This window comes from Pongo abelii, chromosome 3, assembly GCF_028885655.2.
Source record: "Pongo abelii isolate AG06213 chromosome 3, NHGRI_mPonAbe1-v2.0_pri, whole genome shotgun sequence".
NCBI classification, from domain to species: Eukaryota; Metazoa; Chordata; class Mammalia; order Primates; family Hominidae; genus Pongo; species Pongo abelii.
The window spans coordinates 103,627,501-103,730,114 of record NC_071988.2 but is presented as its reverse complement, the minus strand read 5'-3'; the positions used below and the strand labels follow the sequence as shown (position 1 = coordinate 103,730,114).

Below are 102,614 nucleotides of genomic sequence, written 5' to 3'. Positions count from 1 at the left end.
TCATCATTTACAAATTATTCCCATTTCTAAGATGTACCTAAATTCATTTCCTTTATTTTTTATTCATATATTTTCATAGTCTCTTGATTTCTTAATTGGCTACTAGATCAAAATTATCAACATAAAATCTTTTATATCCCCTGTCCTCTCATAGTTCTAAGACTTCTTTTTCCTTATTCAAAGCATTTCTAAATTTGCTCCTCCAGGATTCATGAGTTTTTCTTGATTAGTTAGGATAGTAACTCCCTCCTTCAAGCATTACCTTATAGACCTCAAAGTTAAGATTCTCAAAAATATAAGGAACTCTACTCATATCCTGAATGCTTACTACCCAAATGGAATAGTAACCTTATATGTATACATAACTCAAATAATAACCATGAATTGCCATTGGCACTCCATTAAAACACACACATCATACACGATTAAGATAAGAGCTAAATATTCTTGTTTTTCAATTTCTCTTTTGCTATGGCGGCATGTGGATAGAGTTCAGGAACCTATATAAAACCGAGTGAAGAAAAAATGCTTTTATTAATCACAACATGAAATTAACATGACATCCTATTAGAATTAAACCAGGATAAATACTGCCGTTATAAAATTTACATTTCTCACCTCCATTCCAGAGGAAAATCTCACATATTAGGGCTCATCTTAATCTTATGGACTGATTTCAGTAAAACTTTTTAAATAGTAAATAGCAATTAACATATTCTCAAACTGTGCTAAGTAGTTAGAAAGGCAACTATAAAATCTATAATGATAACACCTGGCAGGATTAGAACTGTTCTGTTAAACATTAAGAACCACATCTCTGTTTTAGATGTTACATCAGTGCACCTTTTTCACTGGTAAGGCAACTGCTTGCTGTGGGTGCCACAATGATTACCAAGTTTCTTCTTAAGTAAAAGACACTTGTTTGATCAAGACTCAAGTGAGTTTTCTTTCCCAATTTTGCTCTTTTGAAGCAGAAGGAAATACCTTGGTCTTTGATATATATAAGGAGGCAAATATGAAATACAGCTGTTATAATCTTCTAAATCACAATAAGGGCAATGAATTATTATTAGAAATAAGTCTTTGAAATATTTCATTTTTAAAATAACAAAGCTTCTGAATAATTTCTCAAAACTAGCTTTCCATTTTAGTACACGACTTGATAAACACAGCACATTAGATAGGTATTTAGCAATTTCTTCTATCAACTACACTTTGCCCTCACTAAGGGTTAGAGTATGATTTGAAACAATTTCTACATATAAAGCATCTTTAAATAAGTTTTGTGTTCACTGAACTGAGACTTCTTTCACTTACGTACCTGTGGAAGTTAATCTGAGCATACACATATATACATACTTGCATACATATGTGTACATATGTTTTTTAAGTAAGTTACTTTTACCATTAGAATAAACCTAGACACTACAGGGACAACTCTGGGGAACAGTACGGTCTGCCTTAGCAACCCTTCTCTAGGTTGAGGAAGGCAGGTATAGTTCGCTGAAGGATGTGATGAGGCTGTAGTAAGTCTTCTCATCATCTGTTAATCCTGCGTTGCCTGGTCTCACCACCACAGCTACGTGCACATCTGCTTCCTCAGCAGCACTGGCCTCTGTGAAAAATCAAAGGATGTGTGTGTGTCAGAAACACCAAAAAATGATGTCTGAGATTTGCATCAAAGTCAGCAGGGGAATGTGGGGATGGAAGAAATGAATTTGGCCCTGATTTGATAACTGTTGAAGCTAAAAAATGGGCACCCTGGGGTTGACTATATTATTATCTCTTTTATGTATGTTTTAATTTTTCCATGATAAAATTTAAAAAAATACGTAACTGTACTTGACAGAAGAGAATGGCAGTGTATCCTACACTTCTGAGCTTTATTAAGTACTTATGAATGCAGAAGGATGGAGCCATGTTCTGTCCTACACCTTTCCTCCACTTCCTCCCATCAGCCCGCACCGAGAACTGAGCTGTTTCCCAAAGGACAGGCTGTTGGTAACACCAATTAAAATGATATGGGGCTGGGCACGGTGGACCCAAGAGTTCACTTGAACACCAGACTTGAGTCCAAGAGTTCGAGACCAGCCTGGGCAACATGGCGAAACTCTATCTCTACAAAACAATACAAAAATTAGCTGGGCGTGGTGGCGTGTGCCTGTAGTCCCAGCTACTCAAGAGTGCTGAGGTGGGAGGATTGCTTGAGCCCAGGAGGTCAAGGCTGCAGCGAGCCGAGATTGCACTACTGTACTCCAGCCTGGGTGACAGAGTGAGACCCTGTATCAAAAAAATAAAAACACAAAGACAACGGGACAAATGGAATCCTATGGTCTAATCAGCCCAAGATATCTGCTCTTACCTCCAGACCCTAAACATGTCATAGTCCCAGCCTAGAATGGAGCAAGTTAAGAGTGGGAAACGGGATACAGGTCTGTGATAAGAGAGATGACGCTTACTAGGACAGATAGAACAAAACCGGTGAGAAATCTGGAATATATATATATATAAATCCCATGGAATTTAGATTTGGTGTAAGAGTAATCGCCAATAGTTTCTCAGCCTTTGGAAAAGAGTCACAGCACCTGAATAGATTAACTGAAGGGCAGTCATGCTAAGAGTTAAGAAGTTCCCAGGAGACACACTGGGGCTGAGCTCTTTCTTCCACCCACCCACCTCCTCAAGTGCCTGCTTTCTGTTCTGCCTGTGAAAGGGCCTGTCACCTTCCCAGAGCAAACAGTACTCAAGACTCCCCTCTCTGTGTAGGAATGTCTTCTTCAGACCACCTCTGAGATGCCACTGGAGAAAGGCAGCTACCTGCCACTCACCCCTACTTCCTAGCCTGACTGCCCTGAGCAAAGTTTTCATCATGACTGGCAACCCGGGAATATGACCAAGTTCAGCCATCACAATCCACATGGGACTTGACACAAGTGGCCGTTCCATATTCAGGCTTCTTATCTAATTCACCACAGGGCACATTTTATCCCTAAGCATCTATTTGTTCTACTGTTGTAATACTGAGACACTTTTTCATACTTGGGTATTATTTGGGATTTTATTTTTTATTTTATTGTATTTTTTCAGACAGGGTCTCTGTCGCGCAGGCTGGAGTGCAATGGCACGATCTCGGCTCATCCCAATCTCTGCCTCCCAGGCTCAAGCAATTCTCCTGCCTCAGCACCCAACCGAGTAGCCAGGATTACAGGCATGTACCACTACTGCCTGGCTAATTTTTGTATTTTAGTAAACACAAGGTTTCACCATGTTGGCCAGCCTGGTCTTGAATTCCTGACCTCAAATGATCCACTCACCTTGGCCTCCCAAAGTGCTAGGATGACAGGTGTGAGCTACCGCGCCCAGCCATTATTTAGGATATTAACTTAGTTTTTCATTCTGCCTCAGCAGTGGAAGTCTGGGCATGTGGTACCAAAACAGGACCAGAGAGAGAGAAAAGAGCAAGCAGGCAGACAGCTCCCTGCCTCATCCCAGCTGCCGATGACCCAAGTTCTGGCCCCACCACCTAAGTGTGTATGGGGCCAGTAGAAGATGAAGGGCAGGAATAAAACCGCCTTACAGAGAATCAAAGGGAGCTAATTTCACTTTGAAGCCAATTTAGGGATTATTTCTATTCTCTAAAATTAGGAATAATTTCTACAACTGCAACTGAGGAAATGGCTTAAGTGAGAACAGAAAGATCTGAAATTATAGATGTACTATGTGATCCCAAATACAAAGACTAAGTGGCTAAACACAAGAATATGAAGAAACTGTAAGTGGTCTAAGGACAGGGGTTATAACTCTTAATATGGAGATAGAGCAAAGGTCTGGGGATCACAAATTGAACTGTGCATTTAATTCCAGAACTGGCTGGCTCAACTAACCACCCCTTATACTCACACCCCCACTTGCATGCTCCTTCCCATGACAATTCCTCTAAGTCTTCTTGTTAATTTCTTGTGTCACAGTGTGTATGTGTGTGTACATAGCGATGGGTGGGAAATCATGGACAAGGAGTTAAATGAGAAGAGTTAGTCTTTTCAATGCCACTTCCCCACGTGCAACCCCCAGAGTTGGTTCATTCTTTTTTGAGACAGTCGTGCTCTGTCACCCAGGCTGGCGTGCAGTGGCGCAAACATGGCTCACTGCAGCCTCGACCTCCTGGGCTCAACTGATGCCCCTGCCTCAGCCTCCCATGCAGCTGGGACCACAGGAGTGAGCCATCACACCCAACTAACTTTCTGAATTTTTTTGTAGAGACAGAGGTCTTACATTGTTGCCCAGGCTAGTGTCGAACTCCTGGGTTCAAGCAATCCTCCTGCCTGAGCCCACAAAAGTGCTGGGATTACAGGCATGAGCCACCATGCCTGCCTTCACTGCTGTTTTTTCTTTTTTTTTAATTCAAACATGAACTTGAACCAGACACTGTTTCTTTATATAAAACTGTAAAACTGTTTTATTTTTCAAGGATCCCCATATAAACTTTCTTTAAAGAGGCAATGTATTTGTAGTGCCAGGCTCAGTTCATATCCTGGAGTATATAATATAAGAAGTCTATTACTCACCTCGAGTAACATCTGTCAGAAACAAAATGTTGTTGGTTGAGCACCCAATGCTGTCTGCAATCTTTCGGTAACTTTCACTCTCTACTTTGTGTCCAATCTTGGTATCAAAGTGACCATCAACAAGCTGAACAAAGAGAAGGGGAAAGACTGGCAATACAAACACACTTGCAGTGTTTTTGTATGCCTTTCTCTGAAATACATGACAATCACAGTTACTTCATTCGTTCAGTATTTACTGAAAATCTACTTAATAGGGAACTTTATGGAGGCTATACAAAGTAAAAATAAAGATTTTATAGTAACAGACATTTGGAAGAAGAAAACCACCAGCTCAACATACATAAGATCATTTTACAATCTACCTGGTTTTCACTACCATTCATTTTACATCTGAAATAGTTTAAAATAAACATGCCCTACATCCTACCCTTAAAGATGATTTGCACTCAAACTACTTACTGGATTGAATTTTACTCCTGATAAAAGATTCTGAACACTGTTCTTTAATCTTACAATGAAAAAATTTCTCTAACCTGCCTCATGAATAACTATTATTTTACTTACAAGAAATTCTCATTTTCTAGTTAAAACATTTTGAAATTCTACCCAAGGGCTCGTCTATGTCTCTGCCCTCTTGGAAACAATTGGAGTCAAATCTGTAACTTGCTAATTTGACCAACAGTAATTAAAATAAGTCCATATTTAGGGTCAGTTACTAAGATGTGATCTTTTGAATGTTTTCAGAACTTTTCACAAACTAAAAACAAGCATAGTAAGCACTCAAACTGGGTTTGGCCAATGGGAAGCTAAAAAAAAAAAAAGTAATTTTAAGGTTTTTTTTTTTTAAGTTAAGATTGATTTTGCTTATTTTCTTTTTCTCGCAGTTTGCCTCACTTGGTAACTAGAAAGTAAAATTCTTATTAGTGAACTCCGTAGGTACTTTTGTCCTGTCATGATTGTCAGAGAAAGCAGAAAAGAAGTTGTATCTGTATTAAGAGAACAGTCACCAATGATTAAAGGGTTTCATTATTAATATTTGATTTAAAAATAAGACAGAAAGTAGGAAAATACTAAAATTAGAATATGACAACCTCCAAAGCCAACGTGTTCTTTGTATATGGTAGGGGCTCAATAAATATTTATTTTAAAAATTTGTCTGGCCAACTTACCTATTGTAAGTAACCTATTATAAGTTCGGTCTATATTCAAGTTACCTATTATAAGTTAAAATTGTAAGTTCAGTCTATATTCAAGTTACCTATTGTAAGTTAAAATAAGTAAATTTTTTTTTTTTTGAGATGGAGTCTCACTCTATCACCCAGGCTAGAGTACAGTGGCGCGATCTCGGCTCACTGTAAACTCCGCCTCCTGGGTTCAAGCCATTCTCCTGCCTCAGCCTCCCGAGCAGCTGGGACTACAGGCGTCCGCCACCATGCTTGGCTAATTTTTTTTTTTTTTTGTATTTTTAGTAGAGACGGGGTTTCACCATGTTAGCCAGGATGGTCTCGATCTCCTGACCTCATGATCCGCCCACCTTGGCCTCTGAAAGTGCTGGGATTACAGGCGTGAGCCACCGCACCCGGCCGGTAAATACTGATTTTTAAAAAGTATCTGGTCAAGTTACCTATTGTAAGTAACCTATTTTAAGTTAAGTCTATATTCCAAGTTACCTATTGTAAGTTTGGTCTATATTCAGCTAATCAGCACTTCTTTTTAAAACCCTAAATGTAGTCACTTCTTTCATTGATCACCCCAACCTCCAGGGGGCGCAGGGATGATGACACAGAGGGACTAGCAAGAATTTTCTCATGTACACGAAATGCAACAGGTGACGACCTTAACTTATTATATTTAAAAATGTGCCTGGTTCCCCTATAATAATGCTGTTTCTTCTTAAATAAAATTCCTATAATAATGCTGTTTCTTCTTAAATAAAATCTATATTTCTTCAAAGAGCCAGAAACAAACGAGTGCACCTCGTTCTCTGCTGTATTCAAAAAGTCTTTATATATTTCTCAGGACTGTGCACAATCCTATTTGGCATCCTAACTGATTTTATTTTTCAAGACACAGAATACACTTTATATAACAACCTTATATAGAAGAAACTGTAAATACAATATAATTAAAAGTGATTATTTTCTTCTTACCTAATTTTAAACAACCAAAAAAAAAGCATTCTATTAGTTCCAATTAGTTTTCCATTAACATTCATTATTTTATGCTTTGATAGCGTCAAAAAAACAAAGTAAACTAGGTAACCTACCTCAAGAATATCTCCCTCCGTAGAATGCCCGAATAACAGTTTCTGTGCCTCCACACTCCCTGAGGAATAGATGTACACCTTCATTCCAGCCTCTCTCCACTTCCTGACTGCTGGAACTACATCTGCAAAGAACCTAGAGGGAAGACCACTAAGTTAAAATACATAAACACCTCATCTAGCCAGATGAAAACCTGTCAAAACAGATGCCATGTTTCTCTCTTTGTGCCCAAATGGTAACCTGAGAAGCAGCTCCCTGAGACTATAAACTCCTGCAGTTCTAATAAACATACTGCCCGAGTTCCAGGCTCACAGCAGATTAGAAGCAACAATCTACGTGGAAAGGAGGACAGTTTTGAACAGACAGCCACTAGTGACAGTAAAAAGGGACCACGGATAAAAGGATGAAATGGGAAAGTGTTTTTTAAATTCCCAAAGAACTCAAAAAAGCAAACAACAGCAATAATATAATATAATCTTTGATGTTCTTCATGACAAGAAAAGGTTAAATTATGTCCACTGTGCTTTAAGAAAGCATGGAAATGCTTTTAGAAAGATCTGCACCCAAAATAATCAAAACAAAGTTTGAAGGCTCAAAGCTATAAATTTATGATTAGCTAGAAAATGGAATTACTTTTTTTTGAGACAGGGTCTTGCTCTGTTGCCTAGGCTGGAGTGCAGTGGCATGATCTCAGCTCACTGCAACCTCCACCTCCTGGGCTTGAGTGATCCTCTCACCTCAGCCTCCCAGGCAGTTGGGACTACAAGCACATGCTACCACACCCAGCTATTTTTTTTATTTTTTATTTTTTGTAGAGATGGTACTTCGCCATGTCACCCAGACTGGTCTCAAACTCCTGGACTCAAGTGATCCACCCACTTCAGCCTCCCAAAGTGCTGGGATTACAGGCGTGAGCCACTGCACCTGGCCTGCATTTCTTGAGAACTAAGAAAACAACGTTTTATTATATGGGGAAAAAATTACATAACAAATCAGTTGAGACTTGTACCAACTCACAATAACCAGTCAGCAAAAGATGTCTTTTTCTGACTTCTGACACTCAGTCTCTTTTACCAATTCTACAGTGTTTTCCATATTCATGGAGGAAATTAACATCACAGGAGAAAGGTGAAAAGAGAAGCACAAAGAACTTGGATTGTAGAACCAGTCATCTCTAAAAGATCACCTGGAAAATGTCAGTGGAGTCTTCCGCTTTATATGTATTAACATGCTTAATATGTTGCACTAATTGAATGAAAGAGATCAACGTATTCAAAACCAGTACACATATAAGTATGTTATTCTGAGTACTAGTTTCCACTCATGGAGACAGGATTTTTCCTGTCTTTAGCAGTTAGTTGTATAATTAAGTAACCAAGACCAAGAGAAGTATGGGCTAACTACCGGGTGCACAGTCTCCTGTCTCCACTTTTTTGAGTGCTTTACAAAGTGAACCTGGCTGATATTCCCAGATCACTGGCATATCCTGAAATTCCAGTCTATCCTTTAAAAGGTAGAAGCTCCTCATAAAGTACATAAATAAAGAAACAACATCTCATTTGACAGAAACACAAAAGAAATATATGCAGCTGGAAACAATCTTGGATCTTAGGGTTTACAGCAGGCAGTGGCCTAAAATCCTTAGAGGCAAAGTCTTATTAAGAATTTCACGGCTGGGTGCAGTGGCTCACACCTGTAATCCCAGCACTTTGGGAGGCCGAGCGGGGTGGATCACGAGCTCAGGAGATTGAGACCATCCTGGCTAACATGGTGAAACACCGTCTCTACTAAAAATACAAAAAATTAGCTGGCGTGGTGGCACACACCTGTAGTCCCAGCTACTTGGGAGGCTGAGGCAGGAGAATGGCATGAACCCAGGAGGCGGAGCTTGCAGCGAGCGGAGATCATGCCACTGCACTCCAGCCTGGGCAACAGAGCGAGACTCCGTCTCAAAAAAAAAAAAAAAAAAAAAAGAATTTCTCAGCAGGCCTGGCACGGTGGTTCACGCCTGTAATCCTAGCACTTTGGAAGGCCAAGGTAGGTGGACTGCCCTGAGCTCAGGAGCTTAAGACCAGCCTGGACAACATGGTAAAACCCTGTCTCTACTAAAATACAAAAAATTAGCCAGGTGTGGTGGCACGTACCTGTAGTTCCCGCTATTTGGGAGGCTGAGGTACAAGAATTGCTTGAACCCAGGAGGTGGAGATTGCAGTGAGCTGAGATTGTGTCAATGCACTCCATCCTGGACAACAGAGCAAGACTATCTCCAAAAACAAAAATAGGCCGGGAGGGGTGGCGCATACCTGTAATCCTAGCAGTTTGGGAGGCTGAGGTGGGGCGGACCACTTGAGGTCAGGAGTTCAAGACCAGACTGGCCAATATGGTGAAACCCCATCTCTACTAAAAATACAAAAATTAGCATGGTGGCAGGCACCTGTAATCCCAGCTACTCCAGAGGCTGAGGCAGGAGAATCGCTTGAACCCAGGAGGTGGAAGTTGCAGTGAGCTGAGATTGTGCCACTGTACTCCAGCCTGGGCCAAGAGCAAGACTCAGTCTCAAAGCAAAAACAGAAACAAACGAAAAGAATTTATCAGCAATATGGTATGGACAGCATAGCAAGACCACACCTCTACAAAAATGTTTTTTGAATAGCCAGGTGTGGTGGTGCGTGCCTGTGGTTCCAGCTAATCAGGAGGCTGAGGCGGGAGGATCACTTGAAGGCTACAGTGAGCTATGATGGCACCACTGCACTCCAGTGTGGATCACAGAGCAAGACCCCAGCTCTAAAAAAAAAAATAGGCCAGGTATTGTGGCTTACGCCTGTAACCCCAGCATTTTGGGAGGCCAAGGCAGGCAGATTGCTCAAGCCCAGAAGTTTGAGACTAGCCTGGGCAACATGATAAAACCCTATCTGTACTAAAAATACAAAAACTAGCTGGGCATGGTGGCACATGCCTAGTCCCAGCTACTCGGTAGGCTGAGGTGGGAGGATCACCTGAACTGGGGGAGGTCAAGGCTGCAGTGAGCCATGATCATGCCACTGCACTCCAGCTGACAGAGTAGGACCCTGTCTGAAACAATCAAGAATTTCTCAGTAGTATAATACTCAAAAGTCTCCTCAGGCAGGAGTGCTATTAGGAACTCCATAACCAAGACTCAAAGAATCTGTGGAAGTTGCTCAAAAGAGCAAAGAAGAACGTGGTAGTGCGGACATCCTCTGAGTAACCTCAACATGATGGGGCACAAAATTTCCTATGTCTCATAGAGCAAAAAGCAGGTAATTAACAGTCCAGGGAAGCAGCCCAACGGAACTGTCACTCATGTGCTAAGAATCAAATATGACTTAGTTCAAGAAGTCACCATTTTCTAGGAAGCTATTTTAAACGGAGACTTTGACAAGTCCTTCAATCAACCCACAAGACCGGACAGGCAGGTCTGGCTAATCTAGTCAGCTGAAATATTTTAGCCCAGTTTTGAAAAAATGAAACAAAGCTCACTTGTTAGACTAAAAAGAATGTGGATTTTTATCTGTTTTACCAATCTTGTGACTTACGCTGGAAAGAGAGGACTGGTGAAAAAACATATTTGGATTTGGGACTGGTGAAATGTTTAGGCTGACTCAAGCACATACTCTGCTTTCATGCGCCCAGCTGTGAATGCCGCCCTCCACATGTGGCCCTGCAGCTGTTTGAGTGCAGTGGTCTTTCGATCCAGGGACATCTGCCAGCACACATTATCTACCACGGCCTGGATCATCTGTTGCAGATCATCCACTCCATTCCCAGACGCTGCAGGGATAGGAACAGCCCCATCCAGGTGGGCGTCCTCTTCAGCCTTTAAGTCAGAAACAACATGATGTTTGTTTTTTGCTTATTCAAAAAAGAGTCATTTAAAACTAGACCCAAAAACCCAGCAGAACAACTTTCTCCATCATTAGCCCTAGTATGGCTGCAAATTGAAACATCATATACACTTTGGAGCTGATAAAATGATTCCTAAAAGAACCTGGATTAATAAATTTATATTACCTTTCCTTTTGCTAAAAGCTGAAATTTAAACTGAGAGGCATGTTGTATATGAGAAGAGAGAGCACATAATGATAGAATTAAGACTTGATTTGTTGATTCACTACTGGGATCAACAAACCAGGACTTTAACTCAATCTGATCATTTTCTCTGCACTATAACTAATTGAGAAAGAAACAAAGAAAATCTCATAAATTAGTTTATGCCTGGAATTCAGCGAAAAGAAGCTAGTGAAGTAATGAGGTTGGTTCACACTCAGTCTCCTATAATCTCCCACATCTTGCAAAAATCCTAGTAGCCACTTAGAACAATGACCTTGTGACAAAGCAGTCCAATTTCTAAAGATACATGTGTACATATTTATATACAATAATGGGAGACTATGTATGTATGTTTCAACAAGGTTTTGACAACAAAAAAAGGTAAGGAAGGAAAGTAAAGTAAGTCCTCATTTAACATCATTGAAAGGTTCTTGGAAACTGCGACTTCAAGTGACATGACCTTCTCAAATAATGTCATTTCCTTCAACATCATTTTGTTATAACATTTATGTGGAAAAAAATTGGTTTTGTTATAGTTGGTTTAAAATTGAAAATTGAAATTTAAGTGTCATTTCACTTAAAGTCAGTTTCCAAGAACCTAAAAACAACATTAAGTAAGGACTCACTGTATTTCAGATTAACCCTGAGTTATCCAGAAAATTAAAATCCCAAATATTCCATGCCCAAAGGACATAACTACATTTTGAATCCTAGTTCCTAACAGTAAAACATCTACAGAGAGCATTCCACAGTATCCAATATAGAACTAACTAGAAAATAACTGCCAGTGAGTTAGCTCTGCAGACCATGTAAGATCTTTGCCATTGAAGCAATTTTAACAAGAAAAACAACAGAGCAGGAGTTCCATAGCACACAATGCGGAAGGAAAAGACAGACTGATGACTGGTGGGGAGAAGAGGGCAGAACAAAGCACAGGAGACCAAAGGAGGTATGAGGGCAGGGCCAGAGTGAGCTGGGGTGAGGAGTCTGGAAGGGGATTGTGGGTGTGAGGACCCAGGAGCACTGCAGAGGGGGCAGCAGGGGCTTGCAGTAGGGAAGGAGGGAGTGCAAAATGATGAAGTACTGTCATATGGAGAATGACATAGCTTGGATGTGTGTCCCCACCCAAATGGCACACTGAAATGTAATCCTCAATGCTGGAGGTGAGGCCTAGAGGGAGGTGACTGGATCGCGGGGATAGACTTCTCATGAATGGTTTATTTAGCACCATCACCCTTGATGCTGTCCTCGCAATAATGAGTTCTGGTTGTTTTAAAGTGTGTAGCACGTCCCCTCCCCACTCTCTTGCTCCTGACTTTCACCATGTGAGACGCCTGCTCCCGCTTTGCCTTCCGTCATGATTAGAAGCTTCCTGAGGTCTCCCCAGAAGCAGATGCCGCTGTTTCCTCTATAGCCTATAGACCTGTGAGCCAATTAAACCTCTTTTCTTAAAAATTACCCACTCTCAGGTATTTCTTTACAGCAATGTGAGAACAGACTAATATAGAGACGTTAATAAAAAAATGTAGAGACTGATCAAAACCTTTTGCATTCTACCCAGAACAGACTTTTTTTTTTTTTTTTTTTTTTTTTTGAGACGGAGTCTTGCTCTGTAGCCCAGGCTAGAGTGCAGTGGCGCCATCTCGGCTCACTACAACCTTCGCCTCCCACGTTCAAGCAATTCTCCTGCCTCAGCCTCCCAAGGAGTTGTCACTACAGGTTCCCGCTACCACATCCGGCTAATTTTTTGTATTTTTAGTAGAAGCAGCGTTTCACCATTTTGGCCAGGCTGGTCTCAAACTCCTGACCTTGAGTGATCCACCCACCTCGGCCTCCCAAAGTGCTGAGATTACAGGTGTGAGCCACCGTGCCCAGCCTAGAGTTGCCTTTTTCTAGAGCTATTTAAATTGCCTAAAAATATCATATATTTGCAAACTTAAGCCCTTTCTCGGTGGGCTGGGGGTGGTAAGCTCATGCCTGTAATCCCAGCACTTTGGGAGGCCGAGGAGGGTGGATCACTTGAAATTAGGAGTTCTAGACAAGCCTGTCCAATGCGGTGAAACCCAATCTCCACTAAAAATACAAAAAATTAGCTGGGCATGGTGGCAGGTGCCTGTAGTCCCAGTTACTCGGGAGGCTGAGGCAGGAGAATCGCTTGAACCCAGTAAGCAGAGGTTGCAGTGAGCTAAGATCGCACCACCACACTCCAGCCTGAGCAACCAAGCGAGACTCCATCTCAAAAAAAAAAAAAAAAAAAAAACAACCAAAAAGCAACTCCAGAAACAACAAACTGACATGATCCAGCCTTTAATTATGTACTGTGAATTCCTAAGCAGGCAACTCACTAAGTCACTGCAACTTCCATCCCCTATCAAACCAGGGCACTTATTTTACAAAATGCTCAGAGCATGTTCTAAATCTCCAGATACCCTCATTTCTAAGATAGCTTGGGAATTTAAGACAGAAATGTCCCAACCTGTTTCCTCAAAAGACTGACATCCTGCTGGCACTCCTCTTCTTCCCAATGTGTCTGCAGATACTCTTTAACATTTTCTTCAATGTAAGGAAATAAAATGTCCTGGATAAAAAAGTAAAAGAAAATACAAGAGTTAGCTTTTATCAGTTGTACAAGATCCGGTTCTTCCACAATCTTACCTATATAACTGTAACAAATAAATCAATGAAACTCTTTATGAAAATTGCTGCTGTGAATATGAGCAAGAAAGAGAGACAGAGGCCAAGAAACAAATAAACTAGACCAAGAGTCAGCAAACTACAACCTGCAGGCCAAATCAAGTCCACCGCCTATTTTTGTAAATGAAGTTTTATTGGAACATAGCCACACTCATTTATTTAAATAATGTCTGTGGCTACTTTTGCATCACAATGGCAGAATTCAGTATTTGCAACCAAGACCATAGGGCCTGCAAAGCCTAAAATATTCACTGTCCGGTCCTTTACAGAAAAATTCTCCCAACTACGGAACTAGATGGCTAGACCAAAGGTCCTTGAGGACATGGATTAAGTGTGTCTTGCTCACAGCTTTATCTCCCATGCATACCACATTATTGTACATATCACTCAAATAATCTGCTGGAAAGAATGATGTCCATGCATGACAAGTATTTTAAAAAAAAACAAACAAACTTGATCACCATGACTCTTTCTTGGTAACCAGACTACCTTTGGAGCATCCTATAAGAAAGTGATATGCGGCCGCGCATGGTGGCTCACACTTGTAATCCCAGCACTTTGGGAGGCCGAGGCAGGCAGATCACCTGAGATCAGGAGTTTGAGACCAGCCTGGCCAACATGGTGAAACCCTGTCTCTACTAAAAATACAAAAATTAGCCGGGTGTGGTGGCGGGCGCCTGTAATCTCAGGTACTCAGGAGGCTGAGGCAGGAGAATCGCTTGAACCTAGGAGGCAGAGGTTGCAGTGAGCTGAGATCCCACCATTGTATTCCAGCCTGGGAGACAGAACAAGATTCTGTCTCAAAAAAAAAAAAAAGGGGATATGCAAAACAATTCAGTAATAACCTGTCAGTAATCCATGCATTAGGAATTTCTTTCCCAGTCAGGCTTCTACCTCCGCTTTTTACTAGCTGTGTTCAAATAACTTATGCTCCTGAGCCAGTTTTCTCATTTGCTACATAGGACTAATACGAGCCAAAGTCATTGGAGGATTGGACCGTCTAATGGAAAGCACCTGGCATCTTACCACTTAACATGTTCTTTCTATTTTTTTTTGAGATGGAGTGTTGCTTTATTGCCCAGGCTGTAGTGCAGTGGTGATATCTCGGCTCACTGCAGATCTTGGCTCACTGCAACCTCCCTCCGCCTCCCGGGTTCAAGAGATTGTCCTGACTCAGCCTCCCAAGTAGCTGGGATTACAGGCACCTGCCACCACACCCGGCTAATTTTTGTATTTTTAGTAGACACAGGGTTTCACCATGTTGGCCAGGCTGGTCTTGAACTCCTGACCTCAAATGATCCACCGGCCTCAGCCTCCCAAAATGCTGGGATTACAGGCGTGAGTCACTGTGCCTGGCAATATATTCTTAACATATTCTCCAGCACACGCAGTTAAACTGAGCAAGGATCACCCAAATTTCATGATAAATAATAGCAGAGAAGTTCCCAGAGGATAAATCACAAGCACAACCAACTTACTCATTCAACTTTCCTGAAGGCCTACAGAGAGCAGAACACTGGAGTTATGAAGCCATTCTTCTCAGAGAACTCAAGGAAATAAAAGGTGCAAGGTTTCAAACAATATTGAATGTTCGGAAACAGCTTTAGAAGTTGGAGATTACTTTGGAGTTCCTGATCATCCAATATGCCCTCTCCTCATCTATAAAATGTGCCACTGTACTAAGTCATCACAAAAGCTAGACAATGAGGCTAGAATTTAGTATAACACCTGGACTATAAATATTATTTGCTGCTGGGCATGGTGGCTCATGCCTGTAATCCTAGCACTTTGGGAGGCCAAGTCAGGAAGATCACTTGAACCCAGGAGTTCAAGACCAGCCTGACCCTGTCTCCACAAAAAATTAAAAAGCTAGCTGGGCATGGTGATGCACACCTGTGGTCCCAGCTACTTGGAGGGGCTGAGATAGGAGAATTACTTGACCCCAGGAGGCTGAGGCTGCAGTGAGCTGTGATTGCACCAATGCACTCCAGCCTGGGTAACAAAGTGAGACTCCTACTCTAAAAAAAAAAAATAATTATTATTATTATTATTTGCAGTTAACATGTTAGCAGACTGTACTATTTTAGTGCAAAAGTGTTACTGCATAAAAGTATGTACGTGGAATAATCAACTAAATTGTGAAAATTTTATCCAATCTTTCAACATACTTATTGAGAGTATCTGTAAGACAAATACAATGCCTTCAAGTTGCTTATTAAATAGCCTGCATGTACTATCATATATTATAAGAATTTTTTTTTTTTTGAGACAGAGTCTTGATCTGTCGCCCAGGCTGGAATGCAGTGGTGACAATTATAGCTCACTCCTGTCTTGAACTCCTGGACTCAAGAGATTGTCCCACCTCAGCTTCCTGAGTAGCTGGGATTACAGGTGTGCACCACCTGTAATTAGCCTTGCTAATTTTTTAAAAAATGTTTTGTAAAGACAAGATCTCGCTATGTTGCTCAGGCTGGTCTTGAACTCCTGAGCTTAAGAAATCATCCCGCCTCAGCCTCCCAAAGTGCTGGAATTACAGGCATAAACCACAGTACCCATTGACAATAAACGTTTTAACTTCAGTTATAATCCACCTACAGATAATTTCAGAACACTATAGTATGACAAATATGCTACAATAAACTCAGGATTCTACAAATAAATGTGCGAATATTTTCAGTCCACCAGGCACTTAAGGAGCTGTTATGATTTAGCAGTACATACAACAAAAAGCTATAGAACTAGAGTTATTTGCCTTGTAGGGGAATATGATTAAATTCCACTAGATGTTACAGGGGATACTGTGCAAGCAGCAATTTATATTACTCTACAAAGCTCAGTGATAGCTTACTGAAAGAGCCATGAAATTTTGAAGATCTAATTTAAAAAGTTGCCTTGTAAATGTTTAGAAGTTCAAATATGGATATGCTTTATGGTCACGTGGTTGTTTTAATGAAAAGGTCATAGAATTAATAAAATTCAAACTGTTGTTACAATATTTATTCATCTCCTTTGAAGAAAACGGGTAATAAAAGGTACCTCCTAAAAATAGTGCTGAGAGGCCAGGCCAACATAGTGAAACCCCGTCTCTACTAAAAATACAAAAATTAGTCGGGGCGTGGTGGCGCACGCCTATAGTCCCACCTACTCCGGAGGCTGAGGCAAGAGAAATGCTTGAACCCGAGAGGCGGAGGTTGTAGTGAGCCAGAGGTTGTAGTGAGCCGAGATTGTGCCACTGCACTGCAGCCTGGGTGACAGAGTGAGACTCCATCTCAAAAAAAAAAAAGAATAGTGCTGAGAGTACAGCTACATAAAGAAACTACTTTAAAAGCTTTCCGGCCGGGCGCCGTGGCCCACGTCTGTAATCCCAGCCCTTTGGGAAGGCGAGGCAGGTGGATCACTTGAAGTCAGTAGTTCGAGACCAGCCTGGCCAACATGGCGAAACCCTGTTTCTATTAAAAATACAAAAATTATCCGGATGTGGTGGCGCCAGCCTGTAATCCCTGCTACTTGGGAGACTGAGGCAGGAGAATCACTTGAACCCGGAAGCAGAAGTTGTAGTGAGCCGAGATCACACCACTGTACTGCAGCCTGTGACACAGGGAGACTCTGTCTCAAAAAATAATAAAAATAATAAATAATAAATAAAACAAAAGCCCTCCAAGGGAACGATACAATGCAAATGATTTATAATACTTGAGAACTTAATATTTTTTAGAAAACAAATTAAACAACACAAAAGCAATATTGTGGGCTATTAATTCCTATTTATTTTTTTTTTTTTTCAGACTGGAGTCTCACTCTGTTGCCCAGACTGGAGTGCAGTGGCATGATCTCGGCTCACTGCAAGCTCCACCTCCTGCATTCACGCCATTCTCCTGCCTCAGCCTCCCAAGTAGCTGGGACTACAGGCGCCTGCCACCACGCCCGGCCAATTTTTTGTATTTTTAGTAGAGACAGGGTTTCACCATGTTAACCAGGATGGTCTCGATCTCCTGACCTCGTGATCCACCAGCCTCGGCCTCCCAAAGTGCTGGGATTACAGGCGTGAGCCACCGTGCCTGGCCCCATTGGTGGGCTATTATTTCTTTCTTTTTTTTTTGGAGTGTAGTGGCATGATCTCGGCTCACTGCAACTTTGTCTCCTGGGCTCAGGTGATCCTCCCACCTCAGCCTCCTGAGTAGCTGGGACTACAGGAGTGAGCCACCATACCCAGCTAATTTTTTGGATTTTTAGTAGAGATGGGGTTTCGCCACGTTAGCCAGGCTGGTCTCAAGCTCCTGGACTCAAGCAATCAACCCACTGTGGCCTCCCAAAGTGCTGGCATTACAGGCATGAGCCACCATGCCCAGCCCCACATAAATTTATGTTGCTTTTTATTCTCTAACATTAATAGAGACATATGCCCGGGCGCGGTGGCTCCGCCTGTAATCCCAGCACCAAGGCCAGTGATCACTTGAGGTCACAAGTTTGAGATCAGCCTGGCCAACATGGTGAAACCCTCTCTCTACTAAAAACAAAAACTTAGCCAGGTGTGGTGGCTCGCGCCTGTAATCCCAGACACGAGAATTGCTTGAATCCAGGAGGAAGAGGTCACGGTAAGCCAAGACTCTATCGCCACTGCATGCCAGCCTGGGCGATAGAGCAGGACTCTGTCTCAACAACAACAAACACAATTAAGTGGCTTGATGGTTCCTAAATATGAATCACATCATACAAATAATTAATAAAACAGGTTACAAACAGTATGTACAGCATAATCCTATTTGGGGGGATATTTAACACATTGAACAAAATATGAGAGAACATGAACTTAAATGTTTACAAAGGTTCTCTCTGGGTTATGACATTAAAAGAAACTTTTTTGCATATCTCTTGTCTACAATAAAAATATAACCTTAATAGTGCTAAAAGTTAGCAAAACTGTTAAAAAAAATCATAGATTGCCGACAGTGTTTGTTTTTTGTTTTTTTCTTTTTTTTTTTTGAGACAGAGTCTTGCTCTGTCACCCAGGGTGGAATACAATGGTGCGATCTCAGTTCACTGCAACCTCCACCTCCTGAGTTCAAGCAATTCTCCTGCCTCAGCCTCCTGAGTAGCTGGGATTACAGGTGTGTGCCACCACGCCCAGCTGATTTTTGTATTTTTAGTAGAGACAGGGTTTCACCATGTTGGCCAGGCTGGTCTCGAACTCCTGACCTCTGATGATCCCCCGCATCTTGGCCTCCCAAAGTGCTAGGATTACAGGAGCCACCACCAAGCTGGCCTGCTGACAGTGTTTTAAATAAAATCACCCCTACAAAGACAAATAATTAAAGGCTGTATCCAGAGAATAAAATTAGGGGAAATTACATGCAATGGACAAGAAGAGCTAGTTATCTGAGGCAGTATGACTGAAAAATTTAGCAAAATCCAAATTCCAATCAGAATGACTAGACTGTGACTTCAAGAGAATAGAGCTATATCAGCACAGGTACTGAATCAGCTATACTATGATCAATCTGAAGAAAGACCACATTTGTGCTGAGCCACTTTTCTTCCCTGGCTCAAAGTCACTTACTTTGATGATCTTGTCACCTAGCATGTTTTTCTGTTAAAGTTAGCCTTCCCATGTAGTTTTCCCACAGATGTTTACTGCCAGATGTCTGTGATAATAATATTAGGAAAATGTAATACATTAGGTTTTTTTTTTGTTGTTGTTGTTGTTGTTGTTGTTTTTGTAGAGACAGAGTCTTACTATGTTGCCCAGGCATGTCGTGAACTCCTGGGTTTAAGTGATCCTCCCATCTCAACCTCTCAAAGTGCTGGGAGTAAATAACTGTCACAAGATCTGATGGTTTTATTTTATTTTATTTTATTTTGAGACGGAGTCTTGCTCTGTCGCCCAGGCTGGAGTGCAGTGGCGCCATCTCAGCTCACTGCAAGCTCCGCCTCCCGGGTTCACGCCATTCTCCTGCCTCAGCCTCCCAAGTAGCTGGGACTACAGGCGCCCGCCACCACACTCGGCCAATTTTTTGTATTTTTAGTAGAGACGGGGTTTCACCATGTTAAACAGGATGGTCTCAATCTCCTGACCTCGTGATCCGCCCGCCTCGGCCTCCCAAAGAGCTGGGATTACAGGCACGAGCCACCGCGCCGACAATTTGATGGTTTTATAAAAGGGAGCTCCCTTGAACATGCCCTCTTGCCTGCCACCATGTAAAACATCCCTTTGCTCTTCCTTCTTCTTCCACCATGATTGTGAGGCCTCCCCAGACATGTGGAACTGTAAGTCCATTATACCTCTTTCCTTTATCAACCACCCAGTCTCAGGTATGTCTTTATTAGCAGCATGAGAACAGACTAATACACCAAGTTTTGTTTAAATACTTCTAACAATGAGAATTGCTACTTCTTGGAGTGGTCCATGCCATCTGCCAGATAGTTTCAGCAGTTGTGGTATTAGAATTGCTCCTCAAATAGGCTTCCTGAAGACCATAGTAGGAGCTATCAAGAAGTTTCTGTGTTCTGGCTGCCACATGGGGCCACATGGTCTCAGGAATTAAAATCCTACAGTCCTCATCTTCATGGGAGTAAACAGGGCTGGACCCATACAAGGGATGTAGGTTGAAAACTGAAACCTTAGGAATGAACATCAGATTTCACATGTGCACTCAAAATGAATTAATCAATGTGCTGATAAGACAAAAGATAATCCCATTAAGGAGATTAAATTATAATTAACAAAAGATATGCTGTTATCTAATTAAGTACAATACGCTGTTATCTAATTAAGTGCAATGAATCACACTGAACAAGGGATTGTTATCAGTACAAGAGGGCTAGTAATTGGAGTAAGGTTTTAAGAAGCAGCACAAAAGAAACAATATCTCCAATGAGTTCCAGAGAGGGAACTTGACTGGCCCAGTCCTAGTCCTTAACAGTGGAGGGAAAAGGAAGGCACTCACATTCATCTCCTTGAATCTGCCTAACATCCCTGCAAAGTAAGCCCTTTTTCATAGATGAACACAACGAGGTTCAAAGAGGTTTCACTGCTGGTGCAGAGTAAAGCCATGACTCAAACCCAGGCCTATCAAACCCGAACACCTGAAGCCAACCAGCTCTCACGGATGAATGACTTCAAGGAGCACTACTCACTAGGATCACCTAACTCCCAGGATCTTGACAGCATATTCTCTATGGAAATTTCTAATATAGCTTTGATTCCCCAAAGAGGTTTCATACTAAGAAAATGAGAGATTATGGTTCACCCAGTAGTTCTGTAACATTTCCTATAAAGTATCAGCAATAATAATTCAAGTAGTTATAGTAATGGGAGTAACTGCCAATATTTACTGAGCACTTACTATGACAAGCACTTCTCTTTTCTATCTATAATCACTCCTTTGTGATCTTATCTAATTCCATGACTTTAAATACCATTTATACTAATGATCCCCAAATTCTTACCTTTAGCTTGGACCTTTTCCAAATGCCTACCCAATATCCCCACTTGGATGTCTATTCAGTCTCTCAAACTAAACACGTCTGAAACCAAACTCTTGATTCCATCCCTTAATCCTCCTCCTCCCCCTACATCTCCACATCACAGTAAATGACAGAACCATCCTTCCAGATGCTCATGCCAAAAACCTTAGAGTCATCTTTGACTCCTCTTTCTCTCAAACTCCACATCCAACCAATCCATCAGCAAATCCCATCAGCTATACCTTCAAAATATATTCAGATCCAATCACTTCTCACCACTGCCACCACCAAGCACTCAAAATTTACTCAACTTACTGATAATGTCATTTTAATCTTCATAATAACCCTGTGAAATAGGTGCTACTACTTCCTCCATTTTTCAGAGGCACATAAAGGTTAAGTACAAATTAACAAACTGGGATGATAGTTTATCAATCAGGTCTTTCTTTTTGAGTTTGTAGAGTCAGATCCCTGGAATCTCCCCCGTATCAGATCGGGGGTGAAGATCCCACTCTTTACCCCCATCAAAGGGATCTAATTACCTTCCTGAACTTACAACGACTTGGACCCACACGAGACCAGCCCAGGGAGTTGGAGTAAGTATACACAAGCTTAACTGTCAAACACTGGTCTGATTGTGAGCTCCAAAGTCCCACCAAGGTCTCAATGCTGAAATTACCATTAGTTTCCAAACCGCATGCCTTAGTTTCTCTTTACTCAGTAAAGGGGTATCAGGTCCACACTTTTGAGACTTAAGAAAAGGAACTTGTTAGAAGGTCACATCATGAATCATTGGAAAGAAAATCAAGCTAAGAAATGAACCCCTCATGCACATACCTAGAAGGCAAACAACCCCTTTCTGTCCTAAAGACGTTCTGTCTTCGAAAAGAAACCCATTTTTCTGAAATGGTGTCATCTGGGAAAGGTCCAGAGAGGATCCAGGAGGGCCTCTGAGGATAAAGCTACCAACTTTCCACACGACTCTTTAGTGAGCTGATGGGAAAATGGGTGCGATAGGATTAGGGCAGGTTGGTTTCCATTCCTCTTCTGACCTGCACCTCCAACAAAACCAGTTTTGAAAATCAAATGAGTTGATAAATGTGAAAATCAAAGTTTCATATAAAAATAACCTTTTATTGTAAAAAAGAATACTTTGTTTTCTTTAGTGGAGTGGTAACACAGGGTAAGCTGTAAGGATAGAAAATTTTAAGACCCATCAGACAAAGAAGAAGTAAGCACTTTTCAGGGCTAAACACAGGGTATCATTTTAAAAGTCTGTATGAGCAAGATAAAATCCAGCCTATGTATTTAAAATATAGGGGTTATAGCTTAAAATCGGTGTCCCTTTTAAAAATTGTTATTTTTTCGATCACGCCACTGCATTCCAGCTCTGTCACCCAGGCTGGAGTGCAGTGGCACAATCACGCCTCACCACAGTCTCTACCTCCTGGGCTCAAGTGATCCTCCCACCTCAGCCTCCTGAGTAGCTGCGATTACAGGTGCACATCACCATGTCCAGCCAATTTTTTATTTTTTGTAGAGATGGGGGTCTCCCTATGTTGCCCAGGCTGGTCTTGAACTCCTGGACTCAAGTAATCTCCTTGCCACGGCCTTCCAAAGTGCTGGGATTACAGGTGTGAGCCACCATGCCCAACCCCTTTTACTCAATCAGTCTGACTACATATCTTTCAAAGATCTGTATGACTTTACTGTGTACCTAGGGAAAAAAACAGAAGGAATATTCATCAAACTCTTAATGGTCACCTCTGGGTGGTAGGAGCGTATCAGGGCTTTCACTCTCTATATCATAGTCTTCTTTGTCTGCAATTTTATAATCAGGGTGAACTAATTTTCTAGGAAGAATATTTGGGGGGGTAGAAAAATCTTTCCTCTAGTCTTACATTAACAGATGCAAGTTTCTATAAATAACATATTTCACTTTTTATCTTAATTTTGTTAATAAAATTTTCTCTTTTATGACATTTAATTTCCATTATCAGCTGGTTTCATCCTCTATAACTTGTAGGTTTTGGAAATGTTGAGTCAATGAATTCTAATGCCACTCTAGAAACACTTTCAGTTAAATTGTTCAAATATAATAAAGTACCACCTTGAGGAAATCTGAAACAGCAAGGATTGCAGAGTATGGAAGAAACTGAATCCCAGTCCCTCCCACACCCATTCCGGAATGCATATCACCATCACCCAGCATGTACAGCATGCCTGATGTGTAAGCACTGTGTGAGGCTCTGGTCCCTGCCCTTGAGGAGCCTTCCACATAGCTTGAAAAAGAGGACACACATCCAACATAACAAGTCAGCTATTGGCTCCAGTAGCAAATACTACACATGGTACTGGCAATAAGTGCAGAGGACGAAGAGAAAGGACTTTGAAATTTCTGCTTAAATAGGTCCTTTACAAGAAGAGGTAGCTCTTACTTCCATATTCCCACAACTTAGCACAATAAGTAATCTTTTTTAAGTTAATGAGTGCATGGGACCCACACTTGGAGAGGAAAAGGTATGACATTCCAAGCTGGAAGAATGGTGGCAGCAAGAAAGGGCATGATTGGAATGTGCATGTTCAGCTATGTAAAGTGTAAAGGAAGAAAGGGATAGAAAGTTGGAAAACCCAATTTGTTGAACTCTCATCTCACAGCCAATGCGAGACTACAGAGGACTTTGATTACGCAAAGGCAACCTATTTATGTAACTGTCTTCCTTTCTAGGTTCCCTGAGGAACCTGAGGGTGACAGCTGGGTCTTAAGGACTCTGGATCCCTACCATATCCTGGAACATGACAGGTATTCAATTAAAAGTGAGGGAAAGGAAAGAAGGATTGATTAGGCTGGAAAGATTATGCTAGTGCCACAATACTGAAGGTTCTAGAAAAATAAGGAACCAGAAATCAAAGTGAGAGGTGCTTTCCTTTTTTATAAATTTTTTTTAAGACAGGGTCTTGCTATGTTGCCCAGGCTGGTCTCAAACTCCTAGCCTCAAGTGATCCTCCAACCTTTGCCTCCCAAAGTGTTTGGATTACAGGGGTGAGCCACCATGCCCATACTGAATTATTTACTTAATGCAGATTCTTTGGGTTCCAACGACGATATGATGATGATGATGACGATGATGATGATGACGACGACATATTCTGTGTGAGAGCAGGATGAACATGACAGTCCCAGCTTTAGGGAACTAACAGGTGGCTGGGTGAGCAGATTGTTTAAGGCTCATGTGGTAGGCAGCCCAGGTCTCCTGAATCCTAGGTGAGGTCCCTCCCAGCTAGGTGGGACAGCTTCCTCCCAGAGGAGGCCAGAAGTTCTTTCTATCCACCATTTTTTTTTTTTTTTTTGAGACAGGGTCTTGCTTTGTCATCCAGGCTGGACTGCAGTGGCACGATCATGGCTTACTGCAGCCTTGACCTCCTGGGCTCAAATGATCCTTCTACCTCAGCCTCCTGAGTAGCTGGGATCACAGACACATGCCACTACACCTGGCCAACTTTTTTTATTTTTAATAGAGACGAGGTCATGCTACGTTGCGCAGGCTGGTCTTGAACTCCTAGGCTCAAGCAATCCTCTCACCTTGGCCTTCTGAAGTGCTGGGATTACAGGTGTGAGCCACCAAGGCTAAGGCTAGCCTCCATCCACCTCCTGATGTACGCAAGACAGTGATTCTCCAAACACTCCCCATCTTGTTTCAAGCTGAGTCAACAAAAATCCTCTCACGTACTACCATGAATGTAGCTGGGAAACAGTGCCCTAAGCAGCAGAAAAGGTTGGGGAGAGGGGGGCAGTTGTTTATCAACTCATCAACAACTACTTATCTGCCATTCCAGTGCTTCCGCAAATTCTTAGAGATCAACAATATCCTGCGTCTTATTTTTAACATATTTCTGGGTAGGGGAATAAGGAGCAGAAGTAACTGGGAGTAACCATGGTAGATGTAACTGGGAGCATGGTGGGTTTCAGGAAATGTAAGCTCCCTCTTTTCCTTACCAATCCTTCCTTCCTAAGCACTTTCTATTTCCTCCAGTCTGACACTTCCTGCATTATAATCAGTGTTTCTATAGGACTTCATAATTTTCAAAGGCTTTTGCATTCCATCTTATTTAACCTTCGTCACCACCTTTATAAACAAAGCATATCCTAATAGCCTATCCTTGCGGATGAAAAAGCCTAAATCCGTAGACTGAATGAAGATATGGAAAGAGACCTTATTACAGTTACCGGTGTCAATAATAAATAGCACAGGTAGAAGAATGCTTCCAGTGTGCCATCCCTTGTAGGCGGTCTTCTAGCTGTTTTATTGTGCAGGCAGAGTGTGCATCCTACACTTCTCAATGCTGACAATAATAGAAGTAATACTACTTATCAAATGGATGTTTAACCAAAGTTGGGAGATAACTATCAGACTTCAAAGCTCTCTTCCTAGAAAGACCATAATTTAATATAGCAGTTTTCATAAGAAAGATGTCAACTGCAACACTCCCCAATTATTATCTTCTAAAATACATTACAAGAGGACATAAATTATAAGCACTGTTAAATAATCAAGAATGAATTCACTATTTCTAAAAATGCTTTACCAGCCTGAACAACCCAGTGAGACCCCATCTCTGCAAAAAGTTTTAAAAATTAGCTGGACATGGTGGCACATGCCTATAATCCCAGCACTCTGGGAAGCCGTGATGGGAGGACTGTTTGAGTCCAGGAGTTTGAGAACAGCCTGGGCAACACTGTGAAACCCCGTCTCTATAAAAAATAAAAATAAGCTAGCGAGGCGTGGTGGTGCACACTCATGGTCTCAGCTACTCAGGAGACTGAGGTAGGAGGATTGCTTAAGCCTGGGAGGTCGAGGCTGCGGTGAGCTGTGATCGTGCCACTGTACTCCAGCCTGGGTGACAGAGCCTGACCCTGCCTCAGAAAAACAAAAACAAAAAAGAACAAACACCAGAGGTATGCGTCCTGCGGTAAAGTGCAGGGATGGTGGCAGTGGATTTAGATGCAGTGGGAACATCTAAGGAAAACTGGGCTCTGCTGCAGCTCTACTCCCAACAAATTTTGATGATCCTCAGGCAAGACACAAAGACATGCTATAAAGTGAAGTTTGTCACCATATACTTTTTTTATTTTTTTAAGATAGAGTCTCACTCTGTTACCCAGGTTGGAGTGCACTGGCACGATCTCGGCTCACTGCAACCTCTGCCTCCCAGGTTCAAGCTATTCTCCCACCTCAGCCTCCCCAGTAGCTGGGATTACAGGTGTGTGCCACCATGCCCAGCTAATTTTTGAATTATTTATTTTTTTTCTTTTTTTCTTTTTTTTTTTGAGACAGTCTTCCTCTGTTGCCCAGGCTGGAAGGCAGTGGTACAATCTCAGCTCACTGCAACCTCCACCTCCCGGGTTCAAGTGATTCTCCTGCCTCAGCTTCCCAAGTAGCTGGGATTACAGGTACCCACCACCATGCCCGGCTAATTTTTGTATTTTTAGTAGAGACGTGGTTTCACCATGTTGACCAGGCTGGTCTCGAACTCCTGACCTCAGGTGATCCACCCGTCTCGGCCTCCCAAAGTGCTGGGATTATGAGCCACCACGCCTGGCCTAATTTTTGTATTGTTGGTAGAGACTGGCTTTCACCATGTTGGCCAGGCTGGCCTCGAACTCCTGACCTCAAGAGATCCACCTGCTTCGGCGTCCCAAAGTGCTGGGATTACAGGCCTGAGCCACCGCACCCGGCTTGTTACCATATACTTTTATAGCACAGTACTTCACATTGATTAAAGGACTCTCATACTAACTGTGTCATTTAACATGCACAGCAGCCAAACAAAGGAGACAAGACAAACAGTAGGGTCCCATTTCCAAGGCTGAGTGCAGTAATGGAAAAAATAAAGAGTTTTTATGAATAAGACAATCTGAGTTCAAATCCCAGGCATCTTGTTCAACTTTTCAGAGCCTTTGTTTCATCCTAAGTAAAGTGTAGACAGTACATACACCTCATGGTCTTTTAGAATGAGTCAAGGATTGAGTACTGCATGTATACAGTACTCAATGTTTCCTTCCATCATTCCACAGGAGGAAGGGCTACAAGTTCACACACCTACTGTGACTTTAAAGCTCCAAGCAGATTATCTTTCAACTCCCATGCTCAACCTCTCTGTGCTCAGATTCAAGAATGTAACTCAGCATCTCTTTAAAACGTGTTTAAAAGATTAGTCACTGAGATACTCTACTAAAAGTTTTTTGTTCAAGTAGATTTGTGAAATGTCACTCTCTTGAAATCTCACAAAGTGTGTATGTGTGTATATATGTATGATACCGAAGGTTCCGAGAAGTCATGCAATAAAGAAATCTATTTGAACTCATTCTAATTAGCATTTCCTAAAAGTGCATTTAATGGAATCCTTTTTTACATAATTACCATAAACATCCACACAGACCTAACTTTCTTTTAAACATACTTTTAGGAACAATGGTTTTAATAAATTCATGTCTAACAAATTATAATAATAGATTAGATTATAATAGATTAACAATATTAATAACAATAGATATTATTATAGGACAGGGCACAAGAAATTATCCTTTAAACAAGATCCCTAAATCATTCTTTTGCAGCCTGCATTGAAATTGCACATTGCCTAGCGTCAAACTCGGAAAATTTATTTAGGCAACTAAGACATTTTTATTTTCGGATTTCAGAATAAGTCTGCCACAGACACAAAGATTCCAAGAAGTGGCTCATAATGTCATCTAGCAGAAGACACACTTGGGGAAAAAGGTGGGGGAGGGGTATCACGTTTTGTTGAAAATTGATTTGTATGAGGTTTCTTACTCCCCAAATCTACCTTCAGAAAATGGTAGTATCTAATGATCTAATGCCACATCACTACCTCTCCTGTCCTTATCCTTGCTCTCCTGATGACCGCACAAAGCAAGAGAGAGCCAGAATGGAATGAGTGAGCTGTTAACTATAAATTACAAAAATGAGGACTCCTTGTTTCTCTGAAAACCAAGAAAGCGGTTACTCTGTCGCAATCCAAAAAAAAGGAAATTAATCAATCATCAGTATTTGTCCTGAAATTTTCCGCAGAGGTCTCTGGTGTGATTAAAAATGTGGGGGAAGGTCAGGCGCGGTGGCTCGCGCCTGTAATCCCAGCACTTTGGGAGGCCGACACGGGAGGATCACCTGAGGTCAGACCAGCCTAGCCAGCTAAAAATACAAAAATTAGCCGGGCGTGGTGGTGAGCGTCTGTAATCTCAGCTACTCGGAAGGCTGAGGCACCAGAATCGCTTGAACCCCGGAGGCAGAGGTTGCACCACTGTATTCCAGCCTGGGAGACAGAACAAGACTCCGTCTCAAACAAAACAAAACAAAACAAAACGTGGGGAAAAGGCCGGGCGCCATGGTTCACGCCTGTAATTCCAGCACTTTGGGAGGCTGAGGTGGGTGGATCACTTGAGGTCAGGAGTTCAAGACCAGCCTGGTGAAACCCTCTTTCTACGAAAAATACAAAAATTAGCTGGGTGTGGTGGCACATGTCTGTAATCCCAGCTACTGGAGAGGCTGGGACAGAAGAATCGCTTGAAGCTGGGAGGCAGAGGTTGCAGTGAGCTGAGCTCACACCACTGCACTCCAGCCTGGGCGACAGAGCAAGACTCCGCCTCAAAACAAAAACCAAAACGGTGGAGAAAATGCTAAACTCGATTTCTTCTGAACCTATGCTAAGATGTCAAGGTACTGTGATTCTTCTAAAAGAATTTTAAAGGTTGTTATGTTTGGTGTCCTAAAAGTGTACATGGATTTTATATTATAACCTACATCAAGAAACTCATTCAGGCCAGGCGCCTTGGCTCATGCCTGTAATCTCAGCACTTTGGGAGGCCAAGAATTCCAGACTAGCCTGGGCAATATGGCGAAACCCCGTCTCTACAAAAATTAGCCAGGCATGGTGGCTCTCCCTTCAGTCCCAACTACTAGAGAGGCTGGGGCAGGAGGATGCCCTAAGCCCAGGGAGGTCGAGGCTGCAGTGAGCTGTGATTTCACCACTCCACTCCACTCCAGCCTGGGCAACAGAGTGAGACTGTCTCAAAGAAAAAAAAAAAAAAAAAGCCTTATTCACAGATAGTTTTTTTTTTTAATGGAAACTAAAATAGAATTTAAAACCCAAGCTGCTCAGTTTCTTCGAAGATGGATTTTTCCTACTTGGTAATATACTTTGTATATCTCGACTATTATTGTGCATGCAAGCACCTCTAAGAAGTACTTGTATCTGCAATGAATTCTTAAACCTCAGGGAGCCAAATAAAAAGACAAGGCCCGAGGAATTCTTTCAAAAATTAAAGTAACATTTCATATTTGCTTATTCTAACAGACAAAGAATAAAGAAGGAATCCGCTAATTTGCAGGCTGAGGTGCAGACAAGTGCTGGTTCACAGTGACATCCTAGAAGGAATGCTCTGGATAAGAGCTTCAAGCTTCTGTGGTTTTCTGAGGAAAGTGAACGGAATCTAGACGTGTCCTATAGCTCAAAAAATCAGCGCTATGGACCACAGAGCCTAACAGAGTATAATAATACAGTGTGCAGTTTGGCCACTAACAGCAAGAGTGGGAAGGGGCGAAGAGGAACCTTGATTGCCCGACACCAGGGCCACCTGAAAAGTCATCTTGACACTTCAGTCTTTCCATTTTGAGATCAAAAGCTTCAAGGACCATTAAATCGCTGCCGCTGCCACACCAGGCCCGACGGAGCAGAAAGGCTGCGCTCACCTGCGGAAGCGACCGGGTGCACAGCTGCCGGGTGGGGAGGCCCGCACCGTCACACCCCGCCCCGGCTTACCTGCCCTTCGGCGATTTTTAGCGTCAACTTCCATCCCTTCCCACCCATCTGGATCCAACCAAGCGCAAGGGCGGGGGAGGAAGAAGCTAGTGCCGCGAGGAAAAGCATCCCCGCAACCCGCCGCAGGCTTTCTCTCCTTCCTCCCCATTCCACAGAAGAGGCAAAGCCACACCGCCTCTCCTAACCCTCGTCTCCAATGCAAGGCCTGCAATACTTAAAAAAATAATAACTGTTTTTAAGGAAAAGTAACATCCCCGCTCCCTTCCGCCCCTCACCTTCACGAAAGCAATCGGGGTTGTGGTACCTTCGATATCTAACAGGATCACGGTGACTTCGGCGGGGACCGAAAGCACGACCATTTCCCTACCGGATGCTACGGGACTCGGCCTGCTGTTGGGGAGGGCGGAGGGCGGCGCCGGCTGCGGCTGCGGCCCACGGTACCGTCTTGGGCTTCCGTCGGCCCCGCGCGATCTCGGAGCCAGCGACCAAGTGCAGCCCGCCGCGCGTGGGGAGAGGACACCTCTGCACACCTGGAACTGGAAAAGGCGGCCGCCCAGGAGCCCTGAACTCGTGAGCAGGACGGGGCAGGAGCCCGAGACCACGTGGGCAGGAAAAGGGGCGGCCCTTGCCGGGTTCGGCGGGGCGGGGAGGGTGAAGGCGCCAGTGTCGATTGGCCGCCGTCAGGCCTCGAACTGGATCCGTCAAAATGGGCCTCGCGTGGGCGGGAACAAAGAAGCGAACGCGGGAGCAGAGTGCGCGAGAGCGCGCCCTCCGCAGACAGGTTGAGCGAGCGGGAGAGGCCTGGGGCACGTGCAGAAAGGAGCCCCGCGAGTGGCGCGCCGGGGATGTGAGTGCCCCTTGCCCTCTACTGAATCCAGCCCCCTCCCCGCCCACCGCCTCCGCCTTTGCATAGATACAGTCATCTGGCCAGCCCCCGCCCCTCCTCCCGGCCAGAGAGGCCGCGCGGGGCCCGGGCTTCGGCCGATCAGCCCAGGAGGCCCCGCCGCGCCCCCTTGGCCCGCGCGCCCGTGGTCACAGCGGAAGAGGCGCCCGCGCCGCGCTGCCCGGAGGGGCCGTCGCGCGCCCGCTTCCTGTTCGGCTGGTTCCTGCCAGCTCGAGGACAAAACACGCGTGCGCGCGGCGGGCGAGCGGGCTCGCCGCCTCAGTCGCCAGCGCCGGGCGCAGTCCGCCTTTTTCGGAGCACCCTGGCCGCGGTGCTAGTCGGTAGCAGCGGCTCCGCACTGGCGAACCGAGGGCAGAAAAAGGCGGGGTTGACGGCTTTTTGGTAGGAGTGGGCTGGACTGGACGCCAGAGACAAAGGCTCCCAAGGCAAGAGGGACTGTGGCCCTGCGTCGGCTCTGCTCGGGACTGCTGACCCCAGGAATTGACGCCCCTTCGTTTTTCTCTTCTGATTCTTCTCCTCCCAAGCCCGCATCCCCTCACGCGTGGCCTCTCTCCTTGCCGGGAGGGCCGCGATGGAGGTCCCGCCCCGGCTTTCCCATGTGCCGCCGCCATTGTTCCCCTCCGCTCCCGCTACTTTAGCCTCCCGCAGCCTCTCCCATTGGCGGCCGCGGGCGCCGCGGCAGCTAGCCCCGCTCCTCCCTTCGCTCGCTCCCAGCTCCGCCCGGCAGGGGGCGCGCCGGGCCCAGCGCCACGTCACCGCCCAGCAGCCCTCCCGATTGGCGGGCGGGGCGGCTATAAAGGGAGGGCGCAGGCGGCGCCCGGATCTCTTCCGCCGCCATTTTAAATCCAGCTCCATACAACGCTCCGCCGCCGCTGCTGCCGCGACCCGGACCGCGCGCCAGCACCCCCCTGCCGACAGCTCCGCCACTATGGAGGATATGAACGAGTACAGCAATATAGAGGAATTCGCAGAGGGATCCAAGATCAACGCGAGCAAGAATCAGCAGGATGACGGGTACCGCACGCTTCTTCCCCCGCTCCCCCTCCCCCAGCGCGCCGCACGCGACTTTCGTCTCTCGTGAGCCGCGCGCTGCCCCCATTCTTTCTCGGAGTCGATTCCCCGCGTGCCCTCTGGGCCCCACTAGTTTGGAGGAAAGAGGAAAGTAAGAGATCGAGGGGGTGACTGGAGAGACCCGGAAAGAGTGGGGGAAGGGCGGAGGGGTTGGAGGAGGAGGGCGGCGGCGTCTGTGTCCCGAGCGCGCAGGCGCCGCGTGGGACCTGGGGCGGGGGGGGAGGGGCCGGCCTCCCAGAGCTGCACGCTGCAGCTGCCGCCGCCTCTTCATTGTGTCTCTTGCCACTCGGCGCGGTTTTCCTGGGAAGAGTTTTAAAGGACTCTGAGTTCGGGCACAAGCAGGCGACTGGTACCCAGATTCTCAAAACGTGTTATGATTGATGAGTTCTCTGGGTGGAACGTTGGCTTGACAGCTGAGAACGAAGATGGACCTAAGTAAGATAAGATGTGAGGGATTCATCTAGGAAGTTGGGCCTTCTGCCTGAAGGAATCTGGGCAGAACCTTTACTATATTTTGAGTTTTGCTTTATGTAGTGCGGACGGTGAGCTGTCCGCTGGTTTGAGTAACTTCGTTGGGATATTGGGATTTTTGTGTGACATAGATTAAATGTAAACATGGATTAAATTGCCTATATTTAGGGGGTAAATGTCCCTGTTTTTATTTCACGATTTAATTTCAGAACTGAAGGATCATTTGAGTTATTGCTAATTTTTTAAAAAAAACTTTTATTTCTAGTAAAATGTTTATTGGAGGCTTGAGCTGGGATACAAGCAAAAAAGATCTGACAGAGTACTTGTCTCGATTTGGGGAAGTTGTAGACTGCACAATTAAAACAGATCCAGTCACTGGGAGATCAAGAGGATTTGGATTTGTGCTTTTCAAAGATGCTGCTAGTGTTGATAAGGTAGGAGAACTGTGTTTTGCATTGTGCTGCTTTTGTGGTGTTTTTACAAATTTTTCTGGGGGTTATATGCTGCTGTCAGATTAAATAAATCTGTCTTGTAGGTTTTGGAACTGAAAGAACACAAACTGGATGGCAAATTGATAGATCCCAAAAGGGCCAAAGCTTTAAAAGGGAAAGAACCTCCCAAAAAGGTTTTTGTGGGTGGATTGAGCCCGGATACTTCTGAAGAACAAATTAAAGAATATTTTGGAGCCTTTGGAGAGGTGTGTGATAATGTTTACACATGTTAAGCTTGATGTGTTTATAAAATGTTCAATCCTCGTCCGATTTATGCAGGGCAGATTCGTGTTTCCTGTAAGGGTAGGATTAAATGGCTGCTCAAGTCGCTTCCAGTGACTGTACCTTGATTTGATTGCTGCTCTGATGGAAACCCAACTATCTAATTGAGCTAAAACTTGGGCACTTAAATGTGGTCAGTGTTTGGACTTGTTAACTAGTGACATCTTTGGGTACAAAATAATATTAATTTCTCTCAATGCTTTAAATATACAACAAATCACTGTAGGCTGATGTTGATCATAAAGCAGTGATGTCTGTATAGAAGTCACCTGATAAGAATAACATGTTTAAGTTGAAGCCTGAAAAGGACCTTTGGCATTCTGATCCTCTGTAACATTTTATAATTATGGGATGACGTTGAGTGTGCATCTCGATTTCAGATTGAAAATATTGAACTTCCCATGGACACAAAAACAAATGAAAGAAGAGGATTTTGTTTTATCACATATACCGATGAAGAGCCAGTAAAAAAATTGTTAGAAAGCAGATACCATCAAATTGGTTCTGGGAAGGTAAAGCCATTTAAGTACTTTAAATGAAAATTTAAAGGTTTTCTTTTTTTGAAATAATTTCTTGATGTGTTTGAGAAAAAATGATTTAATTTTAGAACTTCGGTGAAAATGATATTTTCATGTTTTTTAATTTGTTTATAGTGTGAAATCAAAGTTGCACAACCCAAAGAGGTATATAGGCAGCAACAGCAACAACAAAAAGGTGGAAGAGGTGCTGCAGCTGGTGGACGAGGTGGTACAAGGGGTCGTGGCCGAGGTGAGACTTAATTCTTGGAATATGACTCCGTGGTTTATTTAAGCTGTATACTGCTAAATATGAGTAGTCCTGTACGAAAGCAAAACTTTAAACTTAAAACCAATCCAGCGGGGGTGAGGGGGAATGTTCAGCTTAGTGGGGGTTGTGTGTGGTGGTTTTTTGTTGTGAGCTCACTGGTTTCAAAAAACTGTTAGAAGTATGGCCACTTTGACAATTAGTGTCATCACTGATAGGAAAAGTGTACCATTACATGATACACCGTGGCGTGATAGGTTTTCTTGGGCAGGAGTCCTTGTTTTAAACAGAACGGTGTACCTGTCTTCGGCTTTAATGGAAAATTGAATGATTTTCCATTAAATTTAGGAAGTTTGATACTGGCACAATTGGACTTTCTGCCCCCTTTTTTATAACAGCTGGAAAAATAGTTTTTCAAGCAGATAGCAATATATATGTCCATTCTGCCCTTTAAGAATTGCAGAGTGAGAGACAAGAACGCATCATTTTATGTTAGAATTGGGGGTCAGAAGTTGTTTCCTAACAATCATTGTGCATTGTTTCAGGTCAGGGCCAAAACTGGAACCAAGGATTTAATAACTATTATGATCAAGGATATGGAAATTACAATAGTGCCTATGGTGGTGATCAAAACTATAGTGGCTATGGCGGATATGATTATACTGGGTATAACTATGGGAACTATGGATATGGACAGGGATATGCAGACTACAGTGGTAAGAATATTTAACTTAATTTTATAAACCAGTGGTATTAAAATTCATTGTTAACATAACAGTCCTGTTCTGAAATTGTGTGTATGGGCTTTCCATTAAAGTGTTTGGAGTTAAGTGTTTGAGGCGTGTTACAATCATAGGATGATTATACTAACATAGACTGGTGGTTATAAATGAACTAGGATGTATGATTTATGAGTAGCTTGTAATGGGTGCTAAAATATCTTAATACTTTTTATTCAGCATGCAAAGATTTGTAGATTTAATAGTTTCTCATTGTGTTTGTAAAAAAAACAGTTTTGTAGAAAACTATCTTAAATGAAATTTCTGTTGTTTTCAAAATAGGCCAACAGAGCACTTACGGCAAGGCATCTCGAGGGGGTGGCAATCACCAAAACAATTACCAGCCATACTAAAGGAGAACATTGGAGAAAACAGGTGTGTATAAGAGTACAGGAAAACAGTAGAAATGTCTAATTTAATTTAAAGATCAATAGACAAATGAAACGTAAAAACAAAATACTATGTAGCCTGTTTTTACTAAATTGTTGATTTTTTTAATTGCTTTATGAGCCTGTTTTGCCTAAAGTGTCTATAGATCTTTAACTTTAAAGTCTTATCTCACTTTCTTTAGTATTGCAGAAAAACTTAAGAGTTTTTCTGTTTGCTTTTGTGTACCAGGTGGTCTAGAGGAATAATTAAACATTTTAGAACTATTAACAGGTAAAGTACTGAAATGGGTACAACTTAAGGAAAACAAGAATGTTGTCTTCTAACTCTGACATTATACCTTGTTTGTACCCGCCAGCGGGAACTTCATTGCAGGCCGTGTGTCACCCTGACCACGTCTATCTCTGGGGGTCGCACGTTGCGGGCAGAGCGCAAGGCATACACCAGAAAACGCTGTCCTGTGGTATGGTCTCTTCCAACTTCATGTACCAGCGTAAAGATTAAAGTGGAAAACTTCAGACTTTGGCTTCTTTTTAATCTTTTTGGAGATTAAGTGTCTAAACTTAACTTAAATGGTTTTTTACAGGAGTTAAAAGTACATAAATGCCTTTTTACAGCTTAATCATTTTGGTCTTCTGTTTAGTGTTGTATTTCAATTGTGGAGCCTCATTTTAAGTGTTCATTCTTTTAAGATTTAATGCTTGCTTTTTCTTTTTATAGCTAATAGTGAAATCTACAAACCAAAACAAGAACTTTTAAATCTGGGATATAAATTAAAGATCATATGCACAGATCAATTTATGTTCTTGTAATAAGCTTATTAGAAATTGGTGTTTGTGATAGCATTTTACTTGGGTTACTAGAGATGCTTCTAGTAGACCTTAATCTAGCATAGTTGAACTTCTGAATATGGGAAGATTGTATTCCCAGATTCTTTCCTGAATAGATTTGAATTTAATATCATTTGGGAACTCCAGGGTGAGTTTATTGACTACCCAAACTGTATTTTACCAATAAATATGCATATGATCTTTAATTATTGAAGAAAATAAAGTGAGGACTTAAAACAGTTCATGAAAGTGGACCTTTAAAAGCTTGTCAGAGTTGCACAAATCTAATTGGTATTTTGTTTTTGTTTTTAGGAGGAGATGTTAAAGTAACCCATCTTGCAGGACGACATTGAAGATTGGTCTTCTGTTGATCTGATTATTTTGTAAAAGACTTTCTAGTGTACAAGACACGATTGTGTCCAACTGTATATAGCTGCCAATTAGTTTTCTTTGTTTTTACTTTGTCTTTTGTTATCTGTGTTATGACTCAATGTGGATTTGTTTATACACATTTTATTTGTATCATTTCATGTTAAACCTCAAATAAATGCTTCCTTATGTGATTGCTTTTCTGCGTCAGGTACTACATAGCTCTGTAAAAATGTAATTTAAAATAAGCAATAATTAAGGCACAGTTGATTTTGTAGAGAGTATTGGTCCATACAGAGAAACTGTGGTCCTTTATAAATAGCCAGCCAGCGTCACCCTCTTCCCCAATTTGTAGGTGTATTTTATGCTCTTAAGGCTTCATCTTCTCCCTGTTAACTGAGATTTCTACCAACCTTTGAACAATGTTCTTTCCCTTCTGGTTATCTGAAGACTGTCCTGAGAGGTAGACATAAGTGTTGTGATTAGTAGAAGCTTTCTAGTAGACCATATTCCTTCTGGATTGTAATAAAATTGTTAGTAGCTCCTTTTACTTTGTTCCTGTCTCTGGAAAGCCATTTTTGAATTGCTGATTACTTTGGCTTTAATCAGTGGTCACCTAGAAAAAGCTTTGTAATCATAACACAATGACTTCAATTCTTGATAAAAATTCAGATGCACACAGGAGCACTGTAAAACTGGTAGGAGCTATGGTTTAAGAGCGTTGGAAGTAGTTAAACTCAAGGATTTTAGTAGAAAGGTATGAGTTTGGTCGAAAGATTAAAATTTGAAAAAGTGGCAAAATAAGATTTGTGTTTTCTCACAGCCACCACAAGATTGAACAAAATATTTTCTGTTTTGGCATTCTGAGGAAGTTGTATTACAGTTAGCTGTTAATGCTGTGTGAGTTTAGAAAAAGTCTTGATAGTAAATCTAGTTTTTAACACAGTGCATGAACTGAGTAGTTAAACATTTACATATTCAGACAGGAATAGTGGAAAGGGTATCTTGGGTGTGACGAAGTCATTACAAATGTGACTGAGTCATTACAGTGGACCCTCCGGGTGCATTGAAAAGAATCCATTTTATATCCAGGTTTCAGAGGACCTGGAATAAATAAAAGCTTTGAATTTTGCATTCAGTGTAGTTGGATTTTGGGACCTTGGCCTCAGTGTTAGCTACTGGGATTGGCATATGTGTTCACAGGCAGAGTAGTTGATCTCACACAATGGGTGATACCACAAAACTGGTAAGTTTCTTATGCTCATGAGCCCTCCCTTTTTTTTTTTAATTTGGTGCCTGCAACTTTGTTACAATGATTCTACTTCCTGGGCTATCACATTATAATGCTCTTGGCCTCTTTTTGCTGCTGTTTTGCTATTACACCTAGGCCAAGTACCAGTGTTGGCTGTTAGAAGGGATTCTGTTCATTCAACATGCAACTTTAGGGAATGGAAGGAAGTTCATTTTTAAGTTGTGTTGTCAGTAGGTGTGGTGTCTAGGGTAGTGAATCCTGTAAGTTCAAATTTATGATTAGGTGACAAGTTGACTGAGATTGTCCTTTTCCCTGATCAAAAAATGAATAAAGCCTTTTTAAACAAAATCCAAACTTTTAATCAAGTCTTGATATGTATGACTGAGAAAAAATACACTACATCTAGAGATGATTGAGATGTTTTACAAAGACTTGAAGGGGGAGTGAGAATTTACTTGGTTTTTCTTGCAGGGGCTTTGAACTCTAGATTTAATTCAGATTTCAGGGTCTATCAGTTCACCAACTGATGCAAATTTGAATAGATACTGTGAAGCTAAGTGTCCTAGGTTGCATGAACTGTGAAACTAGTATCAAGATCTCATTCTCAAGGATTAATTTAGAACAAAGTAATTGGACAAGTTTACTGGGGAGGGGATAGAAATGAATTCTAAAGTACCTATAACAAATACTCTGTGTATGTTTTTTACATCGTATTTGCCTTTTACATTGTTTAGACCAAATTCTGTGTGATGTTATCCTCGGGAAGGGGATAGAAATTAATTCTAAAGTACCTGTAACAAATACTCGGTTTGTATATGTTTTTATACATCGTATTTGCCTTTTGCATTGTTTAGACCAAATTCTGTGTGATGTTATCCTAACAAAACACCTTAGTAATTTCTTTGGTTAACATGTTAATCTGTAATCTCACTTTTATAAGATGAGGACTGTTAAAATGAGATGTCTGTTGGGATGCTAGCATGGATAAGCAGAGCTTATTCCATTACTCTTCAGTGGATCTTTATTTTCATAATGGCAGAGATCCTCACTAATCTTCACAAAACTTAATACAAGGGCATATCTGAACAATTAAGCTACTTTCCAGTACCAAGATTTGATTTAATGTCAATCAGGATGCTAGGTTGCGTGCTGTAGATCATGCCTGTAATCCCAAGCACTTTGGGAGGCCAAGGCAAGTACATTACTTGAGTCCACCCTGGGCAACATGGCAAAACCCCGTCTCTATAAAAACTACAAAAATTAGCTCAATGTGATGGTGCACACCTGTAGTCCCAGCTACTTGGGCTGAGGCGGGACGATTGCTTGAGCCAGGGAGGTGAAGAGTGCAGTGAGTCCTGTTTGCGCCACTGCACTCCACCCTGGGCGACAAAGTGAGATCCTGTCTCAAAAAATCACAGGATGCGAAACTTCACCGATTAAAAAGTTGACCAAGCTGGCCGCGCGCAGTAGCTCATGCCTGTAATCCTAGTACTTTGGGAGGCCGAGGCAGGTGGATGGCTTGAGTCCAGGAGTTCAAGACCATCCTGGCCAATATGTCAAAACCCCAGCTCTACTAAAAATACAAAAATTAGCTGGGCGTGGTGCTGTGCTTAGGTGAGAGGATCGCTGGAGTCCAGGAGGTAGAGGTTGTAGTGAGATCTGTGCTCCAGCCTGGGCAACAGAGTGAGAACTCAAAAAAAAAAAAAAGTTGACTTAAGGCCAGGTGTATTGGGCTGCAGTTGAGCTATGGTCGCTCCATTGCACTCTTATCTAGCCTAGGCAACAGAGTAAGACCCTGTCTCGATTTTTTTAAAAGGTGATTCAAAAACATTAAGTGTATGAATAATTTTTAGTTATAGATTTGTGTGTATACCATTTGAATTGATTCTTGTGTTGAGTAGTTAGAAAGGGTCATTCATAGAAAACCCCCTTTCCTTAAACTTTCAGCCAGACAGAGTTGGCATCTAATCTGTGGTTTCAACTTTTAAGCAAAAACAATCTAAATTTATATATTTTTTATAGTCACTAGAAAATATTGTTTGTAAAAATATAGGCTGTTCTTTTAGGATTGGTTGGGGTCTTACATTTGTCTCGAAATAGATTAGATGTGGAATTTCAGCAAGATTTAGTTCATAGCAAACAATAAAAATACACCTTTGACTTTACTACTTTTTATAAACGGTAGGAAAGGATATACTGATGTTCTGGGTATTACAGAGTAATGCTGAACATTCTGAAGACCTTAACTTCTGCTGCTCTTCCCTCCCCCCGCCCCCTGCTGTCCCCCCCACCCCCACCCCAACAAGAATGGGCTTGGAATTGTGCTATTTTTTTTTCCTTCCCTGAGTCGGAGTTTCACTCTTGTTGCCCAGGCTGGAGTGCAGTGACGTGATCTGGGCTCACCGTAACCTCCTCCTCCTGGGTTCAAGCGATTCTCCTGACTCAGCCTCCCAAGTAGCTGGGATTACAGGCATCTGCCACCATGCCTGGCTAGAATTTTTGTATTTTTAGTAGAGACAGGGCTTTGCCATGTCGGTCAGGCTGGTCTCGAACTCCTGACCTCAGGTGATCCACCCTCCTCGACCTCCCAAAGTCCTGGGATTACAAGCATGAGCCACCGTGCCCCGCCGGAATTGTGCTATTCTTAAGTGTCAGTTTAATCTCTGGTTTTACCCTTTAAAGAGATGTACCACTTCAAAGAGACCACTCAAAGAGATATACCCATTCGGGGAGCTGTATCATAATCTTGGAGAGTAGTGAGACTAAAGTGTAGTTTGAAAAAGTATATTCATCCGGACGCAGTGGCTCACGCCTGTAATCCCAGCACTTTGGGAGGCCGAGGCGGGCGGATCACGAGGTCAGGAGTTTTAGACCAACCTGGCCAATATGGTGAAACCCCATCTCTACCAAAAATACAAAAAAGCAGGGTGTGGTGGTGGGCAAGTGTAATCCCAGCTACTCGGGAGGCTGAGGCAGGAGAATGTTGTGAACCCGGGAGGCAGAGGTTTCAGTGAGCCAAGATAGTGCCACTGCACTCCAGCCTGGGCGACAGAGTGAGACTCCATCTCAACAAAAAAAGGAAAAAGTATATTCAACATAATCTTGTCACTTAAAATCCAAATAACCAAAAAGGCTAAGTTTGGTTTCTTAAAGACCAGCACAAGCTAGAAAATGTGAGAAACTTTACTTGCAGGCAAGTTTTTCTCATACTCTTTCAATGGTAATCTCCTTTTGGGAGTCTGACCAAAAGTGAATTCTCTTCAAACCCAAAAAAATGCATGTCTATAAATATTTTCAATGTAGTTTCAGGAAGAATAGAGACTTAGAAAACTGTTTTAAAATGCTCTTGAACCTGTTGGCTTTTATGGTAACAAAGTGACTAAAATTGATTGAATTTGTTGTAATTGATGAGGTTCCACAAAGAGAGTTTCTTCATATGTTCTCCACCTTCCACCTGGGTATTCGTATTGGCTGGTGAACACTCATAGGGGATTGTTTTATTGATGACAGGGTCTCACTCTGTCGCCGAGGCTGGAGTGCAGTGATGCCATCACATCTCACTACAGCCTCAACCTCCTGGGCTCCACCAATCCTCCCACCTCAGCCTCCCATGTAGCTGGGACCACAGGCACATGCCATCATACCTAGCTAATTTTTTTTTTTTTTTGATTTTTAGTAGAAATGAGGTCTTGCTATACTGCCCAAGTTAATTAAACCTTTTTTTTTTTTCGTCTTAGAGACAGGGACTCACTATGTTGCCCAGGCTGGTCTCGAACTCCTGGGCTCCAGTGATCCTCCCGCTTAGGCCTCCCAAAGTGCTGGAATTACCAGCATGTGTCACCATGCCCAGCTTTAGCTTTAGTCCCCTGATTTTAAAATGGGGAAGTCAGCTAATTGAATGCACCAATGCTGATTACATTCTGCGGTCTATTAAACTATAAAACTCCTATCAGGCATACTTGACTTTAAGCATTAAGATTGGTCAGTAATCTTTAATACACTTGGTTTCTGAGTGTTGAGATCTATTGTAGCAAAGTTGGATTATATTACAATTGATCCATTCTTATTCCTCTAATGGAATTTGAGCCTGGATAATCTGGAGCAACTACTCTTCCCATGAAAGACATGGCCTATGAAATTGACTCACTATTTACCTTTGAACCATGAAACATCTGGGGCATATATGTTTTTCATAGACCCTGCAAGCAGAGGAATGACAGGAGGGTGGGAGCAGTGGGGGTTAAGTTGTATTACAGAATAGTTTCAATATTTCATCACCAGGAAACCCTTTAAATTTCTTCTCCCCATAGACAATGTGTTTTGAATGGCTTTACTTGTCAAATATATTGCTCTCATTATGTAATAACATTTCTATTAATCAAAGATATATAGCTGTCAGAACTACAATGTGATAATCCACATCATACCAAGTTAATTTAATGGCAGCCAAATCAAGAATATTTCTGTTAACTTGTGTACATTTTTTAATGATATGTAATGTCTAACAGGCTTTTAAAATATCAAAAACGCTGGCTGGGCATGGTGGCTCACACCTGTAATCCCAGCATTTTGGAAGGCCAAGGCGGGCAGATCATTTGAGGCCAGGAGTTCGAGACCAGCCTGGCCAATATGGTGAAACCCTGTCTCTACTAAAAATACAAAAATTAGGTGTGATGGTGCATGCCTGTAATCCCTGCTACTCGGGAGGCTGAAGCAGGAGAATCGCATGAACCTGGGAGGCAGAGGTTGCAGTGAGCCAAGATCGTGCCACTGCACTCCAACCCCTAGGTGACACAGCAAGACTCTGTCTCAAAAAAAAAAAAAAAAAAAATAGAGTTTTAGAAGTGAGAATAAGAGGCAATATTTCAAGAGGCAATGGCTTAAAATTTTCCAGAAGAGACAAATGAATCTATAAATTCAATATACCCTACAAATTGCAATTGCAATTAGGAAAAACAAAGAAAAATCTCCATGAGGATGCACTATGGTAAAACCAAAAAAATCAACAACAAACAAAATCTTAAAAGCAGCCACATCTAGAACCAACTACCAGTAATCAGGAAAAGAAAGAAAGGCACATGTTAAACTACCATGAAGATGAAACCATCCAAATCTAAAATGTGGAAAATTCATAAGAATGTCCCATTTCTTCAACAAGTAAATGCCATGAAAAGAAGTGGGAAATGTAGGTGGATCTAAGATTAAAAGAGACTTATGGTAAGCAACATTTATTATAGTAAGCAAGAATATAAAGTGCAAATTAATGATCAAAAAGACAAAGGATCCAGCCTGGGCAATAGAGCCAGACTTTGTCTCAAAAAAAAAAAAAAACCAAACAAACAAAAAAGGATAAGTATGGGCAACGAATGTGGAGAAAAGAGAACCCTTTCACACTGTGATAATGTAAACTAGTACAGCCATTATGGAAAACAGTATAGAGGCTCCTCAAAAAATTAAAAACAGGGCTACCATATGATCCAGCAATCCCATTATTGAGTATATATCCAAAGGAAATTAAATCAATGTGTCGAACAAATATCTGCACTCTCATGTTTATTGCAACATTATTCCCAATAGTCAAGATATAGAATCAACCTAAGTGTCCATCATCAGAAGAATGAATAAAAAACATATGGTAGGGCTAGGCGAGGTGGTTCACACCTGTAATCCCAGCACCTTGGGAGGCCAAGGGGAGTGGATCACCTGAGGTCAGGAGTTTGAGACCAGCCTGGCCAACATGGTGAAAACCCAAAATAGCCAGGCTTGGTGGTGTGCGCCTGTAGTCCCAGCAACTCAGGAGGCTGAAGCAGGAGAATCACTTGAAACCAGGAGGCAGAGGTTGCAGTGAGCCAAGATCGTGCCAGTGCACTCCAGCCTGGATGACGAGTGAAACTCCATCTAAAAAAAATAAAATAAAATAAAATAAAAATAAAAATAAGAAAATCCCAAAATCTGTGACAACATCGATGAACCTAGAAGACATTATGTTAAGGGAAATACACCAGACACAGAAAGATGAATATCACATGTTCTCATTTACATGTAGAATCTAAAAAGTTGATTTCACAGAAGTAGTTAATGGAACAGCAGTTACCAGAGACTGGGGAGGGTAGGGAGGAGGGGATGGGAAGAGGATGGTCAACGGGTACAAATTTACAATTAGGAAGAATAAATGCTGGTATCCTATTTTACAGTAGGGTGACTATAGTCAAAATAAGGTATATCTCAAAATAGCTAGAAGAAAGGATTTTTATGTTCCCACCACAAAGAAATGATAAATGTTTGAGATGATGGATATGTTAATGACCTTGATTTGATCACTACACAATGTATACAGGTATTGATACATCATATTGTATCCAGTAAATATGCACAATTATTGTGTCAATTAAAACTTTTTAAAAATTAAGTACGTCATTTTTATTATGACATTGTACAGGTTTTATGGAATATAGAGAGTTATTTCCCATGTTTGAAGAATTCCCATCCTACGAGTCGTGGTGTACCAAGAGTACCACCCAATATAGAAATTTAAAAATCACTTTCCCAGGCTCCCTTATACCCAGAGCATAGACATGTTAACTCAGCTCTATCGATCAGAATTCTCTTGCATTGGACTTTCAGTCTGAAGGGTGAATCAAAAGAAGTAGGAATTTTGTGGAATCAATGCTGGGACAGGTGCAGCCATGGTGGCAATGACTTTTCAGAAGGAGCAGTGGTTCTAGCAACAACATCCAGTATCTAGCACTGATAATGGTGAAAGGAGCAGCACCTGTGTGTAGCAAGAGCAGCAGCAGCAGCAGCAGCAGCAGCAGAAACAGGTGTCTTTATGAATCCAATTCTTGTGTGATTTTGGAAATATTTCCTGCATGAGCGTTTCCAAGTGTGGCTTTCCAAACCCCCTGCAGAGCCTGAGATACCAAAATAGTCATTATTAAAATCACTCTTAGCTAAAACAAAGACAAACAAAAAACTCATGGGAAATAAGAATGGATATTTAACAAACATATTAATCAGAAGCACTTCCACAATAGCAGAGTAAGGACATCCAAAAATCTGCTCTGTCAAAGTGTGTCCAGAATTGGTTCCTCCCAGTGGGTTCTTGGTCTTGCTGACTTCAAGAACGAAGCCGTGGACCCTCGTGGTGAGTGTTACAGTTCTTAAAGACGGTGTGTCCCTTCAGATGTTCAGATATGTCGAGTTTTTCCATCTCGTGGGTTCGTAGTCTTGCTTGACTTTAGGAGTGAAGCCGCAAACCTTCACAGCGAGTGTTAGAGCTCTTAAACGCGACGGGCATCCAGAGTTGTTTGTTCCTCCCCCTGGGTTCATGGTCTCACTGACTTCAGGAGTGCAGCTGCAGACCTTTGCAGTCAGTGTTACAAACAGTGGGCAGCCGCAAGATTTATCCTGAAGAGCAAAAGAACAAAGCTTCCACAACACAGAAGGCTACCCCAGCGGGTTGCCGCTGCCAGATGGGTGGCCAGCTTTTGTTCCCTTATTTGGCCCCACCCATGTCCTGCTGATTGGTCCATTTTACAGAGTGCTGATTGGTCCATTTTTACAGAGTGCTGATTGGTGCCCTTACAAACCTTTAGCTAGATACAGAGCACTGATTTGTGTGTTTACAATTCTTTAGCTAGACAGAAAAGTTCTCCAAGTCCCCACCCTACCCAGAAGCCCAGCTGGCTTCACCTCTCAAAAGCAATGAGAAGTGGCAAAAATGGTCAAAATCAACATTTTCAGAACTCTGGATAACAGTCTTGCAACAATCCAAGGTGTACTTTTTTTCAAAGGCTTTATTTCAAGGCCGGGTGTGGTAGCTCATGCCTATAATCTCAGCATTTTGGGAGGCTGAGGCAGGAGGATCGCTTGAAGCCAGAAGTTCAAGAGTATCCTGGGCAACATAGAGAGATCCTGTCTCTACAACAAATTAAAAAAAAGAAAATTGGCCTGGCACGGTGGCTCACGCCTGTAATCCCAGCACTTTGGGAGGCCAAGGTGGGAGGAACACGAGGTAAGGAGATCGAGACCATCCTGGCTAACACGGTGAAACCCCGCCTCTACTAAAAATACAAAAAATTAGCTGGGCGTGGTGGCACGCGCCTGTAGTCCCGGCTACTCGGGAGGATGAGGCAGGTGAATCGCTTGAACCTGGGAGGCAGAGGTTGCAGTGAGCCAAGATCGCGACACTGCACTCCAGCCTGGGTGACAGAGCGAGTCTCCGTTTAAAAAAAAATTAGCTGGGCATGGTGGCACGTGCCTGTAGTACCAGCTACTCAAGAGGCTGAGGCAGGATCGCTTAAGACCAGAAGTTAGAGGCTGCAATGAGCAATGATCATGCCACTGCACTGCAGCCTGCCAGGACCACAGAATGAGACTATCCGCACCCCCCGCCCTAAAAAAAAAAAGGGGGTTTTATTTCAGTAAGAATAGGGAGCTTTGTGTATTCTCATCCTCCTCTCTCCAGCTCCATGGTAGCCTTGAAAACCAACATCTCTGCAACTACAGTGAATACAAAAACCAGATGCTTAGGAACCACTGGGACACAACAGATTTAGAGTACCCCACAAAAACCAATTCCTATAGAATTGCAACTATTTGACCTACCTAGTAATTCACTGAAACAAGCTGTATACTCAAATTTGTCCTTATCTCACCTGAGAGCTCACTCTATGCAAAAAGCTGTAGCCCTAGATTGAGTCCCAAAAACATTCGATGGCAATTGTTTAACATCACACCCATCTGAGGTGGCAATATGAGTTGGGCTAATTAGAGACTGACAAATAAAACAAAGAAATAAAAACTGGGGAATAAATTATCCATTGAGGGCTTTAAAAATCTCCAACACATTCTTGAGACTCTAGAAGGCCATACTTACAGGCAGACCTGTGCACATGCCCAGGAAACAGCTGAGAAAGGGCTAATCTCTCACTGCTGCTTGACCTTGAGGGTCTACACAAGCAGGAAGAGAAAGCTAACTCAGAATTGTTACCAGCCTGCTGGAGCATCAAAGTCATTCCCCAATACACTCAGAGAGCCCCTTGGCAAAGGCTTGTAGTCTTATTGCTTCAAAGCATTTAAGGAAAACACATTAAGTGAAATTGACAGAATTCAAGAACAATAGTAGTAAACAATGAAACTTCATTTTGAATAATGGATAGAACAACCAGGCAGAAAATCAACAAGGAAACAGAAGACTCAAATAACACTATAAAACAACCAGACCTAATAGACATCTATAGAACACTTCTCCCAACAATAGCAGAACACATATTCTTTTCAAATGGACATGGAATATTCTCCAGCATAAGCTGTATGATACATTATTTTTAAAAAAAGCCTGAATAAATTTAGAAAGATTGAAGTCATACAGAGTATTTTCTGTGGCCACAATGAAATCAAATAAGGACTTAACAAAAGGAAATTTGAGAAATTCACAAGTATGTGGAAATTAAACAACAAACTCCAAAATAGTCAATAAGTCAAAGAAAAAATACAGGGGAAACCGAGAAGTAGTTTGAGATGGATAAAAACTAAAACAGCATATGAAACTATGGGATCCAGCTAAGTTAGTTCATGGAGGAAAATTTATAGGTGTAAGTGCCTATATTTAATTTAATTAATTAATTTATTTATTTGAAACAGAGTCTCGCTTTGTTGCCCAGGCTGGAGTGCGGTGGCACAATCTTGGCTCACTGCAACCTTCGCCTCCCAGGTTCAAGCGATTCTTCTGCCTCAGCCTCCCAAGTAGCTGAGATTACAGGTATGTTCCACCACGCCACTACGTGAGCTTATTTTTGGTATTTTTTGTAGAGACTGGGTTTTGCCATGTTGCCCAGGCTGGTCTCAAACTCCTGGCCTCAAGCGATCCACCTCGGCCTCCCAAAGTGCTGGGATTACAGGTGTGAACCACTGTACCTGGCCTGACATCTTGCTTTTTAAATAAAATATTGGGACTGGGCATGGTGGCTCACACCTGTAATCCCAGCACTTTGGGAGGCCAAGGCGGGTAGATCACTTGAGGCCAGGAGTTTGAGACCAGCCTGGGCGACATGGCAAATCCGGTCTCTACAAAAAATACCAATAATTAGCAGGGCCTTGGTGGCCTGTGCCTATAGTCCCAGCTATTCAGGAGGCTGAGGTGGGAGGACCACTTTACCCTGGGAAGCAGAGGTTGCAGTGAGCCGAGATGGCACCACTGTACTCCAGCCTGGGCAACAGAGACCCTGTCTCAAAAAATAATAATAATAATAACAAAATAAAATAAAAAGTAAGATGTGAAATCAATAACTAATTTTCCACTTTAAGAAACTAGGAAAAGAAGAACAAATCAAACTCAAAGCCAGCGGGAGAAATGAACTAATAGGATTAAAGTGAAAATTAATGATATAGAGGATATAAAAACAATAGAGAAATCAACAAAACCAAAAATTGGTTTTTGAAACTCAACGAAATTGACAAACCAATAGTTATACTGGCCAATAACAAAAGAGAGAAGACTTAAATAACTAAAATCAGGAATAAGAGAGGAGACATCAATACAGACCTTACAGAAATAAAAAGGAATATAAGAAAGTACAATGAACAACTGTATAGCAACAGATTAGATAACCCAAATGAAATGAGTAAATTCCTAGAAAGCAAAAACTATTGAAATTAACTCAAGAAGACATAGAAAATCTAAAGAACTCCAGTCTGGGTGATAGAGCAAAACCCTGTCTCAAAAAAATAAAGTAAAATAAAAACTAAAACAAAAAGAAAATCTGAATGGATATATAACAAGTAATGAGATTGAATTAATAATTTAAAAAGAAAAACTTTCCATGAAGCAAAGTCCAGGACTAGATGCTTCCAAGGTGAATTTTACCACAATGTTTAAAGAAGAATTAACACCAGTTCTTCACAAATCCTTCCAAAAAACAAGAGGGAACTCTTTGCAATTCATTCTATGAGGCTAGTATTACTCTGATATTAAAGAATGACATAGACATAACAAGAAAAGAAAACTACAGACCAATATTTCTTATGAATACATACACAAAAATTCTCAAAACAAACCCCAAGCCTGGGCATGGTGGCTTATGCCCATAATCCTAGCACTTTGGGAGGCTGAGGCGGGTGGATTGCTTGAGGTCAGCAGTTCGAGACCAGCCTGGCCAACATGATGAAACCCCCGTCTCTACTAAATATACAAAAATTAGCCGGGCACGTTGGCGCATGCCTGTAATCCCAGCTACTCAGGAGGCTGAGACACGAGAATTGCTTGAACCCGGGAAGTGGAGGTTGCAGTGAGTCAAAATCGCCCACTGCACTCCAGCCTGGGTAACAGAGTGAGGCTCTGTCTCAACAAAAACAAAAGCAAAAAACCCTAAAAGTTAGGAAACTGAATCCAGCAACATATAAAAAGGATTATACACGATGACCAGAAGAGATGTATCCCAGGAATACAAACATCTGAAAATCAATATACCACACGTAGTAATATAAAGAAAACCACATGCTAACCTTAACAGATACAGAAAAAGCACTTGACAAAATATAATACCCTTCCATGATAAAAAACAAATACACACAACAAACTAGAAATAGAAGGTGTTATCAAGTAAATTGTGTTCCCCCTTCAAATTCATATGTTGGAACCCTAACCTCCAATGTGGTTGTATTTGGAGACAGGGTCTTTATGGAGATAATGAAGCTTAAATGAGGCCAGGCGCAGTGGCTCACGCCTGTAATTTCAGCAGTTTGAGAGGCTGAGGCGGGCAGATCACTTGACGTCAGGAGTTTGAGACCAGCCTGGCCAACATGGTGAAGCTTCCTCTCTACTAAAAATACAAAAATTAGGCCGGGCGCAGTGGTTCAAGCCCATAATCCCAGCACTTTGGGAGGCCGAGGCGGGCGGATCACGAGGCCAGGAGATTGAGACCATCCTTGCTAACAGGGTTAAATCTGTCTCTACTAAAAATACAAAAAATTAGCCGGGCACGGTGGCAGGCGCCTGTAGTCTCAGCTATTCAGGAGGCTGAGGCAGGAGAATGGCGTGAACCTGGGAGGCGGAGCTTGCAGTGAGCCGAGATCACGCCACTGCACTCCAGCCTGGGCGACAGAGCGAGACTCCGTCTCAAAAAAAAAAAAAAAAAAATTATCCGGGTGTAGTGGCGCATGCCTGTAATCCCAGCTACTCACGAGGCTGAGGCAGGAGAATCGCTTCAACCCAGGAGGTGGAGAGGTTGCAGTGAGACGAGATCGCGCCACTGTACTCCAGCCTGGGCGACAGAGCGAGACACTGTCTCAAGAAAAGAAAAGAAAGGTTAAATGAGTTCATATGGGTGGGGCCCTAATCTGAGGGGACTACTATCATTATAAGAAAAGGAAGAGACATCAGATCTCCCCCACTTCACCAACACAAACGCAGAGAAAAGGCCATGCGAGGACACAGTGAGAATGCAGCCATCTATAAGCCAGGAAAAGAGGCCTCAACAGAACCCAATCCTGCTGGCACCTTGATCTTTGGATTTTAGTCTCCAGAACTATGAGAAATAAATGTCTGTTGTTTAGGCCACCTAATTTGTGGTATTTTCTTATGGTAGCCTGAGCGGACTAATGCAGAAGGAACTTCCACAACCTGATAAAGACTATCTAAAAAAAACCCCCACAACCGGCTGGGTGCAGTGGCTCCTGCCTGTAATCTCAGCACTTTGGGAGGCCAAAGTGGGACGACTAGTTGAGCCCAGGAGTTTAATACCAGCCTGGGCAACATGGGGAGACCTCATCTCTACTAAAAAATAAAAATAAAAATTGCAGGGCAAGGTGGCCACGAACCTGTAGTCCCAGCTACTTTGCAGGCTGAAATGGGAGGATCACTTGAGCCCAGGAGGTCGAGGCTGTAGTGAGCCGTGATCGTGGCACTGCAGTCCAGTCTGAGCAACAGAGCAAGATCCTGTCTCAAAAAAGAAAGAAAGAAAGAAAGAAAGAACAAAAGAAGGAAAGAAAAGAAAAAGCAACAGTAAAGCTGATTTTTTACTCTTTTGACTTCTGAATAGAAACTGTGAAAAACAGTTAACAGTGGAATGATGTACTGAATGTGTTGAGGGTAACTACAACCGAGAATTGCCAATCAGTCAAAATTCTTGTAACATTGGAGATGACTCCAAGTGCAATGGCTTATGCCTGTAATTCCAGCACTTTGGAAGGTTGAGAGGGGAGGATTGCTTCAGCTCAGGAGTTCGAGACCAGCCTGGGGAACATAGCAAGATCCTGTTTTAACAAAACGTTAAAAAATTAGCTGAGTGTAGTGTGTGCCTATGGTCCCAGCTACTCAGGAGGCTGAGGTGGGAGGATCACTTGAGCCCAGGAGGTCAAGGCTGCAGTAAGCTATGATGGTGCCACTGCACTCCAGCCTAGGAGACACAGCGAGACCCTGTCTCTAAAAAAAAAAAAAAAAAAAAAAGATTTGGAGTGATAAAAGACATCTTCTAATCTTCTGTGAGAAAAAAATTAACACATAATCGCCAGAAAGCTGTCGCCAAAGGAAATTCTAAAGCTAATACTAATTGTAGAAGATAAGTGATCCCCCAGGGATACATAAAGGAATGAAAGGGAAAGAAGGTGGTATAAATGTGGAAAAATGTAAATGACATTGACTACTGTAAAAAACTAAATGTTCATAGAGGAGTATATATTTTTGTACACATGCCACCAGTTTTATAACATCATGGATGAAATTTAGTTTTTAGAGTTATTGTTATGAAGACTATAAACCTCACTGTACAATATTCTTTATTCCTTTGGATTGTGGTAATTGTTTGTTGTACATTTCCCAAAGTAGTATAATTTATCACTATTGCCATATTGCTCTCCAAAAAGACTGAATAATCTACAGAGCTACTTACAAAATTTTTGTATTAATTAATTTGATTTTGTTATATTTGCCAACATTGGTCTTAACTTTTTTTTTTTTTTTTTTTAGCTTAAGACAGATGTAATGGTAACTTAAAGTTTCTTTAGTTTTCTTTCTTTTGAGAGAGAGTCTTGCTCTGTCGCCCAGACTGGAGCGCAATGGCGCAATCTCGGCTCACTGCAACCTCTGCCTCCCGGGTTCCAGCGATTCTCCTGTCTCAGCCTCCCGAATTTGTAGGATTACAGGTGCCCGCCACCAGGCCTGGCTAATTTTTCTAGTTTTGGTAGAGGCAGGGTTTCACCATGTTGGCCAGGATGGTCTTGATCTCTTGACCTCATGATCCACCCGCCTCGGCCTCCCAAAGTGCTAGGATTACAGGTGTGAGCCAATGTGCCCAGCCTAGTTTTCTTTCTTTACCTTTTAATATGACTGAACTAATTAGTAGTTCCCAAAACGCAAAAAAAAAAATTTTGGATTTTTGCCTTATAAGTTTGTCATTGAAGCAGGGTATTTTGACTGTCAATTTGATCATTCAGAATATTTAATATACCACGATTTACTCTTTGTAATCGTCACAATGTGGACAGTTATTACTTTATACAGAAACTGAGTATGTGGGAAAATTAGATTAGTAATATATTAGAGCACCTACTACAATGGATGAAGCCTGAATGATGAAAAAGGAATTACTCATTATTTCTCATGGATTTTCTAAGAAAAAATGCAAATTATTGGCCGGGCACACAGTGGCTCACGCACTTTGGGAGGCCGAGGCAGGCGGATTGCCTGAACTCAGGGATTCGATACCAGCCTGGGCAACATGGTGAAACCCCGTCTCTACTAAAATACAAAAAATTAGCCGGGCGTGGTGGCGGACACCTGTATCCCAGCTACTCCGGAGGCTGAGGCAGGAGAATGGCTTCAACCTGGGAGGCAGAAGTTGCAGTGAGCAGAGATCACGCCATTGCACTCCACCCTGGGCAACAGAGCAAGACTTCGTCTCCAAAAAAAAAAAAAAAAAAAAAAAAAAGAAAAAGAAAAAATGCAAATTATCAGTCTTTTATCAAATTCAAAATGAATATTACTATTAGTAATGGCATCAAATAAAAATGATTTTACCTAAAACTGCACATGGTAAAATTGGTGATATACATATTTTATTTTAAAAATAACATCTCTTTTTAAAATTTTTATTTCTTTTCTTTTCTGGTTCATGTTCTCTCATGAACATCTTTTCTCTCTCACTGCAGCCTGAACCTCCTGGCTCAAGTGATCCTTCTGCCTTGGCCTCCCAAAGTGCTGGGATTATAGGCGTGAGCCACCTCACCCAGCCATAAATTTTCTTTTTATTTCTCTGAAATTATTTAATCAGAATCAGTTTTTTTGTAATTTATCTATTTATTTTATTTTATTTTATTTCGAGATGGAGTTTCACTCTTTTTGCCCAGGCTGGAGTGCACTGGCGCGTTCTCGGCTCGCTGCAACCTCCGCCTCCCGGGTTCAAGCGATTCTCCTCCCTCGCCTTCCGAGTAGCTGCTAATGCAGACGCCTGCCACCAAGTCCGGCTAATTTTTTTGTATTTTTGGTGGAGACGGGGTTTCACCATGTTTGGCCAGGCTGGTCTCGAACTCCTGGCCTCAGGTGATCTACCCGCCTCGGTCTCCCAAAGTGCTGGGATTACAGGCGTGAGCCACCACGCCCGGCCCTATCTATTTTTTTTAACAGGCTCTCGCTCTGTTTCTCAGGCTACAGTGCGGTGGTACATTCACGACTCAGTGCAGCTGCAAAGTTCTGGGCTCAAGCAATCCTCCTGCCTCAGCCTCTGCCCGCCTCAGTGTGTGGTGTGTGCCTGTAGTCTCAGCTACTCTGGAGGCTAAGGCGGGAGGATAGCTTCAGCCCAGGAGGTCGGGGCTGCAGTGAGCCATGATCACATCACTGCACTTCAGCCTGAGCAACAAAGCAATACCTTGTCTCAAAAAAGAAATTTTAGGCCGCGCGCGGTGGCTCACGCCTGTAATCCCAGCACTTTGGGAGGCTGAGTCGGGCAGATCACGAGGTCAGGAGATCGAGACCATCCTGGCTAACACAGTGAAACCCCGACTCTACTAAATATACAAAAAATTAGCCGGGCGAGGCGGCGGGCACCTGTAGTCCCAGCTACTCGAGAGGCTGAGCGAGGAGAATGGCGTGAACCCGGGAGGCGGAGCTTGCAGTGAGCCGAGATGGCACCACTGCACTTCAGCCTGGGCGACAGAGCGAGACTCCATCTCAAAAAAAAAAAAGAAAAAGAAATACTCTATTAAATATACATAATAGATTTTAAATTGTATCCTGATTTCAGAAATATTAATATATGAAAAAGATCATTTTAGGAAAAATAACATACTATATGTCTCTGGTTCTTTTTTTTTGAGACGGAGTCTCACTCTGTCGCCCAGGTTGCAGTGCAGTGGCGCCATCTCGGCTCACTGCAAGCTCTGCCTCCCGAGTTCACGCCATTCTCCTGCCTCAGCCTCCTGAGTAGCTGGGACTACAGGCGCCCGCCATGACGCCCAGCTAATTTTTTTTGTATTTTTAGTAGAGACGGGGTTTCACCGTGTTAGCCAGGATGGTCTCGATCTCCTGACCTTGTGATCCGCTCACCTTGGCCTCCCAAAGTGCTGGGATTACAGGAGTGAACCACCGCTCCCGGCCTTGTCTCTGGTTCTTTTTTTTTTTTTGAGGCGGAGTCTCCCTCTGTTGCCCAGGCTGGAGTGCAGTGGCCGGATCTCGGCTCACTGCAAGCTCCGCCTCCCAGGTTCACGCCATTCTCCTGCCTCAGACTCCCGAATAGGTGGGACTACAGGCGCCCGCCACCACACCCGGCTAATTTTTTGTATTTTTAGTAGAGACGGGTTTCACTGTGTTAGCCAGGATGGTCTCGATCTCCTGACGTCGTGATCCGTCCGCCTCAGCCTCCCAAAGTGCTGGGATTACAGGCGTGAGCCACCACACCCGGCTGTCTCTGGTTCTTAAAGATTATCCTTAGACTCCTGCTCCCTTCGTGCAAGCTACAATCATTTCTGCCCCTATTTGTTAGGATCCTGACCGCCAATGAGTCAACAGTCTCCTCCTCCAGACTTTTCTTTACATTTCAAAACTCAGGGTAGCATATTTTGGGGGACAGGAACAGTGCTAAATATATTCGCCTGCTAACATACTTAATTCTCACAATAATCCTGATGAGAGAAATCCAGTTTAGAGCCTTGTAGAGTAACTTGCTCCATGAACATCTGTTAATGAAAACCTAAGCAAGGACAAATAATTTGCCCATGTCTTGTCCTGTTAGAGACAGAATTCAAACCTGACTGGCTAGAAAGCCTGTGCCCTTTTCTGTACATCAACCTGCATGCCAGTATTGTGTTCAAAGGTGTTTTCCCTAGCTTGGATTCCTGTGGAAAAGTTTATCAAGACCATCTATATACCAGTCCATATCCCTTAACTATGTTAGACTAGTAAGAGTTGATCTATAAAATCTCAATGCTTATTCGTTTTCTTTTTCTTTTTTTTTCTTTCTGTCCTGAATGGTGTTAGAGAGAACACTATGTCACCATTTCTGCAGGCTATTTTATTTTATTTTTTGAGACAGTCTCGCTCTGTCACCCAGGCTGGAGTGCAATGGTATGATCTCAGCTCACTGCAGCCTCCGCCTCCCGGGTCTCAGCGGTTCTCCTGCCTCAGCCTCCTGATAAACTGGGACTACAGGCACCTGCCACCACGCCCAGCTAGTTGTGTATTTTTAGTAGAGACAGGGTTTCACCATGTTGGCCAGGCTGTTCTTGAACTCCTAACCTCAAGTGATCCGCCCACCTCAGCCTCCCAAAGTGCTGGCATTACAGGAGTGAGCCATGGTGCCTGGCCCATTTCTGCAGGCTTTAAAACTGAGAAAATAAATTAGCTGGGACTGAGAAAATAAAAATATGCCCTGCTACGCATGAATCTGGGAGGACACATACAAATAAAGTTAGCTGCAAAGTTAAAGAGAAATAATGTTTCTCTCAAGGACATGCTGCAGCTGTAAAGCATAAAAACAACCCCCTTGCTGGAGTGACTACTGTTTTCTCTCTGCCTGAGAAGCTTGGTTCCCTGAAATGATAGACCAGAAACCACTGAAATTATGTCAGGAAAAATGAAATATCCCACTCTTACTTGGAACATCTAAGGCACAAAGAAGCAACTTTAATTTCCAATCCAGGTGCAAAGCTTCAGAGAAGGACTTTCTGAAAACAACATTCCACCTTAACTTTCTAGTACCCAAAGAAACGGGAACCATGGCCAGGCGTGGTGGCTCACCCCTGTAATCCCAGCACTTTGAGGGGCTGGGGCAGGTGGATCACCTGAGGTCAGGAGTTTGAGACCAACATGGCAAAACCCTGTCTCTACTAAAAATAACAAAATTAGCTGGGTGTGGTGGCGGACGCCTGTGGTCCCAGCTACTCAGGAGGCTGAGGCAGGAGGATGGCTTGAGTCCAGGAGGCAGATGCTGCAATGAGCCGAGATTGTGCCACTGCACTCCAGCCTGGATACAGAGTGAAACTGTGTCTCAAAAAAAAAAAAAAAAAAAAAAAAAGAAAAGAAAAAGGAAAGAAAAGAAACAGGAACCTGTTTTCCTTTGCAGTCCAGATCTGATGTTGTCCCACTTTACATACAACCCTATTTTGCTTTGATCCTATCAAAATACTGCTTTATTTAATTTTCACCTAAATATCTCTCTTCCCCAAATCCTGTCTTTTTTCTTTTTTCTTTTTTTGAGACAGAGTCTCGCTCTTGTCGCCAGGTTGGAGTGCAGTGGCGTGATCTGGGCTCACTGCAGCCTCCGCCTCCTGGGTTCAAGTGATCCTCCTGCCTCAGCCTCTCAAGTAGCTGGGACTCCAGGCATGTGCCACCATGCCCTGCTAATTTTTGTATTTTTAGTAGAGACAGGGTTTCACCACGTTGGCCAGGATGGTGTCGATCTCTTGACCTCGTGGTCTGCCTGCCTTGGCCTCCCAAACTGCTGGGATTACAGGTGTGAGCCACCATGCCCAGTCCCTATCTATTTTTTTTTTTTTTTTTTGGACATAGGGTCTCACTGTAGCCCAGGCTGGAGTGCAGTGGTGCAATCACAGCTCACTGCAGCCTCCACCTCCTGGGCTCAAGTGATCCTCCCACCTCAGCCTCCTGAGTAGCTGGGACCACAGGCGCATGCCAGCACGCCAGGCTAGTATTTTTGTATTTTCTGTAGAGACAGGGTTTCACCACATTGCTATGCTGGTCTCAAACTCCTGGACTCAAGTGATCAGACCTCTTTGGCCTCCCAAAGTGCTGGGATTATAGGCTTGAGCCACCGTGCCCAGCCCCTTATCTTATCTTTTCTTTTGTTTGGTGAGACATCTCATAGTTTCTCTGATGTGCAGTCTGTCTTGTTGCAGCAAGTCAGTCAACCATAATTCTTTCAACTACAGGTTTGTCCCTGATGGTCTGAGGCTGATTGGGCTGGAACAGTATCATGGAGGTATGGCCAAGATCCTCGCTGCCATGAACCAGAACGCTTGGTAATAATATGCGCATCTGAGACTTCTTGAGTCTCCCCTGCATTAGGCCTGTCTGTCCTTGATTATATGGGTTTTGCATTGAATCTGGACTTTTATTATCTCTTTGGTCCCTTAGAGTCATGCTGATCTCTTGAGTTGGTAGGCAGAGCAATTTATCCTTGGGGTTAGGGCCCAAATTCATGAGTTTTTCTTTTATATTTTGTATTTTAAAAAGAGAGAGAGAATTTGTTTAAAAAGTTTCTTTTATATTACTTATAAAAGTAATATTTTTATTTTTGACCACCAGCCAACCTCTTGTGGTTTGCCTGTAAGATACTTGCACTGCTTCCTGGCATAACTTCACAGAGGACAGTGAATTTTAGAGGCTACTCTGGAGAACTTTGGCTCAAATAAGATTGTTCATTTTAGACATGTCTTAGAATGAAAAAGGAAAAAAAAACCCAAGTCTCATGAGGGGACTGTCTTCTCTATTCTTTTTCTTTTTTATTAAATTTTTTTTCTCTTTTTAAAATGTTTTTTCTTTTTTGTCTTATCTTTCTAAAAGAGAGATCATTTAGTTTAATGAAAGACTCCCTCCCTCCCCAAACATCCTTCATTTCCATTCTTAGGGGTTTAATAAATATTGGCTGCTTTATTCTATGAGTTGGCAAAATTGTCAAGGGCCCAAGTTACTGTTTCAACCAGGTGTAACAACTTGTGTGTGTGCATGTGTATCCTGAAATGGGTTTTTCTATATCTAAACTTTTCCCCTCTCCTTAGAGCAGAAAGATTATTAGCTTTTCTCCAATAATTGTATATGTATCTATAGCTGGCTCCTGCTTTTTCTTTTCTTTTCTTTCTTTTTTTTAAAGAGACAGAGTTGCACTATGTTACCCAGGCTGGAGTGCAGTGGCTATCCACAGGCGTGATTACAGTACACTACAGCTGCGAACCCCTGGCCTTAAGTGATCCTCCTGCTTCAGCCTCCTGAGTAGCTGGGACTATAGGTGCATGCCACTGTATCTGGATTCTTCTCACTTTGTTTTCCTGTTTTCTCCCTCCTATCCTCCCTCAAGAAATTTTAAAGGTGAATTGACTTAAAAAAAATCATTTTGTTGTCACGTGTGCATGCTAGAAATATCTAGTCCACATAAATAATCAAAAATTTCTAAACAGAAAAAGTTAAAAATGGTATTTTGTTATGTAAAAATGCTAACACTGTATTTTAATTTTCATAATACTGAAGTTAAATTTCTAATGCTTTAAACTTTCTAAATTTTTATATTGGGCTTAAGAATCAAATAACTTATTATTTCCAAAAATTGTTCAAGATTGAAATATAATATGGTGTTTAATTAAATAAAAATGTAATTACAGATGTCTTTTGAAAGGTTTTGATTATGTGAAATTCCTATAATACTATAAAATGTGTTAATTAAAATTTTAATTTCCAAGTTTTAAAATTTTTAAGAACTTATAAAACAAATTAATTGATATATGATCTTTGGATACTTGAACAATTTTAAGTTAAAAAATGGTACAAAACTCTGGTCATAGCATATGATGGAAAAACCTTAATCTTCTGAGACTTGTGATGTCTTCAAAGGAACCACTGATGCACATGTGGAAATTTTATAATTTAAAGAAAAAGAAAAGTAAAAAAAAGCCCTCCCCAAGATGGCTGCTGAAGATGAACTACTGCTCCCGCTGTCCCCCCGAGCTGTTGGAAACCGGCAAACAGATTCTGGACGAAGTAGAAGTAGGGACTGAATCCGCCGGTTTCCGGATAGTCCAGGAGAAGGTGTTCAAGGGCCTGGGTGGACCTCCTTGAGAAGGCTGCCGAAATGTTATCGCAGCTCGAGTTGTTCAGCCGAAATGAAGATTTGGAAGAGATTGCTTCCACCGACCTGAAGTACCTGTTGGTGCCAGCGTTTCAAGGAGCCCTCACCATGAAACAAGTCAACCCCAGCAAGCGTCTAGATCATTTGCAGCGGGCTCGAGACCACTTTATAAACCACTTAACTCAGTGTCATTGCTATCATGTGGCAGAGTTTGAGCTGCCCAAAGCCAAGAACAACTCAGCCGAAAATCACACCGCTAATTCCTCCATGGCTTATCCTAGGCTTGTTGCTATGGCATCTCGAAGACAGGGTAAAATAGAGAGAGACAAGCAGAAGAAGGAGTTGGAGCATAGGTTGTCTGCAATGAAATCTGCTGTGGAAAGTGGTCAAGCAGATGATGAGCGTGTTTGTGAATATTATCTTCTTCACCTTCAGCGGCGGATTGATATCAGCTTAGAAGAGATTGAGAGCCCTGACCAGGAAATAAAGATCCCAAGAGAAAGAGACTCTTCAGGAGGCATCAACTTCTAACTCATCTCACCAGGAGAGGCCTCCAGTGAAACCCTTCATTCTCACTCAGAACACGGCCCAAGCCAAAGTATTTGGAGCAGGTTATCCAAGTCTGGCAACTATGACGGTGAGTGACTGGTATGAGCAACATCGGAAATATGGAGCATTACCAGATCAGGAAATAGCCAAGGCAACACCAGAGGAATTCAGAAAAGCAGCTCAGCAATAGGAACATCAAGAAGAAAAGGAGGAAGAGGATGATGGACAAACACTTTACAGAGCTCCGGAGTGGGATGACTGGAAGGACACCCATCCTTGGGGCTATGGCAACCGACAGAACATGGGCTGATGTTCCCACAACACTGACAGGACTGCAGGGTGCACACCTCCCACACCAAGGAAAGCCAGACAGTCCTCCCCTCCCTGGGCTCACGCTTTAGCTGTGTACAACGAAGGCAAAGATGCTAAATCTTGTTTTGCGTTCAATAAAGTGTCAAGTGATTAAAAACAAAAACAAAACAAACAAAAAAAACCTCTGGTCACTAAATACAGATGTGATCTATTCTTATTCTTATAACGTTATAAAATGACTATAAACAGGATGTGTAAATGTGCTTTTCCGAATAGGGGATCTGATAAAAAATAAAATAAGCAAACAAACAAGCAAAAATAAACTGTGTAAATGCTTTGAATGATATCATATATTGGTTTGTTTTGCCAGCTTGACATTTATGAAGATAGTCTAAAATGTGTACCAAAAAAATTAGGTGGATATTTCTCGGTTTACTGTCTTCTAGACTTCCCTGCAAAAAACAAAAGTTGGTTGCTTTGGCTAAAAGTGATAATTAATAAAACAATAAAGACTATACTCATAATAATTACAGAGAAATATGAATATGTATGCAAGATAATATAGTTTATTTATTAAATAAATTCTTTATATATTTATATTATAATTTCAAGTATAAATACATTATTTAATACACTGATAGGATTAATTTTATCTTAAAGTTAACAGCTTTAATTTTGTAACTTATTTACATAGCCACATAATTATATATGTCTAAACACACACATATAAATGTATATTAAGATCAATTGAAGAATCATCTATAAATGGTTAAAAAATTTTAAGGTGAAATCAATGTTAGTAGATTTATTAAAAACATAAATTCTTGACTAAAAATTGTTGCATGGATGATATTCTAAAATAAAAAAGAGTCAAATTAGAATTTGGATTTTCTTTTTGGAAAATGACTAAGTTAGTCTGTGACCAGATAACAGCTATCCTTTTTAAACACCAAAATATTCGATTAATTCTCTAGACTTCTTGGCATACTCTGGAATAATTTTGACAAAAAATTCCTCACTTTTAAGTTCCTAGTAATAACTGTTCCCTACTGATGTGGTTTTTAAATACATATAATAACTATAACTATCTTTTGGAGTTTTTGTTTGTTTTGATAGGGTCTCGCTCTGTCACCCAGGCTGGAATGCAGTGGTACAGTCTCCACTCACTGCAGCCTTGACCTCCTAGGTTCAAGCCATCCTCCCACCTTAGCCTCTCCAGTAGCTGGAGCTACAAGCATGTGCCTCCACGCCCAGATAAATTTTTTTTTTTTTTTAATTTGAGACGGAGTCTCCCTTTGTTGACCAGGCACAAATTGTGCAGTGGCACAATTTGGGTTCACGGCAACCTCTGCCTCCCAGATTCAAGTGATTCTCCTGCCTTGGCCTCCAGAGTAGCTGGGATTACACCACTGGGCGCACCACCACACCTGGCTAATTTTTGTATTTTTAGTAGAGACGGGGTTTCACCCTGTTGGCAGGCTGGTCTCCAGCTCCTGACCTCAAGTGACCCGCCCGCCTCGGCCTCCCAAAGTGCTGGGATTACTGGTGTGAGCCACCGTGCCCAGAGGTCTTGGATTTTAAAAATTATAATTTCTGTTCATACCTTATATCTTCTGACAATTCTTCTTCATTCTGCCTTTATATTAGGCCCTAAATTCAGAATAATAAAAATGTTAAGATGTTTTTTATCCTTAAAATATCTTTAGGCTTCCTGAAATGACCGTTAGGTATCACAAATATTTGCTCATTCACTTTCTACTCAGGAAGAATAATTGAAATAATTGTTTGGCCTAGAGTGGTGGCTCACGCCTGTAATCCCGGCACTTTGGGAGGCCGAGGCGGGCAGATCGCTTGAGCCCAGGAGTTCGAGGCCAACCTGGGCAACACAGTGAAACCTGTCTCTGCGAAAAATACAAAATACAAAAAAATTGCCAGGTGTGGCGGTGCACGCTTGTGGTCCCAGCTACTTGGGAGCCTGAGGTTGGCAAATTGGTTGAGCCTGGGAGACAGAGGTTGCAGTGAGTGGAGATCATGGCACTGTACTCCAGCCTGGGTGACCCCAACTCAAAAAAAAGAAAAAGAAAGAAAGAAATAATTAAGTGTAGGCATTTTTCAAACTTAAACAATGGTAAGGACTACTTTTTAGTAGCAATTAAAAAAAAAAACAGGACAAAAGAAAAGGAAAAAACCCATATTTTATGGATTTTCTACAATGTGACATTTTTATTTTAAAAATAAGTAACTTAAAAATAGATATTACTCAGCTGGGCACGGTAGCTCATGCCTATAATCCCACACTTCAGGAGGCCGAGGCAGGCGGATCACGAGCTCAGGAGATTGAGACCATCCTGGCTGACACAGTGAAACCCCGTCTCTACTAAAAAAATACAAAAAATTAGCCGGGCGTGGTGGCAGGCGCCTGTAGTCCCAGCTACTTGGGAGGCTGAGGCAGGAGAATGGTGTGAACCTGGGAGGCGGAGCTTGCAGTGAGCAGAGATCGCACCACTGCACTCCAGCCTGGGGGACAGAGCGAGGGTCCGTCTAAAAAAAAAAAAAAAAGGTAAATAGAAATTTACTTAAAAATATTACTTAAAAATAGAAAGTTAAAGAGCATATCAATCATATACATATTTAATGTATTTTAGTTTATCTAAATCTCTCTTGGTAAGCCAACAGCTGGAAACATGCACTAAGAAAATGGGAAGCAGTTGGTAGAAATAATTTTTGGATATGTGGAGAAATAGCTGGGATTAAAAAAAAAAGGGCTGTGGGGATCTGGAGTCATAAAGAGACTGTTGCAGAAGGGGGATGTTAGAAAGAACAAAAAACCGGGAATTTAATTTTTTTCACAGGAAAATGAAACAGAAAAAACTGCTTTGGATACAGCACAGTGCCAGTGAAGGATATACAATAGTACTTCTGAAACAAAGGGAAGAAAAGAATGCCCAGAAGTTTGTGTATAGGAGAACCTACCCAGCAGTTCTGCTGTGAACATCAAGAGGGAAGGCTAGGTCTTTCTTCATGAAATGAAGAGCCTGGAGAATGCTGGGCTGGTAATGTCAGCAGATCAATTTACCTACTCAAAACTCATATTTCCACTTTCCTTTTGGGTTCACAAGGGTGATCTGCTAAGATGGCTAAAGTCTCTGGGGACTTTTTTTTTTTTTTTCTTCTGAGACAGAGCCTTGCTTTGTTGCCCAGGCTGGAGTGCAGTGGCATGATCTCAGCTCACTACAACCTCTGTTTCCCTGGTTCAAGCTATTCTCCCACCTCAAACTCCCAAGTAGCTGGGATTACAGGTGTCCGCCACCATGCCCAGCTAATTTTTTTTTTTTTTTTTTTGAGATGGAGTCTAGCTCTGTTGCCCAGGCTGGAGTGCAGAGGCGCAATCTCGGCTCATTGGAACCTCTACCTCCCAGGTACAAGCGATTCTCCTGCCTCAGCCTCCCGAGTAGCTGGGATTACAGATGCCTGCTACCACACCCAGCTAATTTTTGTATTTTTAGTAGAGACGGTGTTTCATTGTGTTGGTCAGGCTGGTCTCAAACTCCTGACCTTGTGATCTGCCTGCCTCGGCCTCCCAAAGTACTGGGATTACAAGCGTGAGCCACTGTGCCCAGCCTAATTTTTGTATCTTTAGTAGGGACAGGGTTTTCCCATGTTGGCTGGGCTGGTCTCGAGCTCCTGAGCTCAAGTTATCTGCCTGCCTGGGCCTCCCAAAGTGCTGGGATTATAGATATGAGCTACCACGCCTGGCCTCTGGGGATTTACTAATTTACTATATTTTGTTCTAAAGGAGGGCTTTTGATGTTAGCTAGTAGTACAGTATATTGTATAGAAAAAAGGATAGAGGCAAGCATAACAACTATTAGCACAAATACATATGTGCATTTTTCTCTTCAATCACTGATGTGACTCCTGTCATTAGCAGTTGTGACACACATTGCTTAAAATCAACAGCTGATTCAACGATTGGAAATATAAACTTTATGAGTAAAAATTATATAATAAATTGAAGATTTCTATGAGCTCACCCAAGAAGTATAATACCTCAGCTAACTACATTCTCCTTTGGGATTTTATTCTTGCTTTTTGCTTAGAAATATTCTTGAATTTATATTCCTAAAGGCAAAAAAAAAAAAAAAAAAAAAAAAGGCACTTACACTAAAATGAGCAACTGCTTCTCTTCTTTCTTTCTTTCTTTTTTTATTTTTTGGAGGGTGTGGGGACAGTGTCTCGCTCTGTTGCCCAGGCTAGAGTGCAATGGCGCGATCTCAGCTCACTGCAGCCTCTGCCTCCTGGGTTCAAGCGATTCTCTTGCCTCAGCCTCTGAGTAGCTGGGACCACAGGCACATGACATCGCGCCCAGCTAATTTTTGTATTTTCTGATAGAGATGGGGTTTTGCCATGTTGGCTAGGCTAGTCTGGAACTCCTGACGTCAGGTAATCTGCCTGCCTTGGCCCCCACAAAGTGCTGGGATTACAGGCATGAACACTGCGCCCGGCCCCTTTATTTATTTATTTATTTATTTATTTATTTATTTACTTTATTTACTTATTTAAAGACGGAGTCTCCCTCTGTCCCCAGGCTGGAGTGCAGTGGCGCGATCTTGGCTCGCTGCAACCTCTGCCTCCTGGGTTCAAGCAATTCTCCTGCCTCAGCCTCCTGAGTATCTGGGACTACAGGCACGCGCCATCACACTCAGCTAATTTTTTTTTTTTTTTTTTTTTTTTTTGTATTTTTAGTAGAGACAGGGTTTCATCATGTTGGCCAGGATGGTCTCAATCTCTTGACCTCGTGATCCACCCGCCTCGTCCTCTCAAAGTGCTGGGATTACAGGCGTGAGTCACCGCACCCGGCCACATTCTTTATTTTTAACAGCTTTTTTGAGCTATAATTCACATTTCATGCAATTAATTTATTTAAAGAGTACAATTGTATGGTTTTTAGTGTATTGACAAAGCTGTGTACCCATTACTGCAATCAATTTCAGAACATTTGTATAGCCCCCAAAAGAAATTCTTTACCTATTAGCAATTGCTCCTTATTTCTCTCTGACCTCCCAGCCCTAGGCAACCACTACTGTCTGTTCTGTCTTTATAGGTTTGCTTCTGGGCATTTAATATACATGGAATCATACAATATGTGGCCTTGTGTTACTGGCTTTTTCACTTAACGTGATGTTCCCCGCTTCATCCATGTTGGAGCACATATCAGTACTTTATTCCTTTTTATCACTGAATAATAGTCTATCCTATGGTGTGAAAAAAAAAAGCATTAACACAGCAAGCTGGAGACTGCTATCCTTAGAAAAGCCTGCTTACGGCCGGGCGCGGTGGCTCAAGCCTGTAATCCCAGCACTTTGGGAGGCCGAGCGGGGCGGATCACGAGGTCAGGAGATCGGACCATCCTGGCTAGCACGGTGAAACCCCATCTCTACTAAAAATACAAAAAATTAGCTGGGTGTGGTGGCGGGCGCCTGTAGTCCCAGCTACTCGGGAGGCTGAGGCAGGAGAATGGCATGAACCCAGGAGGCGGAGCTTGCAGTGAGCCGAGATCGCACCACTGCACTCCAGCCTGGGGGACGAAGCGAGACTCCATCTCATAAATAAATAAATAAATAAATAAATAAAGAAGCCTGCTTACCAGATTGGCCCTTGACTGGTGTCTGGGACCTTGAATTTGGGGAGATTTCCACCATTCCCTAACTGATATGGATGGTTTATTCTGCCTTAACTATTTGTATGAACTCTGGTTTGTGCTGTCCACCTGTTTTCCCCCTGGAGTCTGCAATCTTGGTACCTGCTAGGCAGAGGGTGCCTACATGATCAGCTCCCAATAAAAACCTTAGGCATTGAGTCACTAATGAGTTTCCCTGGCAGACACCATTTCACAAACTATTACAATTCATTGCTGGGGCATTTAATCTCATCCTGGGTGACTCCACTGGGAGAGGACTCTTGGGAAGCCTGTGCCTGGCTTCCTCTTGACTTTGCCCTTAGTTGATTTTGCTTTGTATCCTTTTGCTGTAATAAATCTTAACCATGAGTATGACTACATCCTGTGGGTCCTCTCATCAAATATAGGGGCGAGCTTGGAGGCCTCCGAGACATATGAATATATGAATATAGCTGATTTTACTTATCCATTCATTAGCTGACGAACATGTGGATTATTTCCACTTCTTGGCTATTATGAATAATGCTACTATGAACATTCATGCATGGGTTTTCATGTGGACTTTCATTTTTCTTGGTTATTGTTGTATAATAGAGAATTTGGCCTCATCCGTGGTTCCTGGGGAGAGACTTTAAATCCTTGTAATTTCCGAAGTAATAGGAGTATCTTTGTTTTTCATGAGACTCTCAGATCACACCTGAGTTTACACCAATGAGGTGACTCATGCTGGGCACCTTAGAAAGCTTCAGGAAGGGGGCTGATCATGTGATTACAGAGTTGGGGCTTTGAGGCATGTGATGTCACCCAGTGTCCTGGGAGGGGAAGAGTCTCAGTCCATTCCTGTGGCTGTTGATTCAATTAATCATGCCTACTTAATGGAACCCCAATACTGAATACTGAACCTCAGTGGAGCTTCCTGGTTTATGAACATGTCAGTGTGTCAAGAAGGTGACACATCCAGAGACAGCAGAGCAGCTCTGTGTTTGGGACCCTCCCCGACCTCTCCCCATGTGTCTCTTCATTTGGCTGGTTCTGATATGTATCCTTTATAATAAAATCGTAATCACAAATATAGAGCTTTCCTGAGTTCTGTGTCATTCTAGTGAATTATCAGAACTTAAGGGGATGTGGGAGCTTCCAAACTTATAGCTGGTCGGTCAGAAGTGAAGGTGGTCAGAAATGTAGACTACAGTGAACCATGATTGTGCTACTACACTCCAGCTGAGGCTATGGAATGAGACTCTGTCTCTTAAAGAGAGAGAGATTGGAGAGAGAGAGAGAGAGAAACAGAGAAACAGAGAAACAGAGAAAGCTGACCAGAAGATCTTGGTGGCAGAATTCAGGAACGGTGGTAACACTTTAAACTTTATATGCCTATTTTCAGAGTGAAAGTGGTTGGGGGTGGAGTGCAGAGGACTCTCTTTTGTTACTGTATGTATTTCTGTGTGTCTGGATTTTTAGAATTAAATTGTATTCATATAGTACTTGTGTGTTTTAAAATTATTTTAGGTCTGGTGTGGTGGCTGACACCTATAATCCCAACACTTCGGGAGGCCAAGGTGGGAAGATTGCTTGAGCCTAGGAATTCAAGACCAACCTGGGCCACAAAGTGGGACTCTGCTTCTACAAAAATTATCCTGGCATGGTGACGCACACCTGTAGCCCCAGCTACTCAGGAGGCTGAGGTGGGAGAGTTACCTGAACCTGGGAATTTGAGGCTGCAGTAAAACGTGATTAAGCCACTGCACTCCAGCCTGGACGATAGGAGTGGCCTGTCTCAAAAATAAAATAAAATAAATAAAATACTTTTAAAGTAAAAATGAGAATACATAAACTGGGTATGGTCCTCTTATCTCAGCTACTGGGGACCTAAAGCAGGAGGACCCCTTGAGCCCAAGAGTTCAAGACAAGCCTGGGCAACATAGCAAGATTCTGTCTCAAAAAATATATATATAGTACAAAATAATATAACACAGAGACTGACTTAAACCCAGGAAGAAGAGATGGGCTATACTATGTGCTAGGCCTGTCATGCTGTTTGCAACACACAAGAGGCCACAATGAACTGTTTGTGAACTGAATGATGTAGTGATGTTGGCAACTTCCTGAGGAAGAGCGTGAAGGCAGCCTTGGTCTCTGCTGTGGTCCACAGGGAGGTATGCCATCTTCCTGAGCCTCTAGCTGGAAAGTGATCTATGGTCTACAGCAGCGATCCCCAACCTTTTTGGCACCAGGGACAGTGACACCCGAAGTGTGTTGCTTATGTCCAGTCTACTCCGTAATCTCGTTCTGGTTGCTGTCACTGCAGAAAACCCTGCTTCACAAAGATAGGATGTTGGAAATGGAAGCAGGCTTTCCAGTACTTTTGTGGCAATCTCAGGATATTCCACCTTGACTTTAATCCAGAACATACGGAGATTTGAAGTTGACTCAAACATACTGTTTTTTTTCCTGTTTGTTTATTTTTGAGACGGAATCTTGCTCTGTCACCTCATTAGTGTAAACTCAGGTGTGATCTGAGAGTCTCATGAAAAACAAAGATACTCCTATTACTTCGGAAATTACAAGGATTTAGAGTCTCTCCCAGGAACCAGGGATGAGGCCAAATTCTCTATTGTACATGGATGCTCTGCGTCCATCTCCTCACAGAGCTGCAAGAAAAATGAAAGTCTACACAAAAACCTGTAGATGAATGTTCATAGTAGCATTATTCATAATAGCCAAGAAGTGGAAATCGCCCAGGCTGGAGTACAATGGCGCAATCTCAGCTCATTGCAATCTCTGCCTCCTAGGTTCAAGCGATTCTTCTGCCTCAGCCTCCTGAGTAGCTAGGCCTACAGGCACGCACCAACACACCCAGTTAATTTTTGTATTTTTAGTAGAGATAGGATTTCACAATGTTGGCCAGGCTGGTCTCGAACTCCTGATCTCAGGTGATCTGCCCACCTCAGCCTCTGAAAGTGCTGGGATTACAGGTGTGAGCCACCGTGCCTGGCCTCAAACTCTTTTGAAAGCTGAGAGAGGTGATCCTGCACCAGCTGGGAGAAACAAGGCCCTGACTCTGCCTCTTTCAAAATCTCTGCTAATGTTTGAAACGCGTCAGAAATCCCAATGTTCACTCGTCGGCCCCATAATTCCAATTTGGTTTTGAATGCAGCCACCTTATCTGCTGACTTGAACAAAGTTGTTGTTTTCCCCTGAAGTGACAGATTGAGTTTGTTGACCAGGTTGATATGTCACACAAGTAAATAAGTTTTGTGACCCACTCTGTGTCACTGAAATGTACTGCCGTTTTTCTAAAAGAAATCTCTGGAGCAGTTCTTGTAACCCCAAAACTCTGGCCAGTGACCTACCTTTAGAAAGCCCTCTCACCTCTGTGTATAAGAGAGGACGTGTGTGCTCTGCATCCATCTCCTCGCAGACCTGCATAAACAGATGAGTTAAGGGCATGTACTTTAATGTGGCTGATAATTTTAATCACATCCTGCAAAACGCTGTTAAGTTCAGGTGACATTTTTTGGCTAGCCAGCATTTCTCTATGGATGACACAGTGTGTACTCATATTCAGAAGTGACCTCATGGCTGGGGATGGTGGCTAATGCCTGTAATCCCAGCACTTTGGGAGGCCAAGGTGGGCGGATCACCTGAGGTCAGGAGTTCGAGATCATCCTGACCAACGTGGAGAAACCCCATCTCTACTAAAAATACGAAATTAGCAGGGTATGGTGGTGCATGCCTGTAATCCCAGCTAAGGCAGACGAATCACTTGAATCTGGGAGGCAGAAGTTGCAGTGAGCCGAGGTCAGGCCATTGCACTCCAGCTTGGGCAACAAGAGTGAAACTCCATCTCAAAAAAAAAAAAAAAGGTGATCTCTTTCACTCAAGGAGTGAAACCAGAAAGCTCTCCAGTTACGGCAGCCACTCAGTCCATACATACACAAACACAAGATGACCAATTCAGTTTTCCTGATATGTAATTATTCAAAAACTTGAATAGTTCTGCAGCTGTGGTGTTGGTTGGCAACAAAAGTGCATATAACATATCCTCATGCACATCCTCCTGAAAAAATATCACACAAAAACAAGCATTGTTGCCTTGTTGTCAACATCAGTAGACTCATCAATCTGGATGGCGTACCATGGTGACTCACTAATCTTGACAATCGTGCCTCAATATCCTCTGCTATTTCATCAATTCATCTAGTGCCTCTGCAGCCTCTCCTAAAAACTAACGGCAAATGTCTTTAGCAGGAAGCAGGATCAACTCTTCACCAATAGCAAAGGGCTTCTTAGCTTTTGCAATGTGGTTAGCTATTAAGAATGATGCTCTCAGTGCAGACACATTTGATGAAGTGGTGGCCTTCAATAATTGCTTTTGTTCTTTGTGTTCACTTTTTTTTCTTTTTCTTTTTCTGAGATGGAGTCTTGCTCTGTTGCCCAGGCTGGAGTGCAGTGGCATGATCTCAGCTCACTGCAACCTCCGCCTCCCAGGTTCAGGCAATTCTCCCTGCCTCAGCCTCCTGAGAAGCTGGGATTACAGGCGCCCACCACCACACCTGGCTAATTTTTGTATTTTTTAGTAGAGACAGGGTTTCGCCATGTTGGCCAGGCTGGTCTCGAACTCCTGACCTCAGATGATCCGCCTGCCTCAGCCTCCCAAAGTGCTGGGATTACAGGTATGAGCCACCGCACCAGGCCTGTTTTTTTCTTTTGAAAAAATGCCAAAGGCTGGCCGGGCGCAGTGGCTCACGCCTGTAATCCCAGCACTTTGGGAAGCCGAGGCGGGTGGATCACCTGAGGTCAGGAGTTCAAGACCAGCCTGGCCAACATGGTGAAACCCCATCTCTACTAAAAATACAAAAATTAGCTGGGCATGGTGGCGTGTGCCTGTAATCCCAGCTACTCAGGAGGCTGAGGAGTAGAATCGCTTGAACATGAGAGGCGGATGTTACAGTGAGCCGAGATCGTGCCAGTGCACTCCAGCCTGGGTGACAGAGGGAGACTCCATCTCAAAAAAAAAAAAAAAAAAAAAAAAAAATCCAAAGGCTTGTCTTTTAGTGCAAGGTGCTTGGTCTCCATGTGGCAAAGAAGTTTTGAAGGTTTCGTGGCTTTGTTGGATAGCCGGTCGCCACATATTATACAAGGCAGGCTTGGAGAATGTGAATCGCCTATTGCAATGAACCCGTAATCTAAGTAGGACTCTTGGCATTTTCTTTTCAATGCACCTTTCTTTTCGTTGGCAGTCTTAGAGTCTTCTGCTGTCTCATTATTGGGTCTTTCCCCCTTTCTAAGGAAGCTCTTGGCCGGGTGTGGTGGCTCATGCCTGTAATCCCAGCACTTTGGGAGGCTGAGGCGGGTGGATCACGATGTCTGGAGTTTGAGACCAGTCTGACCAACATGGTGAAACCCCGTCTCTACTAAAAATACAAAAAGTAGCGGGGTGTGGTGGTGCATGCCTGTAATCCCAGCTACTCAGGAGGCTGAGGCAGGAGAATCGCTTGTTGCAGTGAGCCGAGATGGCGCCGCTGCACTCCAGCCTGGGCGACACAGCAAGACTCCATCTCAAATAAATAAATAAATAAATAAATAAATAAATAAATAAAAATAAAAGAAACTCTCCAGTGACATTTGCTTTTTCTAATTTTGGCTAGGGCTAGCTTGTGGGCTTAGCAAAACTGTGACTGAGACAAGTGCACAGTGATGGAAAGAGGCAAAGACAGAAGTGGTAAATCAAATAAAGGGCAGGCCACATATGGCCTAAAATAAACGTCAGATTCTGACTTAAAGCCTGCCACCAGATGCAGCTGTACAATTGAAGTACATCGACTTATCTGCCACTTTAAAGCTTGCCACTAGATGAAGCTTAATTGTCACTTGCTGATAAGGTTTTGATATGAGTCTGCAAACAACTAATTTAGTATGGTCTCTGCAGTCAAACCTCTCTGCTAATGTTAATCTGTATTTGCAGCCACTCTCCAGCGCTAGTGTCACCGCCTCAGCTCCACCTCAGATCATCAGGCATTCAATTCCTATAAGCAGTGCACAACCTAGATCCTTCACATGAGCAGTTCATGTAGGGTTCGCGCTCCTGTGAGCATCTAATGCCGCAGCTGATCTGACAGGAGGCGGAGCTCAGACTGTAATGCTCATTCACCTGCCGCTCACCTCCTGCTGTGCAGCCCGGTTCCTAACAGGCGTGGACCAGTACCAGTTTGTGGCCCAGGGGTTGGGGACCCCTGGTCTACAGTCTTATCAAATGTGGTGGACACTATCTGCTTTCACTGATTTTTTTTTTTTTTTTTTTTTTTTGAGACGGAGTCTTGCTCTGTTGCCCAGGCTGGTGTGCAGTGGTGCGATCTCAACTCACTGGAAGTTCCGCCTCCTGGGTTCAGCCATTCTCCTGCCTCAGCCTCCCAAGTAGCTGGGACTACAGGCGCCCGCCATCACACCCAGCTAATTTTTTGTATTTTTAGTAAAGACGGGGTTTCACCGTGTTAGCCAGGATGTTCTCGATCTCAATCTCATGACCTTGTGATCCGCCCGCCTTGGCCTCCCAAAGTGCTGGGATTACAGGTGTGAGCCACTGCGCCCGGCCGATTTTGAGGGAAGAAACCTAGAATGTATATTAAATATTCTGAGGTGCTGGGCCAGAATATGAAGTGCTTGGAAATACAAACAGCATTCTCAACAGGGTTTTCAGTAGAAGATTGGCATGGGAGGGAAGAAGAGGGGTATGGTATGTAGATGTACAGCTGCATAGAGTTTGGTTTCCTGAATCACATCTTTGGATAATCTTGGCTAGGGGCAGAGTGAATCCCTAAAGGACTATGGGAAAACACATTTTCCCAGAAACATGCCAAACTGATCAAGAGGGCTTTAAGTAAAATGTTGAATGAAGGAAAGGAGGAAAATCAGGATAACGCCAAGTCTGTATGTGATAGAAGACATCTGAAATGACAGAGAATAACAATGAGCAGAAATCCGACACCTTAAAAGTTATCAGTATGAGACAGTATTTGAAACTCTGAATACAGACGAGGTTACTCTATCCTCTTCTTTGCTACATTCTGCAAATTAATCTGCAATTGTTTGGCTGTCTTCTGTCAGTTTCAGTTTTGAGGTCTTCCATAGTCAGCAAGGACAAAGGTCAGAAGACAGAGACTGGAATGAAAGGGGCTAGCCAGCCTCCCCAGAAGGGCCACAGGGTGGCATCTTAGTATGCCTACCACAGACCAAAGTCTAGTTCTCAGATTGTGCTACCACACAATCAAACTCACAAGGCACCACTGCAAAATCCAAAACAGTAATTCATTTATTTAGTAATGTACAATTGTAAGGACAAGAGAAGGCTTTCTTTCCAGTGGCCTGACCTTTATAGCTGCCATAAAAGGTGATGCTTTCCTTGTATGTGGGTAACTAGGAGGCTGAATTGTTTATCAAAGAGTGATTAATCCACAAAAAAAGAAAAAGACGATGAACATTAATCTTGAGGGAAGCATGAAATGATAGTCTGATTAACTATTTCTAATCCTACCAAAGAGGACTTCCCTAGTGACAAAAATAGCCATATTCACTAAGTTTGGAATTTCAAGCTGGTGAGTGCTAGATAATCACCACAGTGTTATTTTTATACCATATTCAATAGAATTTTAGGCATCCATTATAATTTTAGCTATGAAGACTATGCAGCAAGGAATACAGGAAATACGTATGACATAATATCTAACAAGAAAAACAGGATACGCAATTGTATTTTGTATTCTAATTTCATTGTTTAATCAAACACATAAGGAAAAAACTGGTGTGATATACATAAAACTGCTCATAGTAGTTATATTCAGAATGTAGTCTTATGATCTTATGACTGATTTGTGTTTTTCCTTTTTCTTTCTTTATTTCTTTTTTTTTGTTTTTTTTTGAGACAGAGTCTCGTTATGTTGCCAGGCTGGAGTGCAGTGACGTGATCCCGGCTCACTGCAACCTCTGCCTCTGGGGTTCAAGCGATTCTCCTGCCTCACCCTTCCGAGTAGCTGGGATTAGAGGCACGTGACAGCATGCCCAGCTAATTTTCATATTTTTAGTAGAGACGGGGTTTCACCATGTTGTCCAGGATGGTCTTGATTTCCTGACCTCCTGATCCACCTGCCTCGGCCTCCCAAAATGCTGGGATTACAGGCGTGAGCCACCGTGCCCGGCCTGTTCTCAGCTTCTTTAATTCATATGGTGGAAAAATGCTGCTCAATCCTATAATATAATTTCTTCCTACCTCCAGCACCTCTGGCCAACTGTTCAGAGACCCAGTATCCCAATTTCCATTCCAGGACACAAAATCCAGTTGATCGCCAGGGTGAGGTGGCTCACGCCTGTAATCCCAGCACTTTGGGAGGCTGAGGTGGGCGGACCACAAGGTCAGGAGATCGAGACCATCCTGGTTAACATGGTGAAACCCCCGTCTCTACTAAAAATACAAAAAATTAGCCAGGCATGGTGGTGGGCGCCTGTAGTCCCAGCTACTTGCGAGGCTGAGGCAGGATAATGGCGTGAACCCAGGAAGCAGAGCTTGTAGTGAGCCGAGATTGGGCCACTGCACTCCAGCCTGGGTGACAGAGCCAGACTCTGTCTCAAAAAAACAAACAAACAAGCAAACAAAAATTAGCTGGGTATAGTGGCACGTGCCTGTAATTCAGCCTGGCGACAGAGTGAGACTCCATCTCAAAAAAAAAAAAAATCCAATTGACCAGTTTGGGTCAGGTGTCCACCGCTGGACTTGGCAATGGCAAGGGAGGTGGGAGTGGGGTCATGTAAAATTGACTGCGAGCGACCACATCTGGTTAGGAGAAGAGTTCAGAGAAGGGAGTCATGCTTTGGTACACAACTCAAAAGATATTTAACTTTCTGTGTTTCTCAGGAGTCCTCAGGATCAAGGTGGAGAAATAAGAGTGGGTTGAAGAGATCAGAAGATAGATTGTAACTGCTTAAATGACCAGAATCTAAAAAGATACATCAATGATATCCTGCCAGAGATTTCTGGAGGGAGTGGCTCTCAGATCTTAGAAGTAGATTTCTAATAGTACTTGTTAGGAGCAAGCCCCCCAAAATCTGGCCATAAACTGGCCCCAAAACTGGCCATAAATAAAATCCCTGCACCACTGTAACATGTGCATAATGGCCCTAACACCCACGCTGGAAGGTTGTGGGTTTAGGGGAATGAGGGCAAGGAACACCTGGCCTGCCCAGGGTGGAAAACCGCTTAAAGGCGTTCTTAAACCACAAACAATAGCGTGAGCGATCTGTGCCTTAAGGACATGCTCCTGCTGCAGTTAACTAGCCCAACCTGTTCCTTTAATTCGGCCCATCCCTTCGATTCCCATAAGGGATACTTTTAGTTAATTTACTATCTATAGAAACAATGCTAATGACTGGTTTGCTGTTAATAAATACGTGGGTAAATCTCTGTTTGGGGCTCTCAGCTCTGAGGGCTGTGGGACCCCTGATTTCCCACTTCACAACTCTATATTTCCGTGTGTGTGTCTTTAATTCCTCTAGTGCTGCTCGGTTAGGGTCTCCCCGACCGAGCTGGTCTCGGCAAGTACTCAGCAAGGCTCTGTGTGGGTCTTATCTTTTTTCTGTCATCTTTATTAGCCTTAAACTCCCTGGAGCTAGTGAATTTGCTCTTCCTCTTTCTCTAATATCCTTAAATCTCCTCCCCTGTCCACACTCTCAGCTAATGACAGATTTCTTAACTGACTGAGAAAAATGAAAGGAATCAGAACTGATCATGTTTAACACCAAACCTACTAACTGAGTTACATCAGTTCACATAAGCTTCCTCCCTTCCTATAGAACACATGAACTGTCTCTACTTCACCTTGTGTGCTGGATTCCATCTCCTTTCAGCTACTTAAGAACTTGGCTTCTGCAATTATTCCCCTATTTCTACCCCTACTTCACCAGTTTTTCTCTTTCTACTGGATCATTATCATCATCTTACAACCATGGTGTACTATGAAGGGAAAAAATCAGCCCCCACAAATAAAGCTATATGTTACCTAGGCTGCCAGTTAGCTATAAAGTTAAGCTATCAGCATACCCAAAAGCTACTTCTCATGTTCTAGTCCATGTGAACAAATACTGTGTCCCCATTAAAAAAATATACTTTAGCAGTCTTTACAAATCGCTTTCTGAATGTGTTCAACTATGGTCAACATTATAGAATGTTATGCAATGCACTTGTTCTGTTGGGGTCATCAGAGATTTGAATCTGGTCTCTAGTCTAGTTATTCATCTAGAAGCAATGATACGAGAGGTGATAGGTGTGGGTCTGAAGGCACATCCGTGTTCCTCTGCAAAGCAACTACTTCAGGAATGGTCATTATAGGTTCTTTAGGCAAGGAAAGACTAATCTCTACAGCAGTAGATGGACCAGATTTCTATTGTTGCTGTAACAAGTTACCACAAATTTAGTGGCTTAAAATAACCCATTTATTATTTTGTAGTTCTGGAGGTCTCACTGGACTAAACTAAGGTGTCAGCAGGGCTGCGTTATTCTGGAGATTTTTAGGGAGAATTTCTTTCCTTGCCTTTTCCAGCTTCCAGAGGCCACCTGCATTCCTTGGCACGTGGCCTTCTCCCTTTATCTTCAAAGCCAGTAGTGCAGCACCTTCAATCTCTCCAACTGTAATCTGACCCTGACCCTCCTGTCCCCCTCTTACAAGGACCCTTATGATTACTTTGGGCCCACCTGGATAATCTAGGATAATCTTTCCATCTCAAGAATCTGCAGTGTCCCTCTTGCCATGTAAAGAAATATATTCACAGACTTTACAGATTTGGACGTGGACATCTTTGGGGGCCATTACTCTGTCTACTAGAGTAGAGGAAGAATGTTCACAATGAAGGCTTGGCAGAATTTTGAGGTTTAAGGTCATCTGGTTCATTGGAATTTGTTCAAACTCTAATTTCCAAAGTTTCACTGTTTCCTGATCAATATCTTAACTTTAGCCTAAGAGATCATGCAAGTTAATTCCATTTGCTTTATAATTCAGCCATCTTTATGGTCAGAATTTGGGTTCAATTTTCAAAAATCTTGACCATGTAGCTACATGAGGCAAGATTTTCTTTCTTTCTTTTTTTTTTTTTTTTTGAGAGTGTCTTGCTCTGTAGCCCAGGCTGGAGTGCAGTGGTGAGAACTCAGCTCACTGCAACCTCCACCTCCTGGGTTCAAGTGGTTCTCCTGCCTCAGCCTCCTGAGGCACACTACAGGTGTGCGCCACCACGCCCAGCTAAATTTTGTACTTTTAGTAGAGACGGGGTTTCACCATGTTGGTCAAGGATGGTCTCAATCTCTTGACCTCATGATCTGCCCACTTGGCCTCCCAAAGTGCTGGGATTAGAGGCATCAGCCACCATGCCTGGCCAAGATTTTTTTTCCCAGGCAGATAAGAAACATTCTGGTTCCTTGTCCAGGCCTTGAAGTAGGAATTTAAAGCCTTGAGCTTATGTTTTTCTTTTTCTAAGTTCTCCAGTGTACTCTGAAATAGTCAACCCACTCCACAATCCTTGTACCCTTTATTTCCATTATATAATCCTATTGCAGCAACTTCTTGGTCATCCAAGGTAGTAACTATTTTGCCACTGTATGCCATGGACCACCAATGCCATTATCACTGGCAATGAGGTCGTTAAAATCTTTAAATCCAATGGGATCAGAAAATTTTTATCCTTAAAGTGTAGCTTCCTGGAAACTACTTATCTTACTAATAACTGGGTATAGTGAGAAAACAAAGTCACTGCAAGTATTTTGGAATAAAGAGATTTAATGTAGGAATTGAGGATTAGATGGATATAGGAGAAGCTGGAGGAGTGAAGTTCTGGAGCTGCAGCTGAAGGATTGTAGAACATTCACTAATGACTTTGGCTTGAAGCATTGGAGTCGATGAAAAAGCTGAGCTCATGGAGAAACATAAGAAACCAGAGATTGTGGAGGAGGCTGAGTAGCTGCCATTTATGGCCACCTTGGCCTCAAAGCAGGCACTTGCATGGAAGTCTGGGAAGCTGTCGTGATTGGCTGACACAACTGCAAAGTGGGAGCTGGCGGAGAAATTGAGAAATTGAAAACGGCCACAACTTACTGGGAGAAGTGGGTGATGCTTCCACATCCTGAGAACAAAAGCTTCCTCGCTTTGCTTTCTTATTCTATTGTGAATACTTGTTATGGGCTGAATGTATCTCCCCAGAGGTCATGTTGAAATCCTAACCCCTAAGGTAATGGTACTAGGAAATGGGGCCTTTGATAGGTGATTAGATTATGAAGGCAGAACCCTCATGAATGGGATTAGTGCCCTTATAAAAGAGATCCCAGAGATCTGCGTTATCAATTCCACATGCGAGGACCCCTGATAAGGTGCCATCTATGAATCAGAAAATGAGCCCTCACCAGACACAGAATCTACCAATACCTTGATCTTGGACTTTCCAGTCTCCAGAAGTGTGGGAAATAAATTTCTGTTGTTTATAAGCTACCCAGTCTGTGTCATTTTGTCACAGCAGGCAAAAGGAACTAAAACAGCACCTCTCACTGGCACATCCTAACTTGGGATCATAACGGGAAGGGGATTCTAGGAAATGTTCCTGGTTTTTCCTCTTCAAGGCAGACATATTACAAGTGGGCGGTATAATGCAAAGTTGACAACCAACAAATCAGTTAGGATACCTTTGATTTAGAGAAATAAACTGGCCAGTCAAACTAGCTTAAATGATAAAGGGAATTTACTGAATCATGTGACTAAGTCTAGAGGCAGAGATACCTGTAGGGAGAAGTCGATCTGGTAGTTCAAAAAATGTGACCATGACCTGGTATCCTGTTTACCACGTCTTAGTAACTCTTCCTTGCTGTTTGATTCCTGTCTTCAGAGGGATCTTTCTGTTGTGAAACGGCTGCCAGTAGTTGGTTCCCTTAGCTACATGCTCTGTTTATGACCAATAGGAGAGTATTTTTTCACTCAAATATCAAAAGGAGGCTAGGCGTGGTGGCTCACACCTGTAATCCCAGCACTTTGGGAAGCCAAGACCAGCAGATCACTAGGTCAGGAGTTCGAGACCAGCCTGGCCAACATGGTGGAACCCTGTCTCTATTAAAAATACAAAAATTAAGCCGGGCGCAGTGGCTCATGCCTGTAATCCCAGCACTTTGGGAGGCCGAGGCGGGCAGATTACAAGGTCAGGAGATCGAGACCATCCTGGCTAACACGGTGAAACCCCGTCTCTACTAAAAATACAAAAAATTAGCTGGGTGCGGTGGCGGGCGCCTGTAGTCCCAGCTACTCGGGAGGCTGAGGCAGGAGAATGGCATAAACCTGGGAGGCGGAACTTGCAGTGAGCCGAGATCGCGCCACTGCACTCCAGCCTGGGTGACAAAGCGAGACTCCGTCTCAAAAAAAAAAAAAAAAAAAAAAAGAAAAAGAAAAAAAAAAACAAAAATTAGCCAGGCGTGGTGGTGGGCACCTGTAATCCCAACTACTCAGGAAGCTGAGGCAGGAGAATCACTTGAACCCGGGAGGTGGAGGTTGCAGTGATCTGAGATTGGGCCACAGCACTCCAGCCTGGGTGACAGAGCGAGACTCCATCTCAAAATAAAAATAAAATAGAAAAAATAAAAGGGGGCTGGGCACAGTGGTTCACATCTGTAACCCCAGCACTTTGGGAGGCCAAGGTGGGTGGATCACTTAAGGCCAGGCATTAGAGACCAGCCTGACCAACATGGCAAAACTCTGCCTCTACTAAAAATACAAAAATTAGCCAGGTGTGGTGGTCCACATCTGTAATTCCAGCTACTCAGGAGGCTTTGGCATGAGAATCGCTTGAACCCAGGAGGCGGAGGTTGCAGTGAGCTGAAATTGCACCACTGCACTCCATCCTGGGTGAGAAAGCAAGACTCTTTCTCCAAAAAAAAAAAAAAAAAAAAAAAAAATCAAAGGGAAGTTCTTCAAATGTGACTGGCTGACTTAGGGGCTGTGCCTGGCCAGAAACAATGCTACCAGTGGTGATGAGTTCATTCTGATGAGCTGGCTTGCTGTTCTGTATTCCCTCCTCTGGCTCCACTTGTTTCTCCTATGCTATTTATTACTAAGAGAAGGAAAAATTGATGTTGGGGAGCCCCAAGTAGCAAATGTCTACTACAGTAGCCAAAACATCAAGGATATAAATTAGTTAAACAGAAAAACCTCTCCTCGAGAGGTACTGTCTAATTATGTGTTACTATTTTTGAAGTGTGACTTTTAAGCAATTGTACTGAGTCTGAGAGCCTGAGAACTCTCAGCCCTGGCATGAGAAAGTGATTATTCTGAGGCAGCTCTTATGGAGTAAGGAAATATCAAATAACTGAGAGCCACTGCAACAAACAAAAAGGCCCCAAAGAGCCACAGGACAGAGACACTTTCCTAAAAGTTTTCTTAGGTTTTCAATACTTCTACATTGAACTTTAATCTGAAAACCCTGACTCTTCTGTATTCTCTTTCAATAATTATTCTCTTGAACTGCAACTCCTGCAAACTAAGTGGGACAATTATAAACTTAGCAGCTAAAAGAACCTTAAAAGTGGCTGGATAGGCCAGGTGCCTTTTTCCAGGCCTGCCCCTGGACCAGTCAGCATGCACTTCCTCCTGCCCATGGACCAGTCAGCATGCACTTACTCCATGCTGAGCCCATAAAAACCCTGAACTCAGCTATACTCAGACTCTGGTCAGGACTGCCTCCCTGAGGATAGGAGATACCCACTTCAGGTCTCCTCTCCACTGAGAGCTGTTTGATATCCCAATAAAGCTCTTCTCCACCTTGCTCACTCTCCAGTTGCCCGCATAACCTCATTCTTCCTGCATGTGGGACAAGAACTTGGGACCTGCCAAATGGTGGTAGCAAAAGGAGCTGTGGCTGCGGGTGGGAGCTAAAGCGGCTGTAACACTTTTCTGGTTGGCTCACTGAGCTGCAGGCAGTGACATTCTCCCAGACTGTGGGAGTGAAGAGTGACAACCCTTCCAGGAGCCCAGATCTCAGGATTCCCCAAGCCAGAGCTGTAACCCTATAGCCTTCCTGTCTTCTGCTGGCACTGGGTGGCTGCCCCACACAATGGGAAGCAGTGGTGGGGCTGGGCCAGTCCAGGAGCCACAGGCTGGAGCAGGGTGGCAGCACTGAAAGAGCTGTTAACACAAATGGGCTGAAACATGCCCCCCAACTCCCCGCGCTGTGGGTGACAAGGAGAGAAGAGCTGTGGCCCTTCTGGGAGCCCAGACCTCAGGGTTTCGAGCTGGGGCTGTGACATGCTGTAACACCCTCTTTGGGGTTCTGCGGTTCCTGGTGTCTCTGAGCTTTCAGGTGCCACTATGTTCCCCTCGTCCAGATGCTGGTGCCTGCAGTGGAAGCCACCTGCAGTACGTGTTGTCCAGCTGCAGCCTCGCATGGAGTCAGTGCCTGTGCTGGTGCCTGGAGCTGCCCACCCTGCTGCAGCAGCCAGCGTGCTTGGCTGTACACAGTGGCCAGACTCCATGCTCACTCACTTACACACCCCTCGCTGCTCCGTGCATGGCTCACCCTTGGCAGGCATGAGATCAGGGCTGGTAGTGCAAGTGGAGTGCAGCCTGCCGGGCCACGTGGGCGGAACGGAACAAGCCCAGAGGGCATGGTAGCAGAGGCGCCACCAACCGCAGAGCTTTCCGGCTGGCAAAGAGACACCCAAAGGATCCTGTGACATTATGGACGAACGCTACCTGCAGTAGCTAATCAAAATCTCATTCCAGAACTTCAGAAAGGGGTAGAAAATGAAGGAAAAAATACTGCATTGGATGAAAACGCTAGTCTGAGTCTTTACTGGAAATATTACCAATATTAATTCAAGTCTTTCTTATTTAATTTTGAATGATCCCTTATTGTCACTAGAGCGTGATTTTTCTTTGCAGAAAAATATCCTTCTAGGAAAAATAAGCAAAGTCACATGACCACATGTAAATAACACCCTCTTGTAGATTTGTCTTCTCAGAAGAAATTAACCAAGAAAGGCTAAAAAAAATAGTCAATTCATGGCCTGGCGCGGTGGCTCACGCTTGTAATCCCAGCACTTTGGCAGGCCGAGGCAGGCAGATTACTTGAGCAGGAGTTCAAGACCAGGTTGGGCAACATGGTGAAACCCCACCTCTACAAAAAATACAAAAATTAGCCAGGTGTGGTGGTGCACATCTGTGGTCCCAACTACTTGGGGGGCTGAGGGTGGGAGGATCACTTGAGCCCAGGAGGTTAAGGCTGCAGTTAGTTGTGACTGTGCCACTGTACTCTAGCCTGGGCAACAGAGCGAGATCCTGTCTCAAAAAAAAAAAAGTCTTTTTATGATAGTGCCCTTTTAACTCATCTCCCTGATGTCCTCCCACAGTCCACCGTCCACACAGCATCCATTATCTTCCACTTAAAGTCACATCATGTTCTTCCTCTGCTCAAAACCCTTCCATGGTTTCTCATGACTTTGATAATAAAAGTAGAGTGCTAACCACAGTTTACAAGACCCTGAGTAAGCTCATTACTGGATACCTCTCAGGTATGATCTATTATACTTGCTTTCCTTCACTTTAGCCACACTGGACTCCATTTTTCATTGTAAGCACAAATCACGCTCCTGCCTCAGGTGTACCCTTTGCCTTGTAAAGTCTTCCCTAAGCTAAGTATATGGTTTTCTCTCTTACTTTCTTCAGGGCACTACTCAAAAAGTTATTTCCTTGAAGAGTTTTCTCTGATGGTCCTATAGCACATATCCTATGTGTAGCACTTTATTTTTTTCTTCCTATCACTTCCTAAAATTATATTACATATCTATTTGTCAGTCCTTTGTCTCTGCCACTAGAATGTCAGCTCCATGAGACCAGAGACGTTGCCTATTTTGATCACTGTTATATTTCCCAGTCCTAGAAATGCACGTGCCATTAATGTGTTGCATGGTTGAATGTGAATAACTACCTAGAAATTACCCCAGTATTTATGTTCTACGAAGCATTTAGATGAATCAAGATATATTTTGGAGGTGGGAGGAGTTGGTGATTGATTGGATGTGGGGGGTGAGGGAGGGGGGATATCAAAGATGATTCCCTGGATTTTGGCAGGAATATATGGGTGGGTGGAGCTGTCATTTACTGAGAAGAGGAAGACCAAAGAAGCAGGTTTGTAAGGAAAGTAGAGTTCAGTTTTGGACATCTAAAGCTTGACATGCCTGTGAACATTCAAGGGGGGATGTCAAATAGGCAGTTTGATATGTAGGTCTGGAGTGAGAGGAGTGTATTTCCTTATTATTTCTTTTTTAAAGAGATGGGGGTCTCACTGTATTGCCCCAGGCTGGGCTTGAACTACTGGGTTCAAGGGAATCTCCTCTCTCAGCCTTCTGAGTAGCTGGGACTACAGGCGTGTGATCAGCTTTGTCTGAATTCTTTTTTGAGCTACGTTTTAAAAAACTGTATCTAAAAGCAAACTATTGACATCCTCATGAGTAAGCAGAACTGACTCTACAGTATTAGACTTTATTGCTGAAGTAAAACCCGACTTTTCAGAGTTGATAGGGCTTCTATTTTCTGAATAAAGTGAAGCTTCCTGATAACCAAGGGATATGAAAGAGAATGTTCACTGCATGGGCAATTGGTCACTTCACGTAAAGTCACAAACCAACTCTCCAACAAAATGCTTAAATCCCACTGATGGTGTTCTGCAAACACGTCCAGATAGGTTATAGGCTGTTTAACATGGTTGTAGAAGCAGCTCAAGTATGTGTACCTTGTATAAAAAAATGGGTTCTTCGGCTGTTTCTTCCACTCTGTTTATTCTAGGTTGCCAACTGGCATACATACCCTATTAATACTTTAAAAATCTGAACATAAGGGAACCTCCTGCTGCGTTTGTAGACTGCACCTAGCAGATGAAAATTATGACTTCCTTGGCTTAAGTGTATGCATCTTGTTCTAGGTAAAAGTGATTCCAGTTTAATTCTCAAATGGACTTCATTTTTGGCCTTTTACAAATACTCTAGTTTTTGCTGCAGAGAATAATTGCTTTACAAAGGCTAAATTCAATGACGATCTAGCATTTTAGTGTGTTATCTGAAACACACTGGGAATCTCCTAAAGCAATGGAATAGGTCATGTTCTGTACATTGACAGGGGATATTCCTTCCTTCTAGTGTTTGGGGCAAGTCCAATACAGCATCTCCAGCCACTTAAACAATTAAGTGTTACCTATGAATGTGTAACAAAAAGTTTCGTTTCATTCTCAAGAAATTTCAAACATCCATCACCAGGTCATTTGAAGAAGTGTTTTTTTTGTAGTTGTTGTTTTTGAGACAGGCTCTTGCTCTGTCGTCCAGGCTGGAGTGAAGTGGCATCACTGCTCACTGCAGCCTTGAATTTTGGATTCAAGCAACCTTCCCACCTCAGCCTCCTGAGTAGCTGAACCACAGGCTCACGCCACCACATCCAGCTAACTTTTCTTTTTTTGAGACATAGTTTCACTCTGTCACCCAGCTTAAGTGCAGTGGTGCAGTCTCTGCTCACTGCAACCTCTGCCTTGTGGGTTCATGCAATTTTCCTGCCTCAGCCTCCCCAGTACCCAGGATTACAGGTGTGCGCCACCACGCCCAGCTTATTTTTGTATCTTCAGTAGAGATGCGGTTTCCACATTGCCCGGGCTGGTCTCGAATTCCCAGCCTCAAGTGATCCACCCACCTCGGACTCTCAAAGTGTTGGGATTATAGGCGTAAGCCACCGCACCCGGCAACAGAAACAGGTTAAACACAATGCAAGGCGTCCCTGGGTGGGCAGGAACTGATTTTTAAAATTTTTTGTAGAGATAGGTTTTGCTATGTTGCCGGGGCCGGTCTCAAATTCCTGGCTCCGCCGGGCGCGGTGGCTCACACCTGTAATCCCAGCACTTTGGGAGGCCGAGGCGGGTGGATCACGAGGTCAGGAGATCCGAGACCATCCTGACTAACACAGTGAAACCCCGTCTCTACTAAAAATACAAAAGAAATTAGCCGGGCGTGGTGGCAGGCGCCTGTAGTCCCAGCTACTCCGGAGACTGAGGCAGGAGCATGGCGTCAACCCGGGAGGCGGAGCTTGCAGTGAGCCGAGATCGCGCCATTGCACCTCCAGCCTGGGCAACAGAGTGAAACTCCGTTTCAAAAAAAGAAAAAAAATTCCTGGGCTCAAGCAATCATCCCTCCTTGGCCTACCAAAGTGTTGGGATTATAGGCATGAGCCACAGCACCTGGCCAAAAGTATTATTATTATTTTTTAATGCCAGAGATGAAATGAGATGGTGTGGAGAGGAGACTTTCAAGTCCCTGGAAGAACACCTAGTTTGCCTGAAAGCCCCTTAATCTAGCAAGTTGGACATACCTATTATTTTGTCATTCAATAATTCAACTGGCAATTACATAGTGTGGATATACTGCTGCTGTGTTTATGTGTGTGTGAGAGTGTTAGGGAGGGAGGGATACGTAGAAGACACTGTTTTCTAAGAACTCATGGTCTAGTAGAAAACAAGAATAACAGAGGTAAAGATAAACGGCTGTGAAAAGGGATGATTAATTCTGCCTCAGGAAGCCTGGGAAGACTTCACATAAATAGTAACATTTGTTTGTTTTTGAGACAGGGTCTCACTCTGCCTTTCTCACTGCAGCCTCCACCTTCCAGGTTCAAGTGATCCTCCCACTTCAGTCTCAGGAGTAGCTGGAACAACAGGAACCACCATGCCAGGCTAATTTTCTGACTTTTTGTAGAGGCAAGGTCTCACTGTGTTGCCCAGGCTGATGGCCAACTCCTTGAGGAAAGCAATCCTCCTGACTTGGCCTCTCAAATTGCTGGATTACAGGCGTGAGCCACCACGCCTGCCAGAAGTTAAGTGAGTTCCAAGAATAATATTGCGTGGATGCAGGAGCACATACTGGATGTAGAGATCTTGGCCATAATATCAAGGGCTATCAGTGGTATGGACATCATACATCCTCATAAAGCATGTAAAGGTGTTAGCTTTAAAATCATTCCTAGGTTGTATGGAATTTTTGACATAAATTCTAAGAATTCCAGAAGCTCCTAAGCTACATGAGAAATCAAAATGAACCTTTTGGAAAAGTCACTATTACCAAAAGGTGGGTATGTCTAATGATATCTTAAGATCAAAATAAACGACAATTACCCTCACTTGAAGCCAGAAAAGATTAAACAGACTTCCCTTCAGTCAATCATCTTAGTTGTTTCTAACCCGGAATACATGGTTTGAGCACCATACCCACTTTATCCTTTGCTAATATTCTGGCAGGTGGAGACAAATGTGGAGTCACTACCACTTTAAGGTAAACATTCTTGGTATTACCTTTATGTGACTTGATTATTACAGGAGTTTGGTAAGATTATATTTTTAGGACGTTTTCAGAATTTGACCTGTATTCTTTTTAATTATTCTGTAATGTAAATTCTACTAACTTGATTAATAAAACTTATTTATAATCTTCCTTTGAGATTTTTGGATAGTGTCCAATTAATACAAATTCGTTTAACTACAGTGGGAAATACTTAAACTTTTTTTTTTTTTTTTGAGACGGAGTCTCGCTCTGTCGCCCAGGCTGGAGTGCAAGTGGCATGATCTCGACTCCCTGCAATCTCCCCCTCCCGGGTTCAAGCGATTCTCCTGCCTCAGCCTCCTGAGTACCTGTGATTACAAGTACCGGCCACCACGCCCGGCTAATTTTTGTATTTTTAGTAGACACGGGGGTTTCACCATGTTGGTCAGGCTTGTCTCGAACTCCTGACCTCGTGATCCGCCCGCTTCGGCCTCCCAAAGTGCTGGGATTACAGGCGTGAGCCACCGCGCCCGGCCCAAATACTTAAACTCTTAAGGTTTTTGCTGGATTCTGCAAACTCGTCTTTGTTTCCCCCGTGCCCGAACACTTTAATTAAACAGGCAAATAATTATTTGTTGACTACAGAAGTACCTAGAAGCTTCATTTTCTTCTAAGGATACTGCCGGAAGCAGCAAATCCCAAAGCCCGAATAATCCAGTCTCCAGCAGAGGCATCGGGAGTTTTTAACAGGTGTATAAAAAGTAATTTTATACACCTTAATGAAACGCCTAACGGTGTTACAAAAAAAGAAAAAAAACCACACACACACAACAAAAAACCCAAACCCGAACTCATAAACCTCGTAAAGATGACTCACAACATTTATATGTTCTATGTACAAGGGCTAAAGAACATTAAGCGAACCCTTGATTTAACACACTTTCCAATTATTAGTAACGTAAAGGAATCATGGTACGTTTTAGGATCTTTAAACAACAAAAGCAAAGCAAAAACAATGTTTTCCTTAAGATATGCAAGTTACCTGCTTCTTCGACCAAAAAAAAAAAAAATTTTCAGGAGAAAAGCAGGCAAACAAAAATCTTACTTGGAAAGCCAAATCTTAAAAAGCCCTATCGGCCCAGCGGCGATAGACGAAAACCTCAATGTCACCCGGTCCCGGGCGGCGACGGCAGGGAGAGTAGCTGCGGCAATCAGCGCGCGCGCGGTCCGCTGCGGCGCCTGGCGCTCCGCGGAAGTCCGGGTGAACAGAGCCAGGGGAACAGGGTTGACATCTCAGGGCTAATTCCCTTCTTCGGTGCGTACATCCAGGCTTAAGCCGCCGCACAGTGTGAGCCTCCCCTCCCCCACCCGAACGCCGCAGCTGCACGGGGCACCACAGCCTTCGCAGAGGTGCAGCCACACCCCGGCCTGACGCTGCTGCTCCCGCCGCTACTGGAGTGGTGGGGAGGGGCCAGTGGACTCCAGGAATCCTCGGAAGGGCGGGGGCGGAGGCAGGGGGCCCCTCTAGCCGCTACTTCGAAACAGCACTCCTTGTTCTCGATGGTGCCCGCGCGACTGTCTTAGCTCACGACACTTCCGGTTCCTTTTAAAGGCCCCCAAGGCTGTGCAACGCGGAGCGTCAGAGGAAGGTATAAAGGGGAGCAAGAGGGCGGGACCGACGAGGAAAGGGAAAAAAAAAACTAGGGGGAGAGGGGTGGGGGGACGCGCGAAGGGCGCGCTCTCGCGTCACGTGACCGGGACGCGCCGTTCTTCCGTCGGCCATTTTAGGTGGTCCGCGGCGGCGCCATTAAAGCGAGGAGGAGGCAAGAGCGGCCGCCGCTGGTGCTTATTCTTTTTTAGTGCAGCGGGAGAGAGCGGGAGTGTGCGCCGCGCGAGAGTGGGAGGCGAAGGGGGCAGGCCAGGGAGAGGCGCAGGAGCCTTTGCAGCCACGCGCGCGCCTTCCCTGTCTTGTGTGCTTCGCGAGGTAGAGCGGGCGCGCGGCAGCGGCGGGGATTACTTTGCTGCTAGTTTCGGTTCGCGGCAGCGGCGGGTGTAGTCTCGGCGGCAGCGGCGGAGACACTAGCACTATGTCGGAGGAGCAGTTCGGCGGGGACGGGGCGGCGGCGGCGGCAACGGCGGCGGTAGGCGGCTCGGCGGGCGAGCAGGAGGGAGCCATGGTGGCGGCGACACAGGGGGCAGCGGCGGCGGCGGGAAGTGGAGCCGGGACCGGGGGCGGAACCGCGTCTGGAGGCACCGAAGGGGGCAGCGCCGAGTCGGAGGGGGCGAAGATTGACGCCAGTAAGAACGAGGAGGATGAAGGGTGAGTAAGGGGCATCCCAGGATAGTCAGGCCCAACTAGTCCCCCTCCCCCTCCTTATTCCCCCGCCATTAGGCCTGGTTCCCGCTCTCAGCCCGTTCTCCGGGCCCCCATGCAGCCTCCTTGCACTGGTCTCCCCTTTTCTATGATGGGTTCCCCGGACCTTCATTTCCTTCTTCCTTTGCCTGCTTATCGCCCCCCTCCCCCATCACACACGTTTCCACCTTTAGCCGTCACCATGCTGCTCCTCGGCCCGCCCTCCTTTCCTCCCTCGCCATGGGTCTCCTCCCACCGACTTAGCCGCCAGGATTTTTTCCCGCCTGTCGTGGGGTACCTTTTTTCTTTCCATGCTGTCCCCTCTTTTTCCCTTTTCCTAAAGTCTTGGGGATAAAAACGCAGACAGACACAAACAGCTTCCCTGTTTGTGTTACTAAGGTTTATTTGGTGCTTCTCCACCATCCTGAAACGATGCGATTGTTTATAAGCACATGTTTTGGGGAACGCGTAGGCTGTCCACCTCTGCCTCTCCCTTGTCGGCCTCAGGCCGAATGTTTTCTTGGGATTTTGAATAAGTTTCGCCTAAGGACTTACTCATTTTCTCCATCATACGCTATCGCACAATGGCATACTCCTACAGGCCCTGCATTTTGACAGGCAGACCAAATTGGGTCTGGTGAAATGCTCCGACTTTCTTGTTGATACATAGGTTTTGCTCCGCGGGCTCTGGTTAAGTTCCTAGTCGATGGGGCCTGCACTTGACTGGAGCTGTTCCTATCTCCGGCCTAGTACCTACCCTTCCCCCACCCCACTGAGTTATTCTAACCGCGCACCCTTTTCGCGCCCTCAGCTATTGGGTTCCCCAACTATTAGTACAGATTGTACGTTACTTTTTATATGCAACCTAATTTTTTACAACTCCCAGCCCCCTTTTTTTCCCGGTGCCCAGGATCCTGTTTTGGTGTCTTGATTTCTGTTTCCCGCCCACTAAGGGAGGCCTGTAGTCCTCTTAAGAGAAACAAATCCTGTAATGTGCTGTGGGATACTTTTTTTTTCTTTTTGGTGCAAATTTCTTAGTATTAACTTGCTTCCTCCAATTGAAATAACAGTTGTATATACTACCTAAATCTGCATTTAGTGTATTAAAATGCAGCATTTGGGATTGGGAACATAATACGGGAGTTAGCAGGAGGGACTAAATCGGGGTTCTTCGTTGAGTTTTCTTAGCTCCGATTACTGAGCGATGATCGTGGGTTCACGCTTCCATTCCTTTTTGTAATGGGGAGGGGTGTGTGTGTGTCTGAATTTTTTTTTTAACTGTAAAGAGAAAGGTGTTGGTGGATATAACAAGATGTCGCTTTAATCCAGTATTAGAAAACATGATTTCCTTTACTGAGAAAGAGCCTAGGATTTGGAGGGAAAGTTGGGAGGGGAGAAGCACTTTGGAATATAGGGTTTATTAAGCCCAGCCTAGGCAGATTCTTGTCAGGCTGTTTGATGATAGTGCTGGTTTTGGGGGAGTGGTGGTGGGAAGGGAAACAAACTTTTAAAAATTAAACAGAACCAACTCGAATTGTATATAGCTTATTCGAGAAAGGAAGATGTTAGATATTTGGAAACTTAAAACCTTTAACATTTTGGTTTTCGTTTGCTGAATTCTGTTCTTTGGACAGAGGCACCAAAATGATTAATTGTATAACTTCCTGTTTGGGGCAGGCTTTCTGTTAGCCCTGATAATTCAAATCGCAAAGCAGCTGACTTTATAGTTACCTACTGTTGAAGTGTAAATGAATTAAAGTTTTTAACCCTAACAGTGTCAAAAACTAAAACTAGAATTTTGATTGGTTGCTGTACCGGTTGTTAATTCCCTAGCCATTCAAACTCCTCCCCACGACACTCTGAAGCAGCGACGGCACAGCGGGAAGAATGGTAAAACTTTTAAATTTTATTTCTGTATTATAAAGGTTTCAGTAGTCATAATATGCAGAGGCTGTGTATTGGTTAGTTTGCCCATTGATCCCCAGGAAATTCTAGACCATAGTACATACAGTAGGTTTGTACCTGGGATATATACCTTTTTTAGGCATCATGTGTAATCTTTGGGCAAAATTGATGCCGTTACATGGTATTTGGTCTGTGGTAATGCATGTAGTTGCAGTTTGGCAATTTAAGCTAAACAATTAACGATATTTTTATATCGAGCAAGAAAAAATATTACCGTAATCTTCACATTTGATTTATTTTAAGATGAAAAATATTTTTGTTGGAATTCTAAGTTTAATGGCTAAATATGAAGACTCCTTGATATAAAATATTGTGTTTAAAATATCATGCATGTTATACTGAAATATTCTGGAGATGTCTGAAGCAGTTCTTTAAGCAGCACTGTGTATTATGGAAAAATGTTTGTCTTTTACCTACCATATTTGTAAATAGACCTTTAATAAGAATTGTGTGTGTGTGTGTGTGTGTGTGTGTGTATATATATATATACTATTCAAAGGTGGGCTAATGTGGCTTTCCACTACAGCTCTTACCAGATTTTTTATTTTCAGTGTGATTTGGCTGGAATATTAATAACAGTTGGTTGACATGTATTCACAATTGCATGACTTCTCTTTGGAGGCTGGTAGGTTGAGTATTGTTCTTTTTATCCATCCTTTCCCCTCCCCTAAATGTCAGTCTTTCTGCCTTTAGGATTATATTTGAATTTTCAGGGGTTTATACACCACCACTGGAGAGTAGAAGGCCACTAACTTGCAGGCAGTTAACTTATATCTTTACAAGCTATATTCTATTTTAAGAGTCCATTTAGAGTAACATTTAAAGATTTGCTTATTACTGTATTCTCATCCACTGAAATCAGTCCAGCTTTACGTTGGAGAAAAAGCAGACGGGAAACAGGCAAGGGGAAAAGCAAAAAAGAGGGAAAAAAAGACTGGGGTCACAGTTTCGATGAATGTTATTCCCTGTATTTGGTGAGTGGTGGGCACTAGCAGCTCAATTTCACTGCTAGCTAATAGTGGCAAATTAAGATTAAACTATAAACTAACTATTTGACATTACTCCATTGTGTATTTTGAATCTCATGTAATTGTTTCCAGTAATTTGAAATGACCATAAACTTAAATTTGAAGGTCCGTGTTTTGACTCTTTGAAGTAATTACACTTGACCTGCTACCTAAAACGATGTAATATTACAGCTTTTTTGAATAATCTCAGGAAAAATGGAGAAATGTTTATATTCATAGTTAATAAGCATTTAGATACTGACCAACTGTCATTTACTGAAAATAAAATTTTACCCAGGTTTATTTTATTTTATTTTATTTTTGAGACGGAGTTTCGCTCTTGTTGCCCAGGCTGGAGTGCAATGGTGTGATCTCGGCTCACCGCAACCTCCACCTCCCAGGTTCAAGCAGTTCTCCTGCCTCAGCCTCCCAAGTAGTTGGGATTACAGGCATATTCCACCACGCCCAGCTAATTTTGTATTTTTAATAGAGACGGGGTTTCTTCATGTTGGTCAGGCTGGTCTCGAACTCCTGACCTCAGGTGATCCGCCCGTCTCGACCTCCCCAACTGCTGTAATTACAGGCGTGAGCCACCGCGCCTGGCCTACCCAGGTTGATTTTAAAATTACACTTAAAAATAATGTTCTCATTTTTAAGGGGTCTAATATTTGACTTTTCTTAACTTTCCAATTATGCAGCCCTATCCTGTTCCAGACGTTAAGGCATTCTTTTTGAATGAAAAACTTTCAGACTTTTTTTTTTTTGGTGTCTGCACTTCCCACCGTATCTGTCCCTTTCTCTTTCTCCCATTTTGAGGAATATTATAAGGGCAACAGTTTTATAGTCTCAATATTGAGGGTAAGACTGGTTAATAGATACAATATCCAAATTGAATTTATTAAACACAGTTCTGTGTGCATTTCCTTCTACAAATCTGAGAATAAAGTGATTACAGTTTCATCCTAAAATACTTTAAAAATCAGTTGGTTTTAGAAATAGGTTTTTTTCCTTTTGCATGTAAGAATGGACAGCTATTTTTAGGAAGGCATGCCTGTTACATCTCTAGTGGATGTTTCTACAGTTTACTATGGGACTTTAGAATAAGTAATTATTTCCATAGTATGCCCTCCTGAGTTAAAACTTATCACTCTTTCCAACATTAACATCCGTAGTTTTTACTTATAAGCATTGGAATTTCTCATTTTACTTTGTGGTGTGGACCCATTCTGTTCTCTGCAGTGCTGCAGTTCATTTGGGGTAGGTACTTTAAAATTACTTAGTGTCTGGCAAAGTATACATGCCATGTAGCAAGCTCTCTTGAGGGCAGAGTTTTTAAAATTTAAAAATCAATGGAAACTACAATGTTGTGTTAACTTTGAGATAGTTTTGCAAGGTAGGTACATAGACTTTCCTGCATTGGATTGGGTAGGAAGCAAAAAAGTCCCCCCATTCACTTAGCCAAAGTCCAGCAATACTTCTTTAATAACAGGACAGTAGATCTGGTCCTGTTAACGGTTAGTATATAATGAGCCCAAGTGTGATTCTTCCCATTTGGGAATTTTGTGAATCCTGCTGTAGGTTGTCGCCTGTCTAATTATAAAAGACTAGGCTCATGTTTTTGCTTTAAATGTTTGAGATTATGGTCTTATACCTTAGTGCTTCTGGGGCAATCTGAGCATTGTTTGCTTTGTAAAATAATTGCTTTTAGAGTAGTTTCTTGCCAAATTTACTGGCCTTTGTTTCAGTACAGTTGGGTTTACTGTATGTAGTAAAGTTGAGACCCTGAGTAGATTGGTCTCAGTGTTAGCATTCTTGGGAGCCTTTGACAAATTTCCCGAGTTAAAAATTCCAGAAATTGATGCCCCCAGATCTTTAGATGAACATTTAAGGGAAGAGTATTAAATGCTTTTCATTGTAAATTTTCAACTATTATGAAAGATACTAAAAATAATCTCGTTTTTTAAGTTTGGAATTGGGAGAATGTCATTGAAGTTTTTCCGTGCTTGTTTTTGAGATACACATACTTTGCCTTAAATTTGGGGTTTTTTCCCTTAAGCCATGTGACCCCTTCTACAAACTCAGTGTATGTTTTTAATATTTCCTGGGTACTCTGCCATCGTCCTAATACATAGTATTAGGGTAAGGCTGCCCTAATACGAGAACATTTTGAGTATACTATTGAGTATACATTTGAGTATACATATTGAGTATACTATTTTGGTGTATTTATGGCCAACATGAAGGATGTGATTAGTTTTAGCCTTCAAGTCATAATACATGCCATGCTTGAAAGCATTTAAAAAGGAATAGAGTAATAACTTTTTTTTTCCATTCCACTTGGAAGCTGTGTACCTCAAGTGTGTGCACATTTACAAATGGAGTGAAACATAACTTATATTAGTCCAAGCTTGATTTGACTTCAGTTCTGCTTCAACGTTTTAGTAGATAGGGCAGTGAACTGGATGCTGAAAGCGTGGGATTTCTTTCTGTTGCTTCACTTCCAACAGTGTGGTTTCAGGTAATACGACATGTTTGTTACTTGGTTTGCTGATCTATGTGTTGGAAACAGTGCTCACCACAGGAAGATTGACTACATAGCCTGCTTTCATAGCTTGTGTGTATTTATCCAGTGCCCTAATAGTTGATACTGCCAGTGATTTACTCCTGTGGAGTAAAGGTAAGCATGTTTTAGTTTCTGGAGTATTATATTGTACGTTGGAGCTAGGTATTTAAGAATATTTGGGGGTGGGGAGGGAAGACTCCAATTTACTGGTGGTGTTTGGCCAGTAATCAAGGTGACAGTTTAAGTATTGGATCTTGCACTGTAAACTCCTGCTTATCTAGACTTCAGACTACCACAGAGCCCACACAGCCAGGAAGTCTGTCTCCCCATTTAGTCTTATGAGTAAGATAGATGAAGCCATGAGAAAATATACTCAAAAAGCAACCAACAGACAATGTCATGGAATGAATCTCCTACAGATTTTTCCTTACACTTTTGAAAAGTAACATGATTTTAAAACATTGGAAAATTCATCAAGGTACAAATCATTTTCTGACTTTAGCGTTGATACCTAAATTGATTTCCAGTACACAATTTTATAGAATTGTGAATATGTAGTAATCTCAGTTAACCAGAACCTTAACCTTCAGGTTAAGGAAAATACTTATTCCTTAACCTCTAGGTAAATGGGAGTTTACCTTACAAAGCTGATTGAGAGCTTATTTAAAATGTAAACATACAAGATGTCATTGCTTCCTTGTAGTGAAGTGAAAAAAGGGAGATATTGGATTAAGCATTTAAAGTTAATTAAAGTAGTGGCTCGTGCCTGTAGTCACTGGCTACTCAGAAGTCTTGAGGTATGAGGATCATTTCATGCCAGGATTTCTAGACCAGCTAGGCAACATAATATGACCCCTGTTTCTTTAAAAAAAAAAAAAAAAAAAAAAAAGCTAGCGTGTTGGGGGGTGTGCTTGTAGTTGTAGTTCCATCTACTCAGGAGGCAGAGGCAGGAGAATGTGTTGAGCCCAGGAAGGAGCTCAGGGCTGCAGGAAGCTATGATGGAGCCACTGCATTTTGATAGTGAGACCTGATCTCTTAAAAAAAGGTGTTTTATTTTTAGGCCAGGTGTAGTGGCTCACACCTGTAATCTCAGCACTTTGGGAGGCCAAGATGGGTGGATCACCTAAGGTCAGGAATTGGAGACCAGTCTGGCCAACATGGCGAAACCCCATCTCTACTAAAAATACAAAAATTAGCCCGGTGTGGTTACACGCGCCTGTAGTCACTCAGGAGGCTGAGGCGGGAGAATCACTTGAACCCTGGTGGCGGAAGTTGCAGTGAGACAAGGTTGCACCACTGCATTCCAGCCTGGGCGACAGAGCAAGACTCCGTCTCAAAAAAAAAAAAAAAAAGTTTATTTAAAAAACTGTCATGTTGACCGGGCGCCGTGGCTTATGCCTGTCATCCCAGCACTTTGGGAGGCCGAGGCAAGCGAATCACCTGAGGTCAGGAGTTCGAGACCAACCTGGCCAACATGGTGAAACCCTGTCTACTAAAAATACAGAAATTAGCCAGGCATGATGGTGGGCATCTGTAGTGCCATCTACTTGGGAGGCTGAGGCAGGAGAAGAGCTTGAACCCGGGAAGCAGAGGTTGCAGTGAGCCAAGATGGCGCCACCACACTCCAGCCTGGGCGACAAAGCGAGACTCCGTCCCCCTCGCAAAAAAACTCATGTTTCATTTATTAGATGTTTATTTTTTAAACTTTGCTTTTTAGTAGTCATTTAGTTAGGTTCATTCTAAAGTGTGAAGTAATGAGATTTAATACAGAGAAGTCTTTTTGAAAATGTTTGGTCCATTGTATATTAGTCTTGAATAAATGGAATTCTTTTTCACACTTATCTTGAAAATGTCATATGTAGAAAGCTGGGGGAGAGGAATACCTGTTCTTTAGTGATGGGGAAATAATACCAAAATTTATATTTTTATTGACTAAAGTGTTTTTTGGGGAAGATTTGTTATTGGCTAACCTTAATGTCTCATTAGTTTTAAATAGTTAAAAAAAGTGTGCTGGGTGCGGTGGCTCACGCTTGTAATATAGCATTTTGGGAGGCTGAGGTGGGCAGATTGAACCCAGGAGTTCCAGACCAGCCTGGGCAACATGATGAGACCCTGTCTCTACAAAAAAAAAAAAAAAAAAAATTAGCCGGGCCTCGTGGTGTGCACCCGTAGTCTCAGCTACCCAGGAGCTTGAGATGGGAAGATTGCTTGAACCTGGGAGGCAAGAGGTTGAAGTGAGCCAGGATCACACCACTGCACCACCGCCTGGCAATAGAGCGAGACTCTGTCTCAAAAAAAGTGGTTTTCATGAATTATATACCAGATCAGATCTAAAAAGGCTGGTTAGTATTTGAACTCGATGAAGGCTTGTCAAGCTGTCTCCCAAGGTAGTTTTCATGCAACTTGTAAAATACCCTAATGTGTGATATTATCTAGCTGCATTGTAACCTCTTCCCTTCCCCTTAGGTAACTAGTGACTTAGCTTTAGTTTGTCATTTAGGATTTTAGAAGAATAATTATGATGGATAAAATACTGGAAAAATTCAGTTAAGGATTAATGGTGTGCTTGAGTAACATTACTTTAAAAGATGACAGTGATTGGTCATTTATGTTTTATACCTGAAATGTATATCAGGTTGACATTCTGTTGTATTTTTTAAACTGTCAGAACTTGTTATAAAGCCATGTATGTAAGATCATAAGTTGTTAGGAAGTGTTTAAAAGTTAAAGGATTGGCTGGGTGTGGTGGCTCATGCCTGTAATCCTAGCACTTTGGGAGGCTGATCGCTATGTCCAGGAGTTCCGAGACTAGCCTGGGTAACAGAGCAAGACCTTGTCTCTAAAAAAGTAAAAATAATATGAAGTTATAGAACACACAAAAAGAATACTATTCCAAAATTGGGAGTGAGTATAATGGCTAACTTTTTACCTTGAATAAGGTGTTTGACAATAAAGACTTGTTAGGGGAGATATCTTAGAATAAAATACTTAGTATTGACTGGGAATGTTAAAAACCTAGTGACCTAAATAGTCCAGAGAATAAGTTTATTGATGGGGAAAAGCTAGGATTACTAAATCGGAACATTTTCCACCAGCCAGGATTACTCCATGTATATTGCCTTTTATGTTTTAAATTATTCTTTACTAAAATTACTGGCATAAATGTAGGGTAGACCAAGTCATCAAGGTGATTTTGGAAGCTACATTTAAAGGGTCTTAGTTGAAATACCACCTAATTTTTAGTTTATATATTTTTTTACATGGACTATTTAAAAATTTCTGGGTTATTTCAAGTTGGCAGCATTGAAAATATTAGAATATGTTTATATAAAACTCATTGTGGCCTTTTCCTTTTAATGTTGGAAAGTTTATAAAGCCTATGCAGCTTTAAAAAATTAAGCCATTAAGTAAATAAAAAATTTGCTTTATTAAATTATGTTTAGATAATGCTTATAATGCTTTACCCCTTCAAAATAGTAACTTCTATCAATCATTTAGGATGTGTGTCAGACTATTCTGTGTCCTCTAAGTGTGTTAACTAGTTTAACCCTCTGCAAATATCTGAGGTATTCTCTTTTTACAGATGGGAAAACAATCTTGGACTTTAATATTTTTTCTTAATGTTACACAATTAGTAAGAGGCAGGGGGCCAGGTGGAGTGGTTCATGTTTGGAATTCCAGCACTTTGGGAGGCTGAGGTGGGCAGCTTGAGCCCAGGAGTTGAAGACTAGCCTGGGCGACAGTAAAACCTGATCTCTGCAAAAAAATGCAAAAATATTAGCCGGGTGTGGTGGTGGGCGCCTGTAGTCCGAGCTACTGTGAGGCTGAGGTGGGAGGACCAACTGAGCCCAGGAGGTCAAGGCTGCAGTGAGCTGTCACGGAGCCACTGCACTGCAGCCTGGGAGACAGAGTGAGACCCTGTGTTAAAAAAAGGCAGCGGTAGGGTTTAAACCCCAGCATTTTGTCTTTATTGCCTCTAAACTTAACTTGCGTTAAAAGATGATAAAATGTCCCACAAAGCAGCCTAAATTCCTGAATGATACTACATATCACTTGGATAGTCATCTATGCTGAGTTGTATAACTTTATGCTTGTCATTTAATTTTACAATTTGGTGTAAGCCAATGTGAAAGCAAGGAGACTTCTATTGAGTAGGTGTTTTAAATTGAATACCATATTCAGCCTTGGGGTGCTGAATATTTAGTTCACAGCTAGGATGAAGAGATTCAACTGTGTTAATAAAATACTGTAGATGAAGTCCTGCATTTAGCCGGGCATGGTGGCGCGCATCTGTAATCCCAGCTACTCAGGAGGCTGAGGCAGGAGAATTGCTTGAACCCGGGAGGTGGAGGTTGCAGTGAGCCTATATCATGCCATTGCACTCCAGCCCGGGCAACAGAGTGAGACTCTGTTTAAAAAGAAAAAAATGTATTTGTAAATGTATATATATACACACACATATATATATATATAAAATCATTACCTTACGCCATCAGTTTGAGGGAGAGCATGTATGCCAACATTGTGGCCACCACGTGCCCATTTTTCCATAATTAAGATAAGCAGACTTTTCCCCACTGTACTATAGAGTTTGGGGCTGGGCACGGTAGCTTCCGCCTGTAATCCCAGCACTTTGGGAGGCTGGAGCGGGCGGATCACTTGAGGCCCAGGAGTTCAAGACCAGCCTGGCCAACGAGGGGAAACCCTGTCTCTACTAAAAATACAAAAATTAAGTCAGGCGTGGTGGTGCAGCCTGTAATCCCTCCCACGGAGGCCAAGGAATGAGAATCACTTGAACCTGGGAGGCAGAGGTTGCAGTGAGCTGAGATTGTGCCACTGCACTCCAGCTCGGGCAACAGAGTGAGACTGTCTCAAAAACCAACCAACCAACCGAAAACAGAAAAAGATGGAATGGAATTAATATGTTCCATTTAGTAAAGATGGAATAGAATTGGTCCAGTTTGTGTTCATTGTAGCATATTCACCTATTTGTTCAGCAGCCTTTTTTTTTTTTTTTTTAAAGCCTAAGCATACCCTGAGAACAACAGCCTTTTTTGATTAGAACAGAAGAAAAAACCAGAGGGTTCTTGGGCTGCCAAAATATTAATACGTTTGTCTCAAAGACGAGCCACTTAGGTGCTTGGTTAGAGACTTCTACTTTACACAGAATTTGAAAAGTTTGACAGCTGGCTACTTACTCTGCAAAACGGAAGGGAGACTTTTTAGAACAGCAACTGGTGATCTGGCAAAAATGAAAAGTAGAACTTGTGAAGAAATGAGATGGACTTGGTGTATTAATAGCTAATTTTAGAAGACCCTGTGGATATTCTAAATTAGCATAATAATGATGTCTGAGCCATAGTGTTAAATTATGATTACTGTATTTGAAGTATAAGAAGGCAGAAAAATGTGATGCTGTTAGAAAAAAATCTCATTTCAAATGGTTGAAGGTTAAAAACAATTGGGGAAAGATTAGAGAGGGCAGGCAGTGCTTTAAGGGAGGTGGAATAATACCTGGCTCCTTATTCTCCAAAAGTGCTGGATAGCTGAAGTTTTTAATATTCTGGATAATTGATATTTGATTATTAGTTTAGGAGGGATAGCATCTTCAGTGAACCCTTGTAGCTCTAAGGTAGGCATATTAAACAACTACCATACTAAAGGTGGGGAGTACGTTTGGAGAGCACTTTGCTGGGCCAGCTGATGATATGCTTAGGTGATATTTAAGAAAATCTGCTTCTTGTCTGAAAAACATTTGGGGCTTCAGAGTAATAATACCACATACCTCATTCTTGGTGTTTTAATTTATTTCTTTGTAATTGTTTTCTGTTTCTTAATAATTTTAAAGTAAGGGTATTTTCCCAATATAAACATTGCTTTTTGGTTAAATAAAATCAAAACTAGTTCTGTCTCCATATCTGAATAGACCAGACAGAGAATTTTCTTGCCTTTCAGCAGCTTAAAAAATGTTTTTGTTAGAACTGTTGTGTTCAGGCTGAAATACTTTCAAAGTTTGTTAGTTATTATTGAGAAATTTCTGGAATAATCATGGAAAGGGTAATTTAATAGTTAAATCTCAACTTAATTGAAGTTATTTCTGTCATGGAACTTGTCATGGACATCTTAGCAAGAGGTCATTGCTTTATAGTCAGTTCTCTTTCTCATTAAAAATATAGTGTCCTCACCTTTACAGGGTGAATGTTGGTAAATAACTTCTGTCTGTGAAGGAAGTATTCTGGACCTGTAAGTTAAAAATAAGATGTTTATAGCAAATTATGTAAATAAAGGTTGTATATTAGAAGGTACACACTATTCAAATTAAAGAAAATGTATATTGAGAAAATAACTCAAATTTCTTCCATGGAATTGGCAAGAAGTAAACATTTCAAATATACAAAACATTATGGGTGTTTTTGTTCATTTGATTATAAAATGCCAAAGTTGTTTTATAAATGCTACTTCAAGCCTGGAAACTTTGAGGAAGTCCTGAACATTAAGCATATAAATGGCCCAGCTCTAGAATACATGTAAGTTGAAAAGCTAACCTGAAGTGGGAAGCGCAGTATATACCTAAGACTTACTCTGCACTGAAAGTTTGCTTTGTCACTAGAAGTAAAACAAGACTGTGGTAGGATAGTAAGATCAGTAACACCTCAGTTAATCAGGTATTTTGGAGGAAGTGAAGAAAGACCCTAATTCAAGGGACAATTAATTGGCCTTTTATTCCAAGAATGGGCCTTAGTGGCAGTATGTTAAAAGCCCACAAGATGGAGATGTTTCCTAATGAAAGGCCTTTAATTTCTTTATAGAGCTGAGTTAGTGTCACATCCCATTCCCCACCCATGACCCTTCCCCAGTTAAAAAGAAGAGAAAATGTTGAGCAAGTCTGATTTGATTCCCATGGTGACATTTTTAGCCGTTACATAACAAATTCTGACAGTTTACCCTTAAAATTAAAAACCTCCAGTCCTGTCTTTCTAAAGGGTAGGAAGAAGGTTAGGTATAGGATAGCTTTTTATTTATTTATTTATTTTTGCACAAAGGGAGCATATGTAAAGCTGCCAGATCTGAACTTTCTGGTGTTTTGCTGTAAAGTTAGTAAGATTTCACCTTAAAATATTTTATTTTGAGTATATACCTTTGGTCTTAGAGTGTCTTGGTGGATTTCTGCTTACCACCCATCACTTTTTGCATTTTAAAGGCTTAAATACTTTATTGCTGGTTAACTGAGGTTCTACTGTAAACGAAATCATCTAAGTTAATTAGTGGATTGTACTTCAATGGATAATTTTCACTAAATTGTTTATATTGCACATTACTTTTGTCTTAAGGACTCAGCACATCAAAAAAATCGGCTCACAACTTAATTGTGAGATGTAGAATTTTCCATTTTATGTGCTAAGAGTTTTGTTAATGAGAGAACTGTTAAAATAGAAAAGGAGCTTCAGCATAGACACCAATGCTGGTTGCTGAGATCAGTGGGGAACTGCATAGCATTTTAACAAGTTTAATGAACATTTGGAAGAGAAATTTGAAGCTAAGATTCTGTTTTTTTTGCTGTTAACTTTTTAATCTAAGGAAAACTTTTATGTACAGTATTTTTACTTTGGGTATACGTTTATCTTTTAGCAAGTTGAAAGACTTAATGTGCTGCTTGCTCACTATTTTGTAATTATTTGGGAGCAGCAGTAATAAGCCAGCTTTTTGGAATAGGATGTTCCTGATGTGTGGTTATGTAGGAAGAATGATGTTTAATATACTGCCCAGTAAACTGGTGCAGTTTGGAAAAGGTGTGTTATTGATGTGGATAATATTTAAGGCAATTTTTTTTAAGCATTTTAATACTGCTTTTTGTCTTTACAGGAAAATGTTTATAGGAGGCCTTAGCTGGGACACTACAAAGAAAGATCTGAAGGACTACTTTTCCAAATTTGGTGAAGTTGTAGACTGCACTCTGAAGTTAGATCCTATCACAGGGCGATCAAGGGGTTTTGGCTTTGTGCTATTTAAAGAATCGGAGAGTGTAGATAAGGTAGTGTGTTACGTGTTCTGATCAGTTAATAATATAAAATATTAACATATGGATAGTTTGATACAATGAGTTTGCCTATTTGTGGTTCCCCCTTTTGATAATATAGGAAGGAAGAATAGTTCTTGCCCCAATACGTTTTATGAAGATAGAGGTAGGTTCAGGAATTATTTCCTGAATAATTTGTGTTCCAGGCTCTGCTAAATTTTGAAATTAACTTTAAAGATACTATAGACTTAAAGATGCCTAGTTAAAAGGATGTGTTTTAGCAGTTCACAGAAGTCCATATTTTGAAATTTTGTTAGGCAAGCAACTTTTAACTGAATCATTATTTTGATCCTGGGCTAAAGGGAAGTAGCAGTCATGTTTGTATATATTGCTAAAGGGAAGTAGGAGTCATGTTTGTATATATTGAAGTTAAAAGGTAATGGTTATCTAGTAATTGGTTAAATTTGTGTATGTCTTACCATTCTTACCTTTAGATTTAAACACTAGTATATGTTAGTTGATGTTACATCACCACCATGACTTGACAGTTTAATCTTGAGCAAGTCAACATATGCTTGGCATTATCTGTATTTGTAGTTATTTTTAAGTAAGTTAATATTCTCTGAACTTTAGTTAAGATATATATTTTTTAAATGAAAACTTCAATTTCCTTAGGTCATGGATCAAAAAGAACATAAATTGAATGGGAAGGTGATTGATCCTAAAAGGGCCAAAGCCATGAAAACAAAAGAGCCGGTTAAAAAAATTTTTGTTGGTGGCCTTTCTCCAGATACACCTGAAGAGAAAATAAGGGAGTACTTTGGTGGTTTTGGTGAGGTATGTTATAAATGTTTTGACCCAGTTTATGTCAAAATTAGTGTGAATGTGATTGTCCCATTATGGACTCAGAGTCACTTGGCTTTTCAAAGCTGTTAGGGTAGATTATGTGATTTGTTTTGGAATAAGGATATTGTAAATACTTTATTAGCAGGTCTTTGAAGGTT

The 102,614-nt window shown here is 42.5% G+C and overlaps 3 protein-coding genes, 1 non-coding gene and 1 pseudogene across 15 annotated transcripts in view; 4 read left to right on the top strand and 1 right to left on the bottom strand.

Moving 5' to 3' along the window:
* Window positions 1–515: 515 nt before the first annotated feature.
* On the bottom strand, window positions 516–30,883 carry ENOPH1 (enolase-phosphatase 1). 2 transcript variants are annotated; one of them, XM_002814925.6, is made up of 6 exons: window positions 30,172–30,883; window positions 13,374–13,475; window positions 10,462–10,664; window positions 6,832–6,964; window positions 4,566–4,689; window positions 516–1,615 (listed from the first exon to the last, which is right to left on the bottom strand). In XM_002814925.6, the coding sequence occupies exons 1-6, from the start codon at window positions 30,253–30,255 to the stop codon at window positions 1,476–1,478; spliced, it is 786 nt and encodes a 261-aa protein (XP_002814971.1). In that variant the 5' UTR covers window positions 30,256–30,883; the 3' UTR covers window positions 516–1,475. The 2 variants fall into 2 exon arrangements, with proteins under 2 accessions (XP_002814971.1, XP_009238427.1); XM_009240152.4 differs by having other exon boundaries at window positions 30,201–30,317.
* Window positions 30,859–36,457, top strand: HNRNPDL (heterogeneous nuclear ribonucleoprotein D like). Of its 5 annotated transcripts, XR_654782.4 has the most exons (9): window positions 30,948–31,814; window positions 32,608–32,776; window positions 32,878–33,039; window positions 33,496–33,627; window positions 33,769–33,883; window positions 34,444–34,614; window positions 34,960–35,052; window positions 35,423–35,527; window positions 36,207–36,457. XR_654782.4 is itself a non-coding variant. In XM_054553478.2 (8 exons), exons 1-7 carry the CDS (start codon window positions 31,372–31,374, stop codon window positions 35,028–35,030), a joined length of 1,263 nt encoding a protein of 420 aa, XP_054409453.1. In that variant the 5' UTR covers window positions 30,859–31,371; the 3' UTR covers window positions 35,031–35,052; window positions 35,423–35,582. The 5 variants fall into 5 exon arrangements, 3 of the variants coding, with proteins under 3 accessions (XP_054409453.1, XP_002814970.1, XP_003776523.1); XM_054553478.2 differs by lacking the exon at window positions 36,207–36,457 and having other exon boundaries at window positions 30,859–31,814; window positions 35,423–35,582; XR_654783.4 differs by lacking the exon at window positions 34,444–34,614.
* A 22,061-nt stretch (window positions 36,458–58,518) lies between these two features.
* Window positions 58,519–58,585, top strand: LOC112133262 (small nucleolar RNA SNORD42). Its single transcript, XR_002914934.1, has one exon. It is a non-coding gene; the product is annotated as a small nucleolar RNA SNORD42 (small nucleolar RNA).
* A 56-nt stretch (window positions 58,586–58,641) lies between these two features.
* Window positions 58,642–60,038, top strand: LOC100442144 (immunoglobulin-binding protein 1-like; annotated as a pseudogene).
* A 26,530-nt stretch (window positions 60,039–86,568) lies between these two features.
* HNRNPD (heterogeneous nuclear ribonucleoprotein D) overlaps window positions 86,569–102,614 on the top strand; it is a 20,537-nt gene continuing 4,491 nt past the window's right edge. For 5 of the 7 annotated variants that reach the window (XR_010139741.1, XR_010139740.1, XM_063723493.1 and 2 more), the window contains exons 1-4: window positions 86,569–88,025; window positions 89,892–89,948; window positions 101,457–101,625; window positions 102,286–102,447. Coding sequence is in view for 4 of the 7 variants with exons in the window: in XM_063723493.1 (XP_063579563.1) it covers window positions 87,793–88,025; window positions 89,892–89,948; window positions 101,457–101,625; window positions 102,286–102,447 (621 nt within the window). In the remaining 3 variants the exon portion in view is untranslated. The remainder of the gene's footprint in view (window positions 88,026–89,891; window positions 89,949–101,456; window positions 101,626–102,285; window positions 102,448–102,614) is intronic. The other 2 variants (XR_010139742.1, XM_063723492.1) reach the window with 1 other exon arrangement.

Excerpts from the sequence above, each read along its gene's own strand:
- HNRNPDL (XM_002814924.6), top strand. The coding sequence starts at position 31,372 with ATGGAGGTCCCGCCCCGGCTTTCCCATGTGCCGCCGCCATTGTTCCCC. Across the intron at positions 31,815-32,607 it reads AAGAATCAGCAGGATGACGG|TAAAATGTTTATTGGAGGCT; the intron begins GTACCGCACGCT and ends TTTTATTTCTAG. Across the intron at positions 34,615-34,959 it reads GGGATATGCAGACTACAGTG|GCCAACAGAGCACTTACGGC; the intron begins GTAAGAATATTT and ends TTTTCAAAATAG.
- ENOPH1 (XM_002814925.6), bottom strand. The coding sequence starts at position 30,255 with ATGGTCGTGCTTTCGGTCCCCGCCGAAGTCACCGTGATCCTGTTAGAT. Across the intron at positions 10,665-13,373 it reads TCAGTCTTTTGAGGAAACAG|GCTGAAGAGGACGCCCACCT; the intron begins GTTGGGACATTT and ends TCTGACTTAAAG. Across the intron at positions 6,965-10,461 it reads GCTGGGCGCATGAAAGCAGA|GTTCTTTGCAGATGTAGTTC; the intron begins GTATGTGCTTGA and ends TCTTCCCTCTAG.